At 39.0% G+C, this 144,179-nt stretch overlaps 4 protein-coding genes across 5 annotated transcripts; all 4 read right to left on the reverse strand.

Moving 5' to 3' along the window:
* Positions 1-19,160: 19,160 nt before the first annotated feature.
* On the reverse strand, positions 19,161-54,800 carry cdh16 (cadherin 16, KSP-cadherin). Its single transcript, XM_079432849.1, has 18 exons — positions 54,299-54,800; positions 53,361-53,419; positions 53,160-53,255; positions 49,864-49,998; positions 49,364-49,493; positions 46,549-46,707; positions 45,094-45,290; positions 40,959-41,084; positions 39,476-39,626; positions 39,173-39,385; positions 38,664-38,740; positions 35,342-35,533; positions 32,693-32,934; positions 31,649-31,779; positions 29,736-29,975; positions 20,969-21,085; positions 19,674-19,790; positions 19,161-19,566 (listed from the first exon to the last, which is right to left on the reverse strand). The coding sequence occupies exons 1-18, from the start codon at positions 54,303-54,305 to the stop codon at positions 19,466-19,468; spliced, it is 2,490 nt and encodes an 829-aa protein (XP_079288975.1). The 5' UTR covers positions 54,306-54,800; the 3' UTR covers positions 19,161-19,465.
* Positions 54,801-55,009: 209 nt separating this feature from the next.
* LOC306879161 (GTP-binding protein RAD-like) lies at positions 55,010-57,747 on the reverse strand. Of its 2 annotated transcripts, none has more exons than XM_079431949.1 (5): positions 57,444-57,571; positions 56,971-57,317; positions 56,734-56,807; positions 56,248-56,452; positions 55,010-56,039 (listed from the first exon to the last, which is right to left on the reverse strand). In XM_079431949.1, coding segments are annotated over exons 1-5 (906 nt in total). In that variant the 5' UTR covers positions 57,446-57,571; the 3' UTR covers positions 55,010-55,761. The 2 variants fall into 2 exon arrangements, with proteins under 2 accessions (XP_079288075.1, XP_079288074.1); XM_079431948.1 differs by having other exon boundaries at positions 55,050-56,039; positions 56,971-57,321; positions 57,444-57,747.
* Positions 57,748-60,040: 2,293 nt separating this feature from the next.
* LOC306879171 (cytosolic iron-sulfur assembly component 2B-like) lies at positions 60,041-63,810 on the reverse strand. Its single transcript, XM_079431971.1, has 5 exons — positions 63,551-63,810; positions 63,310-63,389; positions 62,264-62,389; positions 62,127-62,172; positions 60,041-60,613 (listed from the first exon to the last, which is right to left on the reverse strand). Exons 1-5 carry the CDS (start codon positions 63,675-63,677, stop codon positions 60,513-60,515), a joined length of 480 nt encoding a protein of 159 aa, XP_079288097.1. The 5' UTR covers positions 63,678-63,810; the 3' UTR covers positions 60,041-60,512.
* A 24,708-nt stretch (positions 63,811-88,518) lies between these two features.
* LOC306879465 (V-set and transmembrane domain-containing protein 2B-like) lies at positions 88,519-103,291 on the reverse strand (the record flags this gene model as incomplete). The annotated part of the gene is made up of 5 exons (XM_079432427.1): positions 88,519-88,607; positions 100,730-101,126; positions 101,915-101,944; positions 102,623-102,810; positions 103,219-103,291. The coding sequence occupies 5 exons, from the start codon at positions 103,289-103,291 to the stop codon at positions 88,519-88,521; spliced, it is 777 nt and encodes a 258-aa protein (XP_079288553.1).
* Between the last annotated feature and the right edge of the window lie 40,888 nt (positions 103,292-144,179).

Below are 144,179 nucleotides of genomic sequence, written 5' to 3' on the forward strand. Positions count from 1 at the left end.
CATCATTAACTCCTGACATCTGAGCCGCTGAAGACGCAGAGGATTAATGTTACTTTTGCTTTGAAGTGAATGCGGCGATCCCCGATCTATATAAATGTGTCTATGTTCGTGCGAATCATTCGTGATCCAACTTTATCTACAGTGCTCACTTGCATTTAAAGCAACGGAGTATAATGGCTTGCTGAAAACAGAGCTGATTTTGACAGGGTAAAGGGGAAATTTGAACCAAAGTATGTTATATACTTTTCATTAAGACCCTAAAGAATCATATCAACTTGTGTAAAATGGGCATCCAATGACCCCTTTAAGCTTTTACCAAAAAGCTCTAGCATGTGTGCTCAGCATGGTTTTCCGTAACACAGTTTTTCAGCTCACGATTCCGCCTCTGTTTGCAGCCGTTAGAATTGACAGAGGCTGGAGAATGTTTAACCTTGTCAATCTGTGAGTCATTATTTTCCTGCAGGGAGCAGTCTAAGTGTGTGGAATATTCAATAGCACAGACCTGTTCCATCAGGTAATCAGGCTAAGGCTCATTACACGGGGAAATAAATGATAATAAGGAGGACTGAGGGGTGCTCACTGTTTGCCTAGCCATGTGCTGCCATGATACGCACAGCAGACACGAGCAATAATAAAGTCTGGAACATGTTGTCTGTTGCAGTTAGTTGGTCTTGACATTTGCTCTAGGTCTTTCCTTGAATGACACATTTTTTAAAGACAATGTGACAAGGAGGTGTATAATACCTGGAGAAAGCTATCCGTTAGCATTCAAGGGCAGTTGCTCAGCTGACACATGTCTGCTTATGCCAAAATGATGTCATCTATACTGCAAGCGTTCAGAATCAGCAGTTTTATGCTTCCAGCAGGCATTGTTTATTTTTACTTGCACTGTATTAAACTGAATTCACTTTTAGTTCAATATTGCAACATTGGTTTTAATTTAACTAATAGATTTCATAAAGACACTTTATTAAAAACTATATGAATATACTGTAAACTATGCTTAACTATAAGGTAAAAGACTACATGCGTTTTGTGCTTTTTAAAAATGATTTCATGTTAAAGGTTACAAACGCTTACATTTTGCTCAATAGTTCTTTTCCTGTAGGGTGTCTACACTGTAAATATATATATTTCTTTAAATAAAACAATGAAACGTTACAAGATTATTATAGTGTGTTAATTGCTTCTTTGTAATTATTTGTCAAATGTACTAGTAATTTCTGAGTGAAAATTGTTTCACCACAAACTTTTTCAGTGGCAGGATTCAGTTTTCACTCCGAACTTGCAATTCAATTCCACAAATGCAATATATAACATTGTAAAACATTGTAATACTATTGACAAGTAAAACATTGAACTGAAGATGAAATTTTAAAGTAGAAAGATTGAAATATCATTTTTTTATTCTATTAAAAAAAACAAATTATTCTAATTTTTTATTCTAGCAAAATATGTTTTACAGTGCACACCACATTTTTGTTGGTGTAATTATCATTACCCAGCAGATGGCAGCATATAGCTACAAAGTGAAGAGGTTTTAGCCAAGCGCTATAAGAAGCCTTCGGTGTACTTCATTTTTACAGCAGGCACCCTAGACAATCAAATTATTTTTATTTAATAGTCAAGACATGTTATATTAGTGTACCATATTTTGTTATACATTTGCACTAATAAAAATTAACAACAAGAAACCTGTATCTTATACATTCTGTGTGTATAACATCAGTAACATCATACACACTTCCTTTCTTCAAGGTCATGCATTTCCTGATGACATCATAGTATCTGATTCTTTGCATGAAGTGATGATGTCATGCGTTTGGTTGCTAAGTGATCCCATGTGGAGCCATAACTCTGTTGCCTCCGTTGTCTGTTATCTGTTATTTGAGCAGTCTGATTTATGGAAATGTTTCTGTTTGCAGCTTCATTAACAATGACTGAGGCTGGATGTCTAGTATATATTTAACATATTTGCAGAAATAGAATTCCCAGAATAGCCAGTGTACAGATCAAGGATACCTGAGCAAGCACAAAATATATGGCTGCAATCAATGTGTCATGTAATGTAAACTGCATGGATGCCATAAAAATAGCAGCAAGTTGATATTTTTGGTAGCGTGGATATCAATAATATCAACCACTGTCTCAATCTGAGAAATAACCAATATCGCCCGAGGGAAACCAAAGCAGGCTGTAGATACAATCACAAACCCAAGCTATTGAGACATGGTCACGAAAATAAATTTAATGAAATGTTATGGCGTTTCTATGCGGCCTCACGCTCTGGTTTATCTCACAGGCTAAGAATACCCCATCAGACAACCACACACTTTTCATTTAACATAGGATTGTTTTTTTTTTAATTCACAGCTATTTAAACCACCAAAAGTTTTATTTCTTTTTTTATTTTTGTCTTTCCTTCTTTTTTTTCTCTCTCCTCCATACAGTGTATGCTAACGGTCACCAAAACTATAAAAATATCTCTTGTGTGCCGCAATAGAAAGTCATAGAGCTTTATCTATATCCCCTTAGCCTGCCTTATTTATATGTGAGACTCGAAGACTTTTAATTTCTGTAATAAATATTGGTGTAAGTAGAACTATCGTCTTCATATAATAGAATATTCATGAAAAACCATTATGAAAAGCTAGAAAATCCAACCTGCTATGTACTTGGTCTTAAAGAGACTGAACTATCCCTTTAAGTAGAGAGATTTAGATAAAGCGGTTTGAGTGACTAATAATCAATATCGAACCTGAAACATATTTATTTTATGTTATCCATTATATTTCATTTGCAACAACATTGTGAACCTTTATAAAGATCCATTTGGTGATTAACTTTTAAATGCATCATTATACAAACACATGAAAGACCAATGACTGGCAGATCGATGTGCCACTTCATTTCTTTCCAATATGGTGGGAAATTAAATGAAATGTGGAGGATGTTAGCTATGACAAGATGATTGACAGGGCAGTTTAAACAGTGACGGGATGACAGGACGTAAAGCCTACTCTTTGTATTCAGCTTTTTGGAGACTAGAGTGAGGAGCTGGTTTGAGTGTTAAACTGCAGGGGACAGTCAATGTAGGCCAGGTTAAATTCACCTTACATCACTTCACAGGCTGATGTTGCCATGTTACTCTGAACAAGTAATATTTTGTCCTTTCAAATCAGATAAATTAAAGATAACTGAAATATCTTCTGCATTTCTGTGAAATGCAATGTCCCAAAGGTATTTTTATCTAGAAACACGTCATGGAGAGATTTCATTGAAATTCTCCTACTTTTCCTTTGCTGAGAGCAATAGGAGTTCTCTTCTTAACCTTGATCTTGAGCATTCATACCCTGTCAAATCACAATTCACTGTGTGACTGTCACCATTAGTCACAACACTGAAGTGATATACGCAGGAAGCATGTATGATTACTGATCTGGCTATCAATAACTCATCATAGCAGTCCCTGTGTTGGGGGTCAGGGATGGTCCACTTTGACATGACTGACTGGGTCATTTACCAGCAGGGTATACGTTTACAGGCTTGGCGGGGTTAGTACAAGCCTGTCCTGCTAAAATAGCATTGCTGAGAAGCGAGAATCTCGGCAGGACCACAGGCATGCCTGTTTTATGTATTTATTAGTAATAATATTGGCAGAGGTGCTAAGAGGGGTTGTTGATTCCCACACACAATTTCCATTGATGAGAATTACTTTATTACATACCTGGATACCTTCATCGGTCACAAGATTCAGCCAGTCCGGGGTTTTTCCCAGATGATTATGGTGACATGGCCTGGCTGAATTCTGTTGGCATGTAGACTAAATGACATCGATTTGCTGATTTGTCCTCAAACCATTTGAATCAGCATCATCATAGCAACCAAACAGTAAAGCAGTGTAGGTATTACTGGCAAAGTGTAAAGGATATTCAAGGATGTATCATCCTTACATGTCTTGCAATATTTTGGAAATGACACATCAAGGATGTTCCCCTACCCTTAGCGTGACATTTATACTTTACAAAGATTTATAATGCAAATGTGCATTACTTCTAATAAGTAGGGCCGGGTTTTGAAACAAATTTCATAATTCTATTAGACTCTGGCTCATAAGCTTTCGATTTGATTCTAATTCTGATTGTTCAATTCAATATGGACCACAAAACCAGTCAAAAGTAGCATGGGTATATTTGTAGCAATAGCCAAAAATACATTATATGGGTCAAAATTATCCATTTTTCTTTTATGCCAAAAATCATTAGGATATTAAGTAAAGATAATGTTTCATGAAGATATTTCATACATTTCTTACTGTAAACATATCAAAACTTAATTTTTGATTGGTAGGCTAGTATGCAGTGCTAATAACTTCATTTGGACTACTGGGATTTTCTCAATATTTGGATTTTTTTTTTTGCACCCTCAGATTCCAGATTTTCAAATATCTCAAGTAATATTTCAAGTATCTTGGTCAAATATTGTCCTATCCTAATTAATTAAAACCATACATAAAGCTCATTTATTCAGCGTTCAGATGATGTATTAATCTCTAAATTTAAAAAAATGGACGCTTATGACTGGTTTTGTGGCAGGGTCACATATGGATTATTTTGGCTATATATCAGGTAGCCTACGTTTCTCAAGCAAAAAAAAAAAAATCTCTCAACCGTTTTTTTAAATATTAACATTTAAATAGTGGCTATCATAAAAACTTGACAGATTTATTAAAACATAAATTAAACTAATGAGTTTATGGTCACCAAATATGTTTCTTTCTGAGGTAGGCTAAATGTGACGTTGAGTAGTTGTTTACAAGCTGTTGCCTATTTCTGCGGTTGAAACACTGAGCGATTACATGAGACAGGATACAGAGTTCGGTAAGTTGTACTCTTTCTTTTAACATACCTTCGGATGTTCATTCATGTTTATTTCGTGCCGAAACTAGTATTAAAGCGGAGGAGATGATCAGATCACGTCAGATCTGTTGAACTGAGGTGCTACCTCAGCGATCTGTCATTCCACATTAAACAGTGCCAAATTGGCATTTATTTTTAATACTGTAATAAAATTGTAAGAATTTGAGAATTTTTTTTCTATCAAAAGTAACCAAGCACAAAGCTTATTGCAGTTTATTGGATGGGATTGTGCGCTACAATGTTCTGTTCATTAACGGAAAACAGGCTAGATTAATTGATTGTTGGGATTTAAGAATCGATAATTGTTTCGTAAAAATTAGAATGATTAAAAGCGAGAAATCAATATTTTTACCCAGCCCTCCTAATAATCTTATAATACCAGCATGAAATGTTTCAAAGCCTTCTCACCATCCGCCCATCCCTTCATTAGACAGGCAGTGACATCTCACTTTTAAACCCACTGACTATATTTATATATGATTTCCTCTCCCCCACACATTTAAAAATGGTTGTGTGTACACGCCATACACCCAGATAGAGATTATCGTTTCTGTAATTCTGTGGCTGATGAATTCACTCAAGCCAACTCAGTGATGGGAAGAACAAAGTGGCCACCATGTCTGCTTTCTGTCAGTTGAAAAGCCGCCCTCTTGACCATGCCATCACATTAACCTTTCACCCAAAAAACAACACTCAGATGTGTCAGAATGGTCAGTCTCCCACTGCATAGGTCACTTGCTATTACACTGTGCTCACATTCTCAACCACTAATTAAACGTTTTGATGTTCCGAAGGTCAGTAAGAGGTTCAGTTTATGTGAGTGAAATATGTAATGGGTTCCTGTGGATCAAATAGCACAGCAACACTAGGTCATGGGTTCAGTTCCCAGGAAAGATGTGAACTGATAAAATATACTTTGAATACAAATGTAGGCTACAAAAGTCTGCCAGTATAAGCTAAAAAATAAAATCTTGCTATTAAATATTTTTAAAACAAATAAATGTCTGGGCAATTAATTAAATAGTTATTTAGTTTTTATTATTATTATTATATTTTATTACCATTTATTGATCCAGGGTATTTCTTCACCTTATTTGTAATTGAATTTTATTATCAATTTATTGATCCATAAGGTGTTGTTTCAACTCATTTTAATATATTTTAACTAAGCCTTTTATTTTATTAATTACTGAGTATATTTAATGACATTTTGTCTATAATCTATAAGCCTCACACCGCAATTAAAATGCAATGTAAGTTTCTTTGCAAGTATCTGCCACTGCAAATTACATTACATATAATATTTTATCAATTAATTGTTAAAACAATACCAATGAATCATTAAATAAATGAGATGACTTGCATGGGCAATTAATTAAAAATAAGTATTTATTATAATAAGTACTAATAATAACTAATAATTATTTATGATAATTATTCATTATTCCATGGTCTGTCTGAATACTGGATTCTGATTGGCTGGCAGGTATGCGGTAAAACCGTTTAATGCACAGGTAGTTCCAAGTCAGTTTAATCACCTTTCCTTATTAATGCGCTGCTTTAACTGATGCACACAAACCCACACACATCACTCGCACACACACACACATACAGAGAGATAGAGAGAGAGAGAGAGATTTAACTGTTTATATTTAAACCTAAACTTGTTTTATTTCAGCAAATTGCCAAGGCATTTTCATTCAGCTTAATTTGTTGTACAAAACTTAAACTGAAATAAAAATCAATAAAAGCTATGGACATACAAAAAAAAAAAAAAAAAATATTTGATCCCCTGCTGATTTTGTACTTTTGCCCATTGACAAAAAATGATCAGCCTATAATTTTAATGGTAGGTTTATTTGAACAGTGAGAGACTGAATAACAACAAAAAAATTCGCATTTATTAATTGATTTGCTTTTTTAAGAGTGAAATAAGTATTTGATCCCCTATCAATGATCAAGATGTCTGGCTCCCAGGTGTCTTTTATACAGGTAAGGAGCTGAGATTAAGCTCAGTTTGTTACCTGTATAAAAGACACCTGTCCACAGAAGCAATCAATCAATCAGATTCCAAACTCTCCACCATGGCCAAGACCAAAGAGCTGTCCAAGGATGTCAGGGACAAGATTGTGGGCCTAAACAAGACTGGAATGGGCTACAAGACCATCGCCAAGCAGCTTGGTGAGAAGGTGACAACAGTTGGTGCGATTATTCGCAAATGGAAGAAACACAAAATAACTGTGGCAGCTGAAGGTTCGAGTTGGCAAACGTCAGCCTTGAAACCTTAATGACTTGGAGAGGATCTGCAAAGAGGAGTGAGACAAAATATCTCCTGAGATGTGTTCAAACCAGGGGCTTCATTTATAAAATGTTGCACAGAAACCATCCTACATTTGATCATACAATCATCTCTCGAATATGCGTACGTTTGATTCATAGAATGAACGTGCGAACAGAAATCACGCGTATGCGTGTCTTAAAAGGGTGAAAGCCATTCTGTACAACTTAAGATTTGTACCTTTAAAAGGACATTGTTTTTTTCCCATGAACGGGAAAATCTCATGCTTGTCACTGTCATATTGTCATCTTACGTGACTGCGAGGTTTTCCTTGAGGAACTCCACCACAGGAGTCCATTACTGCAATATCATTTAGTCCTGGACGGCCTCCAGTACATATACAGACTTTGGCTGCAGTGTCACTCACTCTGCACCAAGCACTATCTCCCTAAACCCCAGCCACACTCAGGCCATGGGGGTCAGTCATGCATCCATCAAAAGTTTCCATCATAAGACTGGTTAGTCAAAAAATAGACCCCTCTGCCTTTTATAAATCAAAGCATCCCTATAAAAAGCGTAGCTGGTTGGTGGCGATGGTGGTGAGGCCCTATCTTTATTTATGCGCTGGTGTTGACAGTAGCACTTGCATGCTTTCCAGTCACCATTCAATAGGTCACATGTCCGCCAGCGCTTTGTTGCTGGAAAGCACCACCTTGCGAGAAAAGCCTTTGCACGTGTGTTTCGCCAAGAGTCATAACTGTAACTGCGCCAATTTTAACTTAACTACAAATCAGCTGCTCACATTCTTTCCATTCAAGTACTGCTTCAAATACAATGCTTATTTAGACAAAGAGTGGCAAATACTAGAAGTGGGGAATTTACCATTCTGAGTGAGTCAAACATGTGAATAAACATTCATTTCTTAAAAATGCATTTTAATTGACAGGACAGAATGAGAGATCGCTAAGATAAACCATAAATTAATAATGAAATAAAATATAAAATATATATAAAAAAATGAAATGAAATAAAATAATATTGAAACTTAAATAAAATAATCAAACACAGTAATCATAAATGCCATATATTGTTGTTCTGAGTCTAAAACATTTTTTTACAGTCTATGCTAAAAACAAAGATGCATTAAGCTGTCTGCAATCTAAAAATGGATTCTGGCTGATCTCCATCCTTGTCACCTGTGTCTTTATCTGTGTAGTCAATGCAATCAATTTTTCAAGTTTCCAGAGAACGTGCTCAACAAAATATCCACCATCTTATCACCTGCTAACATGATACAGGAGTACATGGCAATTTTCACAGCTTTTTCAACTACAGTGTTTCCTTGGTAACGGCTGAAATAACAGCTGACCTGAAACCACTCTTATTTATGGGATGCACGATGGTCAGCCAGTCCAAGGTATTGTACAAGATTATTTGGGAAACAGCTGATCTCACCGAAGACAGAAACAACCTATGGTTTAATGCAGGTTAAGGAGCAGTTTACTATTCAATATAATGCATTAGTGGGAGCTTATTTGTGCAACTCATTGACAAAATTCAACTGAGAAACTGATGAAATCAACTAATTAACTTCTTTAAAATTAAATTAATCATGTATCTTTATAATCTGGAGTCCCTGTAGTTCTTATATAGACATTTTCACCATGTTGATGAGTAGCCACCATATAGATGAGAGCAGGATGTCTGCTGGTCTCCAGGGTTTAGGAGGGAGTCAAAGACAGAGTCCGATAGGCTTTACAGGAGATCTAAGCGGAGCAACTGTCCAACTGGCCTGTCTAAACTTTTAATGCAGCCATATCGGGGCTGTTGTTCCTGGAAGAGCAGAGCAAGATTAAAACCACTGATAGTTCCCTCACACTGGGAGATAAAACAAAACTCTCCAGTTGAGCTCTCAGCCTGGCAGCTCATAAATGAAAGGGTCAGAGGTCAACTGTTTAAATAGAGGGCCTGAGCAAATGGAAAAACTGAGTTGAAACCCTCTACTTGTCACATTTAGGAGCCATATGGTTCAAGGCCTCTCATGGGGGACAGACAGATGATCATGAAGGCTGAATGTGTTGCGGACCAGTGTTACTTTAGTATTATTTTTATGCTGCTCATTATGTATGTATATATATATATATATATATATAAAATCATTAATTACTCATCCTCATGTGGTGCACCACATGCATCGTGGTTCTCGTATGAACGCACAGCGGAGAATGGCATGGAAGAGAGGAATTGTTGAATAAATTCATAATTTTTGCTTTCTTTGCACACAAAAGTATTCACGTAGCTTCATAAAATGACAGTTGAGCCACTGAGGTCACAAGGATTATTTTATCGATGTCCTTATACCTTTCTGGACCTTGAACGTGGTAGTTGTCTATGCTCTCGGATTTAAACAAAAATATCCTAATTTGTGTTCTGAAGATGAACAAAGGTCTTACGGGTTTGGAACGACATGAGTAATTAATGACAGAATTTTCAGTTTTGGGTGAACTATCCTTTTAACAACAACACTGTTGTGGACGAAAATTCACTTAACACTGAAACTGTTGTCATCATTTATTCATCCATGTTGTTTTAACACATGTGTGACTTAATTGTTTCTCTGAAACACAAAAGAAGATATTCTGAATTGTTTTTTGTCCATGAAAACGCATAATCGCACAGAATAATAAAGAATGAATCATGCATTATTGGCATGTAACAGCCAGTATCACAATGATAATGCACTTGGCCCACATGCGTTCAGAGTAATGGATGTAATCCCACACATAGCAGCTATATGTCTGCTTGTGATGGCCCGCGTTCACACCACCTAGTAAAGACTCAGACAGTGGGCGGCTCGTGTGGGTGACTGGGCATATGACTGTAGTAAGACTGAGCCCAGAGAGCTTCACTACCATTGGCAAGACAGAGTGGCCAGTGTGTGTAGGTGGCATGCTGTTGCTTTCTACAATCTGACTCACTCAGGAAAGAGTGATGAGAAAGAGCCATGAAGTAAAAAATACACATATTGATCTGAGGACAGAGCTGTATTTGTCATGAGCCCTTCAGCCCTGTTCTGTGTCACATGGTGCACATAATAATTGAGCTGTAGCTCCTCATGTCTGGCAGACAGTCTGGAATGAAGCTTTTCATTTTGCAGAATTGCACTTTTTGAGCGCACTGTCAAAAGGTGTGGATAAACGCAGTTATTTAAGTGCTAGTTTTGCTCAGCAGGATATCTTCAGCACAAAAGAGAATGACATACAAAATAGCGTGTCGTTCAAAAGGAAAAAGAAAGAGAATCAATCTGAATTAAAGCCCCAGAGTTGCGCTGTTTCCATGACAACCAAGACAATGCAGCGGATGTGCCCACAGAAAAATCTAACTTCCTATTCAAGGTACAGAAGAATAGCATAATTTAGCTTCTTTATGCTCACCCTTTGAGTAGGGGTATTCACTATGCAGCACTGCCTATAAAAAGGTTTAAACAAAACTAATGTCTGCCTCAATGTGGAATACAACACGTAATGAGGCTATTATGTTTGGGTAGTGTTGTACTCTCACATGTATCTTAGATTTATGGCAAGCTTCTCAGGATATGAATCTTTGATATCAACAATTCAGTTTTCACTAGTAACAATGTTAATTCTTGATATCAACTATTTAATTTTCACCAGTTAAAATGCTAATTCTTGATATCAGGAATTCGATTTCTACTAGTAACACTGACAATTTTTGATATCATTGTTAAATGTCACCATTTAATTGTCAGTAGTGACAATGTTCATTTCTGATATCATTAATGTGATTGTTACTAGTAACAAAAGTCATTTTAGATATCAGAATTTACCCTCCCAATTGTTGATATCAGAAATACATTTTCAGATATCAGAAATGAACATTGTCACTAGTGACAATTAAATTGCTGATATCAAGAATAGACGTCTGTACTAGTAACCACGTGATTACTGATATCAAAAATAAAGGTTTTTACTAGTAAGAATTGCAATTTCAACTAGTAAGAAATTAATTCTTGATATCAACAATTGTTTTTGAATGGCAGCCTATGGTGACATTTAACTAGTGAAAATACAATTACAGATATCAACAATTAGCATTTTAACTAGTAAAAACTGAATTGTTGATATCAAGAATTCATATCCTGGGAAGGAATAAAAGTCAAAACGGCTTGCCATATTAGATTTGCTGCTTTCAGCCAGGCTATGAATCACAGCAAACTATTTCTCCAGCAATGTGATCACGCCTTTATGTTAGAATTAAGCCAATCACAACAGCCACACTGTCTTTGGCGCTTATGTCACCAGCCTTTATAGAAATTAATAAACAGTATGCTTTTAACTAAAGCTGAACATCACTAAGTTAGACTGAATAGTGAATACAAAGATGTTTTGTTGCGTGAATCATTTTCAATTTGATTACGCTTTAAAGAGTAAAATTCTGTCATACTTTGATAATAGAGAGGAGATTCTTTAGGGCCATACCAACCAAGTATTGACCACAAAGTTAAAGGAATAGTTTACCCAAAAATAAAAATGATGTCATTACTCACCCTCATGCTGTTCCAAACCTGTAAGACCTTCGTTCATCTTCAGAACACAAATTAAGATATTTTTGATGAAATCTGAAAGCTTTCTGACCCTCCATAGACAGCAATGGTCCTACCACATTCAAGGCCCAGAAAGGTAGTAAGGACATTCTTAAAATAGTCCATGTGACTTCAGTGGTTCAACCTTAATATTATGAAGCTACGGGACTACTTTTTGTGCACAAAGAAAACAAAAATATCAACTTTATTCCATGATTTCTTCTCTTCCATTTAATAAAGTTATTTTTGTTTTCTTTGCACACAAAAATGTAGACTTGTAGCTTCATAACATTAAGGTTTAACCACTAATGTCTCATGGACTATTTTAATGATATCCACCTTCCTGGGCCTTGAACGTTTCAGCTGTTGCTGTCTATAGGAGGGTCAGAGAACTCACGGATTTCATCAAAATTATCTTAATTTGTGTTCCGAAGATGAACGAAGATCTTACGGGTTTGGAACGACATGAGGGTGAGCAATTAATGACAGAATTTTCATTCGTGGCTGAACTGTCCCTTTCAGAGTTACCATATAAGAGACATTGTAAAAAGTGATAAGTTGACTTAACTTAAAGAAATTGATGAAACCTGTTGCCTTAAAATTATTAAGTAAATAATCATTAAAAAACGTTAAGTCAACTTATCACTTTATATTCTTTACATATTGTATTTATTAATGTTTTGGAAGAGATTTTACATTTGCAGGTTTTTATTTTAATTTTAGTTGAAGTTTCTCATTTTTAGCTTTAATTTATTTATTGGTTTTAAGTTTACGTTTTAGTAAATTTACTATTTATTTTATTTTGGTTATAGTTGACAAGGCAACATTTTTAATGTTTGTTAAATCACTTAAAAATGTTTTTCATATAGTATTTATATTTTATCTCAACATTGTTTGAATGAATTAAAACATTAGTAATAACAACACTGTTGATTAGAACCCAGACCTAAGGAAGCTTGTTTCCACCACAGGAAACAAACTCATTTTTATTTTACACTTCTAACTTTTTTCTTCACAATTCCGAGTTTATATCTCAGAATTGTTGCCTTCTCATAATTACAAGATACAGTCTCAGAATTGAGATGTTAACTCTTTTATCAGAACTGCAAGTCTGAATTGTGAAATATAAAGTCAACATTACCTTTTTTATTATTATTTTTTTTATTAAAGGTGTGTTGTGAGATGCAAGCCCAGAATTTTAGACAAAAAAAAAAAGATTGCATGAATGTTATGAAATAGTTACTGTTACTGCATAGGCGGTACTGCTGTACAGTCAACCCATCTGTTCAACATGCTGGCATTTAGAGATCTTGACAAAGACAGACCATCTGATATGTAAAGCATGTTGCATTCTCCACAGTGTAAATGCACTTTAATGCAGTTAGAATGGCCAGGCAGCATTTTCACTGAGCAGCAACTAGCCGACATCGTAATGCAATAACAGAAAGGTCTATTCTATTAGCCCCAAGTCTGTCGCTTTCTTTGAGCGATAACTAGGGCCATTAGCTGGCAGGCAGTTTTAAGCAACAGGACCTCTTTCTGAAAATAGCAAATCACGCGGCCACCTAAATCACAGTAAATGCCATCTACAATCTCATCATTTTAACTATAAAGTCTGCAGTGTCTTTATGACACAAATAATAATAGAGGTGCACATACAGAAGATCAGGCTGACAAGACAAGAAAATGTAATTTTATTTTAAAAATAGGAAAAAGTAAATTACAAACCAATGCAGAGGTTCACATTCATGGCTTTTGTCCTATAATGCCACTCCAACCCTCAGTCTATTCAAGCACTTGCACGTGTAGCCTAACAAATATCGGTTGAAGTGGCTCTGAAGTGAGTCTTTTTAACTGTAGTACATTAATAGCCGCTGCTAAGGACCTCTATGCGATGTCAGAAATTATTGTCAACACTCCCTTGATGCAATATTAATCTGTCTGACATAGTACACTTATGCAGAAAAGTTCATGTTTGTACCAAAATTCATAAATATCTAAAATATATAGTTGAGTGCTTTAGCCAGTTATCAGTGTACATACACATCAATTAATATTCTATTTATAGTGTGTACTTTAAAAAGTGATACTTTGCTTTAATATCATAGCAGGTGGCTGTTCGCCAGACTAAAGGCTCTCGCTCTTTTTGAAACACTTTTATCAGCTCTGAGTTCGGGAATGAGCCTTGGTAATATCACAGCAGGCCTTCACAGCCGTGCTGATGGTCAAAAGCATGATTGCTTTATACAACAAGAAGTTTAATAAACAAGATGTTAATTGATTGCCTATATTCTCCTAACCCTGTTCTAACTGAAAATTTTAACCTATCATAACCTAATATATGAGCCCTTTTATTCTGGTTTTAAATTTAGTTTTGTTGGAAAGGAAAACATTATTTCTAACGAAACTGATCTCATTAGCTGATTATAGGCTAGTAGCTGATATTTGTAAATGAAATGTCTTTGTACATTTGGAAATAGATTGAAATATAAAAAAAAAATATATATATTTTTACAGTTTTAGAAAAACAAATCTTAACAAACTTCACTATTATAAATATTTTTGTGAAGTTAAATTGTATTATTATATCTCTCTATAGAAATCATCTGTCTAGGACCTATTTACAGATACAAAGAATTTGTGAATATAGTGAAGCAATACAACTGACGCTGGTAGGTCACGTGACAGTAATGCTGATGCAGTATGTCTGAATTTCATTCATACTATTCATATTCATACTATATAGCACATAAGGGTGCAAATTCAAATTATCACCATTTATCTGTACAATCTTTTTATTTAATGTTGAAAACGTCACAGAATCATGGTAGATTAAAATGAACTAAGGTCAATATCATAAATATTGTACTCCATTAACTAGCCCTTCTGATGAAAGTGAAAGTGACATACAACAAAGTATGGTGACCCATACTCGGAATTTGTGCTCTGCATTTACCCATTTTATGCTGCGACGCCCGGGGAGCAGTTGAGGGTTCGGTGCCTTGCTCAAAGGCACCTCAGTCGTACATTCACTCCCCCCACCTACCATTCCTGAGACTCAAACTCACAACCTTTGGATTACAACCTATTGACTCTCTAACCATTAGGCCACGACTGCCCTGTCGTGTCTAATGAGGCATTTGTGTGGATTATGACCCTTTGGGACCTGAGATGCACCAATCAGAGAGGTTGCTGAATCTCAAACTATTTATAATTGGTTAAAATTAATGGAGAATATCTTGTGTTTTTCTTGTGATCTGCATCTATGATAAGGACCCAATACAACCCCTGCAGTGTGCCAGTGCCAGTAAACTCTACTTCTGTTATCAGTGCTGGCCAGTAAGGTTGTTAAATTTAGATCTGACATTCAAGTAGTTGCAAAGTCTAACAGTATGGAAACTCAGAAGTACATGCCTCACAGCATGTCGCAGAGTAAATATCTCATGTGCCTGCCTGGTGCTAACTGTGCAGAACAGAGGATGTGACTCTGTTCAGACTGTTAACAAAGGCTACCATTAGAAAAAAAGAAATGAAAAAATCAGGAATGTTTGCTCATGCAAGGTATAATTTTTTTCCCACCCAAAAAAGCAATGAGGCAGAAAATATATTCTATAATGTAATAAAGGCTATATCGATTAGCAATGGATTATTAATATATTTAAACATGAAAATACTCGAGATGGCTTGAAGAACACACATAAACGATATATCGTCTCAGGTTTATTGTCCTTTTTTTAATCAGTTCAGTCCTTTTTATTCAATCACTGGGATTAGGGATTTCCTGCAACGTCATATTACTTCTGTGATGCATATGTGCAGTTTCTGCTCGAGGGACAGTAGTTTCAATGTAACTAGCTACTTTTTGGTAGTAACTTGTAGTGCAGCTACACTAAAAACATGCTGGGTTAAATACAACCCAGCGCTGGGTAATATATGGACGAACCCAGCGATTGGGTTGTTTGTACCCAGCGTTGGTTGAAAACAACCTAGCATGTGTTCTGTTCAATACTTACCCAGCATTGGGATGTATTTAACTCAGCATTTTTTATAGTGTATACTTCTTCAGAAGGCTAGCTTGACTGTAGCTTAACTACTTTAATTTACGTGTAGCTTGTAGATTATCATGCTACAGTTTCAGAGTAGCTTCCCCAACACTGGTAATAACACTGGACATTTTAAAGTTATTTTGACTGCTGAAATAGAAATGCCCTCAGTTTTAGTTTCAGAAATCTGATTGCCTTAATTTACTTTAATTTAACTGAAGGTATCATTGTTACCTATGCATACCTTACTGTTATGCATAACAGTGATAACATGTGACATTAAGTCACAAGTCCCCCCCCCCCCCCCCCCCCCAAAAAAAAAAAAAAACACTATTATTGGGTAATGAAAATGTAAATGCTGAAGAGGACAACTAGATGAATATACCACATGAGGTTGTGCTGCAGGGTGCAATAGGGTGATCTGAATCTGAATCACTGACTAAATTGGATTTCATGCTTGTCCCTCTTCACAAAGCTCCACTGGAGATTGCATCACTCAATGTGGCAAGATTAAATATGCATCAGATCAAGACAATTACAGGTTTTTCTGGTTGAAGGAGGCCTCTCCGATTTAGATGGCTAACCTTCACTCACCTTTTACAATCTCAGCTGTGGTAAACAAGATGGGTCGACAGGGAAAAGTGGAGAGAGGCTAAGTGGCCGAGGCCCTATTAAATTAATCAGGCAGGCGAACACTTGGCTCATTTTGGATAGATTAAAAAGGATTATAAATAGAAAGATGCAGTGCACTGCTGATGTTGAATCCTGCCCAAGTGTGAGCACATGGCATGTGTGGAAGGGTGTTACTGAAACTGGCAGGGGCAATGGCCAATCTTCATGCTGGCCTGCTCACTGTGGCATCGCTTTCAGGTCACCAGTCTCAGCCTCCACATGTGTAAACATCAAATTCCACATGTGTAAACATCAAACGATAAGAGCTGTCGATGCGCTGTGAACCTCTGGAAAAGTGGTGAGAAATTGTGGAAAATATTTGTCATTTCCAGAGCTGGACAGTGTCCCCTTTCCTTTCATTTTCCACAGACCAACAGCATCATGGCTACTTCATCACCCTGAAACATGTTTATATGTCTCACCTAGACATCACAGCTGCACTCTTCCTGTCCAAGAACAGAAGACATTTGGCAAATCACTACAGGACTCGTGTAGAAATACATACTTTTTTTTTTTTTTACCTAGGCTCGCTGGAAAAACGCGCATGTGGACATTTCTGCAAAATTATATTATGCTGCTTTTTGCACATTTAGTGACACTATTAAAGTGGAAAATGTCCACTGTGTAGAGTTGGAAGCAATTTGGAAATGAAATGTCTGTTGTGTGGTGCTAAAAGGTTAATGCTCCATTGTGTTTGAAAAGACTGTTTCACCTAACCTCTGCCGATAGTCTTAACAAAAATAATCATAAGATCAATACACATTTCCTGAAACATCCATGCCAGTTTAGCTTGCTTCTACAAAGCCTTTTTTTTTTTTTTTATTGTGATGCATGTCTTGTTTCATGGGACTCGTAGTGATGTAGTTGAGCTACTAAGCAAGCTTGTCAGAAAAGTTGTGTTAAAAATATGTTAGTATACAATTTGACCCTTTGCAGGGAATTTGTTTGAAAGGTGATATGACCAATCATGATGCTGAAACTGCCAAAACTTGTTCTTAACTTGAAAAATGGTGTGTTGACATCTTTCCGCGGTTGAAACAGGATACCTTCTGATGTTAATTCATGTTTATTTCATACTATAACTAGTAAAGAGGAAGATGATCGGTTCACTGCTGCAGCTCCGCTTGAACTGAGGCACTACAGCGATCTGTCACGACACATTAAAAAGTCACAAAATGCTATTTACTATTTGAATTTAAAAAGAAAAAGACCAAATTTGAAAGCTGACACTTTTCAGGTCATAACATAGTATTGTTCTATATATTGTTCAACTATTGTTCTATAGGAACCAAACAAAAATATGTCTTTATTAAAATGTCTCACCGTGTGATCATAATTTAAACAGGAAAAACCCTGTTTTTCAGTCTGTATTTCCTCTCTTTATAACAAAATGTACATGTAAAGCTCACAGTTTTAGCTGGTTGATAGTTTAATCTGACCTGTTAGCCAGCTGTACCGATCTGATCCTAAGAGAAGTAAAACAAGGCCAGATAATCTAAATATAGCCCCTGCCTTTCACAGTATTAGGCTTGACCTACGAATGACTGGGTCTTTTTGTAAACATTCTTTTGGGCTGCTGCCCTTCCAAAATACGCAACCATAACCATTCATAACCCTCATGGGGTTGTTCATAGCTAAATATTGTGTTGACGGCTCCAAAAGCAATTCATATTTGTAGCATTTGCGTACATGTTGTATTTTTAAGATTACATTAGGTAACATCCTGAAAACGGCTGTATCGGGAACTCTGCTTGAAGGTAAATAATCAGCATGTCGTTTTTGGACATTACAATTCTTTCCTTGCGCCCCAGTGGAATGAACAACCCTGGATGTGATATTATGATTCTATGCTTTAATAGCAGAATACTCATGACAGAGTTCTTGAGCGATTACACTGTTCATCTGTTGCCTGTGAATGAGTTCCTCATGGCAAGATTTAGCAGCAACATGAGAGGAAGAGCATGAGGCAATGCGACACACTTACCGATATTTTAAAAGAGCACCTGAGGCTGGGAACACGAGCAGAACGTAATAACGCCTGCTATACATTTGATACCAAACAGGCTTCGTTTACAGTCGTAGCAGGAAGGCTGCTCAGCGGCGTGGCTATTTTTGGAGCACTGAATGTCTATATATAGCAGAGTTGTAAGGTCATCTGGGTCACGTTCACCAGTGTCATCTCAACATAAACAGGAGATGGCTGGCTAAAAGGGATTGTGGGTAATCTGTCCTGTCTCACTAAATGTGAAACTATTTCAGCCTGGTTATTATCCTGGGGATGGGGTTATTATTCTCCATATCTAAAACTGCTTGACCTGAAAAAAAACATGAATGAGGTTAAGCTCTCTCTTGCTTTCTCAATGTCTATTTTCTTTATTTATATGAGACAATCAAACATAGATTGTTTATTAAATTTGAACTAAATCGATCATACTCCTCAGAGGGGAATTTTTTTTTTTTATCATTCCAAATGTTTTAATCGCCACTAGTGTATTGCAAACAGGATGTTCCAGTTAGAGTAGATTGCATACAAATAACAGACATATAAAGAAAATCTGAGGCTCTCATGAAGTTCATTAACTTGAATTGTTTTTCTCAGTGTATGAGTGATAAAACAAGAGCTTGTTTTCTTATTGTTTTTATTTCAGTTCATCAATCACAACTCAGAGAGAAAAAAATAATTAACTGATTTATCGATCCCACAAAGTTTTAATCACCACTAATTATTATAAACTATGATTGCAATAAAGATAGTAACTACATAGATTAAAAACAAATAAATAACATAGAAATATCACATGTAGAGAGAAGTTTTGAATTCTTCACAGTGGTACTAAACTATATATACTGTCTAATATGTTACTTTTCAGTAGAACCAAAAACATATGGTATCAAAAGTTTTTGCTACTTTCAAAACTGTAGTGACCAAATGGTCTGGAATGATCAAAAGTTAGAGAGAGACTTTAAGCGGCACTCGCTCCTGGCAGCCTTTGTTTGGTGGTGCTGAATTCTGGTAGGATAATCTCACAAATATAACAATCAGTATGACGCCTGTAAACAAGAACATAAAATGTGATTGCAGGAACAGCAAATTGTGTTATCCTCTTCCGTTTCCAATCATTTCAGGATGTTCTGAATGAGCTGTGTACATGTCTCACCTATAACTCCCAGAGTTCCAAGCAGGATGCCCACTGTTGACTGAATAGTGGGCATGCCCTGAAGCTGTTTTGGTGCTGTTCTACAGTTCCCCCTCACATTACATGGGCAAACCGTCACTGTGAGAGAAACAATGACCATTGAGCTCTTTTTAAATGCATTAGAGGGGCAATGGTTGCACACAGGAAAAGAGGACATATTTATGGCGCACTAGGTGAGGGTGATTGCATCAGTGAGGTCTCATGGGAAACTAGCATGAGAGTCACACAAGATGAGACCGTGACAGGGAAAGAGGGAGGAGCCATGCACCTGTGGCCATGCCATACATCACTGGAGAGTTTCAAGAGAGAATCTATTAAACCAATGAATGTGAATGCGTGACCAAGCAGACACAAAAACACACAGCATTGGTTCTCAACCTTTTTGACTCAAAGATAATTATTTCTGCTGTAATTACAACAACACTGCTTGTTCTATATTAACTGGTAGTGTTGATATATTAAGGTAAACATGATTCATTATATATGCTTTTATATTATATCTTGTTTTTTAGCATTTCAATTGTTTTATTTTTTTAATATAATTATTAATTAATAATAAATTAATGTTAAATTATCCCGTGGCCCCCTTGAGGACCCCTTGTTGTCAGATAATGTACTTAATACGCATATACAGTATGCTCAACGTAAATTTTTTTTCTTTTTTTTCAATTCAAAATTTTTTATTTAATATGAATGAATCATATTTAAATGTACTTTTCACATAAGACCAATATTACTTCAACTGCATTTATCCACTTTTTACAATGTACCTTCCAGAGAATATGCAAAAGGCGGCAAAATCTAAATAAACATTGATTTAACATGAAAAAAGTCTCACCTATTCTCACAAACTCACATCAGTAAGCTTTATGAGAAAACAAGGGTCCATCATTACAGATACTGAGTGACTACATTAGTGCTAAATTGTTTGACAAATGTCCTCTGACTGAACAGTCCTTAAGCTTATTTGTACATTTTTAATAACATGAATGACGTGACTCTGCTTGCTTTATCATGGAAATGTGGCTTAATTGCGTTCTTTATGTGTCAGAGGAACACTGTAAGAGATCTCAATTTAAAAATGTAATTTGTGACCTCCAGTAAACATTAGTCTCCATTGAGCCCATTTAACACTGTGTTCAGACAGCTAGTGAATGCAATGTATGAATGTAATGAAATGACGTACATGGTTTCGTTCCTTACATAAACATGCTCTCTTTTCATTCATTCAGTTCTATGTTAGTCCTGAGTGTTACCTGGCAGATTGATGAATGTGCTTCTGGGTGGAGAGCTGCTGTCTGAGATGGTAAAGGGTACAATGTAAACCTCTGGAGGCAGGTATGGGACATTCAAAGACAGGTTGGTATGAGTGTCTGTGGAAAGAAATGACATCTCAGCTTACATTTCCGTGAAAGATTAGTCATAAAGAACCATGTCATTGCTCTGTCGGCTTGACAACATAAATATTAGCAATGCACTAAAATATGCAAGCATCAAGTTAGTAGCCCTAATGTTACGAAAACATGCTAGCTAGCAACATGCTAACAATGTGCTAAAACATGTTAGCAACATGCTAAAATGCTAGCAATGTGCTAAAACAGCTAAACAATATTGCTATAACATTCTAATAATGTGTTACAATCTGTGTGTAACATACTAAGACAATGCTAGCAGCATGTTCAATGCCAAGGTAGCTGTATAACATCATATATCTATCAAACTTTAAACTTTCAGATGAGGCTTTGTCAAGCCAACATTAAAATTTGTCCGCACAAATATTGTTTTCTATAGTTATTAATATGAGTTATAAAGTTTTCCCTTGACATTAACAAAAATAATTAGGTGGTCAAGTCAAGCAGTCAAGTGTAATGCTGCAAAATCTTATGGAAAAACTCCTCACTGCCCAATCAGGATTTGGCCGTGTGACCCAAAAGCAAGAACTCAGTCCAGTAAACAAGGGGCTGTTATCAGTCTCTGCTCACTCTTATCAATGGTATAAGAAGCCCCACTAGTGTCTTTTGACACTAGAGTCCTTTAATGTGCTAGTCAACAGGGGACTAAAGGGGTCACCAGTACTAAACTAGTACAGGATTATCTCTCACAGGTATCTCTCTTGTCAGAGGTGACCAATATGTTGGCCATGGCCTCCACATCAATAGCTTTCTGGTGGAAGACAGTATAGACAATATAGACAGTAGGCCTACACTACAACTATTTTATTTATTTATTTATTTGATTTATTGACTTTTCAGCATTGTTACAGGTATCCAAAGACATTTGTCATTAGGGGACACTGAATTATTTTGCTGTTACAATAAAATGTCAATACCAATTTACTTCATATTAAAATACAAAATAAATAAATAAATAAATAAATAATAAAATACATCATAGGAATACACAAAGTTAATTTAAAATCCGTAATAGTATAAAAGTCTACACATATAGGGAATAGGTGATCTCCTGTATTTTTCTGTTCGGCATCTGGGCATTGTCAGTTTATCAGTTTCTCATCTGGCGTCCAGTCAACTGCTCCCTGAGTGGTGGTAGCCAGTCTCTAAAACTAGACTTGTATAGCTTCCTAGCAAAATCAAGACACAGTTGAACTTGTCTGTCTGCTAGTGTGTACAATCCAAGAAGGGAGAGGGCGTCAGAATATCCTTGATACCTTTGTCCCAGTATGATTTTACAGACCCGTTTCTGCACACTTTCCAACCTTTTAATTTGATCAGTAGTCAATGAACTGTGCCAAACTGGGACTGCATACTCTAACACAGGGCGCAGATACCCTGTATAGATGATAACCAATTCTTGATCTCGAACACCAAATTTCTTTAGCCGGCGGAGAGCAAAAAGCTTTCTGTTGGCTGAGGACAACATGTGGTCCATTTGACCATCCCATTTTAAATCACTCTGGATGGTAACCCCTAAAACCTTAACAGAGTCACAGGTTTTCAAGATGTTCTGATCTATAGAAAGTGATGGCCAAGCTGGTATCTGTTTAATGCGGGTAACATGTAAGACCTTGCATTTTTTTTGAGGTGAGTTTCATTTTATGTTCCTCTACCTAAATGCCAAGTTCATTCAACGTCTGCTGAAGAGTACAGGGGTGATGAGAAGTCCACCTCTGGGCTATGGTCATGCTGTCCACATATTTCCAGTGGTCTATTTGATCCTGAAGAGCATTGTTAATCAGTGCTTGGAAGATTATGGGCCCCAAAATGGTTCCCTGGGCAACCCCACATGAAGGATACTCCCAATCAGATAGATATCCCTGACTCTTTGATGACGATTAGACATAAACTTACAAATCCATGGAATCCTAGGTCTCACTCCAAGATCCAGGAGGCACTTCACTGCTACTGTATGGTCTACTACAGCATCAAAAGCCTTGGCAAAATCAGTTGTAACTCACTGTTTCTTGAGATAAGGAACAAAAGTACTTTTGAAAAGTGACAAACAAAAAATCCATACTACATTCATTTGAATTGGATATCTTCATAAACACGGGTCTCATCTATCATACCATGAAAAGGAACAGGTTTTTTATTTAACCACTTTTTAAAAAAAATTACATTTACTCACTTAGTAACTTGACTTTTGTCAACTCCGTCTGACACATGAAAATGTTTTTTTTTGTGTGTTTGATCAATTCAACAACACTGTAAAGTCTTTAAGTGTGTAGAAATGGTGTGCCTTAGCAAGGTTAAGTGATAAATTGCATTGTATACACTTTTAATATTATTTAATATTGTTTTGGAATTAGCCATTTTAAATTACCGTCATTTAGTTTACAAATTTTTTCATTTTTAATATATACAATCAATGGTTTTGTGCACACAAGACACTGATAAATGTAGATAAGTTGGTGTTTAAATGCATGAAAACACTCAATTGAACAAATGAAGCACATTTTTTTATAAAAATGAAAAACCTCCATCTTACGGTGTTGACGCATAACTAACGGTGTTGACACACAATTGACGGTGTTGACAAACTAATCGAGAATTAAACTGAATAAAGATATTTACCTAGTTTTAACATGGAAAAGGGAGAGAGTATCAAGGGAAAGGGTATCAAACTTCAAACAAAGAGTACCTGGTGACAGGATCTTTAAGGCACACATGAAAATCACATTGGGCGGTCTATGTCCAGCATTGTAGTATTGGAACGTCATCTGTGGCTCACGCTGACAGAGATGAAGGAGGCGGATAAGGTCCCCTTCCTCAATGCTCCAGTTTCAGCCAACAGCCTGTTCGGGACGGATAGACTCGGTGCAGATGACAGCACCGAGTCTATTCAGCGCCATGCGGTCTCCTTCAAGGAAGGGACCGTCCACTCACTCAAGGCTTTCCAGAGAATGCTGGGCCTTATGGCAGCGGCTTCGCCAGTGCTTCGTTTGGGTCTGCTTCACATGCGTCCCATACAATTCTGGCTGAAGCAGAGGGTTCCATTTTCAGCTTGGCGTCACGGTCGCCATCGCATAGCGGTGACTCGGGCCTGTGTATCAGCCCTGAGCTGTTGGAGGGACCCTTTCTGGCTGAAGCGAGGTGTGATCTTAGACACGGCGCACAGAAGGAAAGTTGTCACGACAGACGCTTCCAACAAGGGTTGGGGAGCGCTGTGCGAGGGCAAACCGACCTTCGGTCTTTGGTCTGAGGAGGAAGCGGGTCTGCACATCAACTACCTAGAAATGCTAGCAGTGTGCCGTGCCTGTCAATTCTTCCTGCGAGACATAAGGGGACACCACGTTCTAGTACGATCAGTTATCTCTTTGCCTCCGAAGACAACTCTCACTGCCCAATCTATTTTATGAGGAGCACGGATGCCCAGTCTTCCGCTCTACGCGTTCCCTCCAATCGCTCTGCTACCTCAGGTACTCAGACAAGTCAGGGAACAACGGCACAGGCTTCTCCTAATAGCCCCCTTCTGGAGGAACTAGCCGTGGGTGTCAGAACTTTTCCAGCTGCTGGAAGCAGCCCTGTGGCCCATTCCCTTGAGACGGGACCTCCTCTCTCAAGCGAACAGCATGCTGTGGCATCCATGGCCCGAGTTATGGGCCCTGCATGTGTGGCCGCTCAACGGGAGCCTTTTGTCCTCCCAGAGCATGTCTTAAGCACTTTGGCAGAAGCTAGAGCCCCGTCTACTAGACGCCTCTATGCTCTGAAATGGTCTATTTTCTTGGCTTGGTGACAAGACCGTGATTTGGATCCGGTCACCTCTGAGGTTCCAGTGGTTCTCTCGTTTCTGCAGGGGCTGCTGGTGCGGTGGTCCAATTTATACGAGGCGCCAGGAGGTTGAACCCTCCTCGCCCTTGTACAGTTCCACTTTGGGACTTACCAACCGTGCTGAGGGCCTTGAGAGGCCCCCCGTTTGAACCACTGCAATCTGCGAGCCTGAGATCGCTCTCGTTTAAAACCGCCCTGCTGTTGGCACTGGCATCGGTTAAGCGGGTAGGAGACTTACAGGCCCTTTCTGTCAACCCTGCTTGCCTGGAATTCGGGCCTAACAACTCCAAGGTCGTCCTGAAACCAAGGCTGGGTTATGTACCAAAGGTGCTCTCCACTTCGTTCAGAGCCCAGGTCATAGCGCTTTCCGCGCTCCCCCCCCCCCTCGATGGACGACCAGGAATTGTTCCTGCTCTGCCCCGTCAGGGCCCTAAGGGTATACATCGAGCGTTCTGCCTCGTTCAGGAGATCAGAACAGCTTTTTGTCAGCTTCGGTAACCGCGCTAAAGGTCACCCTGTTATGAAGCAAAGTATCTCCAGGTGGATAGTGGATGCTATCACCCTAGCATACTCCTCCATGGGCTTGCAGTGCCCCATTGGAGTCAGAGCCCATTCCACCAGAGGCATCGCCTCTTCCTGGGCATGGTCCAGCGGGGTGTCCATTTCAGAAATTTGTGAGGCGGCCGGCTGGTCCTCGCCGTCCACATTTATGAGGTTTTACAACCTGGACGTCCCCCGCCTTGCAGGCCAGGGTCCTTTCTGCTTAAAATTCGCCGTTCCGGCTAGATAAGCTATCTCTGGGATTCCTTGACCATTTCTGCTCAAGGCCCTCCTTCTCTTGGAAGATCCATATTATGGGCACTAAGTGTCTACTTCGGGACAACACCCAGGCCATGGTTGACCCGGTGGCTCAGCCTGTGCTTGGTGTAATTTTAACTCCCCTGGGCCCTCCCATGGGAGTCATGTTTGAGTCGTTCCCCATCATAGCACGGCGGGATTGCATTGGTTCCCATACAGCGTCTTACGATGCAGTACGAGTGAAATATCGACAGGGAACATACTCGTTTACTAATGTAACCTCAGTTCCCTGAGATATGGGAACAAGTACTGCATTCCTGGCCGTGCTATGAGCTGCACGCCTCAGTCGCTTCTTTCGAAGAAATCTGAGTTGCGGCGGTGAAGCGGCCGCTTATATAGCCAGAAGCCCCCCATTTTGGCGGGCTGCATAGCCATAGGCTTGCTCATCGCCGCCACCGTGCCACTGGTTTGTTTTTATCGCACTGCACGAACCAATGGACGTGTAGTTTCACTGCGTGATTGAAAAGGCTTCAGTGAAGAGGAAAAAAGGAGTTTTTATGTGACTGGTCCAGAGGACTTTCTGGTGGGGTGTCTATTTAATTTAGCCGTCTATTCTGCATAGCTCTGGACCTTTTCTTTGCTTTCCTCCAATACTTTCTGTGGTGCCTCTTTGCTCTTGGTCCTAATTCTCCTATTTGTTTTACTGTTTTGTTTTGGACCCTGTCCTTCCATCTCTGTCTCTCATTTTCTAACTGGTCTCTTCTGCTTTCTGGGTCACTGTTAATTCTTTCTCTAATTTTTCTCTGGTACTCTCTGTTTCTTTTTCTTTGCTCCTCCACTGACAGTTTTGGTCTAGCCATGTCTGCCTACAGTACAGATAAAATATATTAAGATATTTTAAATATCTTAATATATTTTAAATATATTAAGGTATTTTAAGTCAATCAACATGTATACTTAGATCATATTATCATGTTATGTAGTTGTTGTACATTACTATGTGAGATTATATGAGTATTTTGGAGCACTTTTCCACTCCGTCAGCTTACAGGTCAACACCGTCAGACAAGATATCTCACGGAGTTGACGTCTGACGGAGTTGACAAAACAACATGTTTTTTCAACTTAATCATGTCTAATAGATGGTAGCCATTTTGATTTTCCTCAGTTGCCAGCTGCCACTAAACCAAAATACCAACTTTTATTTCAAAATTCTTGATTAAAATCATCCCTACTTTGAAGACAGTGTTGACACATAAAAGCTGTGACCACAGGGATTTCAACTTGTTTGCTGAATATTTAAAAAAATTTAAAACATACGAGACCATGTGTTGGACTGCTGCATCCATCAACAGAAAGAAGTCAAAGGGGGTCCTCAGGGTTAAAGCTGACCAAAATATGCCTGATTTATTTCAAATTTGAAAAATATCTGACGGAGTTGACATGAATTGATGACAGATTTTGAAAGGCTGTTGTTAATGTATAAAATAATTCAATGTTCACTTTAAGTATTTTGTGATATTTTATTAAGCCATCCAATTAACCTCATATTCATATTTGTGCATTTTGGGCATTTTAAAACCCTTTTTTTCTTGCAGTTTGATACTGTGACCTCTACAGAGGACGAGTTCATTTGCATGGGCTTTCATAGTACAGTGCTGGTATTTTATAAAATTACTATGAAATAATATAAACATATACAAAACTAAGGGTCTAAACATACACAAGTCTTTCATATCCAACTTTTAAAGCCTTTTTAAATTAAACAATTTATTGTTTTTTAAGGCAAATTGTAACATTTTGATGGGGGACATGTTTTGTCCCTTATTTCAAGAATCAGTGAACTAATGTGTGCACACTGAACCTGGTTCTTCACAGGCCTTATACACAAAATCCATCAGACTAACCAGATTGTGTATTGTTGAATGGTTCTGTTGACTACCAAACTGCATAGGGTCTAGGTTTGGTGTGATATCGTTCACGATCCATTGCTCAAATTTCTCACAAATGTTTGACAGCTGAGAGGTTAATGAAATTGGCCTCAATTCCTCAATATCTGGGGGAGAAGATTTTGGTATGGTACAACAGTAGCCTCTTTCCACAAGGGAACTATTAATGATGTCACAAATGGGATTGCTGATTTCACATGCAAACTCCTTCAGTATTCTTGGAGGGATCAAGCCTGGGCCAGGAGATTTGTGACAGTAAATAGAGGACAATCTTCTATACACTTCCCATTCTGAGATGGTAGGCAACTGTAAAGATGGGAGGTAAGAAAGTAAATCTGCATACTTAAGGGGCGGAAGAGATTGGGACACCTTGACTAACTAACTTTGTGTTGATCACATTAGCAGTTGTCACAAAATCTTGGGGATTAATTCTAGGAACTTCAATTCGATCTGGCTTTTTCGTAGATCCACACATTGATTTAATTTTGCAGTGTCAAGCCCTCAAACTCCCTTTTATTTTAACTTCCACTCTTGATTTATAGAAGTATTTTTTTGCCGCACGTATTTCCCTTTGGACTTTGTTCCTGTAGAACTTTGATAGAGCACTTGATTTCCCGGTCTTGAAACTATCTTTTGGGCCTATTCACAGTTTTCATTCACGTGACTGTCATGGAGACCAGGAAAACTGCAGCACAAGCATGTCAATTTTCAAATCTGTTTCAAGCCTTGAATATTTAGATCCCCTCTCAAATTAAGAAAAACAAATCTATATGATCAGACCTCATATTTTGGGCATGTGTAATCCATATACAGCACCAGCCAGTATTTCAATCACAAAAACAGCTGGGCATCCTGAAACTCTTAACATGAAAAACATTTAACGATGAGATTTTAAAAGATCAAATTCAGTGTACACCTTACTGATGATGCATACTAAATACAGGCAAGCAGATGACTTCTTATTTGCAATTTTGAATCTTTATTTTTTAAATCTGAGTTAGAATTCAGCTCAAATTCAGGAACTGAACTCCATAAGACATTAAAGACATGGATGGCTTATGTCATGGACATACACATCACTCAAGCAAAGACACGTGTTCAGGGTGAAATATAAATTGAGACATACAGATGCCAGACTACGTCATCCCTCACCATCATTCTCAACAAGCCTTCATGATGGAGCATGTAAAGCTGATGAGTAAAAAAAAAGAAGATAGAGGTGAGGGTGGAAAAAAAGAAACTCACTCTTGGATCTCTAAAGATCAATTAGATGAAAAGTCAATGAAAGTACACTTTTAGCCTCTCAACCAACCGGCCCCAGCTGTGAGATCATATAAATTAAAGGCAACATAATTACCCCATGCCACTAGAGGGGACCTTTTTATCCATTAACAACAAGGCAAAAAAAAAATCTTGAGAAATACTTAGACACAGGCCGAGAAGAAAAAATTGAGCGCGAAAGAAAAGGAGAGAACAACAGAATCAAAATCTATTGGATTCTGGTCTGTGACTTAGACGCTGCAACTAAGTCAACCTGCTCACCGGCATGAGCTTGGCACATTAATGAGGCCTGAAGCTATCAGGAAGAAAGCCATTACGCTTATTACATCCAACACAGATTCGTCTGAAGACACTAGACATGGAGGGCAATTTCCTTCTTTGTCAGTACGCTCTTTCCCCAGACCTGCACTGCGTGTGATTCAGCAGGTGGAAAGAATTACACCCAGTTCTGATGATGTCTCAATTTGACTGCACGGATGTTACAGCCACAGAACAGCAGTTTTTTTTCTTTTCAAATTTCTAATTTTATCCACATTGACGTCAATGCTAGAGGAGGTCAACATAACTGGGCATGTCAGCGCTATTGTGATTATAGAAGGTTTGAGCCAATTAAGATAGTCTGCCATGTATTTTTAAAGTGACTGACAGACAAATAGATCTTTAAAGATGGGTCATGTAGTTCTTGGGCAATAGGGGGGATTTTTCACTTCACATTCAACTTATTCAATACATAGAGGGGCTGGAAGTGGGTAAAGTAAGAGACAAACCATTGATGGGAGTGAGCTTCCAGTTGCGGCGGACAGTGGGATCACTGCGGAGGGAGAAGTTGAGCCTTCCTCCATGCTGGGGCCCATCGCTGTCCCGAGAGGCCAACACCAGAGCCTGATCCTCCCAGCGAGGTGTGCACAGGTATTTCCAGGAGTAATCGCCCACCAGAACTGGGCTGTTGTCATTTACATCCAGAATGTGCACTGTTACCAGCGTGGAGGCTGACAAAGAAGAATTACCTGAAGGAGAGAAGAGGCACAACATATTAATCATTTTCATCTTGAGCTCTATTAAGTGTGCATTTAGTCTGTGTATTTCAGTATGTTGCTGTCTGGAAACTCTTACATGGATAGCTCACTCAAAAATGAAGATATTTTGAAGAATGTCGGTAACCAAACAATTTTGGTGAGCATTAACTCCCACTGTATGTACAACAAGAGACTGCGATTTTTCCAAATATCTTCTGTTTCAGATAAAGAAAGTCATAAAGGTGAGCAAATTATGACAAAATTTCATTTTTTGGGTGAACTGTCTTTTAGAATCCATATCTATATGCCATGCCTCAAATACTTTATTATACTGTGCTCAGCTGATCAAGCCATGCATTATTAATATGCTGTCCATAAAAAATATGCAACTTCAGTCATTGTTCAGTGGATTTGAATTGTTGGTATAAATAAGCTGCTGCTTGTACTGTTTCTTTGCTATCTTCATAAAGATATAAAAAGGCTGTGCAGATTGAGATTAGTGCTACAAAGCACAATGCCATCAGTCTGCGTTTAACCAAGAGAGAGCTACAATATTATAAAACAATTAAAAACTGATTTGAAGCTGATGCTTCACTTGATAGAAATCAATGCATTGGCCAGTGCTGACATGAGCCATGGGGGAGTACACTACCCTTAAAAATTGAAAGGATATTACCACAACATTACTCTTAGGACATAGCAAACTATTTTTTATTTACACGTGCAAATAGCCCGTCTTATTGGCAAAGGCTATTTATACTAACTCCGCCTACCAAGTATGATTGGGTTAGTCAACACTAAGCCAACTTTTCATCAGTATCGGTAGCGTGGATGGTAAGTGGTATATATAGTATTCATGCACAAAATTAACTGAAAAGCATGTGGCATAATCTCCTTCCTTTTTATTCATCTCTTTCAGCAGCTCAGAGTAAAATACAATTACTTGAAGGTCAGAAGCTCTCAGATACCAAGGTATATTATTTTTGTCTATCATCTGTAGTTTCTTTATCTCTCCCTCCTCTTATACCCTCCCTCTCATTTTCGACCCCGCTTCAACACTCAAGACCACGCAAGACAGGGAGTTGTGAGTCATATCTCTTGTTCACGTCTCATCTCTCTCTTTTTTCTCCTCCGTAAACATTTGTGACTGAGTATTCAGGACTGGACTGATTTCTCATCTGAGAGCGCTGATGGGGGCAGAAGGTAATTGGAGGGTGAACCGTGTGACCTTCACACCTCAAATCTTTGATCTGCGCCCTACGTTCAGGAGCAGAGGAAAGATGTGGAATTTTATATCTCACACACATCGCTCACACGCCGCAACAACTCAGCTGGTGACTCATTCACTGCTAGTTACAATGTTTGAGATTTCTCTCACGGCGTTTGGATGTGAACCAGAATTTTCAATGAGATTTGATACTGAATAGAGCCTGTCACAGTGTTTTGAAATGTCAAGTGTCTCGGCAGCACTGATGATTTTGAAAGAGAGATAGCCGAGGGATGCTGATTTTCCCCAGATGTCTCGCATTGATAGCATCTTCTTCTTGTACTTGCTCTGTATAATAACTTCAGTTTGATGGACATGTTTATTCAAACAAACAACATGAATTGACAGCCCTCCACAGCGAATGCACAGCAAGAGGACGGGGTAAAATATCTCTTACGCCCATCTTCAGCCACCACCTCCATGGTGTAGGTGCTGTTCTCCTCTCTGTCCAAAGCCTGGACCGTCTTGAGCTCTCCTGAGTACTTCCCAATGGAGAAATATTTCTTAGTGTCTCCTCTCAGCGAATACCTGAGGAAACAACAGTAAGAATTTGAATTTATCATATCATTGTCTTTCCTTACGAAGCAGTTATAACATTATGGATTATAATACAAAAAAAAAACACTTTGGCAAAACAGGGTTCCAGAAATGTTAATGCTCAACAACAAAGAAAAATAAATGGATGCTTTTATTCAGCAAGGATGCATTAAACTGATCATATGTGACAGTAAAGTCTTGTTGTTACATACGTTTTTTATTTTAAAAAATCTGTTCTCTCTATTCCTCAAAGAATCCTGAAACCAGTTATTTTAAATTGCAATAATTTTTCACAATATTACTGTTTTTAAAGTATTTTAGATCAAGACTGAAATTCTTTTCCACCTTCCAATGGAAATGTATAATTGAAACCTATATGAACAAGTAACTATTCTCGAGGCAGTCCTCTCAAATCACACCAGATGCCTGTCATTTTATGCACTACTTCCCCTGCTGTTTAGCCAAGGAACCAGAATCAGTCATGTCAGGTACATGAAATTATGTGGCAACATCTGAACGGCAGGATAACACCTGCTTGGACATTGTGTACAATCCACAACCTGAACAGACTACAGTAATTGACAATGACAGTTTCTGTGGACACAGACACATACAATATATTAAATTATGCTTCAGCACATTTACATTTAGGTGTATGCTTTTGGATTAAGAGTCTTCTTAGGAGTTTTATATTTTAAGAAAATAGTGAATTTCCTCTGTGTTGTTTAGATTTTCAGAATGTGGTATTTGTGTCAACTGAGATTTATTAATTTGGGGAATAGTTTATGAATGAAAGGGGCAGCTGGAAAATGTTGCAGAGGGGGGGGGTTGATGTATAGATACAATATGTATTGTGATAGTTTTAATTTTAGTTCTAATTTAAATGAGTGAAATAAACCCTTACCTGATTGGATGAGAGTCAGGGTCATAACCTCTGATTGTGGCAATAACACGTCCTGGCTCCTCCCCTTCTCTGACAGTGACTTCATAATGGCTTTGAGACAAAACGGGCCCTTCATTGATGTCATCGATAAAAATGGTGACAGTTGCTGTGGATGCTGGTCCGTATCTGCCTCGGACCAGAGCCACTGGGTTCTGAGCGCTCAGCACCAGTATGTACTCATTCTCCCGCTCAAAGTCCAGCACCTGCACACAAATCAACACGCTGTTAGTACAGTATGTTTTTTTTTTGATGTATGGAGGATGGCTTCAAGAGAAAATAATGGCACTCTGTAATTATGATCATTAAAAAAAGAACAAAAAAGCAGTGCTTTGATTTTCACAGACAGTTCTGTTCATAATCTGTACGAGCACACTAGACCAGGAAAAGCACACCATTTGAGAGTGTCTCACTAGTAATCAGAATGTGTCAAACTGCATTTCTGAAGGTAAAATGTGTTCAAATCAGGTTCTGAATGACCCATTGTATACTCTGATGCCATTCATCAAACTGAAGGTCAGATATTTCTGTGGATGCGCACAACCTACTGACATCACTCTGACTGTATACACTGGGCTGTCTTCCAGGAAAACAGGGCTGTAATACAAAAGGTAACAGAATGCAGATAAATGTCGAGAGTGGGCGGTAAAGACACGCCATTACCGATGTCAAACCACTCTTTGTTTGTCCATACCTGTAATTGTTAACTTAATTCTCAAGGCTTCACCTTTACGTTTGCTGAAAATGCCAGTGGTGCTGCAAATGCTGAATTTGTGTTTATGTTTTCAGAAAGGAGAAAATTAGCTACTGACTGGAAATGAACAGCATTACCATTTTTTCCACTAGTAATATTACATCCAAACTTCACTTAATTTAATTAATTAATTCACTTGTATTTTAAAGAGCAGACATGATTCTGACCAGACCCTGATGTTCTGCCATTCTTTGCCCATATCCCAGATGTTATCTCAGTCAACCACAACAACAGTGTCCTGTACAACTCGGATCAAATCAAATGGCAACCAGAAACCTGGTAGTAGTGTTTGATGACCACTTAAGACTTCATTGGCCACTTCTCCACAAACACACAACCTTGCAAAGTCAACTTTATGACATCAGGAAAATGAGACCCTTCTTGTCATGTTACTATGACCCTTTTTTTGTCTAATTCAGTTTAAGAAGCTCTCTTTTTACAACAATGCATTTCTAATAATGCTACAGAAAGCTCTATTCTTTTGCTCCACTCAAAACACAAGAGTGCGTTAAGCACACTTATCACCATGGACAAGACATGAGCTGTTCTCAAATCCTCAGCCAATCCCTGCACAAAACATTGTTCATACTAGCTACTTAGTTCATAATAAAAACATATTATAACATATTTCAAGGCAACATCAAATTCCATTTATTACTGTTGTTTACCTAACATCAGCTCTTCTACTGAGAAATACAAAATAGATGTGGTCTCCAGCGTCAATTGCCCTTGCTGCAAACATGACATACTGTAATTAGCGCTTGCTAATTAAGAAAACAATACTTAATTACTGAGCCACAGAACAACAACAGAGAGAGTTGTGCAGAGTAAACGAGAACACATATGAACACATGATAAAACAAATGGCTCAGTTCCTTGACATCTAAGTAAATATAAGGATTCAGAAACCCTCGGTTGAAATGTCATCAACTTGTCGTATATCACATATAGAGTGGACAGAGTCCAAGATCAAGGGAACTAGTGACACTAATCAGTGGAACAACTGCATCACCTGAAGGGAATGTGGGTCCCAGTGTGGATCAGGTCTTGAGCCCTGGATGAATGGCCTGCTAAATAATGACTTAACTGTTCGTTTTCATATGATGACCTCAAAATGTATTTAAAAACCTAAGCCCCACATAATATGTATAAATTTAACTGCATCTGATCAAACCAAGTGGCATTTGAAAACCAATGGTCCTAGACATTTCTGGTAATTTATTTACATGAGCCATTTTACCCAACTGGGCTATTTTTACTGCATGTTTAGTTCACTGTTCGTTTTTGAACAGTATATAAACTCTTTTTGAGAAATATTTTGTTTGAAAAGTAGTGTTTGAACTCTTGAGGGCTGAGTGGTGAATAGCTTAACACTTAAACCTCATCATGTACTTAACGTTACCTATAAAAATACCAGCTAGTATAAATGAAACTGTTCGGCGAAGGTAAACACAGAGATAATTATAGTAACTCAAGAGTATGAACAATCATACATTTTGACGATTTGACGATGAGTATCTGCAGTGTCAGTCCCATTCTGTAAGCACTTCACAAAACTGCATGTGGCTCACTTGGATGTGTTTAGAAGTTTCCGACAGAACATCAATTTCAGATCACAGATTAAAAGTTGTATAAACAAAGAACAATCACATTATGTCAAGGTGATAATTCAAGATTTTTCCTCTAATTCGGTGAAAAAGAACAGACCACTGAGAGTTTTTTTTTTAAATCCTCAACTTCTCCCAACCCCTTTATTGAAATGTATGCTTGTGCTTTAAAAGTGCATTCTTTAAAACAAGTGCAACGTGGTTTGATGTTTGTCTGTATGACTGGCAGTAGTATTGGGGCAGAGACGATACCTTATCAAGGATGAGAGCAGCTTCATTGGTCTGTCTGTCAGTCACTAGAGTGAAAACCTCCTCCTCGTTCCCAGATTCAAGTCTGTAGTCCACCTGCCAGCTGTCTCCACCCCACTCATCCGCATCCCATGCTGACACTACAGTGACTGTGGTGCCCACTGAGGAGTCCTCAGCTAGGTGGAAGGGTCCATACTAGAGAGATAGAAATTAATGAATGATTTTGGTAACACTTTATTTTAAGGACCAATTCTGACTATTAACTTGCTAGCATATGACTAGCATATTGGCTGTTTTTTAGTACTTTTAAAGCACATATTGAAGGCTTATTCTGCATGACCATATTTTAGATGCCTTTCTACCCAGTACCGAAACGTAACAACTACCTTATTAACTATTAATAAGCAACAAATTAGGAGTTTGTTTTTTTTGATGGAAAACTCTTATAGTTAATAGTGAATATGTGTTCCCTAATGTTAAATGGAGAGTAAAGAAATCATTAAAAGTGTGTGATTAGAAAATAGAATATTTGTGGCAACTTTATTGTCAGAGCCTTTAAATAATAGTTAGGTTTCTAAGGCAAAACACAACGAACAAATGTCTGCATAAAATGTGTAATTTTCGAGCGTTCTCCAGTTTAGGAAAACAGAACATGTAATGTAATAAAACATTACATAAACACTACTCTTCAAAATGTTGGGGTCAGTAAGGTTTTCTTAAAAAAAACAAAACAATAATACATTTAGAACAAAAATAAATAAATAAATCTGTCATCATTTACGCACCCTCAAGTTGTTCAAACATTCCTCAAAATATCTTCGTTTTTGCATAACAAATGAAATAAATTCATACAGATTTTGAGCAAACAGAGTAAATGACAGAATTTAAATTTTTGGGTGAACTATCCCTTTACCTTGATCAAAAGTAACAGAAAATACATTTATATAGTTACAAACTATAATACTATAAATATAATATAATACTAGAAATATACTATAAATATTTCAAATAAATTCTATTCTGAGAAACCTGAAGATGTATCACAGTTTCCACAAAAGCAGCATAACGTTTTTCAACAGTAATAATAATACAAAATGTTGTGGCCCCCTGCACTCAGCCCCACATTTTCCCTGAATAGCTGTCGATGGAGAAAGATGCTTTCTGAATTCAGATGGTGTAGTTACAACATTTACCAGCAGGAGCTAACAACACCTAACTAGACAACCTTGGCCACTTGGTATAGTGTTGCTGACATTGAGAACTTCAGAGTCTTAAAAGAGCTGTATTCAGATGCTAGTCACTCTGTCAACACTCCCCCACCACTTCCCAACTAAACTCCTGACATACAGACATGACCTTCTAAAAATGTTTTTACTTTAAGAGAGAGTAGAATAAAAATAAGGAAAGTGTCTGGCAAGAGAGTAGAAAATGTGTGTTTGTGTGTACTGTATCCCTGCAAACAATGCTGTTCATTAATGTAAGTCCAGCACCATTCATCAAAACATCATTCCTCTAAGAAGTTTTGGCAGCATCCTAGTGCCTAAAATTCATTGTCAACTAAATTAGGGTATACATAATGAAAATGAGAGAGCTCAGAGCTTTATGGAGAGCTTTATGGATGTTTCCAGAATGCAGAACAGGGCATGTCTTCCTCTTCTTTCAAAGCGGATCTAAATATACCTGCTGAATTCAAGCCAGCGCTGCTTTTTTACCCCTCCACTGCTGCTGCCCTCCATCTTCACACCAACACTCTGTCTGCACCCACGTAAATCTCCTGTATTATTCACAACACGTAGGCGTAAACACGCAGGGTATTTTCCAGAAATCAGGGACCACTGCCTGCCTCCATCCTGCATCTGCTCTCCATCTTTCCCTTTGCTCATCTTTTCTCATCACTGTAGTCAGTCAGCATCTCACGGTTTATTATTCAACTCAGCTGCATCAGTGAACAAAGATGATGACATAAGAAAGGCACTTAAGGCTGTTCTACATATGCGCTCATGTACCATAAATAGACAGTGCTGCAAATTAGTAAGTGGTCATATTTAGAACATCACCTCAGGATAAGAAAACTTTCCAAAAATAGGAGAATCAGATATGTTATGCAATCATTTGATCTTATTCTCGACAATAACATCACAGCACAGTCTATTATATTTCCTTTGTTTACTCAATGCAATTATGTACTCATATTAACATTCTGGCCAATATAGATAAGGTGAAAAATTGTGTTATTGTTCTGGTTGATAATTAAAAAAAATATTCTATAATTTAAATGTATAACTTTTCTATAAACTAAAACTGATATTACATTTCTGTACTATTTTGTCTAAAAAAGAGAAACCTAAAAACTTTAAATGCTACAAGTGATTTTGTTTGTTTATGGTTTAATGGTTAATTAGACGGTTAACTAATATATTAATAGATTTATAAATTTATAGACTTAAAGACTTTATCTTCGCCATCACACATTCACTCAAAAATGAAAATTCTTTCATGATTTACTCAAGCTTATGTCATTCCAAATCCTTTTTTTTTTCACATGGAACATAAAAGAAGATATTTTGAAGTATTATGGAAGAAAAATAATACTGGTAAACAAACATTTGGACTGTAAATACAATATAAGTCAATGGGAATCTAAATTGTTACCAACATTCTTCAAAAAAATGTTTTTGTGTGTTCTGCAGAAGAAGAAAAATGCATGCAGGCTGAAATGAGGGTGAGAATTCTCCGTTATAATTGACATGGTAGGCATCATTCATTCCTAAATGTAATATATTTTCAGGTAGCGATCCGGTACGTTGTATATAACAATCTTGAAAATAAAATAAACCCATAAGTAAGTAGAAACAATACTCTGCTTTTCAACTGTGCAATACATAATACAAGTGAATTAAAAATGGCTTGTAGGCAAGCAATCAAAGATCTGAGATCATTACTGGTAAAATGCAGAATTCCTTTGAATAAACGTAATTGGTGTCATCCAGTTATAGCTGTGAATGTTGTCCATTTGTAGTGCTCAAAACTAAAGAAAGAAACACTCCCAGGCAGCTAAATTATTACATGTCCATAAGCCTGAGATTAAAGCATGGATTCCCCCTGAAAGCTCTTTATCTCATCTGTCCCTGTAAATCACATTTTCTAGAACACAGGTCTTGTACAAACACACACACACACACACATACTAACAGATAAAGAGAAATAAGGAGGGAAAAACTGAGGTGACAGGAAAAACATCAACAGTGTCTAAAGAGAATTGATCTCAACCACAAAAGTGAAAATACTATATAACAGAGACATAGCAGTAGTGCACAGTCCATACCTCATGATGGGAAAAGATTGGTGGGTTATTGTTTTCATCCAGAACTTTGACTATGACAGTGCAGGAGCTGTTTAGTCCTGAGAAACAAGTCAGAAAACATTATCTATTAATAACAATATTGTTAGTTCTGTTGACTGCCATTAATATCAAGTGACATAAAAAGTCTTGCAAGATCTCATGTTACTGTGTGACAGCATATCAGATTCTACATGGCATATTATTTATGTCAGCTGACACACTAGTCACACTTTGTGTGTGGAAAGAAGTGACATTTTTGAGAGCCATTAGTTGGGTCCATAAAATTACAGAGATCAATTATAGCAGCTCCATCATGCTGCATAACTACAGTAAGTGTTGTATGAAATTATGCTTGAGCATCGCAAAGTGAAATCTGAAAAAAGGCATCTCTAATCAAACAAGCCAATCAGAGAAAATTGACACCTTTTTAATTACATGGTACCATTCTACTAGACTAATTTAGCATTGAGCAGTGTTGGGGATGCGTCGACCTTTAGCGTCCTCTGCTGTGATGGTGAGAGTGTACTGTGGAGCGGTGCCCTCCATGCTGTCCGCCTGCACCGTGATCACTCCCGAGTCTCGGTCCACTCGGAACAAATTACGGGGAGTCTCAGGCATCTGGCCCACCAGCCGATAAAATATACGCACGTTATCAGTTTTCGGATCGTCGTTGTCAGCTGCTTGGACTGTGAGAATCTCTGTACCTGCGAGCAGAAGATCAAACCACTCTCTAAACCTGCTTTGTTTTAGTATTTAAATAGCATTTATTTAGTGTGTGCGTATGTGTGTTTAACCTTTAGTCGCAAGCTCCTTGACCACAGTGTGGTACTGCATCTGTGGGAATGTGGGCCTATTGTCATTGGCGTCCCCCACCATCACTCGAAGCTCCACGGGCTTAGCAATCTCTCTGCCATCTGGCCTCTCTACCACAATGTCAATATGAAACTAAAAGGGAAAAGGGATTCTAGTGAATTCTCATTTGCAAAGAAATCAGTATGGCCTGAAATCCCAAATGTAGCCTAATACATATTGAATAGAAATATGATTAAAAATTAAATAAGAATGTGTGGCAAATATGTTTGTTTCTCTGTGCCTAAAACACCTGTTGGGTACATCCAAAGGCTTACTTATAAATTTGAACAGGTAGAAAAGTAACTAGTCATCTGATGGCGGGGAACCTCTAGTCAGCAGACATATTTACACTGGAACATAAGACAATTAGGCCACGTTCACACTGTCAGTGTTTGGGATTGACAGTTGCATTTACTTATAGTGTGAGTCTTGAAATGTTCTGTTCATGATAGAGGCTGCTGTCTGTATTAATGTCCAACTGAAGTCAAGCTCATATTGTATTGTGATCACCTTTAACATAGTGACAGCGATTAAAGTAAATATCAAAGATGGCGACATCCAAAATGGCAAAGTCTTATCACATGTGACATGACAACAGTTCAACTGAAGCGTTCTACATTAATTAATCAACAGAAGGTTTAAACTTAAAACCTCAGTAGGAGGGGATTTGAGTCACACACAGACCAAATAAACTGTCTGGAGTAGCTCTGGTAAAGGATGGTGACTGCACCTAAATCTTCAGATGACTCTCTCGCACTGTATAACGTAACAGACAACTGGTTATGAGTCTTGAAAATTTACTGGTGTGAATTTAGTTATAGAATGAGGCGGTCACTATATCGGAAATGACTGAAATTTGTGTGAACGCAACCATATTAATGACTCTAACACAACACTGGCAACTGTATTCTTCTGTGTGTGAATGTGGCAGCAGAGTTACATAGAACTCATGTAACAACACTCTATGATTAGTAACAAACGATTGGGATTTATGCAATGCAAGTCAGTGGAGTCCCATATTGTTTTGGACCCTATTGACTTGAAATGTGGGGAATTTAGGTGCAATATTTATTTACTAGTTCTTTTAATCCTCAAGCATGACACATGATTTGGTGTGTTGTCAAAAATGTGCTTGAGTGCAGGACTCGGCTCAAGCATTAACATCCCAGCTGGACTACTTGATTAAAGAAATAAATATAAATGGATAAAAATTAGCATCAATTAATAATACTGGAGTGTAAAAATGGGGTTGGAGCAACACCAGACTCATTCTTGTTCACGTATCATTTAAATATTTAAAAGCAAAACAACAAAATTACATAAGAGTTTAACTATTGCACATTAGACTTTCTCTTTTCATAACATTCAGACAGGGTTTTGCATATTTAGTACTATAAAAGTATGAGAGAAGTTTTTATCTTTTACCTGGTCCTGTGTTTCTCTGTCCAGAGGAGCATTTAGGTAAATGATTCCTTCCCTGTTGATAGTGAAGAGCATTTCTGGGAACTCTCCCTCAAGACTATACTCAACTGGACTGCCACTCCACTTCACCTGCAAGCACACACACACACACACACACAGAGAACATAACCAATCAATTTCACTGTAGTTAACGTGAATGAACGTGTATACCCAAAGGCTGATGTTAGAATCAAGCTTTCTTTATACAATGTGACGGCACCATCCAAATGGCTTAGACATCAGATTTAAACAACAATGAGATACAATGTTTGAGGAAAACCCTGCATGTTTAGGCACTGCTGATAAGTGCGGTGAGGTCAGCACCTGCCAAAACAAACCAGCTGCCCTCACGATGGAGAGATTTTCCACTGCACTGATGCATGATGCAAATGGTCCTGGAAAGGGTGTGGAAACGCACCGAAGAAGGAGAGGACCCTGTACAGGGGAGACATGTGTATCTCCTCAATACCTCGCCCTCCAACCGTTTGTTATGGAGATGGCTCTCTAAACTCAAGCACTTTGTATACATAAGCGGGCCTCTCTAAAGATGACCTGCCCACACTGTTATGAACCGTCAAGAGCAGAGCTTTGAAAAGATTAATGTGTGTCGCCCTGCTGTTCTAAAATTGGTGAGCACCAACTAAGGTGATGTCATTTAGTTTCCAAGGCCTGTTTTTGACAGAAGTGGTAGAATCCTCTTAGGACGAATCAGTTCAAGCCTTTGATGTTTAGTGCTGTGGACTGACAAGAGAGAGTGTTAACAGTTGGATGTTGAAAATATATTATTGTCCATCCATGCACATCGAGGAGCCCTAGGAGGCCATTAATATTTTCCTTCTATTTTTTTTTTCTTACGATCATGAGAAGAAAAAAAAAAACACTCACCCTTTATCTGATTAGACAAAATCATTTAATCACATCTGTCAAATATCATTCTATAATCATGCAGGTGTCCCTGACACTCGACTGCTAACGACAGTCACTATTGTGTCTATGATGATAGTTGTAGCCTCCTGCTCCTCCTCCTCAAGTCTTACTGATTTGGAAATGCTCCATCACTGAGTCATAGGAGTGAATCTCTGATCAAAGTGTAAAAAAAAAGAGGTAGAAAAACAACTCATCCATGATGCAGCCATATATTATGCTAATAAATGAAAGAAAGAGAAGAGACAGAAACTTTTAAGCCGAGATTTGATAAATAACATTTGTTGTGTTGAACACCAAGGATGATATATTGTGCTGTCAAATGATTAATCGCGATTAATCGCATCCAAAATAAAAGTAGTTTAACCGTTTGACAGCACTAGATAACCAGAGGGGGGGGTGAAATTTGCAAGAAATAAACTCAAAATTCTTTTCTTTTCTTTGCAATTCTGTGTTTACAACTTGCAATTCAGTTTAAAATAATTAAATAAATAAAAAGTTTATATTTCACAATTTTGAGTTCATATTAGAGTTTATATCAGAATTGGAAATTGTGAGATATACACTCAGATTTGTGAGAAATATGGACAGAATTGTGAGAAGTCACCTAACTTTTTAATTTCATTTAAAACACATTTATTTTATATTATTTTAAGTTTCCAATGTCAGTATCACTGTAATCATTGTCAGATGGATTTTTTCTGGTTCAGCTAATAAGCTGGTCAATGAGAAACCACCCGCCTTTAAAGAGCTCCAACAGTGGTGACTCTGGCGATAACCCCCTGAGCTGGACACAGTTCGGTGGTTCCTTACAGACGCTTGTGTGAAGGACAGACTGATCAGGCTTCTCCTGAACTTTTGTTTAGAACTTCATTAAAATGCAGCACAGTGAAATCCCAGCAGCCCGAAGCATGTTTAAGCAAGACATTTTTAAAGCACACCAGCATCTAGCAAAATATACTACAAAGTATCACGGATCACAGATTTACTGGAACAATGCCATTTTTCTCAGCCTGAAGCTGAACATCCTCCACAGACTTGATTTAAACATGGCAATTCAAAATGCTTCTGCTGTCAGCCTATCGGTCTCTAATACACACTCAGTCAGGAACAGCAAATTGTGACTCTTGAGCTGTGATTTGTCATGTAGGGTCAATTTGAAAGAAAAAAGGAGAGAAAAAATGTGATTGCACTATTGTTGCATCAGCTAAACACAATATGGATGAAATGGGGATGAAGAATGTGTAGCTGCTCTCCTGAATTGTGTCACCCCTGTATTTGATGGATTTGAGTGAGAGCAAACAAACAAAGCTGACATCCCAAGCTCAAGTCATCCACTAAGCATTATGATCAAATAAAGCTCTTTATCTGAAATACCAAAAGTGTTTTGTAGGAACAAATGGAGTTAAGAGGATTGGGTTCAACTTTTTTTAGGTGTATTTCTATGGTGTTTTATGGAGAGCACAGCCGATGTTGTCCTGTAGTGTTGCTATGAGAGAAATGCACGACTCGCAGACTCTGAGTCCTTTATGACCACTAATCTGTTTCATAACCAGTGAAACTCCAGCCACCCACATACACATCACAGCACATACGAGTGGGTGAGAAAAGGATTTTCCCATTAAAAAAATAAAAAATTCAAGTCAGACCCAGCACACACATACTGTAGCACATGTATTATTGTTCCTGACTCTTACCTGACTAAATTCATTTAAATGTAATGCAATACAATATCAATCCAATGTTCCAGCATAGTTTGTATTAAGGTAATATTGCTTATATCTTATATTAGGATTGTTATTTTTATATTAAGATACGTTATATATTAAAATTCAGTTAAGATTCAATTGCATATATCAAAACCAATACTCTAATTACAATACTGCATTCACATCACTAACATAATTTTTCTCATATAAAGTATCAATGTGGTAAATACTACTAACTACTAATTAATAATAAATAAACTCACAAAAGCACACACATTCTTTTACAAATGTCATTCACAGGAACTAACTTGCAATCATGCTATTTCTTGTAATCTATTACTAACATATTTACATTCGAATTTTAAGTTTTAGATTTAAAAAGCAGCATAAAAATCTTCCACCTTGCTTGAGTACATATAGCTCTGGTTGGGAAAGGAAATCTTTTTTGTGTGTGTGTGTGATCCAGGAATTGTAGTGTGGGTGGAAAGGCGTTGGTGTGTGTAGGAGGCACCCACGAAGGAGAGAGAGGAGGATCTTTTGCCACAAACCCATGAATAACTTGTGACTGTAAAAGATTATTCTGCAAACACATTATATTCACTGCATACGGTGCAATTTCACTCAAATATCACTGGCTGTATTCAAGCATTTCAGTCACACTTTATTTTAACGTCCAATTCTCACTATTAACAAACCAGTTTACCTCAAACTAATTTGCTGCTTATTAATAGTTAGTAAGATAGTTGTTAAGTTTAGGTATGGTAGGATTAGGGATGTAGAATATGGTCATGCAGAATATGTGCTTTATCCCCCTGTTTCACAGACAAGGTTTAAGACTAATCCCAGACTAAAATCTAAATCTGAGCTGTTTCAACTGAAAGAAACTTGCTCTGACTGATCTTAAAATATATCGGTGCCTTTAGGCACGTTTATAAAAATTACTTAAATGTCCTAATTGAACTAAGACCTAATCCTGGTTTAGTCTAAGCCCTGTCTGTGAAACCAGGCCTATAAGTATTAATAAACAGCCAATTTGTTAATAATAGAGAGGCTAATAAGCAACTCGTTAATAGTGAGAATTGGTCCCTATACTAAAGTGTTCCCAGCATTTCTTACTACAACACTTTCTACAAAAGATCTCATCTTTGCTGTGGAAACAGATATAAACTAAACATAAGTGCTAAGAGGTAGAAAGTAGATACCCCACATCCACTATCATGGCATCAGGTATTTTATAGACAGTGTATGTTATGGTGGTAGTGAGTCGTGACTAACATAAATTCTGAACATCAAGCAAAAGGTCATGTCATGATGAAAGCCATGTGAAATTGTGGGATGCTGCCACACTCGCCTTTGAAGAGGATGAATGCAATATAAAACAGACCTATGTTAATATATATATACACACACACAGGATATCCATCTCATGCCGTCAGTGCTCCTAGAGTCCTCTGCTTTCGTCATACCTGCGATATTGGAATGGGATATGGTCCAGGCAGATTCTCCTGCAGTCTCACGGGGTCAGGTGAGGCCCATGCGTTCCCAGTCACCTCCACTAGCACAGTTCCAGTGGAGAAAAAAGCATTGGCCTTGCCGGCCATGTCCTGTACCATCACAGACAGCTTGTAGCGGCCACACATTTCTGGATCGAGAGTTGAGGCACCTGGACAGATGGACACATTAAGAAAAAAAAAAACACACACACAGCTGAAGCACAAAGATCAAAAGGGAAAATATGCTTACCGAGGCTGCATTATTTGATTAGAAATACAGCAAAAACAGTAATATTGTGAAATATTACTACAATTTTAAACTTGCATTTTCTATTGTAATATATGGATCCACTTTATAATAAATGTCCTTAACTACTATGCATTATGTACATATTTAAATCAATATTTGATACAATGTACTTATTGTGTACATACACGTTTATACATTGCACTTATTTGAAAACACCGTCCTGTAATTACACCTATAATTAATTTCTGTAGTTACATCTATAATTGACCCTACCTACACTTTACACCTTACCATACCATCAAACCTGCCCCTAAATTTACATGTTTCCCCCCTCAATAGCACAAAAAGTGTTTTGCAGTTCAACACAATGGATACACAATAAACAATTTAAATGTTTTTCAAGTGCACAAATTCAGGTCTTTGAGGGTAACTGAACTATATAATCTTTTTCTTGTTTTCGAAATTCAGCTGCAGGTTTTGTTAATCACCTAACCATTCCAGTGTATTTCTCAGGAGTGTTTAGCATAAGGTATATCACCCTGTGAGCAACTCAAAGGCAGCAGTAAAGACCTTCATTGCAAAACCATCTATTGTCTTCACTGCCTCATGAAAACACAGGTATTAAGCCTCTGATTTTATCTCTCTCTGAGCTAATGCCAGGCTGCTCTGGTTATATTTGAACCAGAATCCTCTGAGCTGACCTGATGGCTCTCGATGACTCATTCAAATTAACCATTTTTCTTTTCTGGCCCTGAGGTTTGGCACTGGTTCAAAATCATTTTAATTTAGCGGCCATGTTTTAAAAAACAAAAACAAAGGACAATGTTGTTAACAGCTGATTTAACAATGCAATAAGCAGAGCGTATAGGACTGGCTGAGTGAAAGAGAAAAAGTTATTAGCTGATTAGCTTAAGTTATTAGCTTTTTTAATAGATTTCATGGTGGAATTAGGCTGAGAGGAGTGAAGGGAGACAATAAGGAATACTGTCTTTTAATTTACACCAAGACACTAAAAAAGCATGAGGGCACTAGTACAGAATTCACAAGATAGGAGATATTATTCTGATTTTAATATTATATGGCTTTTCAGGATTTGGTTGACTGATGCAATTGGCATGGTGTTTCGGAGACACTGACTGATGTAATGCATAGTCATACAAGCAGGAGTAGTTTATTACCATCCTCTGTAAGGGACACTTCTCCAGTGATGGAATCGATGGAGAACATGTGGCTGGCAGGGATGCGTGGTATCTGGTCCAGAAGATTGAAACGCAGGTCCGCGTGGGCGGTGTTTCTGTCGTCTCGATCCAGCGCTTCCACCTGCATGAACGGGATTCCTGTGACAATGACACACACACACACACATCCAAATTATTTATCACAATCTACATGAAGCTGTGTGAAGTCCCCTCATGCTTCAAACGCTCCACCATCATCCCCGTCCCAAAGAAACACAAAATTACTGGACTTAATGACTACAGACCTGTGGCACTAACGTCTGTAGCCATGAAATCATTCGAAAGACTGGTTCTGGCTCATCTGAAGGACATCACTGGACCCTTACTGGACCCCCTGCAGTTTGCCTACAGAGCAAACAGGTCTGTGGATGATGCAGTCAACATGGGACTGCACTTCATCCTGCAGCATCTGGACAGACCAGGGACTTATGTGAGGATCCTGTTTGTGGACTTCAGCTCTGCTTTTAACACCATCATCACGGACACCCTTCAGAATAAACTGACACAGCTCTCCGTCCTCACCTCCGTCTGTCAGTGGATCAACAGCTTCCTGACAGACAGACAGCCGTTAGTAAAGCTTGGCAAATTCACATCCAGCACTCGAACCATCAGCACTGGAGCTCCTCAGGGCTGCGTACTCTCCCCACTGCTCTTCTCCCTCTACACCAACGACTGCACATCTAAAGACCCCTCTGTCAAGCTCCTGAAGTTCGCAGACGACACCACACTGATCGGCCTCATCCAGGACGGTGACGAGTCTGCTTACAGACAGGAGGTTAAGGAGCTGGCTGTCTGGTGCAGTCTCAACAACCTGGAGCTTAACACGCTCAAAACGGTGGAGATGATCGTGGACTTCAGGAGAAACCCCCCTGCTCTCCCCCCACTCACCATCATGAACAGCACCGTGACTGCAGTGGAGTCATTCAGATTCCTGGGCACCACCATCTCTCAGGACCTGAAGTGGGATATTCACATTGACTCCATTGTCAGGAAGGCCCAGCAGAGGTTGTACTTTCTTCGCCAGCTGAGGAAGTTCAACCTGCCACAGGACTTACTGAAACAGTTCTACTCTGCCATCATTGAATCCATCCTCTGCACCTCAATAACTGTCTGGTTCAGCTCAGCTACCAAATCTGACCTCAGAAGACTACGGAGGGTAGTCCGGACTGCTGAGCGAATCATGGGTACAACCCTCCCCACTCTCCAAGAACTGTACTTATCCAGAGTGAGCAAAAAGGCTGGTAAAATCACTCTGGACCCCTCACATCCAGCACACAACCTCTTTGAACTTTTACCATCTGGTCGACGCTACAGAGCTCTGAGCACCAGAACGACCAGACACAGGAACAGATTCTTCCCTCAGTCAATACATCTCATGAACACTCAATAAATAAACGTAGAACACACAACTAATACATTATCCATTCACCACACTCACTTATTTTATTTTATTTTCTCATTTCTAATTTGCACATACTTGACCTGTACATACATAGTCGCCTATATTATATATTATATATTGTGTATTTTTTATTTTTTTTTGCTGCTTTGTACATTGGTCATTGGCTATTTCCTGTTATTTTGTTTCATTACCTGTGTCCTGTCCTGTTACTGTCCTTCTGTTGCACTGTGGAGCTTCTGTCACTACAACAAATTCCTTGTATGTGTAAACATACTTGGCCAATAAAGCTCATTCTGATTCTGATTCTGATTCTGATTCTGATGAACCGACTGAACTGACGCATTTAGAATTTGATGAGCAAATGGTGGTTATTTGCATATTACCAGAACTGAATTTCAAAAATAGCTTATTTCTTTTACAATTATATCATTTTATTAATATATACAGTGTGAACAGAGACAGGAAACGACAGCAAGAAGAGGGAGGAATGGGACTAGCTATATACTGCGCAACATGTCAAAGTAAAGTCGTTGATTACCACAGAAAATAATTCTGTAATTATTGGCATGAGTTGACAGCTGGCTAGAGTTTAATTTTGTTGAAACCAGAATACATTTTACTTTCTTTAATTGCCCCATTCTTAATGTTTGATTGCAATCAAGTGATTGCAAAACTGCTATCAATCTACACAACTAGCCTGACATTCAACACAGGTCATTATCGATGTTATAAATTCAAATAATTGCCAATGTGTATTCAACATAAGATGACTTCACTGCGCCAACATAGATGTTGAATCATTATCAACATTTGCTTCTTAAGTATGTTCGTTTTCTTCCCTAGAGCCTCTGAGGTCATGCGTACATGAGTCTCTACATTGTGATGTTCTAAAATAAGAGATGAGTAATCTCTGAGCATTATTGAGCAAAAACATTTTTCAATTTGGTCTTGTAATTCACTCCAATCTCTGTTAGCAATTCTAAGAAAACATTCAAGAATGTGAGTGTTACCGATTCAAGGGCATTTCATCAGTCATCAAAGTGATGATGTACAGGTAAAACAGCTTGTCCTTACATCTGATAGAAATATAAAACTCTTCATGTGTCTCATTATGGAAAAAAAGAAAAGAAAAAAAACCCTTTCGATTATGCCACACTAAGCCATTTCTAAAAGAGCTACTACGCTACTCTAATTTATGGTGTGGCATAAGAAATGTATGACATTCAGACTAACAATTTATCTAATTTAGCACTGCACACCTGTAGAATTTAAGAAAAAGTCAAGGCAATTAGGATGAGCATCAAGCAAATGAAGTTCTCTGGCGCAGGCCTGCTGTGCTCTTCTCCCACCCACCTTTGAGAAGCCTCAGCTGCACGCTGCCTCTCATGCTCTCTTCCAAGAACACCGGCACATTGTCGTTCTTATCGATGACGCACACCTCGACAGTAAAGCTCTGAGTGTGCATGGACTTTGTGAAGGACACCTGGGAAAAAAATAATCAGGTCAAAGCACTCAAGCAGCATGTCTTATTAGAGCTCAAAACTTTTTGCTTCACATTTCATTGGCTAGCAGTTTTCATCAGCATTTGTTATTTTGGGCTGCCACCGGATGTATTGGACGTGGATTTTTACATGCTGTAAACTGAACTGAGTGGCATACGTTTCATTTGAGCATTAGTGAGACACTCAAGAAGCCATGTGCTAGCAGTAAAAGCTGAATTCAGGCAAATGTTAAAAGAATGAATGACAAAAACAAGTCTTACATTATAGAAACTTGCATTAAATATGGGTCTAAGACAAAGGAACATTTCTTGATTGGTTTTAAACAAATGAAATTCCTTTATGATTCTGCACCTGCAAGGAGTAAGACGGCTGCTTCTCTCTGTCCAGAGGTTTAAGGGCGTACAGGAAGCCTGACTCCACCCCAAAAATCCCTTCATCGTCACCACTTACAGTCAAATCAGAATAGGTCAGGGGGAGATCTGGCAGCTGTAAAATCAAAATATGATTAGTATATAAGAAGACAATGTTTAAATATCCATATCAGTGTACTCTTCTTAACGATATAGTCATCATATCTACATTAAAAAAACAAAAACAAACACAAACCCCACCCACTCCACCAAGGGCTTTACCAGGTCTGATATGCTTAACCACCTGATTTCTTTTTAAAAGAATCACTAGCTTTTCACATGAATGCTCCTTTGCATTGATGTCTTTTCTTTTGTTGTCAGCGCCTAAATTTTGCAGTGTATAGATGGCCAACTTCTTTTTAACAGCATGAAACACTTTCTTTTCAAATAGTGAATAGTTTGTACGCAAACATGCACAAAAACATTCCCTTTATAATCACTGAAGCTATGAATCACTTCAGTTCTGCACTCTTGCAAGATAAAAAAATCCATTAACAGTCAATAAAGCTGTCTACAGAAAGTATACTTTATTTACATTATGTCTGTACTTTGCTGGTAACAATAAAAGTGTCTGCCCTGAACAAAACTGGCATTTTGAGCAGGTGACATTCAAATGCATCCGACTGGCAAAATGCGCTCTGTAATTAGTTACAATGTTCCACTCTGCAAAATAGCATCGTTGAAAATAACATTTGCCGCAGTGGTACTATATTTGAACAGAATGTTGGTTTATCTGACACTTTTCACAGTTATTTTATTGCGGGAGCCGTAATCATAATCACATTTTTGTTTTTTTGATTAATTATGCAGCCATAATTTAACCACTTATCTGGCTACAGAAGCTACTTTACGTGGAAAAGTTAAACAAGCTACAATCTAATTGGCTGATGATACAAGCTCCTTGATTAAATCACGGTGACCGCATTTTGCTGCCTTCAGGTGCACATGGTGGAAAACTCAGAGTCAGGTGTTCTTTACAATGACCTCATGATTTAAAGCTGGAAACATAACATGGTAGTACCATAAACAAAACAAATGAATTATATTGTGAGCAATAAACCAATATAACAACCACAGAATTCATTTTTAAAATATTAATTATTGTCGCTTACTTACTGCATAGGGTATCACAACTAGGCCTATATATGAAGCAAACCGTGAAAGTTGAATAATAAACACCATTCACTACAGACTGGCTTTCTGTTCACTTGCTTTCTGATCTCTTTATAGATTATAAATATATCATCCATATTTAGATCAGTGTTTCTGCCATGTTTCAAATCAGCATGTTCCTTCCAACGTCACAACTCGGCACCTCATGTACCATCTAGTAAATGCAAGTTCCCACTTGTAAATATATAACTTGGCTTGGTCATTTGTGTGCTCGGAACTCGCAATTATGATATTTATGAAAAAGAGCACTTGAAGAGCACATTAATGGCTGTTAGTGTAAACATTGGTTGTGTAGTAGTGAAATAGTAATGATGCTTGGCTGACCATTTTCTAAATGACTGTGAATGAACATGGCTGCTTCTGTTGACAGCAGTTATGTGTCTCAGCGGTTGACACCAATGCACATAGAGATTCAGAATTAAGCTGGGCATGAGGCTCCTAATGCTCTGTGCTCAGTACTGGCACATCCAATACAGGGCACAGTGCATTGTGCATGTGGTCACATATCTTAAATAGCACACAAATCTGAGCAGTCAGCGTCATGCCAAAAATTCCCATCTTCCTGGCCAGTGAATTCTAATTCTTTTGTCTATTTCCTGGAATGTATCGCTGAATATTTTTTTTCATGCTTGCCTAGCATATTTCGAATAGCGTGCCAGTGAGTGTTTATTAGGAAAGGTAAAGATTGATTGAAGTGCTAATTGCACACAGCATGACTCGCATGGCACTTTGTAGCTCGCCTTTCCCCTCGTTCAATCTGAAATGCTGCCTGCACTCCTGCACAGGATATCCAAGGAACAGTCTTTTAAACCCATGCTTGGTTGTTTTGATTGACTGTGGTAAAAAAGCTAGCAAAAATTGATCAGTTCTATCTGTGACGCCTGCAGCCAGAACACAATCCTCAACTAGAGCTAAAAAAAAGCACAAAAACCTCAGACCTCATTTGCCACTTATTTTTGTAAGCCTAAACAAATATTATGTAGCCATCATTCCGTTCTTTCAGTGATCACACAGGGAGAGCATAATTATCCACCCACTCACTTGTAGGCCATTATACTTGATTTGGACACTGAACAGAGACTGTTTTGATAGCATGGCGTCAAATGTAGAAAATGACGAGCGAGAAGCACTAGGACCCAAACTGTCCTTCTCCACTTCAATGCCGCCAATTACAATGTCAAAGTGAAAAGCTTTTTGGAGCGCAACCAGGCTATTACTAAACGACATCTGGTAAAGATGTCTGACACAAGGTTTGAAATAAGGTATTGTACAGGAGCGCCATATTTAGTCTGGTGACGACTGGTTTGTTCGTGAATGCATGCTCATAATTATACCTTGAGTTCTGAGTGCTCTGGGAAGTGGAATGTAGGGTTTATTGAATGGCATGTTCAATGCTCTGCTTTTTCAGTCCTTTCTCTATGTTTCTCTTAGAAGCAGTCATTAATACATTCGCAGAACTCTTTAGTCATTCGCAACACGGAACAAGGGCAGTCCATTTTAACCATCTAATTTCAATCTATAAATAACATACACAACAATTTATTTCACTCAGTGGCATTTTAGTCACCATATCTGACAATGTGTCACCTATTAAGTCAGAACTGCTTATTAAAAATCTTAGCCTACTGAAATATTCAGAAACTTGGTGTCATATCTGCACACTTTTGAAAATGACATCAATTAATCTGTCTAGACTAAACAACGGTACACCTCCGCACCACACCTAATATGTAAGAGGCTTGCATTCTACATGCCTTCATCATCTTCCGGCTTGATTACTTGAAATGCCCTTTTCCCCAGTCCAGTCAACAACAACAACAACAGCAACAAAAAAAAAACACAGCTAGAAAAATTGGCAACCTGTATCGTCTTGTATTGAGTGCAGAACACTCCCCTTTCAGCCCTTCATAGACCTTCCCCTCTTCATCGGTCTACACATCTACTCAGTCTCATAGTCTCAGATACTGGATTACCTGCTTCAACTAAGCCTGTAACATACCTAAAGCTTTTACTAATATGTCAACTTTCCAAAGTAATTTTGTCCTCCTTACAGAAAGAACTCACCTTGGTGAGGTACCATGGGAAAATACCATCATAGTTTTCTGGAACACCAATTTTAAGATGAGCAGTCTCAGAAAGCAAAATGTTCTGAGACAGCACCTAGATAGAAAAGCAAATAGAAAGCAATTAATTGCACGAGGTAAATCATGTTGAGTGATAAACATTTATATAGTCCAGACAAAAAGGCCAACTAAGAGAACTTACACTCAGTGCAATAAACCAAGCACTCAGAGATTCCATCAAGACAACAGTGGCCTTCATGCCTAAGACAAAAAACAACATAATTTTAGCATTCATGCATTGCTTCGAAGTAGGGCTGCACGATATTTGAAAAAACACACATTGCGATATTTTGTATTTCTGCGATATATATTGCGATATGAAAAAAAAACAAAAAAACAAAACAACAACACCAGATGACTTAAAAAGCTCTAACGTTATTTGGAAAAATTACAAATTACAAACATAGATAAATATAATAGAACAAAGATATAAAATAGATAAACAGCGCTTTATATTTTTCTAACAGTATTCTAACGGTAATTCTAACAGTATTCCGGTATACTGGTTGAATAAGCAACTGTGTTTACAAAGATGCTTGCAGAAACATGCATTTTGACAGTTTCGCGAAATTGTAGACAAAATTAGATAGAAATAATCAGTGATTCTGTCTACACTGGATGCGGCGTGACAGCGCAAATCCATGCGAGTAAATCCCTCATTCTTTTTATGACGTAATGACACAAAGTTCAAAGGATTTGCAACGGTCGATTTGTCGCGTCCAGTGTAGACAGGGCGGTGCGGAGTGACGCTACAGCTGTCGCGAAAACGATCAGTATAAATAACGAGATCAGTATACTAAAAATCGCACATCCTGCGATGTGACTATCGCAGATGTGCACATCGCGATATCGATGCTGAAACTATATATCGTGCAGCCCTACTTCGAACTACATTCTATTTTTCTTTTGATGCATTTCTCCAACATTCTGATAATTTATTTATGTGTGAAACAACAACAAAAAACAAACAAACACCGAGTGCACCTCAGAGAGAAAGTAATAGGAAAAAGTAATTTAAAATAAACAAGCGTGCCATCAGACAACTTTCCCCTTCAGTTAATGTTAAACTCGAGTACTTACACCTCATTAATGTAACATCACCTCAGGCGTCGAGTTACTTCTGCAGCCTACGCATTTTCAGCGATAGATACAGGATTTAAGCTAAAGTTTTTTTCTTCATCTGCTACTTTAAAAAAAAAATACTAACATGATCATAAAACAAGATATCAGTCAGGTATGAGAATAAATACTGTGCGTACCCAGCGGTTACATGAATGAAAACAAACAAACAAGCAAAAGTCAGTAGGCTACTCTACAATTAGGCTACGTCTGTAAACAAAGACAAATAAATGAATAGGCTATACTACACAACTAAATAGTTTTAGTAATCGAACGTTTAAAGAAACTCATTAAGCCACTGCAATCAGTAGAGATGCGGTTGTTTTAAGCTGGATAACACTACTAATGCAAATTATTTTAAGCGACAACACAACTCTGCAAATTAAAGTCACAGTGGACTGTAAGCAAATCTTACGCGCTTTTTTGCTTATTGATCATATCCTGTTTAATAAAAGAAGCTCTTACCTCCAGTCCACATTTCCTGTGAGCGAAATTGAGAATGGCTTTAAGTGTTAGAATAGCATTGCATCTGCTTTGTAACTGTTTAATGATTAGCTTTCTTAATTTGGCTGAGAAAACTTTTAACCTTGTTTCCTCCAATTACACGACTGACCAGCAAGTCCTCTAGCTTGTATGGGGGAATAAATTACATGCTATAATAACCTCAAGTCTGAATGTGTATTTTGTGTTTGTATTAGATAGAACACCATATAGATTGGCATTGTATTTTTTTTTTATTATTATTTTATTATAAAACCATTTGTAAACATGTAACAAAATGAACAACTCAATAATATTAAATGGCATTAAGTGCAAATCAAACGTTTTTAAAAACAGCTCACAACACTTAATTTATTGCTTCTATGTCATTCATTTGCACATGGAGCATAGATGGCAGAATAACCAGATCAGACCTCTTATATTGAAACATCCTCTTTATATTGCCTCTTGCCCTACCCACCCCCCAAAAACCAAACCTTCTAGTTCGGTGTCTTGGCTGAGTTACGAACCTGCGCACTCAGTTTCAAGTAACATTTGATTCAATATGTTATTTCAACACGAAAAATGACTTGTGCTCATCCCTTAGACATCTGATACAGCTCTAGTCCACATAAGGAAAATAACCTATTAATTTAGCCTTTGTGCAAACATACCCACAGCTCTCCAAAAGGAACATTGTGAGTTGTGGATTTACCTCCTATTTACATGTGCAAAATTTGACAACTATACATATTAAGGCAGCAAAACATAGAAAAAAACAATACATAACAATAAAAAGCCTCATGCCGGTCAACATAATCAATTTGATTTTGTCAGTTTACAAAACAAGTTCATATTTGTCTGTACAGCTAAATAGTCCTCATATTAGCATGAAAAACACAGCTTCTGGTCGTGGGTATCAGAGGGTATATTAGTCCAGTTTTTTATAGCACTGACAGGTCGTGACAGGATTTGGATTTCTGTCTGAAGGCCATCTTCTTGTTCTTCCGGGCCACTATGCGGCCCAGGAAACGTTTGGCCTTTTTGCTGATGCTCTCGCGGCGCTTGCAGTTGGCCATGCGGCGGGCGTTTTCCTCTTTGCTGTCCTTGCGCAGGCGAATTTGTCGGACGATGCCCTCGAAGAGGTCACACACATTGTGATGTAGGGAGGCTGAGGTCTCAATGAACTTGCAGTCAAACACAACGGCACAGGCACTGCCCTCTAGAGAGACGAGGCAAAAGAGACACATGTGTAAGTGAGCATTAACTCCATTACCAGAGGGATGGAGGCTACATGTCATCTTTACTCTGCCTCTTGGCTGTTCCTCAAAGCTCAGGAGACCGAGAAGTATTTATCCAACACATCTACAACCTGACTCCAACGATCTCCCATATTTAAAAAATAGAGAAGTCGCCGGGTGAAATCTTACCATCTATAGAAACTTCTCGGGACCGCACCAAGTCACTCTTGTTTCCCACCAGGATGATGGGGATGTTTTCCGACTGCCGAGCTCTGCGCAGCTGAATTCGTAGCTCTGAAGCTTTCTCAAAGCTGGACTTGTCTGTCACTGAGTACACAATGATGTAGGCGTCTCCCATACGCATGCACTGATCTTTCAGCCACTGGCTGTTATCCTGTAGGGGGAAAAATAAAAAAGGTTATGCATTGAAAAGTTAATGCTGAGCATGATTAGTGACAATGATATTACAATTTGTAATGTATTTTATTATATATTTTAAATTCAGTAAAACATTTTTATTTTAATATATATATATATATATATATATGACAAAATGTTTATATATATATAATTTAGTTAAATGTTTTAAATATTTTATACTATAGTATTTTTTAAATATTGTTTTTATTTGTAATTTATTTAAAATAAATATTACTCTTAAAGCCCATTGCTTACCTGTTCCCATATGTCATAGAGAAGGATTGACGTCTCCTCATCATCAACCACAAGGGATCTGTCATATGTGTTTCCTGAAATGAAGGTGCAAAATACATAATTACCCATCTGTAATGTTACACAAGCTTGTAAATAATAATAAAAAAGCACCACATCACTTGGATTTTCCAGAAATGATTAGCTTGACTCTAAATTCAAGCACTTCTGAATAAACCAAGACAACATCAATACATTTACCTGTTTCCTCGCAGTCGATGCTGTCTTCAACTCCTCCAAATATTCTGGCCAAACTCGACTTCCCGACGCCGTGCTCGCCCAGGAGGACCACCTTGTAGACCTGTCCGTCTGAGTCGCTGCCGGACGAGATGACCGAGTCGGAGGAGTCGGACACGCCGCTGTGCTCCTCCGCCGGACCGAAGCGCAGGAGGCTGGGCTGAGCCTCGGGCATGGAGCGCAGCTCTCGGTCGTCCACAGGCATGCTCCTCCTGTGCAAGTTCTGCAGGTGCAGGGGAAACGGCATGCTACCTCTCCTCTTGTCCATGTTGCTCAACTTGTCTCCTTTGTTCAAAGTCATGACTCCAAACCTGTCTGTGTGAAACTCTATTATAACAACTGTACTGTATAATGACACTTTAGTATAAACTTATACCTATAAAACTAATACCAAGAGGAGTTGAGAAGATATGAAAACATGCCAAAATGATACTTACATGTGATTGCGGCTACACCGTCTTCTGTTTATTGTCAGAAAATTCCAGTTAGTCCGTTTAACGCCGTAGTTCTTCCTCTGAGGGGTTCTCTTATGATCCGTGATGATCCCTTATTTATGCCAGGGAGTGACGTCAGCCCGAGGGAGGATCACGAGTCTCTCTTACAGTAGTAACATCATTTTGAGGAAGGAGCGGGATCCAGCGTGATTCACAGTTCTGCGAGGGTCTTCCCTCCCCTGCGCGGACGAAGGGCTGAATCATGTTCCGCTTTCACTACAGCCGTGAGATGCGCTCTTCAGTGTATGCAGGTAAAGCAAAGGCGTATAGTCCGAACATGACAAAAATAAAAATAAATAAAATTAGGGTATACATATTTTTTTATTATTTTTCATCTTGCTAGTTTTAACTGGTTTAAGCTGGTCTCTCAACCTGAGCTCAGCTACCTTGTAAAAAAGTGAAAATGCTGTGAATTGGTGTACTAAGACAAGACACCTAACCATATATGGTCAAATATATTTCAATGAGAAGTAAAAGGTATTGTATTCGGTAAGACCTTATATGTATTGTTTTTGGCGCTCCCAAAATTCCTTGACCATATATTTGTTTAGATTTTAATAAATATTATTTTGTGGGGTGTTTCATTATATGTTATGCCATTATATTAGAGTTATGTGTGTTACCCTAATGGTTTTTTCATTTGTTTGTGTGGTTAATTGTGCTCTGTAGTGTGATTATTGGTTTATCACAGCTGCTGGAAAGGTCAGTTTAGAAAATGACTTATTTGTACTGTACAGTAACAAGATTAAAAGGCTCAGACAGGTTGGTTAACATTAACATTATATGATTTCATAACACAGTTATGAACTGAAATCACAGTCACCAGAATGTCACCATGTAATTTTTGAAACATCATCACTTTGCATTTCTTTGCATTTCTATGAATGACCGAGAATTAGCCCAGACCAGCAATTTACTGCCCCCCCCCCCGAATCTGATTAGAATCAGAATTAGTATCCAATGTCAAATTATCATTTATTATATTTGCTGCATGCTAACAACATTATCCTATAATTCTCAAGGGCAAAACCCCCTTTCATCATATTGGTGGTGTACATTTTTAGGTTGTTCAATGTTGCCATCTAGTGGTAAATGATGGTATTGTCAGGTACAGGCATTTACCAGCAGGTGCATCAACTAACTTGCACCTATCCAACACAATTCTACTTTATTATTCCACAGTTACAATGGAAAATATATTTCCACATTTTTGACTTTCATTTAACAGCTGACTGTATAGTACAGAAGTTACATATTACAATTTATTCATGCTTTATCATATCTGATTCTATGAGTTTATTATTAGTATTATTATTTTATTTGCACTTATACGTACAGACTGATTCTTGGAAACAACTTGAAATTATTTTGGAAAGTAGGCACCACACATAAGTGTTTTATCCATGCTAAGCTGATTTCAGACTTATGTTGATGAGGTTTATGTATTGCGATGACATGCCAAAGTTATGGGATTTTTATAACCTGCTCTAGCTGCTAAAATTCAAACCCATTTCCCCCATATGTTTTACACTACAAAACTTTATATGGTAAACACACACACAAATATATATATATATATATATATATATATATTTGAGAGAGAGAGAGAGAGAGAGAGAGAGAGAGAGAGAGAAAATGTACTGTTTTATTCAGACTATATTTTATTTTTGTGTGTTGATATATCCTGGCATGTCTTTTCTACTTAAAGTGCAGAAGCACGACAAGCAAAAATGTCAAATAATCATAAATTAATGACAAAAATTTGAAGTTCGGTATTTATTTCCATGACTGGATCCAAAAAAAGACTTGCAACGTTAGCTAGTCTAGTAATTTATAAAAAAAACAACAACTATTGAATAAGAGTTCTGTTACGTGAAATAGTATCTATCATGCATTTTTAATGCATGCTAGTGAAAGCACTTTTGTGACTTGAAAGCCAAGCAAGTGTAATCTAAACACTCTGCAAACTATTGTGCTTATTATAGCATCTGTGTATCATCACATTCTTCTGCATTTGGCTTGGACAGACTATTACCCTTCAGACTTTATAAGACAAACACGGTTTAAACGTAACTTTATAGCACAGGTCATGTATTGAAGACTATCATTTTCATAAAGAAATCATAAGAACATGTGATTCTTGTCATTCCCCAGTTTGATTTGAACGTTTGTCTCTTAAAATGCAATAATATAGAGTTGGTCTGTGATGAAGGTTAACAATAGCTAATTCTACAGAAGTTACCCTGCCTGTATTATGAAGTGAGTAAAGGTAATGATGTATTATGATGCATCCATATACCAGTGAAGCCATTCATCTGATATATCTGTAGAAATGAAATATTTATACCACAGTATACAAAGTATGTCTATGTATTTTTTAGCTTTTCAAAACTGTTACCTATTAATCACCCTTATTCACGAATAGCTGAAACTTCAATGCACTCCTCTGCTCTACAATTGGGCATAGAAAAATACTGTTTGCTCATGGTTAAGTGATTGAGCATTTTTAATTAAACTAACAAAACTGATTTCACATATTTCAATATATATATATATTTTTTATTGGCAAAAACAAGATGTACAAAACATAGCAGTGCAAATTATTTCTGTTGCACACTTTCTCCATTTTGACCAACATGAATTTTCTTTGAAAAGTCCAAAACCTTCTAAACGACATTTTGTACATATTCACAAATACATGGCATAATTACAGAATGACATTTCTTTCTGTATTCACATACTGTCAAACGGGGAAAATACTCTTTCCACATAAATTCTCTATTACCATCGTTTCTTTTCCTGACACATTTTTAAACTCAACTTGGATGCATCTCTTACTTTATAAGCACTAAACAGTTCTCCTGATCTGGTGCTGTTTATCGAGTACCGCACTAGATATATAAGAGAAGCAAAAAATATTAACGCTGTAATTATCACTCAACTCTGGCTTGCCTGTAGGGGTTCAATCCTGATCTGTCAAAGGACTACATAACAGCGACGGGATTCTTGGGATCACATGGTTCTGGTGGACAGACACTGGTTGACCACCTCCAGCAGCTGAGAGTTCTCCAGAGCTGCTGCCACTCTCTCTTTGTCTGCAAGCTGCTTATTGACTGGAGGAAAAAAACACAAGTGAATTTTTATTTTAAAATAAAAACAGGGTGTTATAAAAAAATATTCCTCACATGAATTTCTAAGGCCTCTAACGTGATCAAGACTTGTTGCTGGCAAACCAGTTGCACACAGTTTTGTCATCTGATTGATAGTTTATACTTTTATTAGTTCGTAAAAGGCCTTTTAGTGTAATTCTACAACCATACAGCTTTAGGTCTTTTTTCTGTGAAATATAATGATTTTTTTATAAAATAAACATGAGAATCATTTTTATATTGTTAATTTTAAGATGAACAATTAGCCTACTGGATGGAAGCAACTTAGATTTGCTTGATTATCCACACATCATTTGTTAGAAAAATCATGTAAAAATGTATGTATAAAATAAAACACTTTTGAGGCTTCTGAATTGCATTCCATTATGATTTGCCCCCCAAAAAGCATTGAAATGTAAGATATATATTGGGACATATAAGACATATATATATATATATATATATATATTGAGTGTACTGTATATAGATAACTGATATTCATAAGCACACAATATTTAGTATTCTGCTATCATTTCATAAAGACATCACTGATTCATAAAAAGAGCTTTTACAAATTTATTTTACATTATGTGTATATAAATAACAACATATGCACCAAACTGCATATTTTTGTTCTCAGTTTGGGCCTTTAAATTAAATAGACATGTTTTTCATCCTTGAACACGTGAGCTCTATATTATGACTATATAACTAGGCCATTAAAGCATGCTGTATCAAATATGATACGAAACATAAAACACATTTGCAAACTTTTTTTTTAGGTGCTAATAAACTGTTTTTCTTAGGTCATTTTCATTCTATTTCACACGTCTTTGACTTTACAGGGTTAAAGTTTAGCCAAGAATGAAAAACTCGATCATCATTTACTCAACTTACAGTTAACTACAAATAAATGTAATTGTTTGCTGTTGGTATAATATTGAACAATTTTGTTTTAGAAATGTTTAGTTTTTTAATTACAGGACAAAGTCTGGGTAATGAGATGCCAGTATATATGTTATTTTATGGATTTAGTTAATATTTGCAGTTTTTATACTGTACGTGTGCAATACCCTATTTAATAATGAATACCTTATTAAATAATAGTAAATGTCCTGTTTTTTTATTGTAGGTATACCATTAAAACACCAAAAAAAGTTTTTTTTTTATTTATTTTTTTTACTATAGATGCACCATTAAAAAACAGAAAAAGTCCTGTTTTCTTATTGTGGGCAAACTGTCAATTAACAGAAAATGTGTGTTTTTTAATTACGGTACAAAGTCCGGGTAATGAGCTGCCAGTACTTTTTCCATTTTTTTACGGAATATTTTTTTACAGTGTATTTACTGTGCTCATCATTTACAGTTAATGGTCCCCACAGTAGAAAACAAACTCAGGAGGGTGAAAAAATGATTATAGAATTTTTGGGTAAAGTGTATCCCTTTAAACTTGTTTTGCATTGAATCGGGCATTTACCTGCATCTTCTGAGGCGTGTGTGCCAGGCGTGATGTGAACATCAATCTAACAACAAAAAGAAAATAACAAATGACTTAAATGGGAATCCCAAAGCCTAATGTAAGCTTAAATGTGTTTGGCTGCTCACTAAAATGACCTTAAATCTGTCAGGAAGGGAGCGCAGAAGCTTGACTTTGATGGACAGACCAATGAGTGTAGCCATACTGCAGTGAGGGATGGTCGGTGTGAACTCCACAGACACAGCGCTCTCCTCATCATTCACCTGCTCAAAAACATGTTACAGTAGAAAGATGGAGCGACAGACAGACAGACAGAGAGTAGACAGACAGACAGATAGACACAGACAGACAGATAGATAGACACAGACAGACAGATAGATAGACACAGACAGACAGATAGATAGACACAGACAGATAGATAGATAGACAGACACAGACAGACAGATAGATAGACACAGACAGACAGACAGATAGACACAGACAGACAGACAGACAGATAGACACAGACAGACAGATAGATAGACACAGACAGATAGATAGATAGATAGACAGACACAGACAGACAGACAGATAGACACAGACAGACAGATAGACACCGACAGACAGATAGATAGACACAGACAGATAGATAGACAGACACAGACAGACAGATAGATAGACACAGACAGACAGACAGATAGACACAGACAGACAGACAGATAGACACAGACAGATAGATAGACAGACACAGACAGATATATAGATAGACACAGACAGACAGATAGATAGACACAGACAGATAGATAGACAGACACAGACAGACAGACAGATAGACACAGACAGACAGATAGATAGACACAGACAGATAGATAGACAGACACAGACAGACAGATAGATAGACACAGACAGACAGACAGATAGACACAGACAGACAGACAGATAGACACAGACAGATAGATAGACAGACACAGACAGACAGATAGATAGACACAGACAGACAGATAGATAGACACAGACAGACAGACAGATAGACACAGACAGATAGATAGATAGACAGACACAGACAGATAGATAGATAGACACAGACAGACAGATAGATAGACACAGACAGACAGACAGACAGATAGATAGATAGACACAGACAGACAGATAGATAGACACAGACAGACAGATAGATAGATAGACACAGACTGATAGGACTCACATTGACGCGCATTTGTTCCACGACATTGAGCTCTTCGAGGGACAGCGGGTGTTCAGGGTCACTGATCGATCTGATCAGATGTAAAGATGTTAAGGTCTGACTCAAAATATTCAAAATGCATTAACGTAAATGAGGTTTCTGAACTAACGCAGTTTGTAAGTAAAGCTGTCATTATCGCAAACATTTTACAGCAACAAGGCTGACATGTCAAAGCGGTTAGTTTCGTGCTTTGGAAGGATATCGAAGATCTCCCTGTCATCGATGGGATCCACTACATCCTCATCTTCATCAGCGGCTGTCAGGAGTCGTTCCCCCGATCGCTGAAATATCAGAGGATTGGCGTTTTCTAGTCGAGCTCCTCCTGACATTATTACCTCCTCGACGATAAAACTTATAATACAACGGACACACAGCGATCAATATACTGTATCGTTAACGTAGCCAACTCTGCGAAGTCGAAAACAAGCAAGCCGGAAGTCGAGCTAAAAACGGAAACAGTATACGTTTTTTTTCCAAAATAAAAGTTTATTTATAAAAGTCAGATGCAATGTTCATTTAAACAACACAGAACAACATCATCATCATCATCATCATGAACAACAACAATAATAATAATAACAATAATGTTATTGTACAGAATAACCTCGTGTATGGAAACAAGTCTTGAATTAAGAGGGGTGATTTTATACAGCATAACAGAAGAAGAAAGCAAAGCTCTTCCTTTAAAAGTGTTTTGTTGTTGTTGTTTATTGTTTGTTTGTTTTTGTTTCTAAGGTTAAGCATATGCTACACATCAAAGCAGTGTTCATCAACTTTGAAAGCTTGACCTTGATTAAACAGTTAATAAAGAGCATTTTAACCCAAATGTTAGGCATGTTTAATGTTCAGGAATACAACAGAGACCTGCTTTCATTCAATTACTACCAATCAGCATCGTCCCAGAATGTAGATCTTCATTAGAACCATGCAGTTCATTTACAGTGACAGAGTTTAGTATACATCTTCTTTATTGTGAGACAGCCAGCATTTCCTTGCACAATAATAAATACTTTTAGATATAGTCCAAACAATATGAATAAAGTTGACTTTTTATATATATTTGAACATTTGTAGTTCTATATATTTTAAAGAATCATCCCTAGTAGTCTATTGAAAAACCAAGATTTTGATTGCTTACACTCCTTATTAAATGTAGCCTACGATGCTCATTTAAACTGTTCTATTACACAGTATATATAAAATTAATGTTATGCATTCTGAGATTAAAATAGCTGCATACAGTTGCTGCCATAGAGAACTAATTTGTTAGTATTTCACATTTGCTGTGTTTCTTACAAGTTGTAGCTTCTTAATATGAGTTTGCTGTATTATAGCATTCATAATTTTTTATTATTATTATTAGAAGCTCTGGCATTTTGAGAATGCAGTGTGTGCATTATTAAATTATAGATCACGTTAAATTAGCACACTACTACTGTATTTGGCCACTACTTCAGTTCATAATGAGTCTCTTCTCGAGATGCTGAATCATCCACACAAAGGATTTATAGACAAAGAGATTATCAGGAGAGTCACATGTTATATTTAATGGACAAGTGTTTTTATTTCAGGCTCTTTTCCAAAGAACGAGGCTATAAAGCTGGCAGCCCTTCTCTGCATTGGCCTGTGTTCTTTGTGTGCATCTGTGAAGGTCAAAGGTTAACAGTATATGGTGCAAATTAATGAATGAACCCCTGTCTTCTATCCAGGAGAACATTTTTACATTTCTAAATTCACAGAGGTGATGGTACTGATCAAAGCCTGTCGGTTGAAATGCTGTCCCACATGTTTAAATGATGTGCACGTTTGTTCATATTTTCATTAGAACTGCACTTATTTCCATTGTTCCCACTGCCACTACTTAAAAAATCCTGACATCAGAATGTAAATCCTCACAATATTTATAAATGCTTTGATCTGGTTTCCAGGACCAAATAATGAAGTTAAAATAACAACTTATGACTCTCTGAGATGCTCACTCTGGTTTCAAAAACTTTACTGAATTTATATATATCTACACATTTCCATTAAAGTCCCAATTGCTGCCAGTGCTGTCCTTTCTCTGCTATTTAATATAACTCTCATGTGGAGGGAGAACAGACCTTTCTGCTGGTATCATTTTCAGAGACAGGATATAGTCTCATCATGTCAAGTGGAAAACTTTGACTAGCAGTTTAATGGATAGATAGAGCTGAGGAGGCTGCGTAAGACGGGTGAGATGAAGCCCAATGAGCTCTACATGCAAATACATACAGAGAGCTTCAAGAGTGGAAGGTCTCCTATGTCTGAAGATCTTCAGCTGTCTCTAAATAGCAAATGACTCATTTTCTCCAGATCGAATGATTAAACCCAATGACCGCTCTCAAAAATGTCCCGATTCTCAAAGATATCTGAGTGAGGATGTGAAAAAAGAGGCCTTGTGCTGATTTTAATTTGATCTCAGCATTTGAGTTGATCTGAGGGCAAAGCGACAGCAGAAATGATTCTGAAGGCACAAGGGGGCAGTCTTGCCACACGACAACAACCGCCATTTATTCATTATGACAAGGACTGCAGCAATCTGCACACATCGGTTTAATGCCAGTTGATAGGGAAAGCAGATAATCTCTGACATCCTTCTTTCTTCCTTCCCTCATTGGTTGAACACAAATAAGAGGATTATTTAAGGTGATGTGAAAACAAACTCTTCTTCCTACAATACCAGAATCAGACTCACTGGTGGACTCTTTCAGTATTTAGATTTGTATTGCTAAAGAAATCTAGAGGTACTGCTGACTCGAAATGGCTATTCATTTTTAACAGATGTTCAACAGATAGACACACCTCTCAATAGCACTCAATTTAACAAATAAACACGTGACCACATGTTCCTCACCATTGTCGCCTTTAGCTTGCTTAGTTGTGGTTTAAAAGACACGTAATGTTCAGTAATATTATTGATTTTAAATGTGAGCAAAACTTGAACTGAACCGAGCTGAAAAATGCTTTTCTTTCTTCTGTAAAGCTGATTTAAAGCTGAATCAAATTTCGCACCATCAACAATGTTATTGAAATGAATTGAATCAATACTGAAGTGAATTGTACTGAACTACCCTACTGTTTTCACTAAACTGACTGGAGCTGAATAATGACACTGTTGTCTTGTTTGAGCTGTTTTACTGTATAATTAGGATTTGCCTCATATTTGATGAAGTTTGCATCATTAATTCTGTATGTTTCCTGTTAAGAACTGTTCAACTGCTTTGGAACAATCTGTATTGTAAAAAGCGCTATATATATACATATAGAAAGGTGACTTGACTTAACTTGACACATCAGGACTTTCTTGAAGGTCATCTGACTGTACCCCGCTGAAAGTCACAACCCTCACACAAAGGGCCAGGAATAAAACTTGAATCTGGGCCTGTCTTGGTCCTGTTGAGTGCTTTTGACATTTTAAGTGCAAGTAGGTCTGTCATTCTTTTATAATAGCAGAAGTTGTTCAAAACTTTACAGGGAGAGACTTTCAAATCCTGTGAAAAGCTTTGAGTGGCTGGTTGTGATGAATAAAGAATGAACAGGTTTGATATAAGAGGTATGAGGCACAATAGCCGACAGAGTAAGTGGGGGACACATACAATTTTAAAATGAGGGTATAACTTGGTAGGAAACAAGTCATGGATTACAATATCGTTGTCAGGGTTGGTGAGCATGAGGGGGAGGTATATTAGTGGAGAAATGTGTGCCACACAGATACTAACTCAACAGTACTGACCTATTTAGCTGAACGCTGCCATAACTATGAACATAATGACTTTCCTCTGTAGCATCCCTTCCCATTTAGTCAGAAAGTCAAATACCTCTTAACCAAAGTCACAGCTGTTCACAAGTTCACGGTTTTGTTTGGTATATGTTTTTGCAAATGACTTTGACAGAGATTTTAGACCATATTTGGCTGGCCATTCTCTCTCAGAGTGCCAGGGTTAACCACAGGTTTTCGCTGAGGGTATTACAAATATTCAGTCTTGCAGTAGATTCATTTGTTTACTCTGGATTTCAGCCACACTGCTGATTAAAGACTCAGATTGCTGGTGGAGAGCCAACTTAATGCACACTGTTTGGAGCACACTGAGCCTATGTATCTGATACACTTGTATCTATTCTACTTGAAGAGATAATGATGCTGACTAAAGAACACAATAATAACTACAAATAAACAGTTCAAGTACCGGATAATGTGGCTGGTGATTATCAGAAAATAAGCCCATAAAATAAAGGGATTTTCACAGTAATGTCAAGGAGGAACCAGTTTTGGTTCACCAATGAACCTTTCGGTGCACTATTAAAAATAAAGGTCCTTTACAGACACCGGTGGTTTAGTAAAGAACCTTCAACATCTATGGAATCTTTCATTTGAACAAAATGTTCTTTGTAGTGGGAAAAAAAAGGTTCTTTAGATTATTAAAATGATCTTCACATGGTCTATGAATGTTAAAGTTTCTTCGTGGAACCATGAATGCCAATAAATAACCTTTATTTTAGGAGGGTGATAACAACCCTGATGCAGATCAAAGTCTGTTTACCTAATACATAAATATGGACATGAAACTGATTTGATCATTTTATCATTCCCCATAGAACATCCACCAAGGACAATGTTCAACATTTTAGCCTAGCAAGATGAACACTGCAACATTGCAGTAATATTATAGTAATATATAATATTATAATATTATAGTAATATGACAGCAGTCCTCTGAGATCTTTAATTTTTTTTTCTTTTTGCCACAAACAATAGCTGAGACAACAGCATTTATGTTTGTATTAAACAAGAGAATGATTAAATACATACTTAAATATAGCTTAAATACAAACTTGAATTGTGCACTTTTTAACAATTATGTGCAAAATATGCTGACTGCCATGAAGACTTAGGACTGAGCGGTTCTCGGGGACAGTGAAAATGCTGAGGGTGTTGGCATTGGGGATGTCAATGTGTTTTAGTTTTTTTCTCCAGCAGGGTTGACAGGCTGAATCACTGGGTTGAAGCAGCTGCAGCCAGTTTCTTCAGCAGTTCAGCTGACTGGGCACAGAGGGGAGAGGAGAGCAAGTCACTGCTTTCATTTTGTATCGGTTTTGAATTTTCAGAGTCAGACCAAAGTTAAATATTTGCTCTCACTATTACCAATATTAGCTACTATGTTATCATAACCATTAAAAGTGGCATACAAATGTTAAATTCCTGTATGAATATATGCAGCAGCTTTTTATTTTCAGTGTAGGAAGCTATGTATTGTCTTCTGTAGATATGGCATGTAGATATATCAGTAATAAATGGTAGTAGGCGTGTATTTGATATATAATGCTGTATATGAAATCTAGCTTCTGCAGTAACTTCCATAAATAGCATGCAGCAATGAAGGTATGTTTGGTACATTTCTTTTAAGATGTTTTCTGCTGCATGAAGGTTATTCTACCTTAGGGAATCACACTGCATAAACACAAACATGGAAAACCCTTTCATAATTTCAAAATGATTGTAAACACATTATGCTTTGTATGCATGCAGATGTGTGGACCATTATGCACAAGTTTAATTAGAAAGACTCAGAAAGCTCCGCTGCTGTAGCATATTGAGTGAGGACTGCCCTCATGTGCCCTGCTAGAAACTCTTCACACTAATCACAACATTAATACAAAGCCAACAGCACCAGGGAACAAACTTGGCTGTTTATCCTTCTCAGTCCTGAAATAATACATTTATATAGTTATAAAATAAATTTGAATTGCAATAATTACAATAATTCTGTTTTTCTGTGAATGTAAACTAATAATGCATGGAATTTGGCCTTACGTGCATGAAATTAATTTTGTTGCAAGATAAAAGCAAGCATGACAGTCTACTTCATTTTTTTTTTTTTTTTTTTTTAACTATAGCAGGTTTATCAGAAGAAATACTAAAATAATAATCGTCCATATAATTATGCTTATAATGCATGTCTCCTGTCCTATTTTAATGTTATAGCTTCATTGCATGAGAAAGTAGTATGCATATGTCATTATCACCTGAAGCAACTTTCACATTGTTATTATTAACATGCAGTGTGTGTAATACTGTATTAAACTATACTCAACGAATTTAAATGTTCAGTTAACATGACATGATATCACTCACAATGATTGCAGGAAAAAAAATTATTTGGCAGATATTTCATAACATAGTTGTCCTCCTGTGTCAGTGTTTCTTAGCTAACATAAAAGCAAACAAACAAACAAATAGACCGTGTATAAAACTTTCAGAATTTGAAACTGTTGCCATATGTCATGAAAATCTAAAACAAATATGTCCAGTTGCAATGAGGAGGCTATAAACTGACTCTGAGTCTGTTCAACTTTTAAGTGCCTCTTCACTCTCTTCATTCATTTTAGACAAACTCCCAAATATATTATTTATACAGCCCCAAATTTTTTTTTCTTGACTTGTTTAAAGCTCTATCATTGATTGCCTTCATCTCTTGATGAAATATCTTTGCTTCACCCCAGAGTCTGTCTTTTTCTTTAGCTCTTTATAAGTTATGAGGCATATTTGGTCAAATGGACACCCAGAGATGAACAAGTCTGCTTTTGTGCATAAACAGACTGTCAAGAGACATTTTTTTCTTTTGGCTGAGCTGACTAGACTTTTCATTTTCAATTACCCACACATTTTTGTGGGGGGATATAAAAAGTTAATGACTTTCCCTATTGAAATTTCATGTTATTTCATAAAAGTGCAAAAGTAAAGAGTAGTTTATTTTAATCTCAGATTTGCACAAACTGAAAACGATTATGTAATTTCTGTAGAAAGCTTCACTTCTCAGATGACTGATTTTGTATCTGTGGACACTGCAAATATGAAATAGTGTTTTATTTACACTAACAGACAAATGTTTGGACTCAACTACTCTTTATTATTCTATCATATTCTACATTACTCGATACTACATTACTAGATATTGAAATAGTTTAAACAGAATAAAAGTCTGGGGAAATAAAAGCAGAATAAAAGTCAAATATGCTTTTATTCTCAGTCATTAGAATTCATTGACAAAACCAACAGAGAAAATTTGATAAACAATATGCATCTAATTGCATTCTGAGTAGAGAAATGGAGACATTTCCCCTTCTCAAGTGCCTTCTATTTTAGCGAAAGAGTACATAAATGATGTACCCAAAATAAAATGGTTGCTGCTTATGAGAATTAATGACAAAAGTACTCAGTATATGGATACTATGTATGTATGTTTTGATTTGTTAAACATTTTTGTTCACTCCATTATTGCCATCCCAAATTATATTTCTTAATAGGTTTGTCTGTCATATATTCCAAATAATTCTAAATAAATGTGTTAAAATACAGACTATGTGTGCTGTTTTGTAAAAATAAATAAATAACTGATTAAATTCTGAGCATTACTGATTTGTCATTTTATTCATTTTGTCTATCAGATGCTAAATCGTGAAATTTTCATTTCAGTTCCTCATAGACAGATGCATCTTTGATAGAAATCAAATGCATATGTTGTGCTGGTCATGCTTTTGGGCTGTGCATGACTGATTGTGAGGAAGATGATACTGACAGTGGTGATTTTGTAAGTAAGATCATAGTGAAAATATTGACGGTAACAATATTGACAATTAAATATGACAATTAAAGTTATGCTTTTTATTTCAGTGCACTTATCAAGAAGGCTTAAAATCCTAAATTTTATACACCGGAAAAAGGTGAGTAACCTTGCAAAGTGTTGAAACTGCCCTATCAAAGAACGTCCTACAATTTTCATTTATTTAACTGAATTTCACCTTTCAAAGTAATAAGCTGAGCCGTGACCTCATTAGCAGTAAAATTACACAAGGACAGTTGTCAACTCAGAGTGAAACCACCATGCTAAAAAAAATGAAACAAATATAAAAAGAGTTTCTGATGTTAATGATGAATAATGAAAGGGTGGTTCAGCTAATGACAAACCTAGATTCACATGGGAAGGTAATAAACGCTCAGTGTCTCATTGCCATTGCTCTCAAAATGGTTGAAAGTGGGGGAAAATAATCACACGTGAGCTAATTATTTTCAAGTGACTGGACCAATTTTCTTTCATCTAAAAGTGTTCAGTGTTTGCATTCATTTGCTCTTTTGATGTTGCTTTGAGAAACACCAATAACAGGTACTCTTTTTGTAAAGTCCTACTTGCTAGCAATTTAAATATATCTCAGACAACAGCAGAGATTACAGCGTAGACGCAAACATCTTATCACAGAATGTAACAACCAACATGAAACTTCTATGGTTGCCATTATTCGCTCACGTGCAGACCATCTATCCTGCACCTCTCTGAGAACCTGTCCACTGTATACAGCTCAGGTGATATTGATTAAATCACACAGGGCGGTGGGTGACCCACTACATTCCCTTAACTGAACACTCCAGCTGAGCTTCTGATCTAGTCATGCATGGATAATCTTATCGTATTCCAGAAAAAATGACTGGTTGTTAGGCCCTACTATCTCTGATGGGTTTTGTGAAAATGGGCCAGTTAGTCCCAAGAAATGAAAGTGTGAGAGTAAGTAATTGTTGCGCGGACCATCAGTTGCATCATGGGTGTATTAGTTGGTATGAAGAACGTTGCATATAGCACGACAGGGGACAAAACACAGGAAATCACTTTTTATGGAACAAAGCCATCATTAGTAGCAAAGGGCTTTCAAAACCCCAAGACTACGGGTCTGATTTTCCTCTGCCGCGGTTAAATGCATGACAAAAATTGGAGCGAGCTGATTAGATCAATCTAATAGTGAAGGCTAAATGAAATTTCAGAGGGCCACTTTAGGGAGGTGATGGAAATGATTCAGGTGGGAAAGAAAGTGGAGGCCGTGTCTTTTCACTGAGATCAAATTAAAAGTATTTTGCCGTCTTTGCTGTCCTTCTTTCTTCTTCTCCTTGATGCAATGCCCTGTAAGTTCTTATTTCACTGCATGCAAGAATGAAAGATGCATAATGCTTTTCTGATGTAGTTCAATAGTGTCCTCCAAAATCTATTTAACACTGTGCGTTTTTGAAATGTTATTAATATTTGCAATATTAATGAGATGGTTATCGACTTTCATCGTCTTTCATGGAATTATACATTGAGTGCTAATGAATCTGTCAAAGGCATGAGAAAAATTAATATGGATGTACTGAAACAAAAAAGTCATTTACAAAGTAGAGCATTATCCTTGAGTGGTCAGGTAAAAATGCTGTTTATTGGGTGTAGCCTCTGCTACCACATTTTTATCATCACTTCATCCCTCATGAAGGCATTAACCCCTGTCTGGCAAATTATGACTATTCATGTGCTGTGGTCAATCACTTTCAGTCTTTTCACAAAATATATGCAAGCAATAATGTATATTAACTAAATTGTAAAATGATATTGCAACAAGAATGTTGATTCAGTATGGATTACGTACAGTATCCATCTCATTTTTAATGCAATAGTGGACTTGGCCATTTTTTAACGTCAGTTCCTTCAAGTTATTTTAGTGGTACAAATGTTGCATTATGCTGCATTATGTTCCAAACTGGTATTTGTTATCATATTGTTTTAATTTATTATTGCAACCTTAAACACACAGTTACTGCATTTTGTTATTCTTCTAGTTATTACAGCAGCTAATGAATAGGAAATCTTGCACAGTCACAAAACAGCTTACTATCTATGCATGTATTTATGTTTATGTGTGTGTGTATTTATGTATTTATGTAAGAGTGCCTTAAGCATCCCTTACTTCTTGTTCAATTTTATGTTAACATCACTCCTGTTCATTGTTATTGTGTACACATGCAATTTTTTCATATACTTATTCATGAATGAAGTTAATTATTTGTTTAATAGTGTCTTTATTTATAAATGATGAAAATACAAACATACCACGATTTCTGGAGCATTTTAATTTAATTAGCATGCTAAATATTTGATCACAAAATGTTAATAAATATTAATGACCTTTCTTTTAAAACACTTAAGATTTATTATGGCACACAATTATTTGATCCTTAAATACTTTAAACTTGGCAGCTTTAATAACTATTTTTGGCAAGCAGCTTTAATAACTATTTTTGGCAAGCAGGTTCTGGTCGGTTTTATTGTTTTAAGGATATCAGGGTAAACCAGTTGTTCTGGCAGAGACCTGTAGCTCTCTCTGAGTGAATCTATTAGCCTGCTGATGGCTGTTCATCAGGGTGCTTCCTAGCCTTGGAGAACAGATCAGGTTGATAAAAGGATGTAAAAGGATTAGGACTTCAGAAAGCCAAGGAGTGGAGACAGAGGGAAAAATTGGATTACTGCTCTTCCTCACTGTGGTCTCTATACATGCTGGGTGGTTTACTTCAATGAGAAAAAAAAAACGGAATTATAAATGTTATAAGATAATATGTTTTGATCTTTTATATTACAATTTATTCAATATTTTAGATTTATTTCGCACAGATAATTTTTTTAAAATCACAATACATGACCATATTCAGCAGAAAGGATATGTAACAACCGGAGGGGATCTTTAATTATGAAGCACTTTTGTTCAAACACCTACTACAGAACAATGTCAAAGCGGATGTGTTTTTTAAGTAGTTCACAACTTGTTTCATGTCTGTGAAACATGGTGATGTATTCCAACGAATAAGAGGTGCATTCGTGATAGATTGTGACAAAAAACAAACAGTGCTGTGTCCAAGCGAGTCCATTTTGTTGATTCTGAGTTGATTCCGAATCCTTAACCAACTGAGTTTGAGGTAATTATTAATTAGAGTCCAAATTGTCTGAGTTTGTGTAAAGTTTGATTACAAAATCCACTCAAATGGGCACGAGTCTGAGTTAATTCGTAATTGCAGTCCAACTACCCCAACTCTAAAAACAAATGCACTACATTGATAGCTGAAGTAGTCTTATATGACTGAAAACAGAATAAGCTGTATCAGTAAGTCCCTTCATTTTGAAAATCATTGCTTTGCTGGGAAATTGCACATATAGATATGCATCTCAGGGCTCAGATTGTATTGAAGGCAAGAATTTACCGTCCATTTGGCGACAGCCATTGTCTTTGTTGATCTGGGGTTGAGGTAAGGCCATTTTCCTCATTTCCTCTCATTGAGCTCTCAATCTTGAGGGCAGGATATGATTTAAAGTAGACAGCAATTTCACTCGAAATGACTGGCACAAGACCTCCTGAACTTTTTCAACGGCACATGGCCATCGGGGACGTTTTCATGTTTGCATTTTGCATATTTGTTGAAAGTTGCCTGTGGCTCTGCTGCACTCTAATTCAATGTTTCATATTAGAGTGGTCCATAGCTGTAAAATATAAGTTACGATGTTATACTCTTTATTGCTTACTTGCGCATGTTGGTGAAAACAATATGTAGGTTTGTGAAAATGCATATGTTATTATGTGCAACACTTCTCTGGCTTTTATTGCCAGATCAGACAGATCTAAAGCAAGAATTAAGCTCTTGTGCCTGATGCAAGACTTGGGAAAGAAAAGGCTTTTTTAACGACTGGAAATTTCTGCCATCGTAAAATCAATGACTGCTATGAAGTCCTTGGAGGGCTTTTCCTCGCAGGACTGACAGACCAATTATGGACTTGGGAATGTGCAATACTATGATAGCTGCAGTTGCACTAATGCCGCCCCAATCCCTGTCACAGCACAGAGACCAGATAAGATGCCATCAAAGGCTGTGCACCTCATGCTCATCGTGCCTGTGCAGCTGTACACACTGTGCCCTAATGAAGAGAAATAACCCACTGAAATATTACTTAGCCAGAGCAGCCGGAGACAGCGGTCTTAAATTAAAGCAGTTCTATCATTAGTGTACTGTGCATACAGCAGACAAAGCACACTCCATCCCTCATGCACAGTCTGCTGAAGAAACATCCGTAGCTTAGCATGGCTTCAGTGTCTATTAGCACATTAGTGAAAGATGAGCTTTGATTGGCTGTCAGAGGACCAGCGCTCTGGGGTGATTTTCCCAATTATATAGAGCAGCAAGTGGCATCTTGTGGCATCGAGCCAGCTTGAGAAGGCTAGGCAGAAGAAGTGGCGTTTGATAAGTTTACAATGGCCAGATGGAAGAGACAATCCCAGTGACTACTAAATAGCACATTGGTTTGCCACTGCAGAGATGACAGCTTTAATGTGGGTTGTTGTGCGATAGCCTACATCTGAGATTGAATAAACTTGCTTAAGCTGTGCCTTTGTTTATACTAACATATTCTGTTTTATCATGCGTGAATCTTTGATCCACCCTTTTGTGATGAATGAAATTAGTTTATTGCCACTGGAAGGCACTGTTCAAGATGCTGGAGTAATTGGAGAGGAAAAGTTCACTTTTGGCAGGCACACTTTTATTCAGAGTCGGTTATATTAATATTTCAAAGGCCTCCAATGTTATATTTATTTTACAGAAGACTTAATACATATATAAGTATATTATAGGACATGCACACATATTTATATCATGATTAAATGTTATTGGATTGTAATGTTTACGTTAAGCTAATGATTTATGTTCTCAAAACCTAATCCTTTCACAAATCTTTCTGCAGTTTTATATTTTGATTAAGACATTGCATTTAATAGTTGTATGTTTAAGTCATAGAGTAATCATACCATAACGTATCTGTTGCAAAGAAAATCTGCATTTAAATAGAAGCAAAAGTGAATAGAATAAAGCAAAATGAATAGATTATTTTGATATGCAGCCTAACTCTATTCTCTTGCATTGTCTATTCCCTTGAATTGTTATTCCCTATTGTACATAGCAAAAATTCATGACAAAATAAAGTGAAAAGCTACAAAGGCACAAGAATCTGTACGTTTTCTTTGCAAGTGATTATGTTTGCGTTCTTGAGAAAGAAATATCTCTGACTGGTCAGAAATCACACTCCTCCCTCCTCATGTCATATGTCATTCACACAAAAGCGCATTCATGCATTCAAAAACACAAGAAGCATTGCTGAGGAATAGAGAAATTGCAGCAGTCCATTGATTTCAAAACTTATTAAAACGAATAAAAGTAGATTAAAAAAAAAACCCCTCAGAGTGAGATGCTGACAGAGGAGCGAGACACTGTGGGTCCTCCCTCGAAGTCGAGTCTCCATCAACTGATGTATAGCAAGTACAAACAAATGATAATACTTAAAAATATAAATATAATTGCTATAATTTAAAATAATGTGATTTGTTTCAATTGACTGTTATGAACAACAGTTATAACTGAAACTCATTACATTGTTTTATAACTGATCTAACCCTTAATTTAACACATACTGTAATTACTTTAAGATTGTTATTCTGAATGCACGTGGTGTTAAGTGCCAATGTTAAGCTGTCAGGCTAATCAGGTATCATGCTAGTATGTAAGCTAATTAAAAAAAGAAAACGCTTTAATGGTGTTTATAAGAGTTTAAATGACATATTCCATGATTGTGTAGGAATCACAATCAGACAGCAAAGAGAGTGCCCATCAAAAGAGCCAATAAGCTCACTCGGGCTCCTAGTGGAGGTCCGATTTGAAAACATAACCATATTTGTCATGAGTTTACCAAGGTCATCCGATTTAAACTTGGAATTTTATTCATAAAATTCAACAGAATCACCATAGTGTTGTAAGTTCACGTATGTTAGGTAAAAATATCACAATTTTTCTTTTCTATTATTTGATTATTTATATCCTTTCCCAAAAACCTGTTTCCAGCACATCCCTATTAAGCTTTCCTCATGGGCCCGGTTGGATGGTTTCCACAATGTAATTGGCATTTGATCACTACAGTTTTAGCAAAACCAGACCCCAACACACACAAATCCTGCATGACAGTTCATCATTTAAAGACTAAGCCCTAATTCTGTTTTATGGAGACAGAAAACATGTATACTGTGTCTAAATGAAATTAAAAGGGCCGCTTTTAAGCGCCTGCGGCCAGCCTGGGATTTTAATAAGCATATGAAAATGGAAACAAATTAATACCCTCTTAATATAATATCTCATTAAATGCTTAGGTGGGTGGTGTACAGTTCCCCTGACAATTTGCGACTAGAGACAGTTGCTGAGAAACCAGACAGGGTGGAGGAATGAAGGGAGCAATAGAGGATGGATGGATCGGTACTAAATTCTAAAGCATCAAATCAGCATTAACCTGCCACAAGAAGATCAACTTGCCCTGTCAATGGCTTGCGCAATATATTCGCTTTTAAGATTCTAAAACAAGACCAAATACCTCTGACAGCTTGACAACTATACTCATAAAGTCATATAGCCTGCATGAAGCTTTTATGATGTTGTTATATAATGATTAGGTTCAGCGCAAGTCACTTCTGTGTAAAAGAGAAAAAAATATGCTTTGAAAAGTTTTCTCTAGAGTAATATATTCATATTTGATGGTGTGATGTTTACAGTAACTGGGTTCCATTCGACTCTTCAGTAACCCATCATGTCAGATACAGAGCTGAGCTCAGTTCGTATGCAGATTACCAGTTTAAGTCGTAAACAAATGGCTCACATGCTTACGGACTGATCAACAATCTCCACTCCAGCTGTTCTCAAACATCTGCTAACAATTTGACAATACCATAAGTAGAACAATAACTAATTCAATCATGTGTCCAAGTCAGGAAGCTGTTCGCTTTCAGTCCATGTTTTATAAAGCGCAGCTGGCGTTCTGAGACTATTGACTGATCCATTCCTTGAAAGTGAAGGAGGTGGAAACAGCTGTGCAGCTGTCATCTCTCATGAGAAGGAAGATGTGTTATGAATGTAGCAATCTTGTGCAAACAAAGTGCTGAAACGGGAAGAGCTAAAAAGAGAAGCTGGCGATACGGTCTGGATAAAAAGATCCCTGTTGTTAGTCGTGCATGTCCTTCGCTGGCGGAATGGAGGACCTTTGATAGGGAGCTTTGAGACGTTATTGTGGGAATGGGACTTGTTTCATTCCGGTGTTTTGGATGGGAATATGCCATACTAGCACAAACGCTTCTCTAACTGCTGTGTCCTGCAGTTCCCCTGAAGCTGGTGCCATGACTGCTGACACCAGTACAGATGGTCAACATAATCACCTAATGATGATGCCCATGTGACAGAGAGAAAACAACTTTTCAGTTTTGCTGCAGCATCTTCTAGACTTTTAATATCACCTTACCTCATACTTGAACATTTCTTGCAGAAGTCGCAGACAGCTTCACGGTGCGTGTGCTTCTGACATGGAACAGTCTGTGCTGAATAGTGAATAACAGAGGAATCACAGTGGGGGAGCGAGGACTTGAACTACTCGTTTTTAAGCAAGTCAGTTCCCCCTGGGGTCAAATTATTAAAGCCAACTCTGAACAGCTTTATTTTTTCTTGGGTGAAAATGTTTTGCCGCCCTGTAAAATTACAAATCTCTCAAGCTACAGGTTTCCATTAACACAAAGGCTTTACTCCACCCCGCTCTGTTTCAGAGTGAAACACAAAAACACAAAATTACAATATGATAATAGTACAAATAAACTCCTTGTTAAAAAAGGATCAAATTAAGTTATTATTAGAGTATTTTCATATTCAGCATTGAAAACACCAAAACCACATTTTGTTATTGATATTCAAACACAATATTTATAGTATACCAGTACTTGTAAAGCCCAACATATGAAATAATAGTTAGAAAATAAATAAATAAACTTTATTTGATACAATACATCAGGGTTTTTACTTTGTATCGCTCAATAATGTTCCTTAATAAGGTGATATTTAAACGCTGAGTTTTATGATCAACATAGTTTTTATTGAGGCAAAACTTATCTGATGATAGAGAGATGTACATGTATATCATATTTGATACATTATAAAATGATTTTTCTAAAAACAAAATTAAAAAAAGAAAGATGTTTGGACAATGAAGTTAAACTGCTTCAGTTGTTTCAGTCCAGTAAGTGTTCACCTTGAAATATAAAAGTAATTCTGATGTTTACCTTCTAAAAATCATGAAAGATTTCATTAAAAAAAATATACAGGTTGCACGACCTAAAGAATAGAATAGACTTTTAGAATAAAACTAAAAGGCATTTTATTTGCTAAAAAAAGCTATGAACTATCAATCAGATTACGTAAGTTTTGATCATGGTGATAATTTAGAGGCCTTGACTCAAACATTACAGTATCAAATATGATGTCCTGACTTATTGTATGTTTACACCAACTTTTTTCTTGGGGGGGGGGGGGGTAAAGTGCATAATATGATTCGGTTGGGTGTAAAGAAACTTATTATACCTCGAATAAATAAATAAAAGATTATTTGTTCTTAACTGATAAGCTATATAACATCTATTGTAAATTAGAAAATCATATTCTGTTGATATACAACAAAAGGTCTCTGGAAGAGCCTCTCATTCTGCAGGGGATTCTTCCGCCGGTTGTTCTGGTAACAATGCAGTGAGGAAAGGAGCAGGAATCCCTTTCAACAGCCTTCAACACAAAGCACTATAGGATGCTGATCTCCTGGAGCTCCAAAAGGTCCTAAAATCTGGAATGCAGATGTGGCCCTGGAGTAGGTGCAGAACGTACCTTGAAGTGAAGGTTTGCTCACCGGAGCTTCACCTTGTTGCAAATTAATACATAATTATAAATGGATTTGGATGGATCTCTGTGATCTCTATTTGTTTCTGATCTCTCACTGCTGCTGCATCTGTCCTAAGGAATTTTTATGGCGGTCACAGGCCAAAACCTTAGGAATCAGTCAATAGGTGTGCGAAGGACAGAAACTGCATTTTGACCAATGAGAAGTTCTGTCCTTCCCAGGCTTGGTACCAGAGGTCTTCTTCTTGTCCTCTATCTGGCTGTTGTCCTAGCATCTTTATCTGATGGACAATTTGCTTATGTTAGTTCACCAAGTCCAAACCTTAGTCCACTGTTGTGGTCAGAGAGCAGCGCTGCCAGGAATGTACTATTCACTACAGGGGTAACATTAAACTGTGCATTTTATTGATGTTCTCTACCAGTACTTATGAGCCTTCAGTGAATGGACTGCCACAAAACAAATGATAAAACATGATCATACAAGAATTATGTGGCAGTTTTCTCTAGTACTTGCATGCTCATATTTTGCATTAGTTTTACTTTTGATTTATTCATAAGCCTACCAACTAAAATATGTGCAAAAGCTGCCAAAAAAGAAAACAAACACCCAGTGTTACTAAAATCTTTCCAGCAGCTGTTGTAACTTGAGAAAGCAGTATGCTGCGGTCATAATTTCCCTGTAATTTGACATCAATTATTTATGTGTAAACATTGTGCAGGTTCACTGCTACTAGACTTCCATTTACACTGTTTCCCAGCCTTTACAGAGGCATGGGTTGTAAATCATTAATGTGCTTTAGGCTCTGAATCTCTCTTTAAACACTTTTTTTGATTGGGACACAGTGATTTTGCAGTAGACTTTTAGTAAAACTCAAAATAAAGCCAAAAAGAACAATAATAAAGTGAAGCTTCAAGCATACTTCTGAAGTGATATGGATTGACTGATTTGTCAAGGTTTACAGTGATAAATATACTGAGATTTAGAATCACAGCTTTTCAGACTGACACGACCTCACGCCTACAGCCTACACCTCCATCTGTCTTGGTAGAACAAAATTAAAGGAATTTATAGGGGAAACATAATACATAAAAGTAACAGATATAAATGCTGCAGTGCTGCAGTTTAACAATAGCAATAGCATATAAAGTGAAGTGACATACTGCCAAGTATGGTGACCCATACTCTGAATTCGTGCTCTGCATTTAACCCATCCAACGTGCACACACACACACCATGAACACACACCCAGAGCAGTGGGCCATTTATGCTGCAGCGCCCGGGGAGCATTTGGGGGTTCGGTGCCTTGCTCAAGGGCACCTCAGTCGTGGTATTGAGGGTGGAGAGAGCGCTGTACATTCACTCCCACCACCTACAATCCCTGCCGGCCCGAGACCTTTGGATTACGAGGCCAACTCTCTAACCATTAGGCCACGACTTCCGGTATGTAGCGTGAATTAAAAAAAACAAAAATTAAATAGTGTTTAGTGATGCTTTAAACAAAAGCAAACAAGCAAGCAATAAAAAAAAAGAAAGAAAAAAAGAACAAACATTGCCTGAATCTAAACTGATTTACCCTTCAAATGTGCATTTTTCTTTCAAATTGCTTCTTATTTTGGCAGGCATTACTTTGAAGTTTTGTTGTGCCTGAGTGTACAGCTGGCAAGTGGGTTCATTAATGAGTTTACATTTGTCTGCACGCCTTGTCAGGGAATATATCTGCGTGTAGGTGAGCTTCGCTCAGATTTGGCCGCTCAGACAATAACAGTATTGGAGTTGACACAGGTTGTTGGTGGGGGTAATTGTTTTGAGTCTTACCCAGAATCTCTCACAGGATTTCAGCATAACTGGATTAGACCGAGGCTCTGCAGTCGACACATATACTCTCTCACTTTTTAACATTTAATCAAGCTCTCAAACATCATTCAATCTTCTCTCTGCAGGTCAATTCAGGGCTAAAGTCGCCACAGATACGGTTTTCTTGTCCCCACCCCACTGCACATGCTGAAATGGGATAGACTGAACAAAAGCCCTGGATTTATCTTTTTCTGTTTATGGCCTGACATGCAGCCTCAAACAATATACTCTCATTGACCTAAAGCACTTATAGCCTGAGTTAGATCCTCCTCTTTTGTTGAGGAAGGATCATGCGAGCATCACCAGACATCCCACATCCATCCACAGCTTAAAATTCAAAGAACACAGCCAGTGCCGACCACAGAGGAAATGCTTTAAAAAAGATCAATGTGCTTGCTAAAGTGCTGGACTATAAATAAGCTTTAGAGGGACTGTTTCTCCTCTGTGCATTCCAAACAGCAGTCAGAGAGTGATACCCATGTCAGGGAGAGGGACCAAAACGCTCTTTATTCGAACACCTTTTCCAGCTGCGCCAGAAATTTATCCTCGCTGATTACATACACCCAGGAATAATGAGTCAGGTCAGGAAGCCCGTTGTTTTTGTTTGCTGATAACCACTTAATGTGGACTTTTGAAGCATATGGCTTTTAATCAAGACTCTCCAGCATGATAAATGCAGGGTACGCACATGGCCGTACATTTTTAAAGCCCTAAAAAATTAGCCCGAGGGCAAAGAGTCCTGTTAGTGTGCCTGCTTGCATTCAAAAACAGAATGCGGCAACAATTGCATTAAAGCTCAAGTGTATCGCTTTGTCCTATAAGACATTGTTCTTTTCAGCCTTTGTCTAACTGGCAAGGTCAGAACAACGCTATACAGAACCAGCTGCAAATATGATACATGGTGGACAAGGACTGATGAGCAAATTAAATCAAAATGAATATGGTGATCATTATTTAGTCTGTTAGGAAATGGTCTGCTCCTTATCAAGCCTGGGAATTATTTCAATTATTATTATTTTTTTTTTAATACCGCAAAAGAATGAAATGTTAAATGGAAATGTACTGTTCAAAAGATACATGAAAAGTGATACCCCGCCCCTCCATACATCAAGCTCTGTATTCTTGCCTGAGAATCCAGTTGTAATCTCTTTTGCTTGATGCCAGCAATGTGAGTAACAGCAAGTGCAAATTGGTTTCCCAGAATTCCTCTTGACACAGGGTCCTTGCATTTTTTGTCACTGCAGCACTCGTCTAAGTGATCTTAGACTAAAAATGCTTCAGAATCATAGAAACTTATATTTGCCATTCTTGGGCACACACAAACACACACTGAAGTTATTAGATATCAGCTTTCAAAAGTTGTTTTTATTATTATTTATTACAGAGTTCAAACCAGTCTATTTGAGTTTGATTTAGGTCATTATTTGCACTCCGAACAATATACATTCTCACTTTGAATCACACATATTAAAGCAAATACCCTGATCTCTCCACACTTTCAGCATGACTGATGACTGGTTACATGAAGATGCATGATGATTTGTTGTTTAGAAACCAGCTGACAGTGCTGCATTTCAGAATCTTATTCTACTCAAACAATCGTTTTCTTGGTATTATCAGATAGTAAACTGCAATACATCATTCCACAAGGTTTGTGCATTACAGCGGCAATGTGTACCAGTGGTACAGACACTTTTATAATTTTGAAATCCCATCCAGTTCCAAAGACCTGGTCACTTTAAACTCTTAATTTATTAGTTTATGCATATTCAGATTTACGCCATTTCACATGTGTGCCTTTGGCAGCATATGATATTATATATCAACGAGCATGCTTAGTTTAATCCCAAATTGAATTTGAATCTGGTAATATTTTATTGTGTAGGTTGTTGTACATATCTTGGCAGTTTGGAAATGAAATGTCTGGTGAGTTAAATTTAACGATGACTTAAGACTACACAACTCTACCCTAAACCTAACTGATAGTGTTAACAAAAGCAAATGTGAGATGAAAACACATTTATTGAAGCATGTTCTATTTTAGCTTGCTTCTACAAGCACTCTGCATTACGAGTGCAATGCTGTACTAGGTGGGCCCCTGACCAAGTTTTCTGCATTAAAAAAAGCCAAACATATGGAGCTGGTGTGATGAAAAAGTCAGGATGTATTACATATCATGCACTATGCTAAAAGTGTTTTAAAGTCATGACATAGTATTGTGCAAGGAATCACAAAAAGTCTTTTAGGTAGGTAAAAGGAGTCCTCAGAAATGCTTTAGTCTTAAATTGCTGTTGTTGTGGTCAGGCCAGTGGAATTAGTGATGGGGTGTGATACTGTCACTCCAACTGACAGTGCAACAGACCATGTTTGGAATAACGCTTATCCTTACTTCATTGGTAACACCTCTCTGCATGTTGTTTGGTTATCTCTGTGTTGTGCTTTATTCGACTGGGACAGATTGCATCAGGGATGTATCATCCTCAGTGTAAGTGGGAGTCTGAGGGCAAAAGTCACTGGCACATAATATATCATCTCAACGTGTGCTGACTGTCAGCCGTGAAAAACAAACAAACGAAACAGTCATGATCCCAGTGTTCTGTCCCAGTCCAGACACTTTCCTTTGTGTTCTTAGGAGGGGGTGGCTAATGTCCAGTGCAACTGATTAATGGGCAGAAATGGCTTATGAACTGAACGCATTATAAACCTTGCTCTGAAGTCTTTATCTACTGTAAGTATTAGTGTTTCTTGTGTGGAAACATACATTTCTGCCTTGGCTAGTCCATCGCCAAGATTATCATCTCACCATCTGTCCATCAACCACACATAAAGTTCTTATAAAAGCAAGAATCTTATGCATATTATTTGATCATTTTTTATTGGACTTTTCACCAAGTAGGTCTTACATGCTTATTTTTTTTTATATGATGCTTAAATATTATGCGCATTGTGTATCTAGAGAACATTTTATATCACCTTACATAAGCAAACTCACCACAGTTAAGTACTGGACCTACAGCATTAACATCTTCTAAACCCTTTTTTTTTACCACAAAATATAACCTATTGTCTCTCGGATTAAACATGCTTTAGTGATGGATATATCATATATGTAAGGAAAATCTTCTTTGTAATGTACCATACTGTTTCTTTTTTATCTACAACACTCATAATCCCAGGGTTACCAGCATTTAAGTTGGTCTCCTATCAGTTTAGGGTTGTCATAGGAAGACAGCATTTACTTTCTGTATATGAGGAAAATTAAAATAAATGATAAATGAGATCTCTTTCATATCTCAGTTGCTTCTCCAATGAGACTGGAATAGAGAGCAAAAGAAGTGTTCTGCTTTCCAGATCTTTATCTTGTAATCTCATATGTGACTCCTTGAATGTCAGGGGAGATCTGTCACAAATTGTTCTCAGATTTGTCTAAACACTGCAAAATAAATAAATAAATAAAAATAAATAATTAAATAAATAATTTCTGTTTCTTTCTTTGTAATTATTTATGAAATGCACTAGCAATTTCTGAGTGAAAATTAAAAAACAAATTGTAATATAAAATAATATAATATAAAATCAAATTCTTTCAAACCAAAATAACTTGAGATTTTACACTAATCAGTCACACTAACATTGATTACATAATTACAATGGCACCTGTCAAGGGTTTGGGATATATTAGCCATTAAGTGAACCGTCAGTTCTTGAATTCCATGTGATGAAAACAGGAAAAGTACTGTAAGCAAATGAAAAGGATCTGAGGGATTTTGACAAAGAAGCATTTTGATGTGACAGTGTCAGAGCATCTCCAAAATGACAAGTCTTGTGAGGTGGTACATGCAAGGACAACCTGTAAAACGGTGCCAGGTTCATGGGTGCCCAAGGCTTACTAATGTACATGGGGAGCGAATGCTAGCCCATCTGGTCCGATCACCCAGAAGAGCTCCAGCTCAAACTGCTGAAATATGTAATGCTGGCCATGACAGAAAGCTGTCAGAATGCATTGAAACTTACTGAGCATGAGGCTGCACAGCTGCAGACTGGTCAGAGTGCCCACGATGACCCATATCTACTGCTTAAAGTACCTACAGTGGGCACATGAGTGTCAAAACTGGACTATGAAACAGTGGAAGTAGGTTGCCTGTTCTGATGAATCATGTTTAGATCAGGTGAATGCCTGAGTGTGTGTGTGTTTTTACCTGGGAAAAACATGGCAGCAGGATGCACTATGGGAATAAGACAGGCCAGTGGAGACAGTGTTATGCTATTGACATTGTTCTGCTAGGAAACCTTGGGACCTGGCATTCATGTGGATGCTACGTTGACACATTCCACCTACCACCTAAAAATTGTTGCAGACCGCATACACCTCTTCATGGCAATAGTGTTCCCTGATGGCAGTGGTCTCTTTCAGACGGATAACGCTCCACGCCACACTGCAAAAATTGTGCAGAAACAATAGTTAAAGGCTTTGGCCTTCAGATTCTCCAGATGATGTACTAATGTATTGGTGCCAGACACCATAGGACAGGTTCAGAGGTCTTGCAGAGTCCACGCCTCAATATATCAAAGCTATTTTGGCAGCACAATGGGGGCTCGATGGGGGCAGGTGGTTTTAATGTTGTGGATGTTCAGTGTATAGCTCTACACTTGTATTATGTATTACAAAATTCTTCTGAGCTATAAACGAGGAACTAAATATACAAACATCCCTTTGCTTTGTCATTTTGATTTTTTCATTGATGGCCATAAAAACTGCAAATAAATCAATCAATGACAAAGCAATTATAATCACTATGTACTTTGTTATTGTCAGCTGTTGTGTCTGACATGAGAGAGTGCACTTGCAACAAATCTAGCATCCACAGCGGGATCTTGCAGCAAATCTTAGATATTTTCTTGAGAAGTGGATTTTGGAAGGAATGAGGACAGGAAATAAGAGAGAGAGCTGTGTTAGTTTACTTGAATGAGGGATGATTTACAGCGGTGGGGAGAGCACTCAGGGCCTCGTCGGGTGTTGTGTAACACATACAAATGGCCATGTCAAACACTCATTAATTTGATTGGAGGAGAGACCTTCACCATGAAGAATAAAAGCCACCTGGCTCATTTCGTTTAAAAAAAGAAAAATGCTAATATTGTGGCGACTCGCTCACTGGATGCTCGTTTTTACCCGTTGGATCCATTTATGTTTGTATAAACGGACATTTATTCCATTGAAAGGAAGATGACTTTTCATTGTGCATGTTAAATTCAAAGTGAGTGAAAGTCAGTTACTTGCAGGCGATAAACAATGAATGTCTGAGTCAGTGAGAGACTGGTTTGTTATGTGATGCCTCGCAGGCTTCCATTAAGACAATAGAATGCAGTGTTTTAGAAAGGAACAATGCCTCTGCCATTCATCAGGAGATGTGTTTAGGTAGAGCGGAAGAGAGTGGAGCAGGGTTCAGTGAAGACCGCAGCAGAGAGTTAAGAGTTATTTGACAGGGTGACGTGCATTTGACTAATGAAATGAACCGTGAGTTGTACGCCAGCTGTGCTCAGTTGGTGATGCTAGCGAGAGTAATGTGTTTTTCAGCTGGAATTGGGCCTATCCTATTGTGAAAAATATATTACAGTTCATGACACCCGTGGGACGCTGGAGTGTTTAGCCGAGACACTGCCGTCATGCAGCTGCCTGGTGTTAGTGCACTTGTATAAAACAAAAAATAAAGTGCCTTTGAAATGTAAAAACATAAAGAACTATTTCTTTTAAAGAAACAACTTTTATTTCAACTGTGTTGGCAACATACCAATGTCTTTTTTTTTCTTTTAAAATTTTATAAATGAATGTCTTATCTTGACCACCATACCTTTAATAAAAATAAACATTATTAGAGGTGACTAACAACAACTATGGTAACATGTGCCTTATTTGATCAAAATATATAAGGTTGCATTTTTATACATTATGAGACAAAAACTGCTTGAGAACTCAGAATCAGATGTGAGGGAACTGAATACACAGTATCACACACAGTCTTGTAGAAAGAACTGACATGAGAGAGCGCCTTCTTTCACATTAATGAGATGAAAAATGAGACCGCTGAACAGTTCATGCAAAAAAAAAAAAAAAAAAGGTTGATTAAATGATTAAAAAGCAAAAAGCAAAAAAACAAAAAACGAAACAACGCAAACTCAAAAGACAAAAGTCGGTTATGATTCAGAATCAGGTACTCCAATAAGAACAATGTTACAATTGAAACCGAAGTGAAAAACAAAAACCAGAACAGAAATAATAATTAAAATAAAAAATAATAAACAATAATAATAAATTAAGAGAGCCATGCGTTTAGCAAGGCAAACACTAGTATTTGGAAACTGAATGTAGCGTTTATGGATGTCATTGTGTGTATGACACAGTTGTGAAGCTCTAATTCACATAGACTCCTTTTTAATTTATTTTAATTTTATTTTTTTCATCATGCTTCTTATAGAATCCATTTTACATCCAAATCTGGACAGATGTTCTACACAAGTCCCAGAAAACAAAATGACCTTGTCTTTATTATTCTGATATTTTTATTTTCTCCAAAGTCATATCCCATCCCTCACTGTGATGTGTCATAATGGTAGATATATTTATATATATTTATATATACATAGTTATATTTTCCCTTTGTTCGTTTGGTAAATAAAGTAAAATCATTGCGAGTTGTTTGGCTGTGGTCGCTTAGTAGGCAAACAGGAAGGGGAGGAGCTTATGCAGGATCAGCATAGTGATGTAAAGGAGTGGCTCAGTGATTGCCATGGTTCCGGAACCTGCAAATGACAGCAGAGAGAGCGAGAGAGAGAGAGAGAGAGGGAGAGGGAGAGGGAGAGAGAGAAAGAAAGAGAAATGCTGGTTAGATCACAGTGCACGCTAAAATAAAATAAATATCATCAGTTTTTGTTTCTTCAAACTTTCATTTACCAAGAACATTAGCATTCATTTGAAAAACAAAGCATTTTCATTGCTTTTAGTCTGAAGACATTTATTGCATCCAAATTGGATTCAGCATGTGGGCCATATTTCACATTATTAAAGCCCTTCAAATGGCTCTTTCATAACGACTGCTCAGCAATTTTGCTCTTATCGCCTCATTCCTCCATCGAAGTTGACAATCTCACTTTGCAAGAGCAAAACACAGTCAGCTCTGCAGGAGATGTTGAAGAAAAAAAAAACGGCACACATGCAGAGAAGAGCCCTATAGAGGCCTCAATGTAGGCTACATGCCCTTGTGTGGAAACTACATGACATTTCCTCTCCGTGACTGACAGAAAAATAGCAGCCCACGGGCCTTTTGAGTGCTAGCCAACAGCGGCACAGCAGAATACACAAACAGATTGTGACAAGAATGCACTTACACGAACACACAATAAACAAGAAAATGCCAGAAGGATACATTTAGATCACACATCCCTCCAATACAGACATGTACGCAAGTCATAAACACACTGGTAATGATTCATTGCTTAACGGGGCTGCAGCGCCGCTGACTTTTAGAGTGTGAAACGGCCGTCTGTTTTCTGCAGTTCTGATTTTCCCAAGGCCATTACTCACGATGCTCCTTTACTCTTTCTCTCCCGTCATCCCTGAGCAGATTAGCATGGCATGCCAGGCCGCCTCGTGACAGGAACAGCTAGCTAGCACGACGTAAGACCAGCTCTAGAAGCATGTCTTACAGTGGGCTCCTGGAGCGTGTCCATATGTCTTAAGAAGTCACATTTATTTTCCTTCCTCTCTTCTATCATCATTATTGCAGAGGGAAGAGGATGGTGTTGTACTCGTGTATGGTTGGTTGAGTTGGTGCAGGGCGGTCGGAAAACGGCGTGGTTCAATTTCATGCTCTTTCTGTAAAGTCAAACATTACAGCAGGGCTTACTCTTGATTTGACACAAAGAAACATTCATCTTATCCTCTTTATTCTTTTTGTATTTCTATCTGAATCACTGGAACACAGCTTTAGCTCTTTTCCGACCAGAATGTCATTTTTAAGTTTCCGGCATTTTTGATCACATTCACAAATATTTCATGACATCCAGAATATTTTCTTGAATGAATCTGAAAACGGTGAATGTATCAAAAGAAAGAACAGAGCCATAATTTCGATTTTTATTTTTAAAGTGAATTTTGGACTTTATCCAGATTGGGTTCAGAACAATTATCAAATCATTAATTATCAGAGTCCAAGTTCATCAACTGGTGATGGGCGCTTTTCAAACACTGCTTCTTGAAGCTTCAAAACCTTTGAACTTGTTTCAAACCAATGAGTCAAATGATTTCAGTAGACAATGTTTTGTTCCACTGTAACATTTTTATAACTTTTCGAAATTTCAGTGGTCTATATGAACCCATTAAACAATGTCTATATGATTTTCACCTGATCTTGGATTAGTTTTAAACTTGTAGATACTTTACTGACAGATTTGTATAACAAAATAGAAGAGTTGCAGTTATTAGTCTCTAATTGGCCTGATTAACCATAAAACATAACAAGCCCTACAATTTAATAAAACAACACATTATACAGACACTTCATATTTAATGGTGTTAGATTACATTTTTAATTGGATTAAATGGAATACACTTTCAATTTTCAATTAGTTTCTAAAAGGTGTTTTTATTTTGGGCTGAGTTTTTGTTGCATTTACATCATTCTGTCCAGCAGACTTCACCAGTGTGATGTTTTGAGCACTTCAAAACTATTAGTTTAATTAGTTCAGTTAATTAGAAGTTTTGAAAAGCTTAGCTTCTCCCATCAATACCGTCAACACCTCCAGAGCTTACACAGTCAAGCATGTTAGCTTACTTGAGTGTAAACAACTTCTGTCCACTCCTATTTTAAACAGATCTAACAGAGAAAACATGGATTGCTTGAATAACTTATTAATGGCAGAGAAGATGTGTGTAATAAATTACATCTATGGTGGGGAAAGAGCTAAAAACGGAAGCTATAGTGGGCATGAAACCGTAGTATCTTCCTTCGAAATCGTCCTTCAAAATGTCACTCCACATGCAAAGAAAATCTCTTACCAAGGGACATGACAGATACACACGAGATTAGACTAAACAAGGGTAAGTGAATACATGAACAGACGTGCAAATCAGCTAAAATGGCAAAGTCATGACCCTTACTGCTGTAGAAATAATTACAGTCAACATCGACGCAGAGGGCTTCTGTGTCCAGCTCATTACTCACATGCCATCAGTAATCTCCTCCTCTTCCTCATTTAACCCTCTAGAAAAGGACGTTAATCCGTCTGTTCGCTTAATAGCATATTTAATGAACACACCCCAGTGATCAGGGTCAGTGCCACTTTTAATAATATTTATGATTTATAATATTATGGTTCTCATACAGCATGTAGAAGGACATATTATAATGGGAAAGGTAAATCGCATCCCTGCAAAAACCCATGTTGTTTGTTTAATAATCCATGCTGGTCCAATAAGAGCAAGTTATCTGAATCATTTAGTTCTGCTAAATTTAATTTTAAGTATATTTAAGTAATATGCAAATTTAGGCACGTCCTTAGTAGACTGACTGCATGCAGAATATTTAGTCTCATTCAATTCTGGGTCATTTGTTCCCATTGCCCATTTTCTCACACTTTTAACTATAAGCTACATGAAGCATCCTGCCTCAGGTCTTGCCAAAACCTTGAGATTACATTTTCATGTGGACTAGTCACTGTAAGAAGCAGAATTTTTTTAACTGGGCCTGTGCTTAAATGTATTGGCTCACAGCGATATTCACTTGCGTCCAACCCTCGGGCCAAGCACAAATGACCTGACATTCTCCATTAGCTTCTCCTGATGCCATGCAGGGTACATGGTTATCTTAATGATGGCAAACCATCCTGATCCATGTGCAGCCCTCTTCTGAATCATTTTATATTGGTAATGATATCAGTATTATTACTTCAGTGTTCTTGCTGCATTGCGCAATTTTTGAAAATAAGTCACATGTTATTTTTTTGCTTTTATCAATTGTTTTCTCTCCCTTCTGATCTCAGCAGGTGTTCTTACGCGGAGCTATAATGGCCCTTGAGGTCCCACTGGAAGATCAGAAGCAATGGACTCTAAAGATGAAGGATTAGAGGGTTACTGTGTGATCATATCTGTTGAGCTGAGGCCGTGTTGCTATCCCTCTAAGGGATAATAGAGTTTCAGCAGCACACTCTACATACCTCAAAATCCGATTGACTATGGATTGTCGAAACCGTGCTTTATAAGCTACACGCATACGTTTGGCTGCCCCAGCATGCCTGTGAATGCAGAGGCTGATATAGTAAATCAATGACACCTGCAACTGATTTTTCATTTCAAGAGCTTAAGGTGCTGGTGGATCTATAATGAGTTATAATATCAAAACCGTAGTCCAAACTGGCAGTGCAATTATGATATTTTCACGTACAGTAAGCCCACAAATATGTGAAAAAAAGATGGCTTAAAAGAAAAGGAGGGTGACACTCATTCCCTCCAGACAAGAGCAGAGCTTCAGCAAACAAGAAGATTTAAGCCTGAATGACTGAAAAAGAGGGATTATTGATCACACTAAGCCAACACACTCAGTATACATACTGATAATTAACCTGTTTTTGCCATTTCACATTTATGAAACAATATGTTTTTTCCTAAAATGCTATACCATATGATTTATGTTTTGGCAGCAGCTATAAATGCAAATTATTTACATTTAACCAGATGCAGTATGATAAGGCAACAAAAAAACAACAAAAAAAGTATCTCTTCCATTTTAAACAGAGGTTTTGTTTTTAAAATAAAAAGCAAATTTTCGGACAGTTTCTTGGTTTCTATTTCTGTGATGTAGCTCCAGCATTTTCCATGATCTGATAACAAGTGGTCAAATAAATGGGGTCTAAAATGGGGTGTTTTGTGATCAGATCACTGAAACCACATATGGAGGTAGTCAAAAATGTATGTGATCACATTGCATTTGTAGTGGAAATGCTCATCCACCCTGATGCGTCCCAGGTCATAGTGAAGCACTACTTATTGTCTAAAAGTGCAGTCACAGTTACTGCTGTATTGCAATTTTTGTGGCCAAAACTTAATCATTCAACAGGAATCCACACAGCAAAATATTTTCAATCAGAAAACAGCTTGGTTTGAAAATGACTTCTGTGTGAGCTGTGCTTTACAGTTCGCTACACTATTGGCAAGAGACAGTGGACCACTTTTGCCATGAAATTTCATTAGTTTCACTGCAGCTTAACACATGAGTGTTCTGGGACGTTTTGTGACAAAGCCAACCAAAACAAGTCATGTAACATGGGTTTGTTCATTCAGTACTGTTCGCCCCACTCAACGCTCCCATGAAAGCAATATAGAGTGTGATGGAATAAGAGGGGAGTGTCTCGATGAAATCCAAACTGGTCATAGGAGACCAGATGGAAACAGTAATGCATCTCGGCTGATCACTTGTGTTTGGCTCATCTAAAACAAATCTTAGCACTAGTTGGAAACAGGGCCTGAAAGAAGGCACAACCAGAAATAACAAATTGCAGTTACACTTTATTTTAAGGTGTCCTTGTTACAGTGTAATTATACATTTAAGTACTGAGTAATATTAATTAATTACATGTACTTACTAAATAGTCAAGGTTAGGATTAGGGTTTGACTTAGGAGTGCTTGCAAGTAATTATGCATAATTTATTGCTATTATAATAGTAAGTACATGTAATGTGTAACAAGGACACCTTAAAATAAAGTGTTACCCAAATTGCTTCCATTGAAATCTAGTCACGTTACACCTGGTTAGTACACAGTGTAAGTGTAAAACAAGGTAAGATGCTTACAGTATTAAAAAGTGGCAGATACTGTAGCAAATAGCATCCTGTTTACTCTATGTGCAAATACACTTTCAATACACCTGTAAACACAAGTATTAAGGGATGTATTATGGGCAGAGTTAGTGAAAAGACTCTTTGCCAACAAGGTTGGCTACTATATTTGAAATACTGCCATTTTTGGTGTTAATTGTTCCCTTAATTTGACGTCCTTAATGTGAATGAAATGAATAAATGAACAAACTGTGTCTGTGTCAAGTTTAAGTTCAAACTGTGGACACACTGCATTGACTGAAATAGCAGACAATGAGTCATGAAGCTATCTTATTTTTCTCTGGATTGTCCATTTATTCTGTCACCTCCCATTTTTAAACCTATTTCTACACCGATTTTAGCCAGCTATCACATATCTATTATTCATGCTCTAATGCTTTATGTTCAGGCTTGCCTTCATCTCTCTCTTTTTCGCTCTCTCGCTGTCTATGTGAGTCATGTAGCCAAACAAAAGCTAGATTGAGACAATGTTCCCCTTGATTTCCCTAGTGGAGTCAGCAGGTACACAACTAAGCACAGTGTCCCAACATGACATAAGCAGAGATGAAACAATTAACACTCGCCTAAGAGTGGTGAAGTGCTTCCCACACAGTGACAATGCACAAACACATCCAAAATGTCTGCGGTGGGGGGTCTGCAGCTGGATGAGGCTCATCAGTTAAATGTGAAAGCTGTCCAGCAGCACTAAACACTAGGCTTCTCCCTTCAAGCACACAATCATTCCACCGCACTCTCAAGGGGGAACGCAATTTGATAACAGGTGTTTTAAGTTTGCAAAATGTGTGGGAGGCAAAAATGTGCTTGAAAAGTAAGTAAAACTGAACCAGGAGTGTCACATGTGTGTTCTGTATAATTATAATGCATGCAAAATAACCAGATTGATGTTTGAGCGCATTAGATGAAGAGGGAACGCTGAGTTCTCAGAAAATACACGGATGCAGAAACAGAGACCAGATTAAAACAGCTGTGCGGCTGGAGTGATATAAACTTATCAAGGGTGCCAAGGTCAACAGAGGTGGCATGATGCATTGTGGGTAGAGATTGCATAAGCCAGCTTGTGCTTCTATTCTCATTGTATTCTTTCTCTCTTTTTCAAACTATTTAGTCTTGCTCCAAAAAAAAGCCAAATATAAAAACTTTTTGATTTGTTTGTTTCACAGAAGAAAAGTAAGTCATACAGCTTGCAAACAACATGAGGGCGAATAATTTGGATGAACTAACTACTTTAAATTCTCCCCCTTTCACCCTCTCCTGCCCCCCTTTCTGAAGCAAATAGCCAAATGTAAGAGTAAATCATAAAATTCAATCATGTAATTAGATTATTCTAACCTGCTGAATCTTTGTAAAATATTTTAACGTCAATTTAACCTAAGGGCAACCACAAAGCTTAATTATACAATCAGGAAGCAGTGGTATTAATATAAAATTAGTTTCTGAATTAATTAAACAAACAGTATGCTGAGACACTGTCTTATTCCAGTAAGCATTACCACAAATGGCATTTAATTATAGAGCACATCTGCAAAAACACACATTTTAATGCTTGAAGCTCCCATGAGAAGGCGATCAGACATGAACTGTTCCTCAGAGACCTGCGTTTTTTGTTCTTGGGCTCAGTGGGCATTTGATGGGCCATTTTCAACAGCGCAATGAGTTAGTCTGCTCCAGTAAGGACAGACATGCCACCCAGCCCTGCTGGGAAAAATAACAAATAAAAGAAGCGAAAACAGCAAGAGGCAATTCGATGCAGCGTGTAGAAGGCCAAGCTTATCAGCTCCCACCCATGGCATTCCTTTAATATTAATTGTTTCTGCCACTCAATGAGATGACATTGTGGAAAAGTGACAAATGCATGTTTCCAAAAGAGGAGGTATGTGTATGACAGAGAAAGAGAGTGAACGTGAGCAGCGAGGGGTGGATTTTCTTTCTCTCCTCAAAAGCTGATAGTGTGGTCAGAACTGAAAGGTGTAATCCTTCAAATGTGGCAGATGACACTTTAACCTTCTCACTTCAGTGACAAAAACAGAGCTCCTAACCATAAGAGGAAAAAGACAAATTTGAGATCATTCTGTCAATGTTAAATGTGCTCAAGCATTTACTGACACATGACATAGTGACTAGCTCTGGTGACTAGCTAGGTCCGTATCCAGCCCAGAGGGTCACTGCAGTCACCAGATCCAGTCCGTATCCAGATCAGATGGTGGATCAGCACCTAGAGACGACCTCTACACCCCTGAACGTCAGCGGAGACCAGGACACCGAGATGAGCGCCAGAGACAGATCCCTAGTGAGGACCTCGCCACTTAGACAGCCATCGGGAAAGACCACTGGAACCAGTTGAGCCCTTACAATCTGACTTTGCTGCAGTTGGAATTGAACTGCTGGTTCGTTTGGCCAGAAGAGAACTGGCCCCCCGACTGAGCCTGGTTTCTCCCAAGGTTTTTTTCTCCATTCTGTCACCGATGGAGGTTTGGTTCCTTGCTGCTGTCGCCTCTGGCTTGCTTAGTTGAGGACACTTCATTTTCAGCGATATCGTCGACCTGATTGCAAAGACACTATATAAACTGAACTGAGCTGGATGATGACATCACTGAATTCAATAATGAAATGCCTTTAACTGAAAATCTTTTTTAATCTCTTCATTTTACATTATTGACACACTATTTTCCTTTTTTTGATATTGTGCAGCTGCTTTGACACAATTTACATTGTTAAAAGCGCTATATAAATAAAGTTGACTTGACTTGACTAGCTAGGTTCATTTGAATCAATCTACCTGACCCTGTAAAAATCCCTCGTATTCAGAAGTGTAATATGTATAATCTAAAAAGCTAAGCAATTAATATCAAATAAGGGAGAAACTAGCACTGGAGATTTTAAACCATGGCTTGAATTTCCTAACAAAGGTATACAACCAAATTATACCAAATTATTCAATTATGAAGCTCTTTTGAATAAATATGCTTAATTAATGATTAAGTGTAGCAAGCCAACAGTTCATCTATTCTAAAGAGAGAACAATAAAGCATGGGGCGGCAGAATAACTATAGAAAGGAAAATAAAGCCTGGAATGCAATACCGTGGAGGATCAGAGCACTGGCCCTCTTAATGTCCGACATGCTCGCCAAATGGCTGCCTCCATGTCTGGCTGCACTAAAGATAGGTCTGGCTGAGCATGTTGGCACACATACGGTCACTCCCACATGCACACACAAACATGGATGTATATACACATGGTTGTCATGGTCCAAAAACAGCTGCAGTTTCATATAGGATCAAATGCATCATGCAGCTTAAGCTTCTTTATCAAGAAATACTGCATTAAAAAGCAACATTTACTTACATCTATGTGGTGTTTTTAAAATGCTTTTAGACAAACCATGTGCCAATCCATTAATCAAAACCATTGCTGAGTATTTTCTCCTTAAAACTGTAGTTTCCCAAAGGCAGTCCCAAAAACGCAGTTTGAAACAGCCCTCGGTTTGCCATGTCACAAAATTCAACAACCAATCACGTCAAGGGATAGATTCCTATCACTAGCATGCAAAATATACCAATACCAGCACAAAACCAAAACTAAATTAGAGCAAAAAACCCATGAAGCCGTGGTTTAATGTGAATTTAGAACCGCTACCTTGCATCGGCGTCCACTCTTCACTCGTGAACTGGAATCACAAACTTGGCTGCATTCTAGTCTTAATGGCATTTTAGGACACAACATCATCAAGTAAGTAACTTTAACGAATGTTACAGTATTCACTGTAGTTTTCCGCTAGTAAAAACATAGTTTTATCAGTCATTATCCGTGTATGCCATTGTTTCGTGTTTACTACAGTTCAGTCGATCAAGAGGTGCTGGCTGGTGCGATTGAGTGGAGGCGGGGCTAATTTGCATATTCATAGATCCACAAATGAGATAAGGGTGTAGAGTTACATTCCAGCTATTTTAAGGCATGAGAAAATTATTTCCACACACACAAAAACAAATTAATGTTATTATGACGATCAAAGATAAGTTTTAAGGGATAAAATATTTGACTACTGGGGGACTTATATTAAATAAACATTTGACATTTTTATGTTGTTTGCACAGGAAATTTGTTGAAGCCTTTTTAAAAGCATGAATTATTTTATTTGTATCAAACAAATATCATCAAAGATATATGCTACAAGTTTGGGGTCAGTAAAAGTTAAATGTTGACAGTAGTCATTGATTTCTATAGTATTTTCTTCCATACTATGGAAGTCAATGCCTACCGTCAACTGTTTGGCTACCCACATTTTTCAAAATATCTTATTTTGTGCTCAACAGAGGAAGGAAACTCATGTGGGTTTGTAACAATTCAAATGTGATTAAATTATGACAGATGTTTTGTTTTTGGTTCACTATCACTTAAACTATCACTTTAAAGGCATCATAGAGGATTGTGCAAATATTTCAGTGGAACTTGGTCTGTTTTCTGCTTGCATATTGTGTTTATTGTCAATTGCCATTTATTAGAATATTCAGCTAATAAATGTTGTTAGAGCACAGTAATTTTTGCAACAATTTCATGTAAAAAAAACAAGCAAAAAACAAAACAAAACAAAAAATACGTACCTAATTGACATAAAATGCTACTATTTTTTTATGTTAAACCCTAATAGAGGCTAAAATATTGTAAGACCAGGCAGATAGGAATACATAATAATATTAATAAATGAGATATAAAATTATATTAATAATACTTGCATTAATAATATACATAAATGTACTACTAATGATGAAAATAATCCATTATTAAAAAGGTTACTAATGTAAGGTCTGTTTTGAGTTTTGTTTGGGCGTCAGGAGCCGCCCTTAGAGGGGGATGCAAGGTCTGTTTTGGGTTTTGTTTCATGTTCTTGTTTTAATGTCTTTTATTTTGAAGTCAAGTCTCGGATTATGTTTGGGTGTTTGGATTGCACATTATAAATAAACTGCACTTGGGTTCATCACTATGCTTGCCTTCAGTGGACTCTCCTTACAACTTATAACACCATTAAAAATTCTGTATATTACTTTCAAAGCATGGTTCTTTATGGAACCTTATAAAAAAGGGTTCTATTTAACACTATTGTTACAAATGCTTTAGAAACTTAAAAAAAAAAATGTAAATAAATTTTACACATAATAGGATCACTCTCCTGATCAGACATGTCAAGCATAAATATTTTGTCATGAGAATCTAAAATCTAACTTAAAGGGTTAGTTCATCCAAAAATGAAAATTCTGTCATTACTCGCCCTCATGTTGTTCCAAACCCATAAGACCTTTGTTCCTCTTAGGAACACAAATTAAACTATTTTTGATCAGTATTCTCGTAGCTTAGTAAAATTACGGTTGAAACACTGTTGTCACATGGACTATTTTACCGATGTCCTTGCTACCTTTCTGGACCAGGGAACGTTGCAGTTGCATACAGAGGGTCAGAGAGCTCTCAGACTTGATCAAAAATATCTTAATTTGTTTGTCCGAAGATGAACGAAGGTCTTACAGGTTTGGAACAACATGAGGGTAATTAATGACGGAATTTTCATTTTTGGGTGAACTAACCCTTTAATATTCTCATGAAAAGTGAACTGTTACAGTTCTAAAACAGGATGAACAGGATGCTATCTGTTCTTGCTCACCCCTGAAGTCCTAGAACACAACTGTTGACAGGGGACGCTCATGAGACTTCACTGCAGTTATAGTCCACTATAACTGTAAACATCACTGTGTCAGTCTATAGTCCACAGTGTTTAGAAGTCACTGCAGGCTAATGCATCCCTGCCACAAACAAACTCCTCTGGCTCAGCTAGAGACTTCATGTAATCGCCCTCCGTTGTCTGCAGGAATCACTCCTGCGGTGACAGAAGCGAGAGTCAGAACACACCCAACCCTCTAAATCCCCAATGAAGCCCCCAATAAATAGAGGCTCTGACCTCAAGGCAAGAGTTAAAGAGACAAGGTGATATCTTGATAACCTCTCTGTCACACTGCACTGTGGTCATAAAGAGACAAAAAGGGTCGAGACTGATGCGCTGAGGCTGGACAGATCACAATGTTACTTCCTGCTTAAGACAGACATGGTGTCGCCAGCAGCTTTTATCTCTTGCATTTTCCCTCACAGAGAATAGAGTATCACACGCACGCATGCACGCACACAAGCAAACACAAACACACAATTTCCAACTGCCTACTGAGCAGACAGAGGTTCGATATGGCACAGTGCCAAATTAAACCTTGCAGCAAATGTGATTATTCTGAGATGTGCTTCACCGAATAGTGGCTATGCGTCACAACAACAGCCTACATTGTGGCGAATGTCCTAACTGTGATAGCAAAAGCTGAAATCGCCAGTCCTCAGGGGTGCAGCCAACTGTCCCCATGAGGAAAACAGCTTAATAAACATACTAAATAATGTCTTAATGAAAATCTATAAATGCAGTGTTCTGGGAGGGTTAGGCTTAGGGATAAAGAAATAAAACATCATTAGCTCACTATAAAAAAAAAGAAAAAAAAAGTAGATGGAAAATTCCACCGTGATAGAAAATCAATACAGGTTTTGCCTGCTCCAAATATCCTCACAGGAATAATACAATCTGAAATTGCCTACATTGTGAAGGCCAGCCTATGGTCCATATGCAAAAAAAAAAACAGTAAATGGATTAGTGAAATTAAACTTGGGTGTGGTTTAGCAACAGAGCGACAGAAATTAATAGCCTGCTCCCATTAGACACATACATTTTGGAAATGCAGACAGCTCTCTCAGAATGTATGTCAAAATCTACTCACTGGTATCATGGGGATAATATTAGAATTAAATGTCTAGACCGTACATATCTGTAATCAATTTTCTGCATTGTGAGCCACATTCTACAGTGCACCCCAAGAACGTTTTCAGACGTATTCAGCTAGGTCCTGGCTTCAAACATTAATTCCATGAAAAAAACACACACAATCAAACATCGAACGTCTGATTATTTTTCCTCCCTAGACCCCTCGGTGTCGCTGTTGCACTGTCACTCACCGGATCCGTGCTGTTGTCTTAGGATAGATGAATTGCCCGGCCGAGGCGAAGATGACGACTTGTCTGCAGAGCCCGTCGTAGTCGTTGAAGGGGGAGCGGGTCCTATTCCAACCGGCATGCGGGGTTTTCCCTGACCCTGGCCCGGCTCAGAAGTGGCCCGTCCACCCGTCGCTGTGTTGCTGTTTCTCAGTGGCCATCGGTTCTGGATGTGAGACACGGCCTCCTCGGCCAGCATTCCCTCGCGCGGCGTCACGCGCAGAGTGGCCTGTACCTTGTATTCCTGAGTCTCATCAGAGTACAAGTCCACAACCCGACACTCATACACTCCCTCGTCCTCCTTCCGCACACCCGATAGGCTGAGCTTGTGGGAAATAGCGCTGCCCTGGACCCTCACCGTCTGTTCACGAAGAGACAGAAATAACGTCACAACAGCTGCTACTTTTAGGAATCAAATAAGTAGGCCTGCTATATTTTCATCTGTAGCTAAATAGATCTTTTCGAACTTGCGTTTGCTTGGGGAGGTAACCATAGCAACAGAACGCCCTAGAACTTTGCGTTAGGAACAGATTCGAACACATAAGTAGCCATTATTTATCACTTTATTCATTACAGATTCACATCTCACGCAGGCTGTGGTCTATCAAAAGTAAGATTTGAGCGAATCCATCTTCACAAGAATGAGTCCCAATTACCTATATAACTAGTTGTTTTTTTAAATAGTTGACCCCTCTGAAAACCATTCTAATAGCTACATAATGTAGCAGCTACTGAAAGGTTTTAAAATGTGTTATTCTGAAATTTCCATGAACATAAACATTTTGACTGCGGACAACTGCAAATACGTCAGCTGTATTAGGCTACTTATTCATCATTTATTTACCTGTTTATTTATTTGACCCTTATAAAGACGAAAGCACATTTCCTCCTCATGTTTACAAAACAAATCCAGTGAAAGACGTCTATTATTATTAATTCTTACAAAAATGGCAGCTGAAATATCAACAGATCTGCGTGCACCCAATGAGCAGTATAGAGGAAGAAATGTCGAATAGCGTTCTTTCGTCAATAATTAATTATTTTTATTCATTCATAATTTCGTTTCTTTCTTCCACCGAGATTCTGATTCTACTAAACATTACAAAATGTTATGATCAAAAATACGGTTAGTGTAATTGTGATACTCACGCTTATTTTCGTGGCGTCCCGGTGGGCAACCTGTAAAATATCACATCAAAACAACATGAATAGCCAGCATGAGTAGATTAATTAGGCTACTCAGGGCACAATATCACTGTGCAACTTTTATTGACGCTTGAAAGACCTTACAATTAATAATAAACGAGAGGGCCATTCATTTGGAGTAGCACCATGGACAGCAACAGTCCCCTCTGATGCTGTTTTGCGGTATCTTTCACATGGCTATGGCAGGATTCATATTACTGGTTCAACAGATATCTAGTGTTTCATATACCACTTTCAATACAGGAGACCTTCAGGTCCATTGACAAAAGATGCAAAGGTAGACTTTATTTTGGTTTGATTTGTCAGTCAGTCGGAAATTGACAGTTATGACATTGTCTCTTGTATAAGGAACCATCTCAGGGCTTAATAAACACCTTTATTTATTTATTTTGTATAATTAAGCATGGCATCACACTCCTATTCTTCATCTGAATGGCCACCCACAGACACACAACCCAACTTGATTCAACGAAATAAATTAATAATTAATCGCCTAAGTGCGTTTAACTGAGATCACACATCACAGGGGATCCAACTGGACGCATCTGGGCACGTGAACGTCTGACAGCACTCCTGGTGCGACTCCAATAAGAACTTGAACGGAAATAGTCTGTGCTCAATCGGCTTTGAGAACAACGAAAGCTCCTTTACCTTGGCTCTGTTGGCCGGAGCGCTAATTTGCAGTTCGTGAGCGAGCTCTTTAGGGGCCGCTTCCTTGAGGTACCACCACTGAATCTCCAGAGAGAACGGCGAGACTCCGACGGCTCGAAAAGCGCACGGCATCTCTATGTCCTCGCCCTCGCCGACACTCACATCTTTGGGCACTTCAGTAAATGTGGCTTATGAGGAAAACACATCAACAGCAGATAGTGCGGTTAAAAGAAACCCCTCTAATAGATTCACTAAGGCCTATATTTAAGATGACAAACATCTATATTTTGTGTTTTAAAAGCTTTGTTATAAACTGTATTTGGCTTTAGTAGCCTGTAATATTACGGTTCAGGTGGGAGTATGTTCAATTCTCCACACATAATCATAATTTATTACTTTCACTATCCATATGCATTTAATAACATGTTCAACATGCATCCATATGGCATGAAAAAATCACAATGAAACATAAACAAGAAGAATGCAGTAATTTCTCATGAGTAAAAAAGAGGAAAACTAACAGAATCGCAAGAGACTGCTCGTACTGAGTAAATACGCAACAAGGGAGAGACGGGAATCTGTTCAAGTTTACTCACCATTTACACAGAATAGCAGGGGCGCATTCAGAATGAAATAATAAAGGACGCTGTGGAGTCCCCGTTTTTCCATGTCATAAATAAGGTTGTCAGATTGGAGAACGAGTAGAAGCGGTCATTTGACCTGGACAAACGGGTTTTATTTCATTGGCATCTCCATAACATCGTCTCGTCCGGGTTTCTTCTTTTTAATAGTTTCTTCCTCGAAATGTAGAATAAAAGCACTGGAATCTCCAAATAAGATACTCCAAAACGATGCTGCGTCAGTCAAATAAAATGTAAAATCCAATGTTACGGACTAGAAAACCCCTTTCTGTTGGGAAAACTGTGTGTGAAAAGTGTTATTTTCTTGAGTAAGTATCCTTTGCCCCTAAAGAATCCTCTGTTCCACCATTTGCTTCTTATCAAGATAAAACTTGCTTTCAACAGTAGAAAATCTGCTCACTTTGGTCTCCATAAAAATAAATAAAATCCGTGATTCATTTCCACCACCCATCACAAAACAATCCTGTGTCTAAACCCGCAAACCAAAAAAACAAAAAACTAAAAAAAAAGCCCAACGTCGGAGGACAAGAGATTCCCTCGACGTTTTTAAGGAGCAGTTAAGCACCTAAACGAAGAAGCGGCGTTCAGCTCGCGCCACCGGAACCCTCTGCTCTGCTTTGTGTGTGAGCGCGTGAGCAGCGAGGAGGCGCTTTGGCATTTCCAGACCACTGACAGACTGACGGGGTTTTGGAGCAAACTAACCGTCGTCTCTGTCTCTCAAATCAGCATACGGCTCGACCAATAAGAGGAAAACCGTACCAGCGGACGTACAAAGCAAATCACTGAAAATAAAAAGCGCTTCGGCGACTGATGCGGTTTACTCTGTGAGAGCAACAAGCGACCATTAAAGTTGCATGCGTCGTGTCATGACCAAGTATTTAATTTTAATATGAAAATCTGATACCTCAGCTTAGGCGGCCACTCTTAATCTCTTTCGGTCCCATCATTTGCCTCCGGTAATAATACCATCGAGGTAATCTGTCTTTCTTCTCCTCCCAGCTGGAAAATTAAACTGGTAACTATTTTGGAACATGCTGGTTTCTAGCTGGTCTAAGATGGTCATTGTGGTTGACCATCTTGGATCAGGAACACACAAGCTACCATTTGGTCAAATTGATTTTGGAGACATGGTCAACCATCCAAAGATCTGCTAATATCAGCTAATGGCCAAACTAAAACAAAAGCCATTACTACAGTATGTTCCAAAACACAGTTACAATAAAAATATGGATATTTTCCATAGGGCTGACAGTCAGTCAAAATAAAAATCTGCACACCTCCTTAGCCTGTACTTTAATCATGGAAAATCAGACAAACACAAAATAGCTGGGACACTATAAAAGATAAATAAAAAATGGTCAAATATCAGGTAATGTATAGATATAGTTAATAATAATAATATTAGAAATAATAATTATAACTAGTATTAGTTGTACTGTTAGTAGTATGACTTGTATATAAAGGCTATTAAGACATTAGCAAGATTTTTGTAGATCCATATTGTAATGCTGTAAAGACATGTGTGCTACAAGTCAAATACAAACATATTAAGTCACATGGAATTGAAGGATGTGTCACCATATCTGACCACTAATCCAGCATTGTCCCTGGAGTCCCAGGCTCGTGCAGCAGAGTGCTTCTCTGGCTGAATCCTAAAACAGCCCTACCTCCCAGCTGCCTGCCTGCCAATAATGTAGCACTTGTTCAACCCTACACTCCCATTAGCACTTCACCAACACAGAAAAGGAAGAGAGAAACTGAGAGAGACAAAGAGAGAGAGAGTTAAAGGGAGAAATGGGGTGAGGGCACTATTGAAATTAGGAATTTGCCCATTATTGATGTATTGGTGCTCAAGAGATGGGGAGAAAGAAAATATAAGTGTGTTCAATGTGGTTGAAAAACAAAATGAGAAAGTATACGAGATTGAGAGAGAGAAATCGAGAAAATGTAAGAGGCTAAGTATCAGACAGAGAGGGATTGAACAGTAAGCTGTCCTTCTGCTGTAGGAAGATACTCATCAGTCACGTACTTCGACAACATTTCCCAATATATTTTATAAGAGGGTCAGATATCCATTGTTAACCAATGCAGCACAACTGATATTTTTGTTTTCCCTGTACATTCCATCATATTGCTCTCCTCATTTTTGTGTTTTTGTAAAGATGGTCAGCTGCTTGTCCTTGACAACAAGACTAGCGCCAGAGTTTACCTTTCGATTCACAATCCAAACCTTTACACAGCATAATGCTTTCGCTGAATACACGCCGTCTCAGTACGTATGTCCACAAACAAACACTCATGATCAGCTCAGAGTGCATGTATTTGAACATTTCTCTTATGGATGTTATGTTTGCGAAATCACATTTTCTATTTGAAATAAATGCCATTTTTGAACTTAATATTAATCAATGAATTCTGAAAAAAAAAAAAAATGTTTTGAGAAAAGCACTGTTTTCAAAATTGATAATAATAAGAAATGCTTCCTGAGCATATTAGAATGCTTTTTGAAGGATAGTGTGACACTAAATACTGGAGCAATGGCTGCTGAAAATTCAGCTTTTCTGGAATAAACTAAATTTTACAATATAACTGTTTTTAATTGATTTATGATAATAAATACCTAACTCAAACATGCACACACTTTATATAGATGTAAATAAATAAGGTTAAGTAAGCATAAATATGTGAACCATTGTTCATAAATAAGTGTTTTGACAAAGACAGAGAGAGGCATGATCATTCATTATAACCTAGATCACAATGACTCAGTAAATGCCACAACTGGCACTAACTGTAGATGAATCTCATCAGAGTCTGTCACTAATGATGAGTGCCTTTTATGGTCCTTCGGGTCTGAACCATCTGCACCCATCATTCCTTAAAACTTTACAGAAGCCCTTCTTGATAGTGTGACAGCAGGGTACCTCTAATGCCTGCTTTAATAATAGATAATAACCATTATACACCACTGTCGATTTAAAATACAAGTAAATGACTGAACTATATAATGGCATGCATTATCCACAGGCTTTAATTTCTAGGTAATTCCATAATCCCAAAGATAAACTGTCATATTCAGAAAGCAGTTGAAGATAAGCCATGGCCCTGTGATTTGAATTTGTGAAAGAATTACTTCATGGCGATGTTGTGTGAAAGTAAAATTGACTTGATTGAGAGATGGTATTCAGAGTTGGACAACTGTATCACCTTTAGTAAGAGAAACAGAAAAGCACATAAACAGTCAGAAGCCTATTTTCTTGTATTTTATTCATGGAGAGCGTTGACGTTCTAACGGTGCCTGGACCAAGGTCTCTTCAGGTTCACTTGTCAGCAGGCTGATGCCATCTAAAATCTCACTTCTCTTGTGCCGTTGCGCAGCATTTAGCAGAAAGCACAATGAGATATTTATGATCTCTGGGAGGCTGTGTCTGCTGCTGGCCAGTCTCGAGAGTAAGAAAGCTAGTTATGCCAGGGTGACAGCAATTCTATCTAATTCATGAGCAAGCAATGTGATATTAATGCATGTGGCATAGTAGATGTAGCCTGCAATGTTATTTAAAGCAACACAGCTGATGGCACTCAGACTTTCTCCATCATGTCCATGCTATTTTTCCACCACTGAAACCAAAGAGGCTACAATATTCAAGTGTTTCATTCCCCCCCCCCCAGTCTGTCTGCTTTCCTTGAGTGACCTGTAACTTCAGAAATGGCAAGGTCTTTCAAGTTCAAATAGTTTTGTGTTATATTTTGTATGACACTACACAGAAATGGACATAAAACACTCAGTTTATTGGTAACATCAATTGCAGATGGAAGTTTTAATAAAACCACATTTCTACAGTTACAGTCTATGTCTAATTTAATTCCACAAATTATATTCGGGATATCCAACAATCTTGCCTTGATAAATGTGCCACTACACTTAAACAAATAAGAAAGACTGACTTAATATGGTCCACTCTGGTGGTTTCTCAATATCCAGTCCTTGGCCCTCACTGTTATAATCAGAAAATGTAGAATAGACTCTGAAAGCCTTATTGACCTTTTCACAAATCTGCTCACAATATAAAGGTTTATGTCAATAAATCAAAATGCAATTTCATTTGCAATGGAGAAACACCTACAGCTCCAACTTCGAAGACTTAAGTGCATAAGTTTTACTCTGATACTGTTCCCTGACATAATCTTTCAAAGCTTTACCTTTTTACTTGATATTATTTACTACCACGCAAACATTTGGGGTTGGCAAGATTATTATTTTTTTTATTATTGTATTTGAAAGAATTCTCTTATGCTTACCAGTGCTGCATTTATTTGATTTTGAAAATGAAAAAATATTCAGAGATATTGTGAAATATTATAATGAACAAAATACATAATACAAATAATATAGTTTAAAATGTAATTTATTCCTGTGATGGCAAAGCAGAATTTTCAGCAGCCATTACTCCAGTCTTCAGTGTCACATGATCCTTCAGAAATCAAGAATTCTTCAGAAACTGATATTAAAACAGTAGTGCTATTTAATATTCTTGTGAATATTGTATTATATAATATTATATTATATGTATTAGGAGTCTTTGATCAAAGTTCCCAAGAACAGCATTTATTTTGAATAATATTTGAATATTTTGATCTATTTAATGCATCCTTGCTGAAAAACGTATTGATTTCTTTAAAAATAAAAAAATGCACTGACCACAAACTTTTGAACAGTAGTCTATATTTTAACAACAACCATATAAAATGCAATTTATTTACCTCAGAGGACAGCACAATTCAAAGCCTGAGTCTTGCTTTTGCAAATTTCACTGTAGTAGAGGCAGGAGGGGGGAGAAAAAGACTCAATTTATCTGCTTGTGTACATATTATGTGCTGGTCCCCTGGATGAGATGGAAAAAAGGAGAGCTAATATTTTTGATGTGTCACACATCGCAGCCAGATGGTTTCATGTTCTGTCTTGAGAATGGCTCTTCACTTCTTTTGTTATGCTAAATTGAACAAGGTTGAGTACGACACCATCTCTTTCCTACTGTGACATGGACAAATTTATTTTGTTTGGATCATTCTCCAGACAACTGTTTGATATCATAGGAAGCTGTGTGCATGTTTGGGTTTTTGTAATTCTCATAATGCCAGACTCACAAGTGTATGTCAGTTTTAGATTTAGATCAGTAATGTACAGAACATTTTGTATAACTGCAGTAATGTCATGTGTACCTGCAATTAGGACTCGTCCACACTCATGTTTCATCCATCAGGAATATATAAATGTGCAATAAACATTCTCAGGAAACAGAGGTCACTGTGGTAATGTAACCCTCTCACTCGCCAGCACAGAATCTGCTGAGAGACAAAGACAGAAAGCGAGAGAGAATAACAGCGAGAAAGCAGCAGGGAAAAGGCATCTTAAAGGGATAGTTCACTCAAAAATGAAATTCTCATCATTTACTCACCCTCATGTATTTTCTTTTCTGGGGAACAGAAAATAAGTGGTGGCCCCCTATTGCATTTCATTGTAAGCCATATAAATTTGTAATGACAAGGTGAGAAAATTTAGCAGCAACGCCACAGGACAACTATTGCAGGAGTGCTTAAAAAGAAGTGTAAAGAAAATCATTTTAAAAATTAAAAGGACCTTTTTCCACTATGTTGGAAGAATGTTTTGTGTAATGCGAAGGTTTCATGGAACCATAGATGGTTCCAATAAACATTTATTTTTAAAAGTGTATCTCCTATTTTATTCAGATGAGACAGTCTCTCTGAATCCTTAATAATTAGATGAACAGAAGCTGAGCTTAGGACAGAATGTATGGATTTCTGCCTCAGCAAACTAGACAGGGACCCAGACCGCAGCTTTAAATTAGCATGCTTAAGCTTGGAGTAAGAGAGCCTTAGCACCCCTAATCATCCAAAATAACAGGCACCCGGGAGGAAAAATCACTCTGACATTAAGATGAAGAGAGGTGAGAAAGAGGGTCATTAATTAATAAATAAATAGATAAGACTGCTCACTCAGTGAGGAGACCGGGTGTGCAGAGCTTTGAGGCAGTGTGTGCATGCCAAGGTGGATTCTAGGACACATTATGAACACTACACCCACCCTCTCTCAATCTTAATGTCAAAATACACTATATTCATTTTCACCTATGCCATTATAAATCCACCCAAGCAGCCAAGCTTCAATGTAGCTTGTTGCTGTGTACAGAATCATGGGAGCGTCTTTAAGTGCTTTATGGACACTTAAAAGGGTACTGCATGCTGTGAGATGACATGATGACTCTCTCAGACACAGAATGTGAAAGCTGCTTATTAATGAAGAGATGCCTCAGAAGTGCTTCAGTAGGACATATGTGCCAAGCACAAGGTGTCCTGTTGACAGAGGCTCTTTTAAATGATTAGGGAAATCATCATTTGCCATTTGTTTAGTTGTTCCGTGCTGTCTCTTGTGTTCTTTCTTTTTCCTCTCTCTCTTTAGAGAAAGGACACATCATGGTATTTATTTGCACTGAAGAGGCTCAGATTACTACCATTTGTTCTCAGCATGGTGAAACTAAAACAGCAGGCCCCCTTCAAAGCCTTGTATCAGCGTCATTCAATATATCTCTCTCTCTCCCCTCATTGTCCCTTTCTCTGACATTCTTTCTTTTCGTTCATTATAATATTGCTCACATTGCATCCCACCAAACAATCATTCCCTTCTATTTGCCTGAGTACTCCAAAGAGTAACAATTAGTGGAATGAATGAATGAAATATTACTATGGATGCTCTGATCAAGTTTTTTATGCCCCGATTTGATGCGATTCATTGAATATTGAGTATCTGCCAATACCGAGTTTCGCTATATTTCTATAGATTTTGATGCACAGTTCAAGTAGAATCAGAATGATCATCAGAATGAAAAGTCATTTGTTCACAAACAAGATAGGCAAAGTACTTAGCCATGCACTCTGTTACAGTTTTTCTCAGTCGCTTTGTTGCATTTCTCGAATTGTCCTTAATGTTTGCAAAGAGGTATGTGCATTTCTCAAAACAATTCACACAAGCAACACCACACAATGGATTTCCTGCAAAAGCCTGTAACTTACTCAAAATCTTTAGGTCATCTCTCAAAAGTAAGTATTTATGCCAATGAACATATCAGTGCCATCAGAATAAAAAGTCCTTGTGTCATTGTTCACAAACAAGATCAAAATGCTTAGTCATGTTGTCAGTATAACAGTACACTCTGTTGTATTACCTGATGTAAACTACGGCAACAGTTTGCATGACATCACTGTACTGAAATGCAGAAGGCTGCACTTCTTACTGTATGTATGCCTTATATCCATTTCAAAATTACAAATTTACACTTTACTGTATGTGGGGTATTGATTGTAAGAGACTGTTTCGAAATGTTTGAATTATTGAAGATATGGTTGATCTCCCAATATTTAGCTGCACCCTTCAACCCGCCTCAGCCATTGTAAGGCCATTATTGACAACATGGTCTACAACAGTGGCCCTTATTTCATCTGATATGCGCCTCTCTCCTTGTCCTGCCTCTTCCTCTATTTTGCCTCTGTACCCTTCCACCATGTATCCTTACTCCTCTTCTTCCTCTCGGCTGTTGACCCTGATCATTGTCTGATGTTCATCCATTGTCAGAATTTGTAACTCTTGTGTTGTCCTCTGTCTATATATGCTTTCCAATTGAAGGTTCATGAGATGCACCTTTGAGCTATTTCAGAGAACTAGTTTATACAGGTGGATCTATTCTCTACATTAGTGAAAGTCAAGATTCACTTGGACAATTCATGGCAAATTTACAAAAAGTCTAATAGAAATGTGTAGAAAATATGCTTGACAGTTTATAACAATTAGATCAACCATTTTGCATTTAATGACTTATACGATGAACTAATGACTTGAAGTTTTGAGGGGTAAAACTATTGCACAGAGAACTACTTAATATAATGTACATAATCAACTGCATGAAAGCAATCGCAACTTGTTCAAAATAATGAGAAACTGCTTTTACGATGTGCACAAGTGACTAGATGATGTGGAGGTTGAACAAGTAATTTTGAGAACTTCATTTCTGATCTGAGAAATGCACCAAAGCGACAGAGAAAAACTGTAAGCAAAATTGAATAATTAAATTTTTTAAAGATTCCCATCCATAGTAGTCCTATATTCCTAAATTCTTACAATCTGACCTTTATTTAGTTAGTTAGCCTATCTTTTATTTGTTCATATTATCATGTGACAAACAAAAAGGAACATCTGAGGTAAGCGCAGAGGGACACATTACTAATTAGTGGTTACCTGTTGCTAAAATTGGGAGAGTCCCATTGCAGTCTCAACTCAGAAGCATACTGTCACCACTATCCTCTCCCTGTCCTCCCTACTGTGTCCATCTGGAGAAAGGCTGGGGAGAACAAACCAATTTCAGGAGGTTCTGTTTACAGCGGCATATGGAGATGACTTTCTTTTTCATTTCAGTCATCATCAGACCAACCGGGGGGGTGGGGGGGGTGGGGGTGTTTGGGTTGGATAAGTGGGCCAGCCCTTGAGAGCAGAGCTGTGAGAGGCTCCTGGTTGTTTATGTGTCATTCAGGCTGCAGTGCCCAGAGAAGTGTACAGTAAGTGCAACAGCTCCGAGTTCTAAATATAATCCTTTTATAGGTTGGTGCTTGTGTTGCCATAGGCTTCCCGAGTTACTCGCAGCAGTTAGAGGTCATATGGCACTGGAATGAATTTACTGGAATGGGATGCTGTCGACATAAGTGATGAGTTTGTTATTGAGGATTAGTGCTATTCAAATGCTGAAAACAACATGGGGGAACAGCGGGGGGAGCAAGGGTTTAGTATCTGATTAACTGCATTACCTCTCTTACATCCGCTTCTGCTCACTCAGACCTTACTCACTCAATTTGCTTCTTTGTATGTACATTGGAATCTGCTTTCAATCTATTTTCATCAACTGTCAACCGCTAACCTCCACCTAACCCTGCCTTCTTTCTCTTTAAAGCACATAGACAGCCCAGACAGTAAGAAAGATTAAAGTAAACAGACATTAAAAAGACAAGAATGGGGTATTAAGTTTCAATAACTGATTCTACTCTTTCTGACAAGCAACCTACTGGGTCAAAAACTGCAGAATAAGGAAGTATAGTCAAAATGCTGCATTTTCTCTGGAGCATGGTTGGAGACCTCTGCTTTAAACGTTATTAACTCTCTCTGCTGTGTTTTCTCAGAAAAAATACAAATACAAATTCACTTTCATGTTTTGGGTTTAGAGAACAGCTGGTGACTAAATACTGTATGCTTCCTCTGGTTTAGTGCAGGGTCTCTCAATCTTGTTCTCAGGGTTTACCGTCCTGCAGAATTGAGCTCCAACCCTAATCAAATGCACTTGAACAAAATCAAGGTCTTCAGGATAATTCAAACATTACAGCCAAGCTGATAAGGTTTGGAGCTCAACTCTACAGGACAGTGGACCTCGAGGGTCAGAGCTGAGAAACCTGCTCTAGAGCTTTTCTCTAGTCATCCGTTGCAGCACTGCCTGCAAGGCAACAGGGGCCCAGGGGATTTGGCCTGGGCTCCAAAGCTGAAATGTCCAAAAATCACCCTGGTAATGGGGTGGCCTTCAGCAAGGTTTTTTATCAAACTGCCTGCATTGGCACAACAGTACAGCTCCCTGGGACATCAATTTATCACAATAATTGAAAGTAGTGGTCAATTACATGCACCTGACAGTGTTTGAAAGGGAAGTTTGAATGGCAGAGCTCATTACAGTTTAAATCCTAGAACAAACTTTTATTTCAGAAGTCTGAATGAAGTCTGATGAAAGCAGTGTTTTAGGCTATAGTAAGAAAATGATAAAATATAAAATTATGGATATGCACAAAAAGAAAATGCATCCCATTAACTTTCTCTTGCATTCCTTGCAAACTTCAAAAGCTTCTTCTCTGCTGCTTTGTAAATACAGACATTGACACACATGCCCATTTATTCAGACTGAATACATAAACCCCGCCTTGGGCTGTTTTCTGTTTGCCCGTATTTGCTCGAGGTGATCCTAGTGCGCACCTCTATTCTCAAATGTGCCAAATAAAAGGAAGGGGCTCTGCATCTTTCTGACCATGAGACATGCCCACACCTTTTTATATGGCCCCACTTTAGAAAATGTGCCTTAGATCTTCAAAGCCCAAGGCATCATACACAGCTCAATACACACCTCTCTCCACTGCAAGCCAGATATTATCATGACAAAACCATTCTGCAGCCTCTCGGAACCCTGATCTTCATTTGCATTTATATTGATGATGGCGACAGGCAGCTCTGCTAAAGCTCACCTCGCCATGAAGCATCATTCCAAAAGGTGACAGGGAAACTTGGATGGTAGGTGACAGAAATACCTATGTAAAAGGAAATGGCATTTGAAAAGAGCTTCCAGAGCATTGCTCGAGGGAATATCACAACCCAGGCTCATTGGAAAAATGTGCCTGTGGCGACATTTCTGAAAAATGAATTTTATGTCGCTTCTTACATGTTTGGCGACACTTTTCCAAAGTGAAATGTCCAGGAAGTGGAACTAAAAGTGTGTGCAGTTTTATCCAAAATAGATACACATGAATCTGGCAACATTTTATTACTTTGATTGTTGTATGTGATGCAACAGTTTGGAAATGAAGTGTCCGGTGTGCAGTGCTAAAAGGTTAATAATCATGCTTGAAAATAACGTGTCACCAACACTAAACCCTACCCTACACCTAAGAGATAGTTTTGACAAAAGCAAATGACATATCATGACTGGTGTTTAACAGGATTCAAACCTGAGTGTTTAACATTGCAAGTGCAATGCTGTACCAGGTGGGCTACCGAGCAAGTTTACTATGTCAGACAGCCATAGATATAGAGCTGGCTGTGTGACGTAAACATAAAAAAAATGTTTTATTGTACAAATTTAGCACTATGGTGAAAGCTTTTTAAAGTCATAAAAGAGTATTGTTCAAGGAACCATGTGAAAATAAGTATTTTATTAATCAGTGAGCTGTACCTGTAATCTTTGTAAAAAATAAATAAAAGTTCACAGTGTTGTACTGCTACTAGTGGTCTTTTTAGCTGGAGTTTTATGTATAGGTATGTTTTTGTAGGTAGAGAGACACATTTTTCTAAGCATTGGTTGGAATATCACCTACCTGGAAAAAAGCACATAATGTGATTCTGGAAAAAAGCAGGATCTTAATGCATTCAATAATGTAAGATGGCCAGATATGAAAGGCAACATGGTTTTAATGGGCTGTTGATTGTGGTATTGAGGGACCAATTACAGCATTTTTCTTTTTTAATTTTGGGAGAGAGACAATAAGTCTGGACAAAGGGAGACAGGGAGATAAGGCCCATCATGATTAGTCGCTGTTTTCTAGCGATTAACTCTCAAACATACTGCTCTCTCATCCTCAGACAAGTGTTGCCATGGTACTCAATTTCCTACCAATTTGCACTGAAATTGAGTGACGCAAAGATATTGCACAGAATTAGCATCTTTAGCCTGGTCTTATCTACTATTGATTGGTGTTATTTGGAAAGAAAGAAAAAAAGGAATAGAACAGGGATATTCATTTCCAATTGAGGTTCAATGTCATTTTTTCTCCACAAAATGTGACTGAGATCCCCTTATATGTCTGCTTTATTTTCCTCTCTTAGTCTTTTTGATATATATATCTTTGTCATTCAGAACTAGTTCTTATCCTGTTCTTTTTTTTTTTTTAAATCTCAATCACTCAAGTTTCAAGAGCCCTTTAGGGTCACATAAGGATCTTCTATTCAACTGAAATTACACACACACACACACACACACACACACACACACACACACAAACGTTTGTTTTTGTGAAAAGTGGGGACATCCCATAGGCGTAATGGTTTTTATACTGTACAAACTGTATGTGCTATTGCCCTACACATAAACTTAGCCCTCACATGAGACTGTGCATTTCAACTTTCCCCCCCAAAAAACTCACTCTGTATGATTTATAAGCATTTTGAAAAGTGGGGACATGGGTCAATGTCCTGAAAAGTCACCTTCACCTTGTAATACCTGTGTCATACCTGTGTCATTATACACATTTATTAAATCCCATTTGTCACAAAAATGCGCACACACACACACACACACAGTCCAAGTTCGTCTGTTTATACACAAAACAATTTAGTCAAATTATTTCCCTTGCTCCGACTAAAGCCTACTCATCCATAGCCTCCAGTTGCAAACTTGTCCAAGAGCCCAGATGACTCAAACCCAGTGAAGTCCATGGTCTGCTCAGCCTGGTTTTCCACCTTCTGTTTCAACAAATTTCAGCCGCTTACAGTCATCCAGTGGGATAAAACAACGGTAGCTGCTGTAAATAAGCATGTTCCTCCATCTGAACTGAAGCACTTCACATCTGTTGAGAATCTATCTATTTTACTCCTTCAGACAGACCCCAAAGACCAAAACTTGTTTATAGGAACTGCTATGAATCTTACAAACATGCATCTCCGCTCACAGTTCAAAGGTACCATACAAATGTATATTTACTGATTGCAATTTTAAAAACAAGTGTTAAGCAATCAGCCAACAAATCCAATTTCCTGTAGGTTTGGCCACTTCAATTCACATTTACATTCATGAATTGAGAGAACGAATTCTTAATTTCAGAATTTTGCACCACCCTAGTCAGTGAAAAACAACTGTATAGTTACTAATTTTTAGGACAATAAAAAAAAAAAAATATTTTAAATCACATTTTTATTTAGGCCATCAAACAGTTGGAGAACTTTTGGTTGAGTGTTGGTTTTAGCCTTAATATACACTTGTTTACCGTTTTCCTACCATGCATGAGATCTCATGATAGGCTCTCTTTATCCACAAAGCTCATTTCCCACTGCTCTACTCTTCCCCTCTTAATGCAACATCACTCATTAAACATCCTCTCAAGTATCAATTAGCCTCCTTCTTCTCCCCTGACACTGTAAAAAACATTTTTAGTGCTCTTTCGTGATCTTGAGTGTGGTGGCTCAACATTAATTCAGTTTTAGGCCAATTTTAGTAACATAAATATCTAAAACACCAGATACACTAATGCCACTAGAGGCAACTCAGTATATTAGGAGCCAAGGGTATATACAATTTTGAAGAGGATAATTTGTGTAATTTCAGTAATTTTTTGGCTTGCGGGAATATAAACAAACATCTTATGCAGAGGGGTATGTACATGCATTTGGTAATTGTGTATTGGCCAAGACCAACAATAAAGTGCTGTAAAATGTGAAAAAATAAAAATAATAAGAGTGGAAGCATGTCATATGCAAAGGTGGAGGAATAAACATACAATAGGGGATTTACCCTTTAAGAACAGCTCGTGTATGATCCAAGGAAAGGCAAGCTACTGTATGTGGAATGAAGGAAAGATGAAGTTCTCTGTGCTGTGTCTGACCGCAGAGAATATTATGACAGTCTTCTGTGATCACCTGGTAGCCTGTTGCTGAATTACTGTCCTACTGCATATGGGCGTTTCTTCAACTACCTTTTAGCCTTGTGAAGTTGAATAGAAAAAAAACTTGTTCAAAAGTCATGTAGCACAATTTAAATAATTTGTCTAATTTTAAGGACTGTAAGATGACGAACTTAGATTACAAGAGAAAATGTTAATATTTTAAATTTTTCCGATCTGCAATGAACAAATGTCATTTCAATGACATCTCAATATACAGCTGTTATTTAAATATAGAATAACGTATGCCACTCAAGAATTGTCTAAGATAATTTTTTATCTAGTTTTACCAGTTTTTCCACAATGTACAATAATTATACAACTGTACACCTGTCACACTCTGAAATTTAATATTGGTTTGGGTAAAAGCTAATTAGAAAATAAATAACTAGAATTGTTATATTAAGTAGAGCATGATCTCATAAATTGTGGATACATTTTTAATGTGTGAGGAGAACATTTTAAATATTTTTTAAAAGTGTGTGGTGATGGAAAGAATAAATGACGTAGAATAAATATATTAACTGATCAAGCATTATTTACCTTGATTTTTCTTCATATGTTGTTGATGAAAATTTAAATTCCCTCCATGTCCAACATGTGCTCTGATGTCACTGAACATTTCTATAGAAACCACCTAAACAATCTTTCACACAAACGTTTTAAAGGGACATTACAGTGTTAATACTGTTAATAATTACAGTTACAATACTGTGCGGCAGCTGTATTTTGTATAAAAAGTAATATTGATAGTGGTCTCACATTAAATACTATAATGTATTTTAATTATTTACTAGTGCTTAATTCAGGTACATTAATAGTTACCAGATATGTCCTATTTTTAAACTGTATTTTCATTGTTGAAGTTTAAAAGTCTGGGTGTGCGAGAAAACAGTCATTTTGACACCTATAAGGAGGTTGAAAAGTATGAAAAAATCATAACAGAAAGGTAGTAAAACGTTTTTAAGGTGGTTTTATTGTTAGTTTGACAAAGAAAGAGGAATTTGTCCAAAATTATATGTATTTTTAAAAATATGACCAAAGAACATAAAAGTGCCCATAGTCTAAGAATCACCCATATATGGTACATAAAATGACAGATTCAGAGTTAAAAAAATACTTTTAAAGTTAAACACGAATTCAGAGCTTATATAGTGTTGAGGCAGACCAATCTGTATCTCAATGAGCGGAATTGAATGTCGTTGCGATACAAAGGGATGTCAACACCCTGTCAGTCTAACAAAACTCCCTGCCCACAACAGTGAGAGCTAAAAGCTTCCTCTCTCCTCGGTACATAATGTTTTACCTTTCAACCATCCTTTTCCCCATCTACCTGTTTACTTCCTACTCTCCTTTTCTTTGCTCTAAGAGCTCATACTCCTTATTACCCGTCATTGGACAAAAAGACCTACCATTACCTCCTCAGAGCTGGCAGGCAGAATACACAGCAAAACCATCTGTATGGGAGAGAAAACAAGGCAGTCATTACTGAACTGGCATTCAAGTACTAGCATCCTGTTTGTGAAGCTTCCGATATACCTGCAAAAACAGGTGAAGGAAACACTAGGGGAGACTGTATCACAGAATCATACTTGGCAGTGAGCAGCAGTCCACACTCTAAAGTAGGTGATGCTTTTGCCTCAAACCAGCAATAACTGCAGATCCTAGGAAGAATTTACTTGGTTTTAATTTTTAAATAAAGATTTCACTGAAAATAGCAGATCACCATGAGAGAAGAATACCATGCAGAGAAGAACATTTCAGACTCAGATAAACATACACTCACCATGAACTTTGCAGCAGTTGTGGTGTTGACAACATCTTGGAGTGCTTCTCTGAGTACAGCTTCAGTTTAGCCTTGCGCTCCCTGGCACACTGGAGGAAAATAAGGTACTTTGTCTCCCTCCCTCCTGAACTAGAATATAAAAAATGTCAGCGAGTACAAGGATATCCAGATGCTCTTTCTGAGCTTTAGTCCAAGGTCTCATCTCGGACCAGACCTGAGCCATATGAACTCTCTTCATGTTAGACTTGTCTACAAGTGTACAGCCTAAATCCTCTGACCCATTACCATCATCCTCTCTTTTTATTAGGACTAGGTTGAACATCAGAAGGAAGAGAGAGACCCAGCTTTCTCAATGTAAGTGCTGCAGCGGAATTCTGCCTTCAAATAAAGCATATTATTTGACATGGCACATATGGCATGTGTTTCAAGACCCATTGGCATTTTGTATGTGAAAATATGGATAGGAATAGGGTTCACTATTGGATAGTATTACTGGACACATCCATTACTGTGCACTGCACTATATGTACATATGTGGGTGTTTCTTCAGCTATAGACCTCTTTGCCTTGTGGAAAAATAAATACTCAAAGAAACAGTTTAATTTGTTGCTTTCTACCAATATTTTTCATCATTCCATAAATCAGCAAATATTGTCAACAGTCAGGAACAAAAACCTACTTTAGAATATAGATAGAAAAATAACAGTTAATTTTGGTGTATGCACTACAGAAGTGGAGATTTCTGACTCAGTGCTAAAAAAAACATTGAGAAAACAACCTACAATTTTTTTTTTTAGAATAATATGTATTGTAATTGGAATCTACAGACAGATAGATAAAGTGCAGCAATTGCATTTTGGATGTTGTCTTTCAACTAGCCTGAAAGAACAATATAAAAAGCCAAATAACCCAAAATCTCAAAATAGTCCAGTGCATTAAAAGAAACAATATTTTGAAGTCATGATTTCCACCACATCACATTTTTGGAATAAAATGACTGTCCAAAATGAGCAAGAATTAGTCTTGTTAATGATTAGAATCCTATATACTCACAATTAAATAATGTTCACATCAGAAGTGCATCACATAAAATCATTGTTGAAAGTTGATAGTGTCACGGTGCACACACACATACGAGGATAAAGGAACACGCAGACAAGGAGTAAACTCAAAAAATAAGTCTTTATTGAATCCAAACAAGGCAGGGCAAGACAAGGCTGACAAGGCTGAAACTTAATACACAGGCTAATTACACAAACACAGCTGTGCAAGAATTAACTAATGATCACACTAAACAAGGACAGGAAACAAACCGAATAGGGACACAAGAGGCGGGGATAAATGACACACGTGACAGAGGACTGACATAACCTCAGGACAGACACGGACAGGATCAGTGGATGGGGACCTCCAGAGAGGAGCAGACAGAACGGAGGTCATGGTGGTGCAGGGAGCTCAGGAGGCCATGGCGGTGCAGGGAGCATGGCAGGTGGTCCTTGTGGCCGTGGCCTCATCCCTCGGCCAGGCCACTCCAGCCAGAACCCTTCTAGCCCAAACAAAAAAAATTCCATGGGGCAGCTATGGTGTATCAGAAGCCCTCTGGGGCTAGACAAACAGGACAGGACAGACCTCTGGGGCTAGACAAACAGTACAAGACAGCCCACAGGAACAGGAAGCCCTCCTGGGCTGTTCTCGGAAGCTGAGGCTTCTTTTGAGTAGGACAAGGAGTCAGGGGCCCTCACAGGATCCTCAGCAACCACCTCCACTTCAGCAACAGGAGGGGCGACAAGGCTCTGTGGACAAGGCAAGACTGACACGACAAGGTGATTAAAATGTTCCTGTGGGCACAACAAGACCAGAGTGGGGGCAAGGTGGCAAACGCTATGGGTCAGGGACCTCTAAGACTAAGCCGGATCTGCAGACCGTACTTCAGTCTAAGAGGTCCTCGGCTAAGAAGCCCTGATGATCGTGGCCCAGGGCTTACGAGGGCAGGCCCCTCTGGGGAAGAGCGGGTTACACCTCATTATATGGTGTCCATCTCCCCCCAGTGCCCTCGGGAGACCAGCCTGCCAACCCTGCCAGAGTTCCAGGGTGCAGCTGGCTCCAGCGAGCGCTTCTCTCAGTTATTTCCGCCCGGAAATAGAGCTGAGAAGCTCGCCACCCCTGCGGGGGTCTCTAGAGTAGCTAGTTCGGCCGTCTCCTGCTGGTCCTCCACTTCAGGGCACCGAGCTAGCAGCTCTAGGTACACCAGAGGCCAGTCTCGAGACACTGGTTCCCTCGGTAGACACTTGGCGATGTGGGAGCCCATGCCAAGCATGTCTCATTGGGTCTTGCCTGAGCAGGCTCTAGTTCTATCAGCCTGGTGTTCCTAGAAATGATGCGGGTCTGAGGACCATCGTTTCAATAGGAGGCTTCAGCTGAGGCAGTCCTGATGCTATGGCCCAGGATTTATGAGGGCAGGCCCCTCTGGGGAAGAGCGGGTTACACCGCATTACACGGTGTCCGTCTTTCCTCAGTGCCCTCAGGAGATCAGTCTGCCAACCCTGCCAGAGTTCCAGGGTCGCAGCTGGCTCCAGCGAGCGCTTCTCTCAGTCACTTCCGCCCAGAAACGTAGCGGAGCTGAGAAGCTCGCCAGCCCTGCGGGGGTCTGTAGAGCTCCTGGTTCAGCCATCTCCTGTCGGTCCTCCGCTTCAGGGCACCGAGCTAGCAGCTCTGAGTACATCAGAGGCCAGTCTCTCGAGACTGGTTCCCTTAGTAGACCATCTGGCAGCGTGGGAACTACTGCCGAATGTGTCTCAGTGGGTCCTGAGTACTGTAGAGAAAGGCTATCATATTCATTTCGGCGCTCCGCCGCCGCCTTTCAAAGGGGTGATTCCCACATTGGTGGGCCCCGAGCAGGCTCTGGTCATGGATCAGGAAGTAGATACTCTCTTGAGGAAGGAGGCCATCGAGGTGGTCCCTCCTCACGAAAGAGAGTCCGGGTTCTACAAAAGAAGGATGGAGGGTTACGTCCCATTTTAGATCTGCGTCAGTTTAACCGCTCAGTCATGCGACTGAAGTTCTCGATGCTCACACTCAAACAGGTCGTGTCTCAGATCAAGTCCGAGGACTGGTTTGTCACAATATAACTAAATACGCATACTTCCACGTCTCCATCCTTCCCTCTCACAGGAAGTTCCTGAGGTTTGCTTTTGGGGGCAAAACATACCAATATTGGGTCTTTCCTTTTGACCTTGCACTCTCACCCCACACTTTTATGAAGTGTGTGGATGCTGCTCTGGCTCCCTTGCGACTCCGGGGCATCCGCATACTCAACTATATCGACGATTGGTTGATCCTAGCTCAATCAGAGCAAGTGGCGATTCGACATCGAGATGTCGTTCTCACGCACATGAAAGTGCTGGGGTTGAGACTGAACGCCAAGAAAAGTGTGCTGTCTCCAGTACAGGGAACCACTTATCTAGGCATGGTGTGGGATCCGACCACAATGCAGGCACGCATGTCCCCTGCTTGGTTTGAGTCGATCCTCACGTCAGTCAAAAGAGTGAGAGAAGGCCAGTCACTCACTGTCAAACAGTTTCAAAAACTGCTGGGTCTGATTGCAGCTGCGTCCAACGTGATATCTATTGGCCCGCTGTACATGAGACCCCTGTAGTGGTGGCTCAGAACCAAGGGGTTCTCCCCGAGGGGAAACCCACTTCGTATTCAAGGTCACGCGGAGATGCCTACGTGCCTTAGACATGTGGAAACGTTTTTGGTTCTAGTCTCAGGGCCCGGTGCTGGGAGCTCCTGGTCGCCGCATAATGCTAGCGACGGACACATCCCTCACCTGTTGGGGAGCGGTCATGAATGGCCACCCTGCCCGCGGTCTGTGGCGTGGTCGCCATCTCACATGGCACATCAACTGCCTGGAGATGCTGGCCGTGCTTCGAGCACTCAAACACTTTCTCCCCCAGACCTAAGAGATCATCATGTGTTGGTGCGCACCGACGACACAGCGGTGGTCTCTTACATCAACCACCAGGGAGGTCTGCGTTCTCGCCCCTTGTACAAGCTGGCGCACCAGATCCTTGTGTGGTCCCAGGGCAGACTTCGCTCACTGAGAGCCGTCTACATTCCTGGGTATCTCAATATGGGAGCAGACATCCTGTCGAGACAGGGGCCGAGACTCACATCACAATGTCCCCACTCATCCAGCTCCACTGGGGGTGGATGCTATGGTATAGAGTTGGCCGAGGCTTCATCTGTACGCCTTTCATCTGTACGCCTTTCCCCGATCGCTCTGCTGGGGGTTCTGGCGAGAGTGCGCTGGGACGAGGTCAGTCTATTACTGGTAGCACCGTCCTGGCTGGGCCGAGTATGGTTCTCGGACCAGATTTCTCTTCTCGACAGCTCTCCATGGGAGATTCCCGACAGGAGAAGATCTCCTCTCACACGCAGGGGTCTTTCACCCCCACTCGGAGTTATGGAAGCTGTGGGTGTGGCCTCTGAGGAGGCACAGCTCATAGCTTCCGGTCTCTCAACCGAGGTTGCTGAAACCATCCTCCAATCCAGAGCTCCCTCTACAAGGAAACTGGATGCCCTGAAGTGGAAACTTTTCCCTTCATGGTGTGGAGACCGCCACTTCGACCCAGTTAACTGCCCGATTGGTACAGTGCCGGAGTTCCTGCAGGCCCAGTTCTCCGCAGGGGTAACCCACTCAACCCTGAAGGTTTACGTGGCGGCTTTATCGGTGGCCTCTCAGTGGGTAGGCACCCCCTAGTTTCATGTTTCCTCCACAACAAAGGAACCTGTACGCCCTGAAGTGTCACTTCATGGTGCGGAGGTTACCAGCTCGACCCAGCCAACTGCCCGATTGGTACAGTTCTGGAGTCCGTGCAGGCCTATGTCTCCGCAGGGTTAACCAACTCCACCCTGAGGGTCTACGTGGCGGCTATACAAGCCTACCGCGCCCTTCTCAGTGGCCTTTCAGTGGGTAGACACCCCTAGTACATGTTTCCTCCAGAGGCTGAGGCCTCCGGCCAGAGAGCTTATGCTATGTGGTGGATCAGGATGCTATTCCATAGCCTTGAGTCCTCTGCTTTCCCCCTTCTTGGGGATCAAGACTCACTTCTCAGAAGTTGGCCTTTGGGACGTAGGCCCGACCACTTTAGCCACTCGTGGCCCTTTTTCTCTCGCCCTCGCTGTGCTCCTGAGGGATACACATAGGGCAGGTACTTGGAAGTCTGGTGGCATAGGCATCTCGTTCCCCTAGCTTTCCACGCAGCTCAAGTTCTTGGAAGGGAACGTCTCAGGTTACGTATATAACCCTGGTTCCCTGAAGGGAACAAGACGCTGCGTCTCGAGGCCATATTTCCAGCATCCCTGAGAGTGCTTGCTTAATTTCTAGAAGCTGACGCTGCTTCCACCGCATGTGCTTTTATGCTTCCTAGTCGATTACGTTACCCGCCCGTGACGTCTCGCCCTTCCATTGGACAGATTACACATGTGATTAAGAGCGCGGTCACGCTGAAGGCGTTCCCCTAGCTGAAGGCGTTCCCCTAACGCAGCATCTCATTCCCTTCAGGGAACCAGGGTTACATACGTAACCTGAGACGTTTTCATTATAAACATATAAAAGAGATAATCAAAAGCTAAAATTACATACCAGCAAATCCGTACATACACCACACTTCACCAGGCAAAGGCAATTAGCCTACCGTAACTGCAAATAATTGCCGCTCAAATTGTCCACTCTTATATAAAGACTTTGTCATAGGAATTTAGGCCACAACACCAACAAGCAGCTGCATATTATCAGTATTATTATGAGTATAAGCAACAAACATGTCGTAATCTGGGGAAGGCTGTAGAAATAACATCATGAGTTGTATAAGTTCAAGGGATAAGCATTTAAACCATACAGGAGAACACATGCTGAATTGGAGTTGTGAAAGGATCACATTTTCTGGACGTGGGCGGGGAGTCGTTTGGATCAGTGATTTTCCTCAGCATGATTTTCCATAGGAGGAGGAGCTGACCTTCATCTGGCTTTATGGCAGATATGTTAAGTGCTTCTCATTTTTTTTGTCTAAGACTCAAAAAAGGCCATCCAATCTTAATTATATATTTATCCCTGGTACTTCTTTTGTTGTAATAAAAATAACGGAGTGTCTATTTACACTAAATCGGACCAACCAACTTCTGAAGGGATACCTACACAACATCAGAAAGATCGGGCCCTTTCTGACAGAGCATGCTGCACAACTTCTTGTCCAGGCCCTTGTCGTTTCCAAGCTGGACTACTGCAATGCTCTTCTGGCTGGACTGCCATCAAACACAATCGAACCTCTACAAATGATTCAGAATGCAGCGGCACGACTGGTCTTCAATGAGCCCAAAAGAGCCCATGTTACACCTCTCTTTATCTCCTTGCACTGGCTACCAGTGGCAGCTCGCATCAAGTTCAAGACACTTATGCTTGCATACAGAACGACCACAGGCTCAGCACCCTCCTACTTCAACTCACTATTACGAATCTACATCCCCTCCAGAAGTCTGAGATCTGCTAGTGAGCAACGCCTTGTGGTACCATCACAGAGAGGCTCAAAATCACTCTCCAGAACATTCTCGTTCACCATTCCTGGCTAGTGGAATAAACTTCCCACCCCTATCCGGAATGCTGGATCCCTGTCAATCTTCAAGCAACAACTGAAAACTCATCTCTTTCGGCACTACTTGACTTCATCCTAAACTCAAAAAAAAATAAATTAATATATTCTATTATAATTATAATAATTATTCCCTCTATCTTTCTCTCCTTCCCTTGCTAGCTTTTACTTATTTGAACAATGACTGAGACTTGGTGTTACGAGCACTTCCTCTGTCCGATTGCCTCTTCAAGATGAATCGCTTCTTGTATTCCCCAATTTTAAGTCGCTTTGGATAAAAGCATCTGCCAAATTACTAAATGTAAATGTGTAAGTGCAAATATCCTGCCTTGTTGGCAGAGGCTATTTACACTAACTCCACACACCAACGTGTAATTGGGGTAGTCGATACTGAAAAAAGACACTTATTAAACATTGGTTCTCGTGGCGTAGGTGGTAAGGCCTGTGCTTTTTGATGCAATCGAGCCCAAGTTTGAACCCGCCAAGTTTGAACCCTTTTTGAATCTCATATCACATCGGAACGGCATTTATTTTCAATAAAAATTAAGGAAATAATAAAAAAGTTGAAAATAGAGTATCGGGTAGGGTTAGGGTAGGTGCAGGGAGGGCTTTATTATCCCAATAAGGTGGCATCCATTTAATAATTTGAATTAAAATTATAATTTACATGCAACACGTTATTATTGCATACTGTTTTATAATGTACTACAATGCTGAGGTGCAGATAATTACCACTATTTGCAATAAGTAGTATAAATGGCAGAAACTCTTGCTATTTTAGTGTAAATATAATCTATAGCTATTTGCACTTAGTGTAAACAGCATCCATTGCTATTTGCACTTAGTGTAAATAGTATCTATCGCTAAGAAAATATGCTATTTGCACTTAGTGTAAATAGAATATATTGCTGTTTGCACTTAGTGTAAATAGCAGTTATCGCTAAGAAAATGTGCTATTTGCACTTAGTTTAAATAGGATCTAAATGCTATTTACACTTTCAATTACACCCCAGTTACACAAAATATAATTTTATTGTTGTACATATTTGTTTTTGATTAAATTGTGATTATATTAATTCATGTAACTTGAATAAATTTTATGACTTACTGGGGCCACCCTGAAAGTTTGCTGGGGCCCCCTGCTTGCGAGCAACTGACTTAAGAGAGGACTTTTAAATCAGCTGATTGCAGAGGCGGACAGTAACTAACTACATTTAATTGAGTATTGTACTTTTTTACACTTTTTTACTATCTGTACTTTACTTGAGTATTATTTTTTTTCTGGAAACTTATGACTTTAACTTCACTACATTTGAAAGACAAAAATTTTACTTTTCACTCCACTACATTTCTATCAATGTCCTCGAAGTAGAAAGTTGTTAGCAGCTTTGAAAGTTAGTGGGCAATTTTTTTCTTCTCTAAAACTTTACTTTTTTTTTGTTTTCAGACATAATCACTCTTGTAGTGCTACATTAAGTGATTTACCAGCATTTTTTTTTAACACTGACCAGTTTGGAAATGTGATATTTATTTACAACAATTCAATAATAAGAAGTTAATATTTTGGTATATATTAGACACAATATTGTCTGGTTTAGCTAAACTGTGTTAGTGAAAATATTACCTATCAAGCCACAGAATAACTGTTGTGCATCTCCTAATAAAACACAGGTGTTTGACTTGAAGAAGCACTGCACAGATCTTTCTGTGTGTGACATCAAAGTAGGCTACTGCAAGAGCGATTAGAGAGCATTTTTTGAAATGTTTGTTCTGATTTAAAATAAGTCTTGCTGTTTTGTTTTTTTGTTAAAGCAGTATTGCTGTTGTAAAGTTATACAGCTACAGTTGTGTTGCTGGGTTTTAAAGCAGGTTTGATTTTTTTCTCTTCCTTATCACTCTGTATTTACAGCAATTTCACTGTCCACTCTGTTCAAATGTGGATGAATGGCTACATGTAGATGTGTGCACACACTGTCAGAGCTGTGTGGGATCACTACCATCCTGCTTTTGTGGGGAGTGTTATTTTTTTCCCCATAGGTTTTTAACATTCTAAAAGCTCTTTATTCCAAAGATACTACAAGCTAGTCAGTGTATTCAGTACTCACTAAAAAATGTTGGGTTAAAAATAACCCAACTAGTAACCCAACTACGGGTTGGTATAGCACGTTCCCATCTATGGGTTATTTTAACCCAATGAATTTGGTTAAAATCCAGTTGGGTTAAAGGTTACCCAACAGTTGAGTTAATTATTTATATTAATTCAGATCAGTATTTTCGAATAAAATTACTAAAACTACTTTGTTTTCAAATACAGATTTAGTTTATTTAAATATGCAAATAATACATTTTTAACAAATATATTTTGAAAAGTAAAACATTTTTAGTAAGTACTGTAAATTCATATATGTTTAAAAAATAAATGTACAAGAATATGTAAAAATATAAAATTCAAAACACAAAAGTGCACATACAACTAACATATTTTCAAAACGGACAGTGAATTCAAAACCAACAAATGTGTCTTAATTCATATTCATTCATATCAAAACATACACAAATGTGCAAATACAGTACACAAATAAAACAAACATAACATACAAACATATATCAATAAAAATTAATCATAAACAAGTTATACATTTTTTTTCAACTGCATATACACAAAATCTTTACTTGTCACACAATTTCTGAAAGCTGACACCCAAACAGCAGACGGACACACCAAATCTGCAAAATCAGACACTAATTCTCAGCCTTTGACTCCGTTTTCAATTTTATAAAACACTTTTTGCAAAACACAATACACCATTCTCTATGTAACACACAACAATTTAACAGGAATTAATATTACGGCAAAGGTGTTTGCAAATGTTTGCTTTTGAGATGTTTGTGATATTTTGAATGCAGAGCTTCATTTTGCAAGAGATGTGAGGCATTTTGCATTTTGTGTCTGCAATTCTTGGATTTGTGTGTAAAGTTTTGAAAAAAAAGAGGCAAAGTTTTGAAAATGTGTTTAAGTAGTTGAAAAAAACTGTAATAATAATAATAAAAACAAATCTGCTGGCTACTGGACCGACTGATGATCAGTAAAATAAAAAGCTTTTACTGATCACTAAATTAAACATTTAGGTGGAGGCAGTGTGTTGAATTGGAATCTTGGAATATTAAAGACTATGCTGCAAAAACTCCCAAATGGGAGCAAACGGCTTTGGGTAGTTGATGTCATACACATAGAAAAGTTTGCAAAACAGATCCACTGCTTGTAGTAAGGTCTTCTGTTCCATTGTCTCCTCGTTGAAAGTTCTTGGAATTAGTACAGCAATGCTGGTGTCATCCAGTAGTGTAAAACCTTCTTCATCCACCCCTTCCTCTGTGATAAGATGAAGATGAAGCAGAAGAAACATTTTACAGATGAACTTGTAAACTAGTTAGAGCTGCTCAATTATAGCAGAAATATCATGAACACAATTACTTTAGTCAATATTGAAATCATGATTATTTAGCATGATTGGTAGGCATTATGAACAGCGTTATAAAGTCTTTCATGAAATTAGTAATTTTAAATATCAGGGAAGTTTCACAATTATCAATACTTAATCAAAAACTAGTTCTAGGTTATCTCATGTGAGTAAATATTAGCACACTTACATATTTGACTGATTTGGTTGTTAAGTTTGGACTTGTAAGGAGGAACAAAAGTACACCGCTGTGAACGAAAGGAAGCTGTGCTGGACCGAATGCAGTAGAAACACACTAATCATTTCACCTCATTTATCTTTTTTTCATAATTGTTGGAAGTCATAACTGAAGTTGAAAACCTACACTACCACTCAAAAGTTTTTGAACAGTAAGATTTTGTTACTTTTTAAAAAAGTCTCTTCTGCTCACCAAGCCTGCATTTACTTGATCCAAAATCTTTTTTGTTTTCTATTTATTCCATTTAAATATATTTTCAAATGTAATTTATTCCCGTGATCAAAGCTGAATTTTTAGCATCATTACTCCAGTCACATGATCCTTCAGATATCATTCTAATTTTCTGATTTGCAGCTCAAAAACATTTATTATTATTATTATTATACAGGTTTTTGATTAATAGAAAGTTCAGAAGAACAGCATTTATCTGAAATATAAATCTTTTGTAACATTATAATTGTCTTTATCATTATCTTTTTCTTTTAGCAATTTAATGCAAAATAAAAGTATTAATCCCCTTGCTAAATAAAAGTTAATTAATCCCCCCAAACAAACAAACAAAAAAAGTATACTGACTCCAAATAGTATATGTGTATAATGTTACAAGAGCTTTTTATTTCAGATAAATGCTGGTCTTTGGATCTTTCTATTAATAAAAAAAAAAAAAAAAAAAAAAAAAAAAACTTTTAAATTTATTATATAATAATAAATGTTTCTTGGACAGCATATAAGCATATTAGAATGATTTCTGAAAGATCACATGACACTGGAAAATAGAAAGCAGTTATTTTAAATAGTCAAAATACTTCACAAAATTGCTGCTTTTGCTGTATTTTGTATTAAATAAATGCAGGCTTGGTGAGAAGAAGAGACTTCTTTAAAAAAAACATTAACAACCTTACAGTCCAAAATCTTTTGACTGGTAGTGTACATGTATCACTAATTGAAATAGTTTACTTACTTTGAAATGTTTCAATTAACTGGCAGAGATTCCACTGTTGCAGTTTTTCATTCACGGAATAATTCATTGTCTAAAACATAAGTATAAACACATTTAGTACAACACATTGAACAAAAACATGCAAATCTGTCATAGCTTCATATGAGAAATGGCTGTAATTAGAGGCTGTTCTAATAGATGCATAACAATATTCAATATCATATGAATAAACCATAAAAACACTTTTAGTGTTATTAGTGCCGGTAGCTTGAACGTTGCGCCGTTGGCGGCGATGATGGTCCCGTCGCCCAGGACGGCGAAGAATGTTCCGCCCGCGGCGATGAGGAAACCGCCGCAACCGGCGATGAACGTTGCACCGTTGGCGGCGATGATGGTCCCGCCGCCCATGACGGCGAGGATGGTCCCGTCCAGCCCACCTGAGTTCCGGCTGGTCCCGTCCAGCCCACCTGAGTTCCCTCTAATGTCTGCTCCTCGCACGTGCCCTCCAGTGCCTGCCCTTGCCAGTGCCCTCCAGTGCCCGCTCCTCGCCAGCGCCCTCAAGTGTCCACGCCTCCCGAGCGCCCCATTGAATCCGCGCTGCAAGAGCGCCCTCAAGTGTCAGCGCTACAAGAGCGCCCTCCTGCGTCTACGCTGGTCCCGTCCAGCTCTCCTTCATCTCCGCTGGTTCTGTCCAGCTCCGCACCTCCTGTGCGCCCTCAAATGTCTGCACTGCAAGAGCGCCCTCAAGTGTCCACGCTGCAAGAGCGCCCTCCTGCGTCTCCGCTGGTCCCGTCCAGCTCTCCTTCGTCTCCGCTGGTTCTATCCAGCTTCGCGCCTCTCGTGTGCCCTCAGGTGTCCGTGCTACAAGAGCGCCCTCCTGCGTCTACGCTGGTCCCGTCCAGCTCTCCTTCGTCTCCGCTGGTTCTGTCCAGCTCCGTGCCTCCCGTGCGCCCCCAAGAGTCCGCTCCTCCAGAGCGCCCTCCAGTGTCCGCTCCTCCAGAGCGCCCCCAAGAGTCCGCTCCTCCAGAGCGTCCTCCAGAGTCCTCTCCTCCTGAGCGTTCCCATGAACCTGCTCCTCCAGTATGGCCGCCAGAGGGGAACGTTCCCAAAGAAATTTTGGGGGGGGGGGCTATATGTCTGTGGCTATATGCTAAAGCTCCCCGATCTGCCATGGCCGCCCAAGGACCCCGATCCGCCATGGCCGTCCAAGCTCCCCGATCCGCCATGGCGTCCCGAGTCTCCTGATCCACCATGGTATGCGAATCTCCTGATCCACTATGGCATGCCGAGTCTCCTGATCCGCCATGGCCTCCCATGTCTCCTGATCCGCCATGGCATGCCGAGTCTCCTGATCCGCCATGGCATGCCGAGTCTCCTGATCCACCATGACTTCCCGAGTCTCCAGTCCCGCCAAGGCCTCCTGAGTCTCCAATCCCGCCGTGGTCTTCCGAGTCTCCAGTCCCACCATGTTCTCCCGAGTCTCCAGATCTGCCATGGTCTCCTGAGTCTCCAGATCCGCCCTGGAGGCTTCCCTTATCTCCTCCCTGTCCTGGCCTGCTCCAGCCTCCAGGGCGCCCGCCCCCCCTCCCCGATGTTACTGTTACGGTGCGGGACGCACCTTCCGGGAGGGAGAGATACTGTAACGTGTCAGTTTTGGTTTTGTTCTGTTTCTACCATATTTGGTTCTTCCTGTTTTAGTTCGTGTCTTAGTTTTGTTAATTAATGATCGTCATCACCTGTGTTTAATTAATTAACTTGTTTCCTTGTTTGCTACTCTCCCTTTATAAGTCCTCAGTTTTGCCATTATGTTTGTCCGATCTTAAGTTAACTAGTGTCTAAAGTGTGTTGAAGCTGTTCATTAAAGATTCCTACTTTTATTTATACCTTCGTCTTGTGCCTTACTGACTACAACCACTGAACCGTTACAGTAATGTTAACTAATGAAATATTATTGTTTCCAGAGTATTGTTCAAATTGTTACTGCCTTTAGTTATTATTTTGGAATAAATATAAAAATGCATAAAAACACAGTGAAATGTATAATTAGTATTAAAAGATTAATAAAATAAATAATATTAATAAAATACAAAACATAATTATATTTGTTCTCTTTTTTATGTAATATTTATTTACCCAGGAAAATGTGACAAGTGTAACACACACACACACACACACACACACACATATATATATATATATAAAACTGCCTCCTCATTTTAAAACACCACCGCACGCCAATGGTCACTGCTGTGTCATGAATGCTTGTAAGCAGTGAATCATTTTGAGAAGGAATTGGTTTAATTGATTCGAAGCTTCGATAAGCTTCGTTTCTCCAATCACGTCTTTCTTATGGGAGAATTGGATTATTTTTAGACCGATTATTGCTTGGATTATTTTATTTTTATACCGCTTCTCTCTGGACTAAGCTGGTCTGAGCTGCCGCTGTGCTAATGTTATATACTGGACTGACAAGTTAAATGGTCCGTGCGGCGCGGTTCAAATGAACACCACTGCATTTGCTGTTTCCCAAATAAATGTGATAATCACTAGATTAAACAAACTGTAGTCAGAATAGGTCTGCAACCCTACATTAACTGTAAAATAATTTAAACCTGGCGTAATGGTAGATAGTGATTTCAGTAACATACTTAAGTGTACACGTTAGTATACTTAGTAGTAGGCCTAACACAGGCTTAACCAGTGTTGGGGGTAACGCATTACAAGTAACGCGAGTTACGTAATAATATTACTTTTTTCAAGTAACTAGTAAAGTAACGCATTACTTTTTAATTTACAAGAAAATATAATTTTTCAAAAAATTCACTTTGAAATCAATAGTTTTTCATTTATTGATTTATTCATTTGTGCGCTGTGTGAACATGCTGTTACTGTAGTTCTAGACTATATGTGAATGTGCTTTAATTCATCCCACTTGCAAAAAACAGATTTAGTATTCATCAAAATGAATTAACCCTTGTGCATCCTTTTGGACATTTCTGTCCATTTTTTTTTTTTTTTTTTTTTATAATTTTGCCTGTGTTAATGCTAACTGCATAAATTTAGGCTCAGGTGTGTATTTATATTGGAATTTTAATATTCCACCCTCATTTCCTTTAATAAGTCTATTTAACACTAGGTACAAAAAGTGAAACACTCAGCACCGTTTGGACAAAAATGTCCCCATTGAAACCCATTTAAACTGCTATTTTTAATCGCAGTGCCGTTTAACTGTAAAATGATGCAATTTTTGTTAATAGGCTTTCATTCTGTTGGAAAGGCTTCAAAATTATTTGTTTTATTTGGTGCCATTTTTTTTTTAAGATTGTGCCATTTTTTTCAGGTTTGGTCTATAAAGGGTCTATAAAGCAAATACTTGAAATTTAGATTTATGCCTTTGATTTTCTAGCAGGTTTAGAGTTAAACATGTTTCATATATAAAATATTCATAAAATAAAATATAAAATATTGTTCATAAATCATTTTCATAAACTTAAACCTGTATAACTTTGTTTCACTTTTTAATTTTTTTTTTACTTCAACAATAATCTGCCATGGGTCTTCTTTAAAATGAGACCAAACTTAAGTTTGTGCTCCCAAGCTTCCAATTTTTATGACCGTTTTTTGACATGGACATTTTTGTCTACTATGAACCTAAGTGTAACTTTTTTTATTGATGCAGAAGCGTTAAAACAGTGAAATGCAAACTCAGAATATGACACAAACCTGCAATAATTAAATACTTTAAACAACACAAATGTATCTAATCCCATTTTATTAACTGATGTCAAACTAACAATTGTGCTTTATTGTTTTTTTATTGCTGAAGAGTGTTGAACCTTCTTCTCCTGCTTTACAGACGTGAATTTACTTTTCCTTCAGCATGATGTTTATTCATGACACTTTTTGGTGTGATAGGGCTTTTACATTTGCTATAATTAGAACTTCTTGTATTAAAAACAATCAAGTCCTGCTCATATTTAAAAGGTAACGCAAAATTAACTTAACGCATTACTTTCCATAACAAGTAACGCAATTAGTTACTTTTTTAGGGAGTAATGCAATATTGTAATGCATTACTTTTAAAAGTAACTTTCCCCAACACTGGACTTAACATTATACATTCTACTAACATTGCACATTATTAACGTTGGGTAACTGTAATACATCTCTAAACAGTTTCGCTAGTCTTTCTGTTAATTTTTTTAATTACTTTATTACTACTAGCAACCTAACTGAGACAGCTATTAGTTAGGCTCTTTATTTACAATCGAGCTCATTCTCCGGAGAACAATACACTGACTAAAGGGAACTACAACTTTGTTTAAAAAAAAAAAAAAAAAATTCCATTTTAAAATGCATTTAACGTTTCTTTATATGTTTTAAGAGTTATATATCAAAACCCGATATACCTCATACTGACACAGCAGCAGCAGCTTCTTCTGTTGTCTGACTCTCAGTCACTTGTCGTCCGTTAAAATTTGAACCGTCGCTACGGGAACCAATTTAAACCAAGGCTGGGTTATAGTTTAAAATAACCCAACGATTAAAAAAAAAAAAAAAACCCAACGTTTTAGAAAATAACCCAACATTGTGATCCAATATGTGTAACCCATCGGTTGGTTTAAAAAAATAACTCATCGTTTTTTGGTGTTTAGGTGTAATGCATTGTACGTTGTTTCAGAGACATTGCAAGCATTACATACAACAATAATAAAACAGTGCATTGACATAAAAAAGGAAATTTACTTTTGGTACATAAGTACTTTGAAAAGCAAGTACTTCTCTACTTTGACTCAAGTAAAAATCTGTCTTTACAACTTTCAACTGTAATAGAGTAATATTTGACCAGCAGCATCTGTACTCTCATTCAAGTAATGGAGTTGAGTACGTTCGCCTCTGGCTGACTGCCACCATTGACTCTGGCTGATTTTATTTTTCTAACACAACAAAAATGTGTCCTTTGCATAAATATCGGTTGCAAATATTGATTCATAGCTCATTAATTCCACAAGGACTATTAGTAGCTGCCTTTTTACAATACGCAGACCGAGTAAACACTTAGGCTTAATGAAGAAAGTGCAGAGGGCCTGTAGTAGTGGAAATGCATTTAGTGTGAAACATTATAGACTTGGTCGTTATTGGAGAATTGCCACAAGCGCCCATCTTGGAGCCATTTACCAAGAAAAAGGTGCTTGTGTGGCTGATAAAAAAGCTTCAGTATTCAAGAAAATCTTTAGCGTGCGGGATAGACAAATGTATCGAACATTTAATTAGCTTTCATGTGTTGATCTTTCGTTTGATGTACTCGCTGCATACATCACCTTACCCTTTGGTCTTCAAATTCTTGCCATTTTGAAATGAGTGTCCAAGTGGCTGATTATCTCAAACAATTAGCCAACATGGCACGTTGAAAGCAAGAAGAGACCTCAGGGAGCCCTTCTAATTAGAACCGTAGCCACGGTGTAAGACAGTTGGTGTGTATCATGTTAGATAAGATTCAACCAATGATTTCAGCAGGGGACTAATCCCGAGCCAAAATTAATTGTGTATTGCAAGGCCTCTTCGTGGCAGCTCTGCAAGCCCATAGAGCCAATGTCTGGATGAACTTCCCTTCTGTCAGATACCAACAATGACTTTGCATCTTCATTTTTTTTTCTCCAGTGTCTCCCTAGTGAACCTGTCCACTTGGAATTTACTGTTGGTAGTGTTTCTCATGGCACATCTCACAGCATATGGTCAGGGTCTTACTCTGCAAGACTCTCAGTGGAAAAGAAGTAAGGGAGTGCAGGTTAAAAGGAAAGATTGGCCTTTTTACCCCTTCTTGCATTTTTACTGAGCCTTAAACTGAGCACATTTTCCCTTCCCCTATTGAGATTTTTGACATTGATCATCTGTATAGGCAGTTAACTGGGCATTTAAGGGGCACTGGAAGGTCTATTGCAGATAATGAGGTCAGGCAGTAAAGTTAGACCAGAATTAATTGCTTGCATAATTCTGTCTTTTTTCTGCCCATCCTCTTTTTCAATAAAACATGCTTCAGAGGAAGTTCAGCCATAGGGACAGACTTCCTTCTTGACCACTGATTTACAAAAACCTAAAGCTCCTCAATATCTCAGAGATATAAGCCAAGAGCATGAAAACGCATTTGCTGAATAATTGATCACCCCGCAGCTGATGTAAAATGATACTTTGAATAGACACAGATGATTTAGAGAGAGGTGATACATTTTATTTTAGTCAAATCCTGCATAAAATACCAAACTTTGCAAATGCAGGGATGAGAATTGTGAAGAATTTAAATATTCAGATTCACATTCTTCAGTTCCAATAACAGTTATTTTAGTACAGTACACGTGGGGAATACATATTAAATATATAAATATGAATTAAATCAAAATAAATGTGTAAAACAGTTCTAGCAAAAATTGCGTACGGAGATTTTTTTAATGACTTTTCAAAGTCTTTTTAAAGGTGTCGTAAATGTAATACAATTACTTAGTTCAATAATAAGAACTGGCTCATATGTTCAAGAATCAGTCTATTTGTTATATACTGAAAATAAACATCTCAGATGAATCTTTGATTCATTCATCGTACTAGACAGATTGCATTGTGATTTTGTTTCACTAAAAAGAACCGGCTCACAAGAATCATCTTAGGTTACGTATGTAACCCCAGTTCCCCTTTCAGTCGGTCACTCCGAGTCACGTCGGATGACCGACGAAATTGGGATCTCGCCAGAGAGACCAATCCACTTCGAGTGTAACTAAACGAGCCAATGGACATTGGCATGCGATCATTGCATCCAGCTGCCGCTGATCACCGCGTGAGCATAAGAGGCAGCGGGTGCACCGCATTAATTAATCCTTTCGCTTCGGAGCCGAGCGGCGGTGCATCACTGCTGCTCTCCTTCCTACGAGTGAGAAACAGCGAGCGAGTGTTGGCGTTACAGCGCAGCAGCGGTGGTCACGTTTTCCGTGAGGACGGTCACACTAGGAGTGTGCGGTGGCCAGCTCCTCTGTGTGCTTCAGCACTGAAAGAGCAAATTTCTCTAAAGGAGTAACACGGGTGATCGCGTCTTTTTAAAGATGTCCTATCACCTGTGCGTTTCTGGGTGTGGTCGTTTCCTGGCGCCTCAGGACGGTCACGATTGCTGCCTCACGTGCCTGGGCATTCAGCACGCTGAGGAAGCTTTCGTGGATGGTTCATGTTCTTCTTGTGGGGACATGACCATCTCGGAGTTGCGTATTAGACTCCGTTATGTCAAACATGACGGAGTCCCTCTGCCTCTGCCTCGATCCAGCGTTCGTCCTCGCACCCGGGGTGACGCTGCGTCGGGTGGAGTCAGAGGTAATTTGAGGATCACGGTGAGGGCATCCCCAAGTGGAGCTCCTCACCCCTTTAGCACTCCGCAGCCGGTGGAGCTGCCGAAGGAGCGTGCTGGACTGGGTGCACCAGGCGTTTCCTTCGGTGCCCCCTCTGACGACCAGATGTCGATCGCTGCATCGGAGGGAGTCCATCGCAAGTCGTCAAACTCCAGGCTGTCACAAGCCTCAAGCCGGGTTCCTGTGTTTCCTCCCGCACGAGGAGGAATCAGGTGAGTGTTACACTACACACCCAGACCCCGCCCCCGGCTGTCACAGGCCCCAGGGCGGGTCCTTGCTGCCCCGCCACGTGTACGTCGGTGGCCCCTCTGGTCCCGCTGGCACGGTCTCTCGGAGCCTGGCTAGCGCTCCCCAGTCCGTCTCGGTGGCTCCTGCGGACCATCAGACTTGGCGACGCGATTCAGTTCGCCCGGCGTCCCCCCAAGTTCAGAGGCATGCGGTTCACTTCAGTCAAGGCCGTCGATGCCCCTGTCTTGCGGGCAGAAATCGCAGTCCTGCTGGCGAAGGACGCGATAGAGCCGGTCCCTCCAGCCGATATGAGGTCGGGGTTTTACAGCCCTTACTTCATTGTGCCCAAGAAAAGCGGTGGGTTACGACCGATCTTGGATCTCCGAGTTTTGAACCGTGCACTTCACAAGATGCCGTTCAAGATGTTGACGCAGAAACGCATTTTTGGGTGCGTCCGTCCCCTAGATTGGTTTGCAGTGATCGACCTGAAGGACGCGTACTTTCATGTCTCGATTCTTCCGCGACACAGGCCATTCCTGCGGTTCGCTTTCGGTCGGGCATATCAGTACAAGGTCCTGCCCTTCGGGCTGTCCCTATCGCCTCGTGTCTTCACCAAAGTCGCAGAGGCAGCCCTTGTTCCCCTGAGAGAACGGGGTGTGCGCATCCTCAACTATCTCGACAACTGGCTCATACTTGCACAGTCTCGACAGCAGTTGTTCGCACACAGGGACCTGGTGCTCAGGCACCTCAGCCAGTTGGGCCTTCGGGTCAATTGGGAAAAGAGCAAACTCGTGCCAACGCAGAGGATCTCTTTTCTCGGCATGGAGTTGGATTCGGTCAATCAGACAGCACGCCTCACCCAGGAACGTGCTCAGTCGGTGCTGAACTGTCTCAAGACTTTATCAGGCAGAACGGCGGTCCCACTGAAACTATTTCAGAGGCTCCTGGGGCATATGGCTGCAGCTGCGGCCATAGTTCCGCTCGGTCTGCTCCATATGAGACCGCTTCAGCAATGGCTCCATGGCCGAATCCCGAGGTGGGCTTGGAAATGCGGTACTCACCGGGTTCAGATTACACCGGCCTGCCGCAAAACCTTCAGCCCGTGGTCAGATCCCTCGTTCCTTCGGGCAGGATTGCCCCTGGAGCAGGTATCCAGGCATGCTGTGGTATTCACAGATGCCTCGGCCACCGGCTGGGGAGCCACGTACAACGGGCACGCAGTGTCAGGGGTTTGGAGGGGTCCCCAACTGCGTTGGCACATCAATTGCCTCGAGCTGCTGGCAGTACGCCTTGCCTTGGGCCGCCTCAGAGGGCGCCTCCAGGGCAAGGACGTTCTGGTCCGTACGGACAACACTGCGACCATTGCGTATATCAACCGGCAAGGCGGTTTACGCTCCCGTCGCATGTCGCAACTTGCCCGCCACCTCCTCCTCTGGAGTCAGAAGCATCTGAGGTCCCTTCGTGCCATCCACATCCCAGGAGTGTTCAATCGGGCAGCCGACGAGCTGTCTCGAGCTGCACTTCCAGGGGAGTGGAGACTCCATCCCCAGGTGGTCCAGCTGATTTGGAGTCGGTTCGGAGTTGCTCAGGTAGACCTGTTTGCATCTCCGGAAACCACCCACTGCCAGTGGTTCTACTCCCTAACCGAGGCAACGCTCGGCCTGGATGCACTGGCACACAGCTGGCCCCTGGGCCTGCGCAAATATGCGTTCCCCCCAGTAAGCCTACTAGCACAGACACTGTGCAAGATCAGGGAGGACGAGGAGCAGGTCTTGTTAGTGGCTCCATATTGGCCCAACAGGACCTGGTTCCCGGAACTTATGCTCCTCGCGACAGCCCCTCCCTGGCCGATTCCTCTGAGGAAGGATCTGCTTTCTCAGAGACGGGGCACCCTCTGCCACCCGTGTCCGGACCTGTGGAAACTCCACGTATGGTCCCTGGATGGGATGCGGAGGTTCTAGGTGACCTACCCCAGGAGGTAACACTCACTATCGCTTCAGCACGTGCACCGTCCACAAGACGGGCCTATGCTCTGAAGTGGAACCTGTTCATCGATTGGTGTTCCTCTCACCGTGAGGACCCCCGGAAAAGTTCGATCAGAGCTGTGCTTTCCTTTTTTCAACAAGGGTTGGAGCGTAGGCTGTCCCCCTCCACCCTTAAGGTTTATGTTGCTGCCATTTCCGCTCACCACGACCCCGTAGAGGGGAAGTCGGTGGGGAAGCACGATCTGGTTGTCAGGTTTCTTAGGGGGGCCATGAGGCTAAATCCTCCTAGGTCTCCCTCCCTACCCTCTTGGGATTTGGCATTGGTGCTAAGAGCCCTACAAATTGCCCCCTTTGAACCTTTGCAGTCAGTTGAGTTGAAGTTTCTTTATATGAAAACCCTACTCCTGACTGCATTGGCCTCGATCAAGAGGGTGGGGGACCTGCAGGCATTTTCGGTTGACGAATCGTGCCTTGAGTTTGGGCCGGCTGACTCCAGTGCAACACTGAAGCCCCGGCCCGGCTATGTGCCTAAGGTTCCTACCACTCCCTTCAGGGACCAAGTAGTGAACTTGCAAGCGCTGCCCCTGGAGGAGGCAGACCCAGCCCTAGCTTTGCTCTGTCCTGTATGCGCACTGTGACAGTACGTGGATAGAACTCAGAGCTTCAGGACCTCAGAACAGCTCTTTGTCTGTTACGGAGGACAGTAGAAGGGGAAGGCTGTCTCCAAGCAGAGGATGGCCCACTGGATAGTGGATGCCATCACCTTGGCCTATGAAGCACAAGGTGTGCCCTGCCCGCTCAGGTTGCGTGCTCACTCCACTAGGGGTGTCGCATCGTCCGTCCTGGGCGCTGACTTGTGGTGCCTCACTAGCAGACATCTGTAGAGCTGCGGGTTGGGCGACTCCCAACACGTTCACTAGGTTTTATAGCCTACGTGTCGAACCGGTTTCCTCCTCCTGTGTTCTCACCTCAAACGGGTAGTGGCACTGAGAGGCCCGGCTCAGAGTCGGCTTGCGGCGTCCTTACGCCTAATTCTCTAGAGAGTTCCTTAACCAGGCAAACCCTGTCGAGTCCTCCAGCACTCCGGCGTCCGGACGTGGCGGAGCGTCCGGCACCAGGCCTTTCAGCCAATGAATTCTTGAAATCTGATGTGAGGCTAGTGCCCATATGAGAGACCCTGTCGGGATCCCATATGTGTATCCCACGGTATGCTTATTAGAGCCGTGTTTCCCCTGGCAGACCACGCTCTGCCATCTCTAATGATGCAGCCTAAGCCATCTCAGAGACTTCCATGTGCTATAGGGCCCTATGGGGTTACTTCACATGTCTAAATGTCACTTAACCCCCTCTGGGAGGAGGTGACTCCGCAGTGTGCCTCTTCCAAGCGGAAGGGCACGCTTCCCAGGTATCTAAGTCCTACTGGTGGGTTGCTCAAGGAACAACAGTAGTTGACCTTCTCTGTGTAGAGCCCGGTCCTATCGTCTGCCTTATAGGAAGGATCAGGAGGCCTACACAGAGCACTGGAAGGGGCAGCATCTGTGGCGCTTTGGTAGGGATCCCAATTTCGTCGGTCATCCGACGTGACTCGTAGTGACCGACTGAAAGGGGAACGTCTCGGTTACGTATGTAACCCTCGTTCCCTGAAGGAGGGAACGGAGACGTCACATCCCGTCGCCACAGTCGCTGTACCACCGCTGAGCTGACGGGTCACCGGCTAGGCTCCTCAGCGAAAGCATGAATTAATGCGGTGCACCCGCTGCCTCTTATGCTCACGCGGTGATCAGCGGCAGCTGGATGCAATGATCGCATGCCAATGTCCATTGACTCGTTTAGTTACACTCAAAGTGGATTGGTCTCTCTGGCGAGATCCCAATTTCGTCAGTCATCCGACGTGACATCTCCGTTCCCTCCTTCAGCGAACGAGGGTTACATACGTAACCGAGACGTTCCTCCAGGGAACGAGACGCTGTGTTTGGAGACGCTTTGGGGACGCCTTCAGCGTAACCGGCTCTGAATACAAGTGAAATCTGTCCAAAGGATGGGCGAGACGTCACGGGCGAGGTGACATAATGACCAGCTGGTATAAAAGCACGTGCGGTGAAACCGGCCTCAGCTTCTAAAATGAAGCAAGCGCTGGCAGGGATGCCGGAAGTGTGGCCTCGAGACGCAGCATGTTGTTCCCTCGAGGAACTGGGATATATGCTCGCTGGAGATCGCTGCGCCCTGGAACACCGAACGTGGCAGGGTTGGCAGACCGATCTCTTGAGGGCAATGAGGAGAGACGGGCACTGAATACAGCGGTGTATACCGCTCTTCCCCAGCGGGACCTGCCCTCATGAGTTCTGGGCCATGGGCACCAGGACTGCCTCAGCCGAAGTCTTCTATCGAATCGACTGTCCTCAGACGCGTCATCTTCTAGGAATACTAGACTGGTAGAACCAGAGCCTGCAACGCAGGACCCAATGAGACACGCTTGGCAGGGGCTCCCACACCACCAGGTGCCCACTAAAGGATCCAGTCTCTGGAGACTGGCCTCTGGTGTAATCAGAGTAACTAGTTTGGTATCCTGGAACGGCACACCGGCAGGAGAAAGCCGAACTAGCTGCTCTAGAGACCCCCAAAGAGGTGGCGAGTATCTCAGCTCCGCTACGTTTCTGGGCGGAAAAAACTGAGATGTGTGCTCGCTGGAGATAGCTAAGAAAAGGATTCATAATATGAGCAAAAATGAGCCTTGGCAACGCACGCTGCAACAGCGAGCTCTCACTCAAAGGGAGGAAGAACTGCACCGCGGGCTTCCAGCCCCGAGCTAGAGTGCTAGTTCTGGGGAATGCCGGTGGAGATAGGGCGAACCCGTCTCCAACCCGTCCGCCAGATCTAAGTGCGATCCCCGCAATCTCACTCGCCGCCGTGCCTCAGCAGCGGCGGGACCAGAACCGCGAGATCCTCGTTCACAATAAGCCCTCTCTCTCTGGGGGGAAGAAACCGCAGTGCGGGCTTCCGAACCCAGAGAGCGGGTGCTGGATCTGATGGAAAGGAAGAAGATAGGGGATCGCCCTAGAAGATAGGGGAACGCTGGTGAAAGATCCCTCCACAAAGAGAGCCCTCTGAGAGCAAGCATATGCAGTGACAAATGCTCACAAAGCGGGCAGTCAGCTCCCTCAAGAGCTGATTCTGCGTGCGCTGCTCTCAAGCAGACCCCACACGGACTGTGTGCATCCCCAGCAGTGAAGAACACACAGCCTGTAATGCGATCTGCTCTTGCCTAAATGCTAGTTCCCTGCACTTAAAGACATTGTGGAGCTTATTTCAAGTGACTGTAAAACAAACAACACTAAAAACCTCATAGATCGACACAGAGTAACAGTTGCTGAATGACAAAAAGCTGATGCTGGTTTCACCGCACATGCTTTTATACCAGCTGGTCATTACGTCACCTCGCCCGTGATGTCTCTCCCATCCTTTGGAAAGATGTCACTTCTATTCAGAGCTGGTTACACTGAAGGCGTCTCCAAGGCGTCTCCAGTCGCAGCTCGAGTTCCTGAAGAGGAACATCTAGTCATGCTGTTGTTTCATGCTGTAATCAATGCAGAAAATATGTATTCCATCCAGTGTAAGAAATACTGTTTTATATGTAACAGGTTATGAAGAACCATTTTTCGGGTCTCAACCCTATTGCAATGTTATACTTCCCCAAACAATTATTTCATTGTATTGTTAAATATACTTGATCTTTCTGAAAGTGGTGGACTTAAATACACCATGAAAGACTTTCTTTGAAGTGACCTTGACTAGATAGCTTTTGTATTAATTGAAAATGTCTATATTACATTCCATTAGTTATGCTGTAAAACAGACGGTCCTGTACACAGAGCAAATGTGATTGCTTAATTTCTCTTGTAGGCTTAATTAAAAATGGCACACACCTTATCTCCCACTCTATGGGCCAGTGGCCAAATAGAGCTTGTCTTGTTTTAAATTGCTATAGACACACAATGAGCTCTCTGTCTTGTTAATAAAAATAAGTGTGGCAGCCAGTGGTTTGGTAATGGCTTGACTCCACAGGTTATATGTTTGTTATTGCAGATGTCATGAGTGCCATATGGAACATGCTTCTGGTGCTGTCAAGCAGAAGGTAGATGTTCCCGTTACAGCCATTTTTTACAGCAGGGGTATGATGTGTTATGGTATGCATGAGATAGGGGCAGGTGAGTGTGGCCACAATGCTGGTGTAATCAATGTAAGGATGAGGGTGACAGCCCACAGGTCAACCTCCATTATTTTAGGTTATTGCGGTGTAAGTTTTGGCCGAGTGGCTCATTTGTCAGTACGTCTGGCTCACACCCCCACTCCCAAACGTCCTTTTACACATCGTATTGGAGATGTATTTGTGCTCGTTCTCATTCTTCTAGTAAAGTCTGTTTCATATTCCTCCTTCATTTGTTATTTATACATTAATGCGGTTTCTATGTGGTTTAATAAACATGCTGTCAAACTGCACATGCGGTGCTGCTTTATGTTATTAAATGTGTTATTTAGTGTGGACAATATTAATATTTGTAACCACATTTTCCATGGGGGGGGGGGGGGGGGGGTTCTTAAGAGAAATTTGCTCCATTCTCGGTAACACAAATTATTCATGAAAGAATATCCATTTTGTATTGCCAAAAGTCTGTGACTGTGCATGCTCTCTTATGTCACAACAATCATAAAAGGGAATTACGA

This window comes from Barbus barbus, assembly GCF_936440315.1.
Source record: "Barbus barbus genome assembly, chromosome: 2".
Classification (NCBI taxonomy): Eukaryota; Metazoa; Chordata; class Actinopteri; order Cypriniformes; family Cyprinidae; genus Barbus; species Barbus barbus.

Coding starts and splice junctions, on each gene's coding strand:
- cdh16 (XM_079432849.1), bottom strand. Junction 38,741..39,172: donor CACAGCAGAGGACGCTAAAG/GTCGACGCATCC, acceptor CTTGTTTCTCAG/GACTAAACAGCTCCTGCACT. Junction 32,935..35,341: donor CTGCTCTCATCCTTGATAAG/GTATCGTCTCTG, acceptor ATTTGTGTGCAG/GTGCTGGACTTTGAGCGGGA.
- LOC306879161 (XM_079431949.1), bottom strand. Junction 56,808..56,970: donor CATCGACTGCGAGGAAACAG/GTAAATGTATTG, acceptor CCTTCATTTCAG/GAAACACATATGACAGATCC. Junction 56,453..56,733: donor TCTATGACATATGGGAACAG/GTAAGCAATGGG, acceptor TTCCCCCTACAG/GATAACAGCCAGTGGCTGAA.
- LOC306879171 (XM_079431971.1), bottom strand. CDS start 63,677: ATGTCAGGAGGAGCTCGACTAGAAAACGCCAATCCTCTGATATTTCAG. Junction 62,173..62,263: donor CCCTTCCTGACAGATTTAAG/GTCATTTTAGTG, acceptor TTTTGTTGTTAG/ATTGATGTTCACATCACGCC. Junction 60,614..62,126: donor ACACGCCTCAGAAGATGCAG/GTAAATGCCCGA, acceptor TTTTTCCTCCAG/TCAATAAGCAGCTTGCAGAC.